This window comes from Leptinotarsa decemlineata, unplaced genomic scaffold (genome assembly GCF_025532065.1).
Source record: "Leptinotarsa decemlineata unplaced genomic scaffold, Ldec_3_MD MMD2_P_RNA_scaffold_5, whole genome shotgun sequence".
Taxonomy (NCBI): Eukaryota; Metazoa; Arthropoda; class Insecta; order Coleoptera; family Chrysomelidae; genus Leptinotarsa; species Leptinotarsa decemlineata.
Window position 1 is genome coordinate 1,478,308 of NW_027412532.1, and position 144,179 is coordinate 1,622,486.

The 144,179-nt window shown below is 36.1% G+C and overlaps 5 protein-coding genes, 1 long non-coding RNA gene and 8 other non-coding genes across 17 annotated transcripts in view; 7 read left to right on the plus strand and 7 right to left on the minus strand.

Moving 5' to 3' along the window:
• Nucleotides 1–2,120, minus strand: part of LOC111502967 (DALR anticodon-binding domain-containing protein 3) — a 3,342-nt gene extending 1,222 nt beyond the window's left edge. Inside the window, exons 1-2 of the mRNA XM_023157165.2 lie at nt 1,371–2,120; nt 708–892 (exon numbers count right to left, since the gene is read on the minus strand). Of these exons, the coding sequence (XP_023012933.2) occupies nt 708–892; nt 1,371–2,032 (847 nt within the window). The 5' untranslated portion in view covers nt 2,033–2,120. The remainder of the gene's footprint in view (nt 1–707; nt 893–1,370) is intronic.
• A 465-nt stretch (nt 2,121–2,585) lies between these two features.
• On the plus strand, nt 2,586–5,308 carry LOC111502968 (dnaJ homolog subfamily C member 25 homolog). Its single transcript, XM_023157166.2, has one exon. The coding sequence runs from the start codon at nt 2,695–2,697 to the stop codon at nt 3,700–3,702; it is 1,008 nt and encodes a 335-aa protein (XP_023012934.1). The 5' UTR covers nt 2,586–2,694; the 3' UTR covers nt 3,703–5,308.
• Nucleotides 5,309–5,427: 119 nt separating this feature from the next.
• On the minus strand, nt 5,428–5,899 carry LOC141479915 (uncharacterized). Of its 2 annotated transcripts, none has more exons than XR_012464060.1 (2): nt 5,783–5,899; nt 5,428–5,720 (listed from the first exon to the last, which is right to left on the minus strand). It is a non-coding gene; the product is annotated as an uncharacterized lncRNA (long non-coding RNA). The 2 variants fall into 2 exon arrangements; XR_012464061.1 differs by having other exon boundaries at nt 5,428–5,738.
• A 1,121-nt stretch (nt 5,900–7,020) lies between these two features.
• On the plus strand, nt 7,021–9,338 carry Nse4 (SMC5-SMC6 complex kleisin component Non-SMC element 1). Of its 2 annotated transcripts, none has more exons than XM_074169198.1 (5): nt 7,021–7,196; nt 7,256–7,485; nt 7,715–8,132; nt 8,603–8,733; nt 9,061–9,338. In XM_074169198.1, the coding sequence occupies exons 1-5, from the start codon at nt 7,082–7,084 to the stop codon at nt 9,115–9,117; spliced, it is 951 nt and encodes a 316-aa protein (XP_074025299.1). In that variant the 5' UTR covers nt 7,021–7,081; the 3' UTR covers nt 9,118–9,338. The 2 variants fall into 2 exon arrangements, with proteins under 2 accessions (XP_074025299.1, XP_074025300.1); XM_074169199.1 differs by having other exon boundaries at nt 8,618–8,733.
• A 2,081-nt stretch (nt 9,339–11,419) lies between these two features.
• LOC141479914 (uncharacterized) lies at nt 11,420–17,609 on the minus strand. Its single transcript, XM_074169202.1, has one exon. The coding sequence runs from the start codon at nt 17,607–17,609 to the stop codon at nt 17,205–17,207; it is 405 nt and encodes a 134-aa protein (XP_074025303.1). The 3' UTR covers nt 11,420–17,204.
• Nucleotides 17,610–19,160: 1,551 nt separating this feature from the next.
• LOC111502964 (FERM and PDZ domain-containing protein 2) lies at nt 19,161–110,046 on the minus strand. 2 transcript variants are annotated; one of them, XM_074169194.1, is made up of 12 exons: nt 109,732–110,046; nt 105,976–106,130; nt 75,565–75,752; nt 68,495–68,647; nt 48,203–48,360; nt 37,457–37,823; nt 30,121–30,408; nt 22,689–23,018; nt 22,266–22,475; nt 21,925–22,160; nt 20,164–20,783; nt 19,161–20,074 (listed from the first exon to the last, which is right to left on the minus strand). In XM_074169194.1, the coding sequence occupies exons 2-12, from the start codon at nt 106,127–106,129 to the stop codon at nt 19,161–19,163; spliced, it is 3,618 nt and encodes a 1,205-aa protein (XP_074025295.1). In that variant the 5' UTR covers nt 106,130; nt 109,732–110,046. The 2 variants fall into 2 exon arrangements, with proteins under 2 accessions (XP_074025295.1, XP_074025296.1); XM_074169195.1 differs by lacking the exons at nt 48,203–48,360; nt 68,495–68,647; nt 75,565–75,752; nt 105,976–106,130; nt 109,732–110,046 and adding an exon at nt 42,504–42,521.
• On the plus strand, nt 48,697–48,769 carry TRNAV-AAC (transfer RNA valine (anticodon AAC)). The gene has a single exon. It is a non-coding gene; the product is annotated as a tRNA-Val (tRNA).
• TRNAQ-UUG (transfer RNA glutamine (anticodon UUG)) lies at nt 73,821–73,892 on the plus strand. Its single transcript has one exon. It is a non-coding gene; the product is annotated as a tRNA-Gln (tRNA).
• On the minus strand, nt 76,371–76,442 carry TRNAQ-CUG (transfer RNA glutamine (anticodon CUG)). Its single transcript has one exon. It is a non-coding gene; the product is annotated as a tRNA-Gln (tRNA).
• On the plus strand, nt 78,144–78,215 carry TRNAQ-CUG (transfer RNA glutamine (anticodon CUG)). Its single transcript has one exon. It is a non-coding gene; the product is annotated as a tRNA-Gln (tRNA).
• Nucleotides 79,418–79,489, plus strand: TRNAQ-UUG (transfer RNA glutamine (anticodon UUG)). Its single transcript has one exon. It is a non-coding gene; the product is annotated as a tRNA-Gln (tRNA).
• Nucleotides 80,981–81,052, plus strand: TRNAQ-UUG (transfer RNA glutamine (anticodon UUG)). Its single transcript has one exon. It is a non-coding gene; the product is annotated as a tRNA-Gln (tRNA).
• Nucleotides 81,652–81,733, minus strand: TRNAL-AAG (transfer RNA leucine (anticodon AAG)). Its single transcript has one exon. It is a non-coding gene; the product is annotated as a tRNA-Leu (tRNA).
• Nucleotides 82,587–82,659, minus strand: TRNAV-AAC (transfer RNA valine (anticodon AAC)). The gene has a single exon. It is a non-coding gene; the product is annotated as a tRNA-Val (tRNA).
• Nucleotides 110,047–144,179: the final 34,133 nt, after the last annotated feature.

A 144,179-nucleotide genomic window follows, 5' to 3' on the forward strand; every position in this document is an offset into this window, starting at 1 on the left:
CACTCTACTCAACTCCAAAGGTTTCATAAGGCTGTCAATACATTCAACATGCAGAGACATCTTCCATTACAAAGACGTCACCTCTGGGATCGACAGAAAACTCAAACCTTGCTTATATCGACATCCAAACGGGAAATCGTTTTCTGCCTTCCTCTGCAGCTCTAACTGAGGACCCACTAGATGAAACCTGAGCCCAGAAAAGAATAAAGAAGTTGTTGTAGTAGCTCCATTAGTGCCATACAACTTTAAAACTCTCATTGTTGACTATTATTACTGGAGTTACAGAAAACTTGGCTAAACATTGACATTGAAGGCTTGATTTGTGAACAGTTTGGTGAAAAACAGCTGCCTAAAAATATTACATTTATTACCATTCCAATTGCAAAACCTGTAATTTATATTCAACTGCAAGGTCACATTAATTGAAAAATAAGTTATTAAAACATCTATTGTTCCACTAGTAACCAAGTTAGCGTCATAATAAGTTGACTAAGACTAATTTCAGCTGAGTTCTAGTCATCTCCTGATGATCCAACAAAAATTAGTTTCAGCAACATCCCGATGAGGCTAACTTGGTTAGGGAAACACATGTCCAGAGACATTATTTTTGTTGCGGTGTTAGAAAAGTATCTTCAATGAATTAATTCACCTAGAAGTAAATTGTACTCATCAAGTTTGAAACAAATTACATTTCAACTTATTCATACCTTTGTGTGCAGTCTGTAAATCATTCTGAGTTACTTTGATTGCTTTTTGAGGTTTGTTAGACATCATCTCAATCGTAACGCAACCCTTCCCCAGATTTGCAAAGTACGTCTCCCAAGTTGAAGATGGTGTGATTTGGACACCATACTTATGCTGAGCCATCATCCTCATATCAGATGCCCTTTTCCTACAGAAAAAATCAGATGTTACGCATGCAAGAGAAGGTAAATATTCGTTTTTCCGGCTCATGCAAATTTTTCTCTACTCGTCTTATGCCTGCTCATCATGAAACTGAAGTCCACTCAGCAGTTCAGTTTACTCTCAGGCATAGGACCACTCAAATATAAGAAATTGACTATTTCAGGAACTTTGTCGGTAGTAAAAACTTGTTAAGAAACACATTCTAGTGCTATGAACATTTATTCACGTGCCACTTCCATTTCTTCCAATACAAAACGTTCAATTTTCTCAGAATTGTAATGAAACTGAATGTCACTTTTACTTTAAAAATTTGGCAACATAATTATCATTCCTTGCATATGTTTTGAACATGATGAAAGTAGACCTCGGCTTCAAGTTTCAACTCCAGCGAACAAAAATGAGTCCAATAGAATAGTCATTCCCAACCGTCAAAATGAATATTTACCAACACTTTTTCATCTTACTCGTAAAGCTGCTGCACTGTCGTTGAGTTTCTATTTCCATTTTCAGTAAGTACTGGTCCACATATAACATTCTTAGATCTATCATCCACCGGTTGAAGTGACAAGGTTATTCGAGATTCTCTGTCAGTTTCACTGCATGTAGAAGCTTTCAATAAATTCGCTGTTATCTCCTTCAGCAAGTGTAATCTCAAGCAAGTTAGACTCGATTCAGAATTCAAATCGTTATTTGGAAACAAGTCCAAATGGACTTTGTTCCGTATAAAGTCACTTGAACCATAGGTTTTTTCCGCTTCTATTACTTCTTTCAAAACGGATTTGAATAGTTTGGATGTTCTAGATAGGAAAATATTCAAATGAGTTTGTTTGTTGTTCATGAGTATTTTATCAATTTGAATTGTCCACTTAAGGCTCTCCATCCTAAGCTGTTCGATTTGGTTGCCCAAATCCTTCTTTGAACCTTTATAGTCAAGAATACTTATGCAGTCTCCAGTACATTGTCCTCCGTTCAACAAATGGCTCCAGTTTCTAATGCTCAATGGAAAACTAACATCTCCTACTTTTGCTGGTTTTTCTAGACGCAACTCTATCATACCGTGGTCTATTTCCCTTGTACCTATTAGATAATTCTGCAAATCTAATACAAAAGACTCTAAAAGGGACATTGCGAGCTATTTGTTATCAAAATTGACTTGCTAGCATATAACTACAGTAAACAATAACAAGGGATCATAACCTCATTTATTCTTTAAAATGTGTCAAACAGGTTTGTTAGTTGAGTATTCGAGTGGACCACCAGGATGCATAGAAACGCTAGTAATTTTACCGATATGCTTTTTGCTTCGAAAAACCTGAACAAAACCTTCTGGGTTCACTAATCATTTTAAAAGAGCTGACTTCTACATTTCTATAATGGAATATGATTGATAGATGTGATAATGAAGAGTGGCTGCTGTCAGCAGTTGTTTCCTGGAAATATTTGACATGTTCCTAGAGTTTCAAGTTCCAATTATCAAAACTAGATGTCTCCGTGGGTCTTCGATTATTGACATTTTATAGGTATAATTTGAACCTTTAGCCTTTGGCTCTAATGAATACTAAAAAAATATTGAATTGAAGTTAATATTTGATCAACCCTTCAATCACAGAATAACTTCTTTTGTAGTAGTACCACAGTCTAAGAGTAGTACCGTTTTATCATTTCACGTTGGCAATACCGCAATTCCACCACCACTCACATTAGAAAATGTCATGACAGGTGGATATGATTTGAACGTGGCTACCGAAAATCTAAATCATATGGTATTTACCGTTCAGACGGTTCACAATGTTGAAACAAAGTGTAGTTTTGTTTGGCTTCTTACTTATTCTATCAACGTCTTCCTACGGACAACTCTTGGAAGGGTTATATTGCGGAAAAGAAAACTGTTATGATGTCTTGGAGGTTACAAGAGAAGCCACTAAAAGTGAGATATCCAAGAACTACAGAAGACTTGCTAAGCAACACCACCCCGATAGACACAGGACGATCGAGGCCAAAGAATCAGCAGAGGTTCAATTCAAAAGAATAGCCAACGCTTATGAAATCCTGAAAGATGAGGAGTCTCGAACAGATTACGATTATATGTTGGACAATCCAGACGAGTACTACGCTCACTACTACAGGTACTACAGAAGAAGAGTTGCGCCAAAGGTAGATGTCAGAATAGTAATAATAGTAACGATATCTATTATATCTGTAATTCAGTACTATAGTGGTTGGCAGAGATACGACACTGCTATCAAGTACTTTGCGACTGTGCCAAAGTACAGAAATCGTGCTTTAGATATCGCTAAACAAGACGGGCTTCTGTCTGAAAGTGGCAGAAAGTCCAAAGGCAAAGGCAAGATATCCAAAGAGGAAACCGAAGCTATCATAAGGAAAGTCATCGAAGACAAAATGGACATCAAAGGGGCTTACGCCAAGCCTAGTTACCTGGATGTGCTGTGGATTCAGCTGATTATTTTCCCATACACTCTAGTCAGATACATTTATTGGTACGCATCTTGGATCGTGAGGCACACCCTTCTGAAGAAACCTTTCAGCGAGGAGGAGAAGCTGTACATCATTAGAAAATTCATGAAAATGAGTCAGCACCAGTTCGACAGCCAAGAGGATGATAAGAAACAAGAGTTTCTTGATAGGGAGCTCTGGTTGCGGGAAAACTTCGACGAGTGGTTCAAAGAAGAGGAGGAAAATTCCAAGAAGCAGTTGGCGGAGAGTAATAAATATAAACAATATAGGCGGTACATGAAGAACCATGGTGTAGGGAGAATGACTTTCGATGACTCGTGAGAAGAGTCAGCTGTGAGAAACTCGAAAAAAGTTATTTATTTTGTGTCTATTTTGTTATGGAAAATGATGGAAAAATGAATCGGGTATTTTCCTATGAAGTGGAATGGAAGGTTGGTAAATATTAGTTTCTATAGCTTGTGCTGGTTTTTGAAAAAAATCATCATACTTGTATATTTTTCACTCTCCAAGCCCAAAAAATTACCTGAAAACCTGTGCAAGCTGTTGAAATAAATATTTACAGTTGAATAGTCTAGTGATCCACTTACTCATTTCTAAAAATGTTTGTTGGATAACAGGATCAATGTATTTCAGAAAAACAATTGTTTTTTGGCAACGTTTCGAATTAAATTAAAATCTTCTTCAGGTCTCTAACATTGAATTTTATAAATTATACCTGCCAGAAATGTCATAACTGTTGCAGTTTTTAATGTTGTAAGAACTAATAATAAAATTATTCACCAAAAAGGAGTTTTTCCCTGTTGAATTCAATAAAATTTAAAATCATTAGAAGTGATAGATTCATCCAAAATATAAAAAACACTAGCAGACAAAATATTCCAGGCCAACCCAACACAATGATATAAAATAGACGAATAGCTTTATTTATAATTTTTATACGGTAGAACCCATTTTTATTGATAAGCGAAAGACTTAGAATAGAAAATGAAGTATTACAGTAATTTACTGGTTGAGTTGAGGCCATCGACATTCCTTCTAGTCTTTGGACTATCATGTTTGAGGATATGAATCATGTCGCTCAAAAGTTTTTCCGATAAATATGGTTGGACATCTAGAATTGTCGGATGTTCAAAATGAAAAATATGTCCATGCTCTCTTTCATGATCAACAAGGACAGTGGGGCTCTTGATATTGAGCTTTTCAAAATCTCTTGTGTGTTCTAAAACTCTTGTTTCAAGATACCGACCGGTTTGGCCAACGAATCATTTGTGACAGTTTTCACGGTTCAATCTGTAACCGTTTCTAAGTCTCAGATAATTGGACCATGTTGCCCAACAAACCTTTTGAGAAATGAATGTTCATTCTTAAAAATAGCGATGTTATTGTAAGAATTTTTGTGACTATAATGAAGAAGAAACTGAAAAGTTGGCCCTAAAAATTTTACTGAGTCATATATGAACGTTTTTGTGTAGCAAAAGTTAAACTACCCAATTATGGTATTATAATGTTTCACTATCAAATTTCAGAACCCGGGAGTATGACAGTAACTTTTTTGGGTTCCCATTTTGTATGGTTCGCCAAATTTTTAAATGTAGAAGGTTCATGTTCTGACATTTTTTTCAGGAAAAGTAACAGTCATGAAAATTCTTCATGAAGCCTGCTGTTTTTCAAAAATATGGTGAACCTAGAATAAAATTTCTGAAATTACACTCAATGTTAGTGAACATGACATATATTTTTAAAAGTCTGGTTGTGCATCATTGGAAAGGTAGTTTTGGTTGTTAGTTTGGACATTTGTATAAAGAAGGGTTGTTTTATTTTCTGATTATTTCTGATACCAGTATTTTTTTAATTTATATTAATTAAAAAACTGCCACTAGTTATTTCCAACATTTTTGAGCATGAAGACAATAAAAGATTGCACATTTTTCTTGTAAGAATTTCTTTTGAATACAAATCTAGACAATATTGATGTTGCATATAGTAAATAACTTTTATTGGTATCCTTTTTTTATATGCTCTTATTTATTTCCATTGTTGAATTATTAAGAAATGTGACTAGCTATCATGCTGATGATGAATAAAATAATATAAGTTATACAAAGTTTGTTGAAAAAATAAGATGAATTTAAATTTTTCTCAAAAAAATATTTATATATTTATTAATTTTCATTTTGTCTCCTTTAAAGTAGCCACTTGAGCCAGCGAACACGTTCCACAATTAATTCTAACTCTACTTGATATATCTTTCAGCCGTCTTTCCTTCTTGTAAATACTGCTAAACTCATTGATTGAGAAAAAAGGATGTTTCTATTTCGATTCGTCTCAGTTTGGAAATTCTGCAAATAAATTGAAATCTACTAATTTTTTCTAAACTCTTATGTAAATGTTTTTATAGTACTTATTTGTTTGTGAAAGTAAACCACAAATCCGTTTGTATAAATCGCTTTCCCTTTTTCTGCCATGCTTCATTGCACGAGATTCCCATGAAATTTTACATCTCAAATACTCAAATAATGATGACAGTTGCATAATAATAAACTAGTTTTTATTGATTTCTCATCAACAAGCCAGGAGTATAATGAAAAGTTTGAAAAGTAAAGTTTTTTTTGAAATTAATCATGACTGTTTCGAAGTACAAATGAACTAAACTATAAATTCATTTTTTTTAAGGTTTGAAAAATTGAAACCTCAAATTGGCAAATTGAAACGAGGCTCTCATCTTCTAACTCTGTCTAGTTTTGTGTTAAGAATGCAACATTCTTGAGCTTCATGGTACCATTTAATCTTTTATTTGTAGTTGATTGTTGTTTGATACCCAGGGTTGACCTGCTTGCACTGCCGTTGAGTGAAGGTGAGACACAACTTCTGACGTTAAACATATAGCATATTTAAAACTATCTTTTTGTCAATCTATGCAGATATTGAAAGAAAGAACATGAAATTATATTTATATAAATCGTTTCTATATTGAACCAGACCAAGAGTTTTGTGAGAAAACATTTTCAACTTTGCAGAATTGAGAATGCAAATTTCTTTCAATTTATAACAGTAAACTTCCTGAAATGTTTATTTTTAGAGATACTTGTCCATGTAATACAGAGTTCGATGCGCGAAATGAGACATATACCTGTTTATTGTTTGTTCAATAAGTTTCAATTTTTTTAACACATCTCATAGGTGGTCCTATACTGATTTTCGTATTCTAAATTGTTATTTTCAATTGATACTGTTCTAAGATTAATAATTTGAGCTCTATCTCGTCAGTTCAATAGTTTTATAGATTCCTACCTAATCAGTTTCAAATGGTGTCTACATTCAATTATCACCTCCTGAAAAGAATTCAGTTTTGCATTTCTGGGTTGACTTTGAGCAAACTAGGTTTCAATAAACGATCTAGTAAAAACTAGTATCATTCTATATTCAATCAACAAAACATATTAGTCCAACTGAGAAGTTCAAGTGTTTATAATTGTTCTGTTGTCACTAGACTAGCGTTTTTTAGCGTCACCACATCAGATACCAACCTAACCACATCTCTGGGTTTCGGAACACATTCTGAATTTGACATCTCCGAGGAAGAAGAAGAGTTTGACACGACTTAACCACAGCTTACTTACTATATAGTAAGTGAGCTGTGACTTAACCTTCAGACAACTACTAAAATAAGCGGTTATCAACAAATTAGTTAAATAATAGTATGGAGACGTCAGTAGTGAATGGCAACAAAGAAAACAATATTTCAGATATGAGGAGGACTCCCCAGCAACGGAAAATATCCTACAGAAATTTGTTGAATAGAGTAGAAGGATTGCGTGAGTTGAAACATAAACTGAATGTTATTTGTAGTAATTCATGTATCAATGACTTTTAGAGGAAACTGAAGATGTAGGCCTCAACACAGTCAAAGATATCGGGGAGGTTCTACGAGAAGTCAACAATCTTGATAATGAATGGAAAATAGACGAGCGTGTGGAGCATGCAGATGAAACCCTGTTAGACTGTATGGTTCTTTCATCGGCCAGTAACATACTGAAAAAGTGTATAGAAGCCGTTGACGTGTTTACATCAACATACGAACAGAGTGAGTTCTCCAACAAAATAGTAAGTACTGTTTTTGACAATCTTTCCATGACTTTTTTTGAACCTAGCAACTGTTGTGTATATGGGCCAGCGATTATGGTTTCTTGTGTTGTTCTTGTCAAAAAAATTATGCATAAGTAATGACGAGAGAGCAATTCCCATCAACATTTTTTTGTAATTCATAAAGGTCAATAAAAATCTCATCGTATCACTAGAAGAAGGAAATTATACTCTTGCTATTCATTTTTAGATTAATAGCATAAAGGATGATAAGAACGAAGAACTGGAACCCAATGACTTATTAAATCTCCTAGAGGATGCCCGAAGTATAATTCCAGATATACCCAAATATCGCTATGTGTATGGTGCATACGATTTGAATAATCTCCCTCAACCAAAGCCTAAGAAAGAACGTCAGAAAGTCGTGAAGGAAAAGCTACAGAGGAAGGAACCAGAGAAAGTCACCAGTGTTGATAAAGACGAGGAAGGTATCGAAGAGATTGTGAAAGTACTGCACGACGTGTTGAAGGAAAAATATGTCCAAAACAACGAGGAACCAATCAAGTATTATGACTATATTATTGACACTGATGACTTTGCCAGCACTGTGGAGAATATGTTTTATTTTGCGTTTTTGATCAGGGATGGAAGAGCATCTATTGATTTGAGTGAGTATTATTTGTATTTTTTATGTTGAAATTTAGTCAGAAAATATCTAAGCATACATACTTTTACAACTTCTGCTTTTGTAAAAAGGTTTCATTTGACATTTGCCTCGTATTTTTCTGATAGACCTCGTACATATGAATATGACAATAAAACTTGTTCAGAATCTATGATATCAGTCCCCATGTTGATTCAAATACTCTGCTATACTGTAGAAGCAACTATTAATTGAAAACTCTTCAAGTTTGACTTTGATAATATTCTCTATATCTCCACTCATTATCTAAAACCAATCTATCAATCGAAAGAGCAAAACATTCTCAAATAGAGTACAAAACTAAATCACAACTATGGCCTGAAAATAGATGCTAGCTCAACAGGGGTGTATAAGTTTTCTCATCTGCCGAAGAGTCCTCTCTTCAATCCTCTTTGTTCAAATACAGACACAGGGTTAATATTTTAGTATTATTAGGTTTTGGGTTTTCAGATAGCAGAGGAGAACCAATTATCAAACCTGCAAGGAAGAAGGCTTTAAAAGATTTCAGAGACGGAGGAGGAGTGAATGCCCAAATTATAAGCACGATTAGCTATGAACACTGGCAGGTACGAAATTGTTGCTTCTCTAATGTCTTCAATGAATAAAATTGTTTACTGAAAAGTTTTCCTTAACCTCCATCATTTTATTAACAGTTGAAATTTAACTGAGCTAGATTTTCTTGTCAGTCTCTTAATCTTGTGTTTCTGCAATCACAGATTACTATTATCTATTAGTTCCATAAGAATTCAGACTTCTCTATTTCTCCATAATTGGAATTCAGAAAATCAAAGTTGTTCATTTTCATTTGTTGGTTTAAAATGTTTCTCTGTGAATTTTTAACGATATTACTGTATCTCTATCTCACATTAACTCGATTTTGTTTCATATTCTAGAAATTCAAGAAAGCAGGTTATCTGCAGCAGCACAGAAAAGAACAATCGGCCCAGTGACAGAGTAAAGGCGATGTTGACTTGAGAAGATTTCTATTTTTTGTTATGTACAGTTGTCTTTTGTAATGGAGTAACTAAATACTTTAGTATATTATATATTCTTATACTTCATTATGCCTGTATTTTTCCAGTGTTTTTTTGTTACTGTTTTACCTCAAACTATTTTGGAAATTTATTTTTTCATGGTAGATTATTTTTAGTAATATATTTTTTGTATATAACTGTTTTTTATATCCCACGTGAGTGCAAGTACTTCAGTATTTCGCTGGGAGAAATTTTGATGTACTGTTGAATACAGAGAAAAATCTTAAAATCCAACAGATGGCGCCACTACTAGACTGCAGAGGAGATCTTAGCTTGAAACAAATTGTGAAAACGAAAAACTTTTTTAAAGGCCAACAGATGGCGCCACTTGTAGATAGCAGTTTAAAGTTCAGCTTGAAACATTGAATACAGTTTTTATAGATGGGAAAGTCTCTACAAACTGAGTGAATCTATTATTAATTTCTATATTGCAGCTAAGAAAAAAGTTTTTGCAAAAAAGAATGATTACAAAACACATCACCATTAGTTTAACAAAGGGAAATAAAGAAATTCCTTTTCAAGCCAGCAGGTGGCGCCACTTATAGATAGCAGTGAATTACTCAGCTAGAAACAATAAATTGAGGGAGGCTTCAGAAGGGAGGTGGGAGGTGGGAATCATAAGCAGTTATTTCAGAATTGAGAATGGTATATTAAATATTTGATATTTCAGAGTTTTTGTAATTTGATGAAAAAAATTTGCCAGTGAATTCAAAACCTTCGCAATTAGTTTAATGTAGGAAAATCAAAGAACTACTTGCGAAAGCCAACAACAGGTGGCGCCACTTACAGATAGCAATAGATAACTCAGCTTGAAACAATAAATTGAGGTGCTCAACGTCTTGCAGGCGTAAGGGAAGTAATTATTTCAGAGTTGAGATTGGTTAATGAAGGGTTTACAGAGAAAAATAATACTCATGACGATGAGCTATTTGAAAACATAAAAGATATGCACCTATCCGTTGTATCAACATAATAATAGAATTCATTAGTTTTATTTTCATATTTTGAGATTGATTCACTATACACGTTAACTGAGTGAAAAAGCAGTGGACAGAAAGTGACGCTAGTTTTGTGAAATGATTCAATTGTAATCAAAGAACTACCTTTTATACCCAATAGGTAGCGCCACTTATATATAGCAATTATTTACTCGACTTGAAAGAATAAATTAAGAAGCTTTAGATGGGAAGGTGGGAGGGATACTAAGCAACTACCCCTTCCCACCCTCAGAATTGATACTAAGTAACTGAGACAGGTTTCTGTAGTGTTTTATAGACAAAATCAATATTTATGATAATGAGCTATTTGGAAACATCAAAGATATATACCCCCCCCCCCCAATCAATTTAAAAACTAACCGACCAGTATTTTGAGAATTATTTATAAACGGAACCTAAGTAAAAGATAGTGAATCGTAAGTAGCGCCATCTACGGTGAATTTTATTTTTTTTTCAATTGATTGAAAAATCAGTGAACACTAGTGAACAACTGAAAAATAGTCCTTTATGTGTGGGGTGAAAACATTTCGTTTATCAACTATTACCATTCGAGACGAATATACCTATATACGAAGTCGCACTTTCGAAATATTTTTTTTGTGAAGTAAATTCAGAAAATTGATTGGTAATTAACAGTTACAATAAATTATTATGTAGCTCATACAAATGACATCAATAACATTATATTTATTTTCATCTTCAGTAGCGCCATCTATTGGGAAGTAGATGCGTTAATTGTCTTACGATTGACGAAAATGTAAATTACAGTTTTCTGTTTAGCCATTCTCTAAGAATGACTGAAGATTTGAGCCTTCAAAGATAGATGGCACTAGTATGAGGTTGCCATCTACCTTTTGATAGACGAACTTAATATGGTGAGTAGCAATTGTATTTGAAATCTCACAGATGGCGACATCGCTGTTCAAAGATATCGCCTTTATCATTGTTTGAAGCTTTGTATATCGATTTTATACAAAGTTTGAAATTCGTTTCAAATAACACCTTTATATAACCCTTTATTTTTGAGTTCACTTTGCAATTGGAAGTCACTTTTCTGTTGTTTTTTCTCTGAAACGAAAAAGTTACTACCTTTTGTGGATAGATGGCGCTGCTGGCAGAAAAATGAAATACTAATTTTTTTGTATAATCATTTTTATTTGCCCAACATAATTTGAACTGGCAATTGATTGAAAAATCAACGGGTAAATGAAGAATAAATATATCAATCATAGTTTTATTCATGATCTAGACATTAATTTCATACATAATTAAAATAATTTATAGTAATTTAAGTAATATTACAATATTCAGACTGTTGAAAATTTACTTTAGGCACAGTTTTACATTGGCCCTACTATTCCTAGCTGTATAATTCTAAACAATCGAATTCCGTGTATAATAAATATATGTGAGCCTATATGATAATCAACAAATATACTACAGGGGTGAATCACAAACAGATTCGCTGGCACACGCGGAAAAAAATGTTGTTGGTTGTATTCGAAACTGAACAACTATAATACTGCATATATATGTTATATACTCAAGTGGCTCCAATACAACATATATATTTCAGTAAATAGTGTTTTCTGTGAGTAATCTAAATAAATGGTGGGCAAAGGAAACAGGGAGGTTATCAAAATCTGTCAATTTTTGATTGAATTGCCTATTTGCGACTCCACTACTTGCATCTCCAAGCAAGGCTAAGAATCACCCTAAAATAGTTGAATGGTGCACAGTATGACGCATAAAAATTCGTTTGAAGCCCTGGGACAATTCTTTTCAACAGTAACTTGAAAATTCGAAAATGCCATCTGATTCATAAAAATTACACTCCATAACTCACTCGCTCACTTAGTAAATGTCCAAATCAACAATTCTTTGATGTACATCTTCTTAAAGTGCTTATTGTATTCTATAGATTGTGTTTTTGAATCAAGGGTAGCCAAATCTGGTAACTGGGGTGGCCATCCAATGCTGCTTCTTCTATCAATAAAGGGCCGTGAAAAATAGAAACAGTCTGATGGTGATTCGTGTTTCAATATAAAGCCTTGACTATTTGTATTTAGACCAAAATTTTTCATGACAGCAAATAATGTGTGACGGCACTGAATGCTCTCCATCGTTACCTGATTTGTCGCCCCTAGTTTTTTCGTGGGGATTCCTGAGGAGTGAAATACACGGATTCTCTCGAATCATTCTGGAAATTCATATATCTCCCAAACAGATTTCATGAGAAAAACAAGATATGATTTATCAATGAATTCTCTTTGAGCTATCACAGTTGCGTTCATTATAAAGGAGAAACTTACTATGAAAAAAAAATCCGGAAAATATGTTTTACAAAGAGTATTTATACAATCTAGTAACTTGAATTTCAGTTGCGAGATTAACTGTCTCATATACAGCCAGCTATCTCAGCAACCAATATGGAAATTTCTTGTTCAATATGAACAATCTACAAGTGTCACATTCTAAAATCCTTAACTTTCTCAACACAGAATTGTCATATTCAGATTATGACATTTTACCATCTCCCTTCCCCTCGTTTAGAGTTAATTTTCGTTCGTTTTCAATCCGCCAGAAAAAAACTGAGTCTACATCAGCTTGAAGGCAAAAACAATCTTGCTCACTTTCAGTTTTTCTATACAATTTCACATCACCAGTAATAAAGATTAGAAGTAACAATGGCCCTGAATTTGAGCCCTCAGGAACTCCAATGTTATATTCATATTTGCTTGACGAGTTTCCACGGCATTGAAGTTGATAGGAACTATTTTCAAGATATGACATACAATATTTGTGAATTAGTTTATGTGCACCATGTACGTGTAGTTTTTTCAATAATGCATCATGACTAACCTTGTCAAATGTTTTTTGGAAATCGTTGTGAACAACAACCGTCAAAAAGTGTGAACATCATGTGAAAAGACCAATAAGTTTGTAGCCGCAGACTTTCTTTGGAAAAAACTACGGTTCCTCATAAATATTGGTTTTGACAGAATTCTACAGGCTGAAAAACTATCAATAAGGAAATTCTAGAGGCTCCAATATAACACCTTAGTCATCACCCAATGATATTGGATATTTTTGGGTGATTCTTACCTCTTACATAAAAAATCAACGGATCCTCAAGCTCTTGTAAACTGTTGATATGGTTCCTGATAGCAGCCCTATCTCGTTTCAATTTGACCACTCTGTATTGTAAAAATTGCTTTCTATGTTATATTATCAACTAACTGATGAAGAATTTGGGAATTTTTTTCAGGTAGGACTCATTACTTTCTGTCAATTTCCAGAAAAAAAAACCATGGATTCGATGTAATATCTCTCGATTTCATATAGTCATGTTTTGACACGAAAATCTTTTGATAATTTTTGTGTCTCAACTGGCCAAAGCTGAAAACTCCCGAGTTCCACAAATTCCATTTGAAATTAATAATGCATAAAAACAACACTTTCTATGGGGTTACCATTCAGTTTCTGAAATAAATTAATACAGTTGGGATAAAAAATAACATTTCTTATGAAACTAACAAGCTACATTGAATTGCGATATAATTGTTCATACTGATATATGGTGATTATTATCCTGTCACTTCTTTTCGATTCTAACTATTAATTACATAAATATTTCTTAATGACTATTGCTGTACATTTGCCCTCGTTATAGACTGATATCTATTCGACTTTGACGTATCCAAAAAAACACGAAATGGTGCTGGAAGTTCAACCATTATCAATGTTCATGTCATCCCTCTGGAGAAGAGCGAGAAGTTGAAAAACGTTTGCCTTTTTTGTACCATAAAATGAGAAATATTGAAGCTAAGGGTTGAAAAACAATGCTACCGAAACTTTTTGGGGTGTCTCTCCAATAAGGCAATCATAAAATTGAAGCAGGAGCATGCATTATTTGAAAACACTGTACAATCCGTCAAGAAAGTATCGGGAATCGATCATTCGAAAAGCTCTCGTGTAGGGATTGTCGAAATTATTTTCGTTGGCAAACGTGTTTTTCGATTTTTACAAGGAATAAAAATATAGAACGATTAATTCATCTTAAATTTTGCACTGCAAATGAAATTTCGTGTGTCGAAGCAATGAAAATGTTGCTAAAGACTGAAGGCGAATCTACTTCATCAGAAACACATGTGTATAAGTGGTACAGTGTCTTCAAAAGCAGTCGAGATGTGGTAAAAAATTTGCACTGCTCTGGTCGGCAATCAAAATCCTCAACAACGCTAAAGAAAAGTAAAGGAAATGGTGACTGAGAATCGTCAAGACTGAGACATATAGCCGCTGAAATATCTACATCTCACGACTGAGTTCCTACCATTTTAAACGATTTTTCAGTCATGAAATGAGTTGCCGCTGGACTAGAGCCAAACTATCTGAATTTTCCGCAAACACTCATCCAGTAGAGGTCGCTGAATATATGTTAGAACTCAATTTCGACTCCACATTCATAACATGCATTTTACAGCACCAGCAAGCTTCAGAAGCTTTAGAATGACGCCTTGAAAGCGAAAAAACTCGTCAAAGTTGATAAAAAGTGAAGATGACGTAAACCGTTTGAGGGAGCATCTCGCTAAACTGTAATTGTGAACGAATTTCTAGCAAAAAATCTCAACAAATCACATCGAGAAGCCATCGCATTCACCTGATATTGCTCCGGTTGTTTTTTTCTTTTTTAAAACTTAGATTAAAATATGTTTTGATGATTGAGTTGTTCGTTAGCGTAAGAGTATTATTTCAGAAGAGATATATACATATTTTGCGTTTTATTGACCAATTCCCGGTACTTTTTTGATGACTAGCACAGTATACATAATTTAGCAATAATGTGGGTAGATTGAACCAAGCAGCTCCATTTTTCAAACTTCAACATCCACGGAAAAAATTGGAAATCGCTTTCTCTCTTTCTGCAGCTTTCACTGCAAAAACTGAATGAACTCCCTGAACATATAGGTGATGCGAAACGATAATGCAACAATTATGAAAGGAAGAAATGAAACTTTATATAAATATCACCAATAGCAAATTAATTACATTAATCACTAAGAAAACGTAATTAGCCGATGTCCATTCACTTCGTTTCAAGTCGACAAAGAGGGTAACTTTATACCAAAGAACATTTATGTAACGCGACGGCTTATTTGAATTATTTCATTCCTATCTAGGCACTAACATTAATTTTTACACTTATATATTTGGCACTTAACATTGACTATCTAACTACGGAAGCTCTATGAATTTCTTGGTCTTGTTATCAAAAATGTTTCGTGAACCTGCTGTGACTTTATCTCAAATAGACAAAGGAGAGAGTTTAATAATGTTGCTTTCTGGTCAACTGCGCCGAAGGGATGCAAAGACCATAAAAAAAGAGAAGAAGAAGAATGTTGTTGCTTTCATATACTTCTTCTTCTTCTTTAAAAAGTTTTATTTTTCTGTTTACTCTTCCACGTTATTTATTTTCAGCAGGTTTGGTGTGGTCAAATACAAATTATCTAGTTAGAGTATTTGATTATCATATAACTTCGAGAAAGAAATAATGCTTACTTGTATAATTGACTGTGGAAAATAATAGAATATTCGGGGAATATAATTTCCATAATCTGGAGTTTTTGTTGATGAAGAGAGACATTACAAATTGGTTACCATTAGAGTAAAAGGATTTCAGTGTGAAATTTCAGGAAATTTTGTGTGTTCTTATATATTTTGACATGTAGATTACGAATCCGAAAAAAAGAGTCGGTGTTCTCCCTTATTTCCAGAGTTCAGAGTTCCAAAATTACAATTCATCTGCTTGCTTTTTGCACAATACAAACCATGAGTCGGATTTCCACTGAACGGACAAAACGACAACAAAACAGCAGCAGAAACTTGAGTTGTCAAAATAAGAAACATTTTGAAGACTATGTGGCGAGCGACTATTTTTGTCGACAAAGAAATGTCCCATCGGCAGGCGGAAAGATTAAAAGGTTTCAGTGTTTTGTCAGTGTTTTTGTAAATAGAGTTTGCTATGTGAAAACAGTTATCGACAACAACGAGCAACTATTCAGATATAAAGACGGATTTCCACCAAATGGACTTGCCTGCGACTAGTTTTCAGAAACAGAAACAAAAAACTTGTTGTGGAACTGTTTTTCATCGTTCCCACTACAAGAATAGCAAGTAAATCGCTCATGTTCAACAAAGGAAAATCAGATCTCATTATTGCTTGAAATATAACAGCGCAACCAAATCAATATTCAAAATTTATACTCGCCTATAATAGAAATTTTTATCCGCCACAGATTAACACTGTGAATAAAGTAATAATGTTCCACATAGCGAACAGAAACACAGACAAAACACCGAAACTTTTTAATCTTTCCGTCTGCCAATGGGACATTTCATTGTTGACAAAAACAGTCGCCCGCGACACAGAGATTCAAATGTTTCTCATTTTGACAAGTCAAGTTTCTGTTCTGTCGAAATGGACACAGTTGCTGTTCTGTGGTGGTTTTCACCGTTTCGTGAAAATTCGCCAATAGACTCACAAGTATTGATACCTTCACGTCTTATTTCATCTTCTGTGATACTTTTCTTTTCAATAATTGTTTTTTTTTTGTATAAAACACTTGATTTAACGATGTTGAGAGTAATCAGTGATGCCAACTATGATGTTAACCTGAAAAAAGTAAAATGGAGAGATTTATCACTAAAAAGCAGCTCTGTGAATCTACACAGTTTTCTATAGAAAAACTGTTGATTATTAAACTGAAAAGTGGCAAAGAAGGTGAAATGAGATATGAAGGTGATGTACTAAACGAATACTTGACTTTTTGTCCAGTTTATAACAAGAAAATAAATGGGTGAAAAGTTGCAATTTTCTGAACTTCCCGATTCGTAATCTACACGTCAAAATACGTAGGTACTCCCAATTTTTTTTTAATTGTCGTTTGCAGCCGATCCAAAACTTAACACAATGATTTGATTCAGTCAAAAGTCAATCAAAACCTATTAACTTTTATATTTTCCCCTCCACAACGGTATATACTGCAAGACATGTTTCCATTCACATAAATAGACCGTACATAAAGCACCCGCTATCGTGAAGTACATAACACTCGGTATGAACCCTCGCAATATCTTAATCTGCTTCGGCCCGATGCGTTTTATGCTTCTGGGTGTTTCAAAAGCCGAATATATCGCTTCTTTCAAATGCTCTGTGCTGGATTTTTCGAAAACCTCAGACTTTTGGGCTTGTCTCTCGGGGACCTGCTGCGACTTCTTTGCTTCTTGCTCCTTTTTAGCTTCTTGCTCCTTTTTAGCTTCTTGCTCCAAGATATCCTGCTTGGTTTGACAGACGATTTTGGCCCTGGATAGGTGCCCCTCTTTCTTGGAAACAGGACAGTCCTTCACCATTTTTGTGCTGGTGGTGAATGGAAATTTACGCTCATATATCTGAGAGTTTTGAATGACAGATGTCGTAAAAGTTTGGTGTGAGTATCACAAAAACAGTCGAAATATTGCCTTCCCCGACATGCTCAGATAGATAGAATTTCAAATTCGTGTCACGTAGATCTTTGATACTGAATTACTACCATAGTGCAGTCAAATTCATCAAAAAATTATCGGATAGCTTTCAGTTATATGGGAGATAACTCTTAGTGGTTTCAAAACCGCCGGTCTGGCAGGTCTGCCAGCTGTCATTTATTAAGCGAAATGCCATCCACGAATATGAATCTTTTACCTGAAGAACGCGTAAAAATAGTTGAAACTTACTACAAACGTGGCCACTTTTCGGGCATTACGGCGTGATTATGGTCGACATAAACGACCTACTGTGCAAGAGGTTGGCAAGTTAGCAAGATATTAGAAGAGGCTGGAAGCGTTCCAGAAGTGGTCAGGCTTGCGCATCATCGGAATGTGCGCCCTGGCGAAAATATCGCTTCTGTTAGTGACAGTGTGGCTGTGAAGTCAAACTTGTCGATTCCACGGCGAGTTCAGCAACTGGGTTTATCTTTCGGCTCTTCAGGAAGTATTTTGCAATTGGATTTGCACCTCCATCCACGTAAAGTCCAACTCACGCAACAATTGAAGCCGGCCGACAATCCACAACGCTGTAGATATGCTGATGGGGTGCTAGAGCAACAGACTTTCAATGTGATGACGTAACTCACTCGGTGGTTAAGTCAACAAGCAAAATTGTCACACATGGGGCTCGGAGAACCGAAAAGTGATTGTGGAACAGCCGTTGCATCCGGAGAAAGTGACTGTTTGGTGCTTAAATGGTCTGGAGGTGTCATTGGGCCGTATTTTTTCGAACCGCTGGAAGAACCGTTACCATCAATTCAGAGCGCTATGGCCGCATGATAACCACCTTTTTTGGCCTACAATTGAAGATTATGAGCTGGACGACATATGGTTTCAACAAGACGGTGCCACAAGCCACGCAACACGACCAATTTCGGCTTCATCGCTTGAGAAGTTTCCACAGCGTGTCAATTGGCCACTACGATCATGTGACTTGACACCGTTAGACTTTTTTGTGGGGCTACGTCAAAGACCGTGTCTATGCTGATAATCCCCCAACGTTGGATTATTTGAAAACACACATTCGTTATCACTGAGATACCATCCGAAATGTGCAAAAAAATGGTCGACAACTACCTCTAAAGGATCCACTCCCGCGACCATCTAAATGACATTGTATTCCGTACATAATAACAAGGTCCAAGCATTATAATGAAATGGAAGTGACTCACATTATGTATACAATAAATGATATTGTCTCCCTCCCTCTCGCACATTTGGATACCTCTCGAAGAGACGAATCTGTGTACTTCAAATCAACTGTTAGTGAAAGAAAACTTCAACATATCAAAACTATCCATCATTCTTCACTCACACTCTTTCTCCTACTTTTCCACGGTACTATCTCACACCTCAACAATAATATATCACCCGCCTCGGTTATATGAAAACCTGCTCCTCATCCGAGGTCGACACATAATTGACATCGTCCGAATCGGCCGTCTTCTTGACAGGCGTCACGGGATATCTCACCGGCCCCCTCCACTTTCTGCTCAAGCCCAAGCTGCGTGGTACCGCGATGGGTAGGACCGTGTCCAAGGACTCCTTGAAACTTTTCAAGTGTTTCCTGTCAAGCGAGTGCACGTTTGACAGGTCTACGTTCTCCTTCGGGATAAGTTCTACAACTACGGCCTTGTCCCTTTCGTGCGAGTAGAGATGCGAGCAGGACTTCGACACAGCACGCCTGAGAGAGTCTGAGTGCTTGGAATGAGCCGGGGTCAGGGGTTTCTTGAACATAACCTCACTTTCTGGCTCGATTTCGTACCGGATGTGCTTGTGGTAAGGTACTTCGCTGTGGCTATACTTGTGCAAGTTGAAAATGTCGCGGCAGCTCTCCGTCAAGTGTTTCTCAACCGGACTCTCGCGCTCCTTTCGCCTTGAACCCTCCTCTTTGTAGTTACACCCCAAGAAATCCATATCACCACGTTTCGCAACCGTCCTAGCTAGCACGAACTCTACCCTGCTACCTCTACTCTTCAAGAAGTTCAACGCCTGCTTGTACTTCATCCCCAGGAGGGTGGTTCCATCGACGGCTACCACTTGGTCTCCTCGCTGTATGCTGCCCTTGAGATAGGCTTGGCCTCCTGGGATCACCGACTGCACGTACACGTTACCATCTGATCCTTCCGTGATCTGCAGTCCTAGGCTTCCTTGGAGGTCTCTCTCTACGGTGACGGCGGATAGGATTCGCTCCTCAGCGAATGAAAGGCTGTTGAGTTTCTCCAGGAGGGACTCGCTGAGGGTTTCTTGAAAGTCCGGCAGCAGTGGTTGTGATGTCTGTTTGATTGTGGAGTCTGTAACATGATGGGTCACAATTTTATTAGTATCAGGTCGTACTAACTGACAAAACAATCTTTCCAACTCTTCAATACTTTACACGTACCTAAAACATATGCCTCGTTGGGCGTGCACTCCCCCGTCGGCGACCTGGACATCGAAGTGGAGCTGCAATGCAGCGACACCGACTGCAACGACATCTGCTCCAGATACTCGCTACTCGCAGCATACATGGCCTCCATGGACCTCGAAACCCCCGACTTCATATTCACGAACGCCCTCATCCCCATCTTGACCCCCCTCCGCTTCTCCGCCGGCAACCCCGATAAATACTTGCTCTCTAAAACTAGCCCCCTCTTCGGCCTTTGGCTGGGATTCTCGTTCTCCTTGTTCTGGAAGTCTTCATTGATGGTTTCCTCGAGTCCGTTGAAGTCATTGACGCTCTTCGACCTCTTGACGACGTTGTCAGTAGTGGGTTTCGAGCTGAGCCTCGAGGAAGTTCGGAACTCGATTTTGAACTCGGTTTCGGCATTCACGGTGCCGTTGGAGGAGGCGTAGTTGGCGTTGGTTAGCGCTTCGAGTTTATACAGGGAGTTCGTTTCGTTTTTTATGTCCTTCAGGGGGATGCCGAATTGCTGGGAGAGAGTCTGGGGAGAGATGTACTCCGTTCGCAGTCGGAGGAAAAACTGGTGGTGGAGCGACGCTAGTCGAAACGTGAAGTAACTCCTAGAAGCAGAGCAAATAGTCAGTTTGAATTCTCCGTGTTTCCCAAAGGGTACTGATTTCGAATGATAGATGTTTTTTGAGTAGATCACCAAAGCCGATTCTGTAGCCGATAGAGTAACCAACCGAAAAAACTGGTCATGTGACAAATTTCTGCGCTCTCATTGGCTGGTGTAGCAGAATCGGCTTTGGTGATCTTCTTTTTTGGTGAAGCCCATCATTCCGAAGGGTTTGATGAAATAGCAGTGGTGATGTATAACACACACTGAAGAACTTTCAACCTACATTTTCAAAAACTCGGCCAATATTGGAGATTTACGACAACCTGAAAAAATATTTTCCACAGGAAAATCATTATTTCTCTGGTAGATATATACATTCATCAATATCAACAACAAAATGATGTATGACGCTAAGTACACTCAATGCCATTGATGAAACATTCAAGATAATAGACGACTTCTCGTCGTAGAAAGCCTTGACAACAAATACGACCCTGAGCCTACACAGAAGATGGAGGAAGACTAAACAGCCCCAACTGTTCTTCATGTAACATCAGATCAAAGCAAGAGCTTATCAGTTCTCCAATACTCGATCTTGTTAACAAATCTAGGAGACTGGGTGGTGAAGCTAGGAAACAATTTATTGCCTCGTCCAGATTCTGCCTCGCAGCAAATGCAAAATCAGAATTCACTGGAGAAGAGGAAAGAAATTCCCCTCATGATGAGGTTGATCAAGTCATTATTGTAGGAATTTTGCATACCAAATATGTAACACCCTCAATATCGACAAAGGAAGTGAACTCTCTTCAGTATGCCATTATGGCTGCCATACAGGATATTCCAGAAGACGCTTCAGAGTTACCTCTTTCCAGAGCTGCACTTTCAAGCCTGTGTGACTAAAAGTTACCTGAAAGAATCAGGAAAGCGTATCCTGGCTGGTGAGTCAGGAAAAAATATACAATGGTCTGTCAACCTTGGAGAGAATGATTGATTATTTTTCACTGGGAAAAACAGGTCGTGAACGTTGAAGCTCGAAAAATTCAATAATTTTTGGAGACTACATGTATCGAGGTCTTCTATTTCAACTAATATCAAAGAGATCAATCTGGAGTAAATCAAGATGGCGAAGGAGCATAACTTACTTCTTCTGATCCATTTTCAACTTATACTTCTTCAACTTGGCAGAAGAAGGAAAACTGCTATGTGGTAAGATACACAAATACTGTTTGCTGTAGCAGAGAGTTTGGATGTTCCTCCATTCGAAAGATTCGTACATCTCCGGTCCGAAATTGCTGGTTCTCTGTCCTCTTTCATACAAGTTGATGCCCTGAGCGCTGATGTACAACCAGATGTCTTTGTGGTTGTTGTCTTTCAGCATCTAAATAGTAAAATACTAGGTGATGAGGAATATATTAAAAAAAATGGATGAGTTCCACAAAGATCTATTCCAGGGCCTATTTGAATCAGCATCTATTGAACTCACCCAAGTTGCCGTGTAGAAATGACCTCCATAGTGAGGAAGGGTTTGGGCGAAAATAATGAAATCTTGTTCTGCTTTTTCAGGATCTAATCCACTTTTTGCTACGTGTCCTTTGATGAGTTCCTGTCTTAAACGATCCGAGTCTTCGATTATGCAGGACATTGTTTCTGGTACATAATGTTCCAATAGAAAATAGTCTCTCGTTCCGTGTTCCTAAAAAAGGAAAGCTTGAAGGCTAGAATGTTTTTATTGGTGTTAAAAAGACGAAATCGAGAAGGGGTGTCAAATGATAACCTAATCACCCCAAAGTATTAAACACAGGCTTGACTGCCAGGTGTTCAGGCACCCAGTCCCTAATACAATATGTGAGAGTCTTCAAGACCGCATTTGGAGGTCTAGAGACGATAATTCTTGTAAACAACTCACCCTCTGGTTGAAATCTCCAAACTCCGCCTGCAGAGCGAGACCGTTCAGCTCGATGATCTGCCTGAAAGAGCACGGAAGCTGATGTTCCAAAATGGACCTCCGTAGTTGCAGGTAAAGGAGGTGCCTCGCTTGACTGCCCCGAATGCCTCTCAAACTGGATAGGAAGAACCTCACCCTCATGAACAGCGTCAGAGATGTTCCATTGTTGTTGTCGGGGTGGAACACTTTGCAGATCCTAGTGTCCGATGGGAGAAAAACAAAATCCCCTGCGATTAGAGCCGAAAGGCCTAGCATGAAGTTTTCTTCGATGTGTTCCTTCTGGATTATCAACTGAAAAGAAATGACAAATATGTTGCTGTTCTTCTTATCATCCATTCGTGTTATTCAGACTACCTAATTAAAGCATTATCAGATTGGATCGAATCGAAAAGTCACCCCTTTTCCAGCAAACATTAAAAGTATCTTAAGTATGCCTGATTCAATCAGGTATGCTATACAGGCATGATTGTTTCAAAAATTGAATGTTTTGCGTCTCTTCAGCTTATTACTATATGATGTCGTTGCAATTTTTGCAATTGCAATTTTCGGTCAATTTTCCTCTACAAATTCAAATTGAACCAAAACGATGCTGAAACATCCTGGAACATCAACCTGACATTTGGCAATGATACTGTTCAAAGCACTGTTCAACGTTGGTTTTAGTCTAATCAACAAGTTCAAAAACATGAAAAATAGAGATAAATGTCCTAAAAATTTGAGCGATAGCTCATTCGATTCGGAATCACCTCTAGAAAAACGTTTTTGAAGGATTTTGGTGCAGGTAGAAAATTGCAATTGTTATTAACAAAATGAGATTTGAAAAAATGGTATTTAGTTTTTTGTTAATAACTCAAAAAATAAATTTAAAAAAAAGCTCGTTAAAGAGGAGGAAGTTTCCAATAAAAAAGTCCTGACTCCCGAAACTTTGTCTCCTTTATTTATAATTTTAATTTGATGTTGAAAATAGGGTTGAATGAATCGAGTCCCGTTGAAAAAAAAGTTTTATCACCATTTTTCAAAAAGTTATTCAATTGTTAACTAACCAATTTTTTCCCAATCTACGTTGGCACAAATAATGGGATGAAAGGTATAAATAATTGGCATATGAATTTTAAACTTCGTGGAGCCCTTTTGATATATATACTTCATACGATCCTGCGATAAAAGTTCATAAAAATTTATTAATTTATTAATTATGATTTTTTATAACCATTGCAAAATGAAATATCTAAAAATTGTTGATAATTTTTTTTCAATTGATATTTAGCTATGTCTGTTTTCATATTTGACAATGGCGGTTATTAAAATAGGATATGAATTTTTTACGTAATTTGTTTATTAAATTGTTTTAAACAAATAGAGCAATTCAATATTTTTGAAAATTTTTTTTTCTGCTATTTTTTTGTCTAGAGATAATTACGATAGAAAAAACATTTTTTTCTTAATTTTAATTTTTGAATGTTCAAAATTGATTCTTCTATATTTCGATTGTGGAAATAATTAGTTGAGAAATAATTTTGCTTTTTAAAACCATGATTTACACTTTTGAATAGTTTGTAAATTTTTTTTTATCATCATTCAATTGTTTATTAGTTTAACAATTTGTTATAAACAAATATTAACCAACGTTATTTTTTTCTAAAGCAGAAAAAAATTATAAAAACAGCTATATATGAAAAAGTGACATAAAACAATTTTTTTTATTTATCATAATACTTTATAATATCATACGATACGGTAATTTTTATGGGTATTTTTATAATTTTTTTCTGCTTTAGAAAAAAAAAATAAGGTTGGGCAATATTTGTTTATATGTAACAAATTGTTAAACTAATAAACAATTAAATAATGATAAAAAAATTTTTTTTGACAAACTATTTAAAAGTGTAAATTATGATTTTTAAAAGCAAAATTATTTCTTAACTAATTATTCAAATATTCGAAATATAAAAAAATCGATTTTAAACAATTAAAAATTAAAATTCAATTTTTTTTTAATCATAGTTATCTCTAGACAACAAAATGGCAAAAAAAATTTTTTTCAAAAATATTGAATTTATCTATTTGTTTAAAACAATTTAATAAACAAATTATGTAAAAAATTCATATCTCATGTTAATAACTGCCATTGTTCAATGTGAAAACTGACATAGCTAAATATCAATTGAAAAAAAATTATCAACAATTTTTAGATATTCCATTTTGCAATAGTTATAAAAAATCATAATCAACAAATTAATAAATGAATAATAAATGAAGTATATATATATCAAAAGGTCTCCACGAAGTTTAAAATTTATAGGCCAATTATTTATACCTTTTATCCCATTATTCATGCCAACGGAGATTGGGAAAAATTTGTTAGTTAACAATTGAATAACTTTTTGAAAAATGGTGGTAAAACTTTTTTTTCTACGGGACTCGATTCATTCAAGTGTTAAGAAGATACTAGAATTTTTTCAAATTTTTAAAATGTCATTTTATGTTATTTTGTTAATAACAGTTGCAATTTTTTACCTGTACCAAAATCCTTCAAAACATTTTTCTAGAGGTGATTTCGAATCGAATGAACCAAACCTCAACCATGAACTACAGGGTTACCAACTTGGATATATCTGTTTTTTGATTAACCAGCTGTCCCTCCTACGCACGGCAACCCTCAGACGTCTAAACTCGTGCGAGCCGAGGATTAACGAGGTCCTACCTTTTAACGTTTGAATCCTAGCATATATTTATATATTTCTAGGTTAACAACAGCAAAACATTTCTACAATTCATGCCGGAATTAGAGAGCTCGCAAATGAACATACCAATCGTAATATTGATGCCCGAACAAGGTCCGTATCGAATAACTAAATCAAACCACCCGGAACATAACCAGTGTATTGTGTGTCACGTTTCTATAGACGTGACATCAACATTGTTCGTACCGGCAATTTTATCATTGACACGCATACAATGAGGGATGAATATTATAATGGCCTCATTATGACAAAAGTTAGTTTTATCCAGACAAAGGAGGGCCCTCTCAGTGATTCTCTTTTTACCTGGTGGGCGTGCTTCCATTATCTCTCCAAGGAATGGAATGGAGGGTTTCGAACGTTCCGGCGAGATAATTTATAAGAGACGAGTGCGAGAGAGTCGCATTCGGAGGTGTCGAATTCAAGCAATTGCTAGAAGAATTTCGAATTGAATCGAAAGGCAGAGAATTTGACGTAGGCTATAGAACAACTAATACGTTGAGTAAATTCATTGAAAACAATAACGATATAACTTTAGTGTTAGATAGAACCGGAGTAAACAAGTTGACTTGTAGTTCTTGTCCAAAATTTTATATTGGACAAACCGGAAAAACGTTTTCCAAAAGAATAAGAGACCATCGAAGTAGTGTTTTGAATGGGAAGGCCAAATCAACATTTGCGAAACATCTTGTGACAAAATTATGACGTATTGCGTTTGGAAGAGAAATATTAAAAACTCAACCTGTTGAAATGTTTAGAAATCAATAGATGGAAAAATAGGATTGTTGCCCAATGGTCAAACAGATTTGAATTGTTCCCGTTTATTAGATTCAGTTTGCAAGGAGGAAATTGGACAGATCTTAAAAGTAGGTAAAATGATTGCTAGACATAAACTCCCACTTCACAAATATTATTTATCATGCAAAATCTGATCATCATGAAACATTCATTGAAAGATATACTCAGACCTTTAATGGACCTACTTTGAATTTTCGCAGAGTGACACTACTCCAGACTCAACAATACATCAGTGGTATGAAACGTAACGGTGCTGGATTTGACAGCATTTCTCTCATTATGTTGAAGTATATTTAAAATCATCTCATCAACCTCATAACACACACATTCAATTCCTCTATATAAACAAATCATTCTCCTTCTGCATGGAAACATGCAATTGTACTCCTTTTGCCAAAATGTGAAAATCCAACTGAATAACCTCATTTGAGGCCAATTAGCAAACTGCCTATCCTATCTAAGGTGTTCGAGCAGATTGTGAAAGATCAAAATGGTTCTTTTGTATACAATAATAATTTAATAACAGATGTTTAATCTGGATTTCGTACATTCTTTAGCACCACCACCGCTCTTGTCAACATCACCCGAGAACAAATGATAATAATGAAGTAACTGCCATGGTACTCTTGGACTACAGTAAAGTATTCGATACATTAGACCACAATATTCTGTGTAGGAAAATGTCATTTCTCGGATTTAGTGAAGGGACTGTAGATCTATTGAAAAGTTACCTCAGAAATCGGACTCAGTCATTATGTCTGGATGGAAAGTGTTCTAATGCTTTACCTATTGACTATGAAGTACCTCAGGGTTCTATTTTTGGCCCCATTCTGTTCTCTCTATATATATATCTGACTTCCATAAAATAATTGATCTTTGCACAGTTTATCATTATGCAGATGACACTCAGTTATATTATCGATTTCCTCCGAGTAACTGGCACGTGGCAATGAAAAAAATTAACAGCGATCTAAAAAAGTTACTGAATCCATCTATAGCCCATAACCTGGAATTGAATTCTAAAAAATCTCAGCTGATACTTTTTGAAACACAAAAGGTGGGAAATTGAAGTAAGAATTGAAATCAAACTTGGACAAGACTTACTACAAATAATTACAGGAAGGAAGAACTTGGGTTTGTGGCTAGATGCTGATCTGAGATTTCACAAACATATAAATTCACTTTGACGTAGCTCGTACAGTATCTTACGTCAACTCTATCAAAGTAGAGATATTATGACTTCCAAATTGGAGTTGAAACTTTGCGAAACCCTCATATCTAGTCTAGAGTGGCATATTGCGATATAATCTAGGGGCCTGCTTTGATACAAAGTGATCGCTTACAAAAAATACAAAGCAAATGGATTTGTCTTTCTCATGGTGTGAGAAAATTCGACCATATATCCCCCAAATTCGAGGAGTCAGGTTGGTTACCGATTGCAAAAACCTAATCAGTTCCACCTACTCGTCAATATACGGAAGCGCAGAAGGGCCACATATTTTTATTATTTGTTTCTTGGAAATTACGACTTTCAATCTCGAAATTTTGTCTTTTATCTCGAAATTTCGACTTTAATCTCGAAATTTCGACTTTAATCTCGAAATTTCGACTTTAAACTCGAAATTTCGACTTTAATCTCGAAATTTCGATTTTAATCTCGAAATTTCGACTTTAATCTCGAAATTTCGACTTTAAACTCGTAATTCCGAAATTACGACTTCAAACTCGAAATGTCGACTTTTTTTTCTGTATTGCGATGGTGAACCACCCAATAAATTTCACTAGTTCGGACTTCCATTGTCTACTATATAAAATGATTTGAAATCCCTGAAACAAGTAAAAAAGAATAATTAAAAAAGAATAGTTGAAAATAACAATTATATTAAGCAACAATAAACCTGAAATGAAATGATAGTGAAATAACCTACAAGTAAAAATATAATAATTGAATAAATAAAAATTAAAGGAATGAAAAAAGGAAATAATAAAAAATAAAAATTGTAGAGATTCCAAGTCACGTTAGTTCACGACGTTTCGATTGTTGGTATCTACAATCGTCTTCGGGTGATGACTGGACTGATTCCTCCGAGAGATGACCATTTTATAGGTCGTTGAAATGACCAACTCCCGCCAAAACGGTCATCTCTCACGGAATCAGTGAAGCGGAAAATGGAAAGTAGAGAAAGTGAAAGTATTTCAACGACCTATAAAATAGTCATCTCTCGGAGGAATCAGTCCAGTCATCACCCAAAGACGATTGTAGATACCAACAATCGAAACGTCGTGAACTAACGTGACTTGGAATCTCTACACTTTTTTATTTTTTATTATTTCCTTTTTTCATTCCTTTAATTTTTATTTATTCAATTATTATATTTTCACTTGTAGGTTATTTCACTATCATTTCATTTCAGGTTTATTGTTGCTTAATATAATTGTTATTTTCAACTATTCTTTTTTAATTATTCTTTTTTACTTGTTTCAGGGATTTCAAATCATTTTATATAGTAGACAATGGAAGTCCGAACTAGTGAAATTTATTGGGTGGTTCACCATCGCAATACAGAAAAAAAAGTCGACATTTCGAGTTTGAAGTCGTAATTTCGGAATTACGAGTTTAAAGTCGAAATTTCGAGATTAAAGTCGAAATTTCGAGATTAAAGTCGAAATTTCGAGTTTAAAGTCGAAATTTCGAGATTAAAGTCGAAATTTCGAGTTTAAAGTCGAAATTTCGAGATTAAAGTCGAAATTTCGAGTTTAAAGTCGAAATTTCGAGATAAAAGTCGAAATTTCGAGATTGAAAGTCGTAATTTCCAAGAAACAAATAATAAAAATATGTGGCCCTTCTGCGCTTCCGTATCAATACACATAAATTCCTCTTTTACAAAAAGCCTAATAATATTTATGAGGGATATAAAACTTTCGATTCTCAGAATAATTCGAAGACACGAAACCGTCACACTTTTTTACCGGTCGCGAAAGAATAGCACCTAAAGGCTGACTTTCGACCAAAAGAAGTCAGATGTCGAACTTGCTGAAGTGCCCATCAGTAAGTTGAGGACCGCTCGGAGAGCGTGGGTGGAAGGAGTGGGGTAGTAGGTTCTCCTCGCTAACAAATGGGGGGGGGGAAGCTCCTACTTCAGGGCACTCAACCTGGAAGGGGGCATGGGGGGGCGTCACACTTTTATTATTCCAAAACACTCGACAGCCTTGCTTTTCTCGTAGTTTTATTTACAACTCTATCAAACAATATAACGCTCTGCCCAGTGAATTTAGACACGACTCCATATACAATATCGGAAGTCTTCTGGATAGATAATATATTCATGTTATGCCTTGCTCATATGGTTTTCCCTTTGTCTAACTCTTGTGTATGTTTTGCTATATAGTTTACCTCATTTAAGCTAAATAGATATTTAATATTTACTTTGGGATTTATAACCTTTGTTTTTTTTCTTAGTTTCACAAAGATTCTTGAGCTACCCATTTACCAATGTATACTAGGTAATTATTTTTATATTTCTATCTTTGTATCTAAGTACTTGTTCTATATACACAACGTATATCAATGAATAAAGCTCATTTATTATTATTATAAAAATTGATAAACAAATGAATATTTTTTGAGGAAAATTAAAATTCACCTCGTTTCTTCAACAGACTTCGTATACCAATTTGAAATGAGGTTAGAAGCTATCTCAGATTCTTGATTGGTTTTCTGTTTGCTCCGCGTTTACTGTTTTCAGCAACGGAACAACTCATGGAATATCACAGAAAATCGTCTCAAATTCAGTATAAAAATAAAATATATACTGGCTTGTGTCTTCATGAAACCTTCAAAGACAGTAACTTACCTCAAACAGCTGCCCCGCTGTCGTAGAATTCGGATTGCATAATACGTCCAGCTTCTGCCCGTTCAGCAGGAGCACAGTCACCGTTTTCCTGCTGCTACCCTTCTGGTCGGTCATTATCAGCTGTTTGTTCGGCAGGGAAGCCCTGACCACGAACTCCGGCCCGATAACCTCTCTAGTGGTTTGCGTTCGGTTAGACCTACCCGGCGGGAGTTCGCTGCCTACTCTGTACAGACGCGAAGCAGCTCTCTGCACGGGGTTCTTTCGAACGCGCAGTCTGCGGTTGTTGACCTGGAAGGAAAGAAAGCGGCATGGCGTAAGAATTGGGAGCATCCAGGGATTTTTGGGCGACCGAGCAAAAATATGAAATAGAAAGGTTCAAAATCCTTGTTCCAAGCATCTGTTCTCCGTTTCAATATTCTTCTCTACTCTGCTTTCTCCTTCTTAGTATCATTGCTAACTTCACTATCTTTGTCAATTTTATTTTATCAGCTGGAGAGAAATTCCTTTCTATTCAGCATATCGATAGATATTTGAAGGTGATTGTTGTTTTGTTCTTTATTTTGTGAACGACTTTGTCAATGAGAATTATCTTCTTCAGACAATAAAGTATATTTTGATTTGATTTGATATTAGAGTAAGAAAATAAAAATCTAAAAGTATAGGAGCCATCAGCCAGAGAAGTGAGAGGAAATGAAGGGGATTGACCACAAAAAATGATAAGTCAGTTGAAACAGAATTTCCAAGCTGAATTTGATCGATGACATAGGTTTTGTTGGCTTAGGTCGCCACTGTGATTTGTGGCTCATTCACATACACCTGCGACTCGAGAAAACCCCACAAGAAAAAGTCTAACGGTGTCAAATCGTACGATTTCGATGGTCAGTTCACAACACCTTCACGTGGGATGACTCTGCCCTCAAATCACTCCTGCAGAATATCTACTTGATATGGGATGGGCTGTGCGGCCCATCGTGTCGTTAGTGTCCAAATGATCCAATTCAGGCCCAAAGAAGTTTGTATTCATCGACGTATAGTGCTTGCCGTCGACAGTGATGGCCTGGCTAACATCTGGCCAGTAGTGAGACTGCTATAGTGTTCCCAGATCTGAAGCAGGTTCTGATGTTATACTTGCACCCAATCCTTCTTATCCCTTTCGATGATCCTCTGATGTAGGAAAGTACAAGTATTGGTTGTGGCGGCTTCTCTTCCTTGTGGAGCTCTTGCTGTCTTCTAGCTAAAGCCTATTCTACCATCTCTCTGGAGTAACCATTCCGTTGAAGGTCATTTTTGATGATGCCTATTTCTTTTTCGAGACCTTCCTTTGTATTACAGAGCTCGAAAGCACGGTCTAGTAGAGCCTTGATTAATTCCTCTCGTAGTCGATTGATGGTGGTCGATATACAGATGTTTCCCATTTAGTGTCGGTCCTCTTCACCAATACGTCTAAGAAAGGCAATTCGTTGTGGACTTCCTTCTTCATTGTGATGGAAGGACTTACGTTGTTGATGTGCTTCAGGAAAGTGTCTAGTTCCGCATTCCCATGGTTCCATAGTAAGAACGTATCTCAACCAGACTCGGGGTTTCTTGTGGGCTTATTTGATGGCCAGAGTTTCAAACCACTCCATATATATAGGCTATAACCGGTGAAAGTGGCGATCCCATTGGCAGGTCCTCATCTTTGGATAACTTCTTCTGTGTGATTTGAAGTGCTTTTTCGACAGGAACGTTGGTGTAGAGGCTTTCCACGTCGAAACTGATCAGTTGATCTTGCTCTCTGACTTCGATTTCCCCTAGTAGTTCAAGAAAATGCCTTGAATTTTTCACAAAAGATGATGTTTTCCCTTGCAGTGGTTTAATTATTGGTAGTAAAAATCTGGACAAGTTCTGAGTGGCTGAATCTCTGGAGCTAATGATCGATCTAAGCGGAACATCCTTCTTGTGGATACAAGTAAGTGTGGTGCGGTGTTAGCGATGATCTCTCGTTTTCCGAAAAATAGACTTGGTGTTTTTTCAAAGTCTGGTACAAACTTTCTTTCAATTGATGTAGAAGGGGGCCTCTCACGATCTTCCTGTATTTTCCTTTCTAAAGCACCTCTTCGATCTTCTGTTCGTAGAGATCAGTATCCCTTACAACAGTAGCGTTTCCCTTATCTGCAGGTAAGATCTTGATGGTGTTGTTTACTTTCTAATACCGTGATCATTTTCAAACAACTACCGCCATATCTAAGTAAGGCAGGGTAATTCTGGGACCACCCTCATACATATTACTTTTTGAACAGCCCTCATACAGTGTGTAACAACGAAAACTCAACAGAGCCGTTTTTGAATATAAAAAGTGAGATTTTTAAAAAAAGCTCGGACACGTCGATTTCTAATTGAAGGGGGACACCTTTCAGACTAATCAGATTTTTTGTAGTACGCACCCCTCGGAGGGGTGCGTCCGACGACCCTTATTTAGATAGGGAAAGTAGGTCGAGTGGCACCTTGTTTTAAAGGTCTTTCGAATACCTCTACAACTCTCTTAAAAGAACATTTTTGTAACGAATAGTTTTCGAGATAATTTGAAGTTAAAATTGCCATGTTAATAATACATTAGACAGACCACTCAGTAACTTGTATGCCTAAATAAAAAAAAATCGAGCAATTCTTCTTATCAGTTTTTTGTTAAATAAAATACCTTTTTTAAAATCAATACCCACCCCTCTTCTTCCAGTTTTCATTAGTACATCGTTCGATTGTTTTGTTTAAACGGGTTGTGTCAAAAAATCTGATTAGTCTGAAAGGTGTCCCCCTTTAATTAGAAATCGACGTGTCCGATCTTTTTTTGAAAATCGTACTTTTTATATTCAAAAACGGCTCTGTTAAGTTTTCGTTGTTACACACTGTATATTTTGATAACAATCTCAATAAATCAACTGCTCTACGGAAACCTGCCAGAAACATTCCTGTTTTGTTTACAACATAATAACACGAGATTCCAAATCCAGAACAAAAACATCCTCAGTACTCTGCAGGAGTAGAGATGATTCTTGAAGCAAGTTGCAACTTTATTTGCGGAATACTCGAGTTTAATATCGACTACGTTGGTTTTCTTGCCGCAAGCGATTCGAGAAAATATTGACAATGCCGCTGTATTCAGAGCAGAATAAGAAGAGAAGCCTCGATGAAAATATTTCTAACGTTTGCAATTGAAGAGTGGGATGTTTTATGTTGACATAAGCAGGTTCGGATATTATTACTGTTGGAGATGGAGGAGATGGAAGCTTAATTTTTTTTAAGATCAACGAAAGCATCGTACATGAAGCCTTTAAATTATTTGTGAGATGAGATATTTCAAATTTTGTAATGCAAAAATAGAAAGAAAGAAGAGTTTTACAATAAACTGACAGTGGGAGACGGAAAACACTGAAAAAAGAAGAACAAAAACACAGATACTTCGGCTAGTTACTTGTGAACTAGGTGTTTGACAAAATTCAGCTAGAATGTGCGACGCATTATTGAACCCATGAACTAATTCATACAAAAATGTGATGCTTTGATCAATTCCTCTCACAGAATGACCATCAACCTTGAAATACAGAAAAATTTCAAATAAATTCGCTGGGCATTTTCCAGAGGACTGATGTGCACATTATACAGTGCATTTCTTTAATGCCCCACCTTTATTTTTTAACGGATCTACTCAATAAACTGAAATTTGGGATAATGAAATCATTGCATGAATACTTTATTTTGAAGTCAAACTGACGGTTTCATCTGTCAATTTCACTTCAAAATAAAGTATCCATGCTTTAATTTCATTATCCCAAATTTCACTTTTTTGAGTTAACCGGTTCAAAAAATTAAAGGGGGTGGGACATTAAAGAAATGCAATTTATGCTTGACAATTGTCAGCTTATTGTTGAATCACGACTGGATGTACATACTTTGCAGTTTGATATATTTATGTGAAATTTATTATTCGATCACGAAGTTTCAACAATGTTCACTTGAGATTAGAGCAGTGGTCGCCAACCTCTTCAATGTGTTGAGCTACTTTGTTAATTTTGGAATAAACAGCGAGCTACCTACACGGAAGCCAAGTAACGCAACGTAAATGAAATAATCCACAGTTAATTTATCATTATATGTATTTATTTTACTATTTAACTGGTAATACATAATACATAGGTACTAATAATAAACTATTAACAAAATAACTAATATTACAAGTACGTACTTGTTCATAGCTACATTCCTACCTATCAAACGAAGGTGTTTGAAAAATAAACACAAACTTTTATCCAGCCACAACGGCATGTCACGTATGATTTAAAAATAGTTAATAATAACAACAAAAAAGTAACGCACTATCATGAACATAAACATTGGAAAATAAAAAAGCACGTTCAATGAGAAGGCTGACACTCAGACTCATCGATAATTTTTTTAATATTTGTAGTATAATTTGATGCAGCCATTCGAATACAATTATCCTAATGTTCATCTGTAAGTCGATTGCGATATTTGTTCTCAATAAACTTCATGTTGGAAAAAGAAGATTCACACAAATAGGTTGAACTGAATAATGCTTTCATTTTCAAGGCAACACGGCATAGAACTGAATATTTGTCTTTACTTACAATAGGCCAGATACATTCAGTACTTGAGACTAACGATTTTAAGGCTAAATCATTTTGAAACTCAATAACTTCCATTTCTGTTGCAGCGATGTCTTCGCCAAAGTTCTGCATAACACAAGTTGCAAACTGTTGGATATCAATTTCCATAAAGGGTGAAACAACAAACTGCGCTACTAAAGCCTATTCATTAAAATCCTTAAAACGATTTCTGAAGTTATTCTTCAGGGTAGAAAGTATCTCTACATGATATTTGTTGTCATAGGGTTCTAATGGATTTTGAGATATTTTTTCTGAAAGAATAGGAAAATACTTGGCATCGCTGTTAATTAGGTTTTGTTCCCAAAACTCCAGCTTTTTGATAAATGCTTTTATATCAGAAATCATTTCCGTTAGTTCTTTGTTTGAAAAATTGAACTATGCCAGATAGGACAGCATTAAAACGTTTCAGCACCCGTCCTCTACTTAACCATCGTACTTCAGAGTGAAGGAGTAGGTCCCCGTATTGACAGTCAACTTCATCGGCCAAGGTTCTGAATAATCTTCTTTGTAACGCTTGAGCTCTAATCTTGTTCACAATTTTTACCACCAGTTTCATAACGTTGTTTAGTTTCAGGAAATTTCCACATAATGCTTGCTGATGGATAATGCAGTGGTAACAGAGAAATTGCGGAAAAGTTTCATCTTTATGACATAACGCCACCAGACCCTTATCACAACCCAACATAGCTGGAGCGCCATCGGTTGTCAAGCTTACCATTTTCGATATTGGAATTTTCTCGAAAGAAATAATATTTTTTAAATGAGAAAACAACTCATGTCCAGTAGTGTGTCCTTTCAGTGGAATGAACTTCAAAAGACCTTCTTTAATCGTAAAATCACTAAAAACCATCCTGACGAACACGGCCATCTGGGCAGTGTCAACGACATCTGTTGATTCATCCAGTTGAAGTGAAAAATAAACACAGTTATCTAAGTCAGTTCTTAACTGTAAAAAAATATCATTGCTCATTACTTCTACACGTCTCATCACTGTATTTGCAGAAAGTTGCATAGATTTTATAGCTGAAACTATCTCGTCTTTATTTCTAAAGTTGGCATATAACGAATCAGCAGCTTCTAAAAACGCCTGTTTTATCATTTCCCCGTCTTCATAAGGTTCCTTTTTTTGTGCAATTATCTGGGACACACGGTACGATGCTTCAGTTGCAGCCTTATTTTTGTCGACTGTTCTTAAAAATATTGATTGTTGTCCAATTAACTGTTTTTTTAACTGTTTCAGTTTCTCCTTTCTGGCGGCAGAATGTAGCGGAAATGATTTTTCAAAATTAGAATGTACAGTTTTATGATGTCTCTCAATATTTCCTTTTTTAGCAACGGAGACCGATGTATTACATAACAAACACACATTTTTATCTTTAACTTCTGTAAAAAAGTATTGTTCTTCCCATTCCGAATGAAATTGGTATGTCTTTACCTTCTTACAACTGCTTGCCATAATATTATTTTTGTTGTTCTCTACTAACCCAACTGCTGGACGTTGGTTACGCGTTCAGTTTTAAACTAAGCGCAATGTCGCCGCGCCGTGCGTATTTATCCCGTTCAAAGCAATCCAGATCGTTCTCGAACACTAACGCGCTGGTCCGGTTGGTCGGTTCTAGCCGATTCTAGCTTGATGGCGTCAGCGGCAGATCGCTCACCGCAAGGTTGCCGCTGTTTATGTTTAATATTATGACAATTAGATTTTTTGTGGAAGCTTCTCTGATTTTTGCAGTTTGTATTTTTTAAATTGAAATCGTTGTGAGAGCTACCAGAATTGCCTCCGCGAGCTACCGGTAGCTCGCGATCGACAGGTTGGCGACCACTGGATTAGAGAAACTGCCAATCTTGTAGTATTGTGACAGATACATAAAGTTCCAGGTCGTCTGCAAATAGTAACATTCCAAGCTATTCTTCAAGTCATCAATGAATACTGTGAATAGCACAGGTCCAAGATTCGAACCCTGCGGTCCTACAGATGACAAAAAATAATAAGTAGAGAAGAAAAAAACTGTTATAAAAACATAATTGACCCTGCGTGGAAGGTATGAAGAACATGTTGGCGTATAATGAATCTATTGGGGGACAGTTTCCCATCACCAGAACACCAGCGTTTCGCCTACAAAGTTAGCATCTTCGGGAGACGATTAAAACCACATTATATCGTGATGGTTCTGTCTTGGTCTTAGTTTAAACTACTTTATGGGTCAACCTTCAATCAAAAAAGAAACAATTCATTCATCTACACTGTAGGTTAATGGACTGACACCTATCAGAAAACAACTACTCCCTTGGCTAATACAACGAATTTCATTGTGTTGCTTCCGACAGGTGTCAGAGCAGGATTCTTCACAGAAGAAATTCCCGAATTTGCTGTTGGCTATTCTACTATCGGAATAGACTCTCAATTATTGGAATGAGCACACTTGCAAACCGGTTTCAGGCTATTTGGTCTCACGTCAGTGCAAGGTAGTGGCTATCATCGACTTAAAGTTGATAATATTCCACAATTGAAAATCTAATTCGATTCAGAGTATCATTCCTCGAACAAGGCTGCTGCGAACGACCAACAACATATTTGTCATCGCTCCATTAGCCCGTAAACGAGGTACTAACCAACGGCATATCCGAATCGCACACATAGTAAGGGGACATACTTCAAGAACTAAGATACTCACTAAATCATTACTGGTCCCGTTCCTCTCTCCTCTACAACCCACACCATTCTCCCTGGCCCCGCACGAATTCTTTTTCGAAAATTCATCGTCACTATCACAGTTCAAACCTATCTCACTATAAATCCTGTCTCCGGCACACAAACCGTTCGCCTCCTCGAAATACCGCCCCCCTTCTGGCACGCACATGGATTTCGGCCTGACAACGTTACCGGGGGCGCGTGATAAGTTCGCGCGAGAACTCAAGTCCTCCATGCTGGTACTGGCCTCCTTAGTGAGCCTCGGAGGGAAGCCGGAGTCGTGGTTGTTTCGGGTCATACCGAGCCATCTTCGGGGTATCGTCCCGTAGCCGTCCGCGGTGGATTCCGATCTGAAAGAAAAATAGAGCGATGACTGCAAGATTACGTTTCCAGGAAAACTGTATTGCTTCAAAGTAAGTATCTTTACGGTGCATTTCTTTAATGCCCCCCCCTTTGATTTTTTGAACTGGTCAACTCAGAAAATTGAAATTGGGGATGATGAAATTAATGCATGAATACTTTATTGTATGTTTATAAAATGTATGTTTATGAAATGATGAGAAATGAAAATGACATTGATTGAAGGAGATTACTTCCTAGATCTCATACACATTCTATTAATGTAAGGGACAAGGGCTTACTCACGATGCCACATCATTCGACAGCTACTTTCCAGAGGAGCTTTACCTATACATCTATTAAACATTTCAATTCTATCCCTATTCAGTACAGGGACTCAAATTTGAGAGCATTTAAAAAGTTTATAAAAGAATCTTTACTATCTGCACAGAGAATAATGTAGGTGAATGTTGGTCGAACAAACTTAGTAATGTCTGATTTTTTAGTTAGTATATTTTTAATTTTGTAATTTATAGGGCCATATGGTATTATCAACTCTAGAGGATCATCAGGGGGTTAGATGTAAGAGTAGCCGAAGGCTAAATCTCGCCTCGTGATGTTCAAGCAAGAAAGAGATTTTCCTGTATTATTTCTTCGAAATATGTAGTAATTTGTAATCTCTACATAATAAAGACGATCTTATTATTATTATTATTTATATTGAAGTGTGAAACACGTGTCGAGGTGTTAAAAATAACGGTTTGGTGACTTAGCTCTGTCTTTTCTTCAAGTTGTGGAAGGCTGATTACCCAAAAAACAGAAAGAAATGTTGGTATGTTGTTGATGTGCCAGGAACATTTTCTAAAATGTAAAGTAATATTTAGGTTTTGAACAATACTGAAACGATAAAATACCGTATCTATTAATAATATTACATCAGATTTCAAACTAGTAAAACATGGTGTACCTCAAGGGTCCGTATTGGGCCCACTTTTGTTTATCATTTACGTGAATGACATTTCATCTTTCATGAACCCCTTCAAAACTGTTACCTTTGCAGATGATACAACCTTCATCTGTTCACATAGAGAGTCATCAGAACTCTCTAAAGTATCTGAACAGGTAGGAGATAAAGCCACAACTTGGTTCTCAGTTAACCGTTTCAAGTTAAGCTCAGAAAAAACTCAAAAATTATGTTTTTCTACTAGTGATACTTCATCAGGTATAAATACAGTCAAATTATTGGGCATTACCTTAGATACTACTTTCACCTGGTCTCACCATATCGACCAACTAAAAAGTAAACTATGTAGAACTCTTTTTCTTTTACGACAACTTGAAGAAATTACCAGTTATGATATCCTTAAAATGACATATTCTTCACTTTTTCACTCGCATAGTACCTATGGTGGGGTAATACTATACTTTGGAGTAACTCCACTAATGCCTTGCAAATCTTTAAACTTCAGAAAAAAGCTATCAGAATTTTAAGTAATGCCGGTTACAGAGATCATTCTCAACCTCTTTTCTTAAAACTGAAAATAATGCCGCTACCAACTTTATTTTAGTACAGTGTCTTGGTAGAAATACATAAAAACATGGACTCTTTGACAAAACAATCAGATTTACATGATTATAACACCAGAAATGGAAACAGAATTCGTACCAATCGGTACCGTTTCAGTAAGAGCCAGAAAAATACCTTAGATTATAGTCTTTACAATTACTTACCAGAATATTTGAAGAACCTCAGTATAACCAAATTTAAAAGAACATTAAAGGGTTATTTTTTGAGATTTTGCTTTTATTCTGTCAGTGAATATGTCACCCATTTTCGAAATCTGTGATATATGTATGTTATAAACAATCATTAATTTTTAGTAATCTTTTAAAAAAAGTTATCAATATATTGATGTATCTTGAACGACTTGCTACAAACATTTATACTAATGTAAAGTAGTTAATAAACTTTACTTTACTTTGCTTTTGTCCTCAAGACGACAATTTTTTATTAAATCGAATGACACAAAAATTGTAAACGGTCAGATAATAAGTTGAATATGCAGGGTGTTTGGTAGCTGGGTGCAAACCTTTAAGGGGGTGATACACTAGCCCATGTAGAACATATTCATACAAACATTTTTATTTTCTAGCACGTTTTTTATTTTTAAGGGAACTTTTACGATTTTCAGTACAAAAACCCAAAATTGGTCAATTAAATGCTAATAACTTCGAATCTTAACAGAAATATCCGGTTTTTTTAATTTATTTTAGTAGTCTTATGTGTCCCCAATCGTACTAAAGTAGTTTGAAGCACCATTGTGTCCAAAAAAGTTATGTACAGAGCATTTAAACTTTACAAAAAAAGAAAGAAAATAAAAAATCTGAACTTTGATGCCAATTAAAAAAATAAATAAAATACATACAGGTGTTTGTTTGAGGTATCATTTACCTAGCTAAGTCTTAAACTTTTTTAATTAGGGTACCTGAACCAGTTAAAAGTCGTAAATATGGATATTTGAAAAATTAAAAAAAAGTAATTTGAATGAAATTCAGCTCAAAAACCTTTGAACGAAAATCTTAAAGCAATATGCGATATTATTTTTAGACTTACATGGAATAATAAGAAACTTAGCCCAACTTGAAAGAAGAGAAAACTGAACAAAGGCCGGTGCCGGTGGCATTTTACAACAAAGAATTTGACCTAAAGCTAGTCATTAATTGGAATGCATTCTGTTGTTATGATTTAGACCTTATGCTAGGGCCATAAACTTGCTTTTGAGTTTATCAATTTTTAGGTACCTGAGTTGAGTAATCATCTTGGACCCCTCGCCGGGTCGGTTTGGTTGGCCAAACAAGTTCTCTAGTCACTGCTTTGCCCTTTCGAGTTGCGAGTAGACGTTGGTTTTGTGTTCCCTATTTTTGTAATTCACCGTGTTCAGTTGTAGCCTTTCGCTCCTGCAGGTGTTGTTTATTTTGGACTATCGAACTTTTTGTTGTGTGTGCTGCCATGGTTGAGTTTTCGAGTCATGAACAAGCCGATATCATTTTTATGTATGGCAGAGCTGATGGTAACGCATCTCTGGCACGACGTTTGTACCAAGAACGTTACCCGAACCGCAGGTAAATTAATTTCTAATTGTAGCAATATGTAAAGTGTGGAGTACGATGCACAACGAAAAGAAATATCCGTTTCACGGCACGGGTATGCAAGGCTTGGAGGAAACGGATCCGGCGAGACGGATACGGTTCTGCCGTTTTTTGCTAAACGCAGATATTGACGACGCGTGGTTCTTAAAGTCCATCCTCTGGACTGACGAATCGAAGTTCTCCAGGGAAGGAATTACTAATTTCCACAACCTTCATGAATGGGCTGATAAGGACAGCAATCCAAATTGGAAAAAACAGGTAAATAAATGATTTTTATTATTATTATTTCATTACCCATGTTCAACACGTGTTTAATTACTTAAATTAACTAATTTTATTGCATTTTTGTTTCAGATTTCTTTCCAAAGACAATTTTCAATAAATGTGTGGGCTGGGGTCATCGGACGCACATTGGTTGGCCCACACATTTTGCCTGACAATTTGAATGGACAAAATTACCTCGAATTCATGATAAACGGCTTGCCAATGTTACTCTATGATGCCGAAGTGCCAATATTGGACACGGACAGGCCGATCACATTTCAGCAAGATGGATGCCCAGCACATTGGGCTGTAAGCGTCCGCGAACACCTGAACCGCTGTTTTCCTGGCAACTGGATCGGGAGAGACGGACCCATCCCCTGGCCTGTCAGATCGCCCGACCTGACTCCGTTGGATTTTTTTGTGTGGGGTCGGGTGAAAGAACTCGTATACACAACAGAAATCACCACGAGAGAAGAATTACTTCAGCGAATAGAGGCAGCGTTTGAAATTATGAAACAGGAAATGCAAATGAAAGTAACCACAACTGAAGTTCGAAATCGTTGTAGAAAGTGTATACGCAATGGTGGACATTTTGAACACCAACAATAAATTTTTACAGTACAAAACATTTTTTTCTTTAATTCCATAAAAATCCATATTTACGACCTTTAACTGGTTCAGGTACCCTAATTGAAAAAGTTTAAGACTTAGCTAGGTAAATGATACCTCAAACGAAAGAGCAATAACTAAGCATGTTTTTAAAGGTGTCTTAACACCTGTATGTATTTTATTTATTTTTCTAATTGGCATCAAAGTTCAGATTTTTTATTTTCTTTCTTTTTTTGTAAAGTTTAAATGCTCTGTACATAACTTTTTTGGATACAATGGTGCTTCAAACTACTTTAGTACGATTGGGGACACATAAGACTACAAAAATAAATTTAAAAAACCGGACATTTCTGTTAAGATTCGAAGTTATTAGCATTTAATTGACCAATTTTGGGTTTATGTACTAAAAATCGTAAAAGTTCCCTTAAAAATAAAAAACGCGCTAGAAAATAAAAATGTTTGTATGAATACGTTCTACATGGGCTAGTGTATCACCCCCTTAAAGGTTTGCACCCAGCTACCAAACACCCTGGAAACGTTTAGAGACTATTCTGACAACTGCAAGGGTTGATCATCTACCTAAAATATATAGAAAAATTGTTGATGCACGAACCTGATGAACCATCACACTGAAACAGCTTTGACGTAAATAAAGCGTAGGTACTTACAGAATGAAAACAATGCTATGACGACTTAATTCGAATTAAATATACACTGTATGATCACTGATGCCCACCCAAAGACTGTCACGCAAATCTTCATCTGAGCAGCCCATTCAGATAAATACCCGCAATTATTTTGAACAACAAATTACGTAATCCGATGAATCTAATCATTGGCTATTCATTCGAGTATGGAAGTGCGTTTTTGCGGATGAACACAATGAAAACTTGAATAAAGAAATCAGGATTTATCGGATGAAAAACGATTTGACTGACTAGGTGTTCCCAGTTCCCAGAAATGACCATAAAACAATATTGTCAAAAATATGGATTTACAGAATATTGAAGATAGTTTCGGAAAATTGCACAAATACTTTTTTCGAAGATACTGGAGATAATATAGTAGATATAGGAGATATAGTATAATATAGTATAGGATATACTATATAGGAGGATATAGATAATATAGTAGATATAGGAGATAATATAGTAGATAATATAAGAAAAAATAAGAAGATCGAGTCTAATCACTCGATCTGATATAACATTTATATTAAAAAAGAATATTAATGATTTTAACAGGTTGATTCATGTTTATTGATTGTTTCTCTTTGTTTTTTACTCTTATCCAAGCATATTTTGGGTAGTTTCTTGTTTCGTCAATTCGTGTTTCGTCACCTATAGTCCGTTCATAATTTGTTGATAGCTCACTGCAAGTTTGACCCTCATTAGAGAACTGAAATACAGAGAGGACAGCTAATATGATATAATAACAAAAACCAAACTAAAACTGGCAGTTTAAGATGTTTTCGACTAACCCACCTTGTATATGAAGAAATACAATACAGCTATAAAACTTTTAATCCGATTATGTAGGTATTTTGAGTGGAAATGAGTGACCAGTGTCGTAGAGTATATGATTAAAACATTAGTTACTTTAAATAAATAAATATATTAATATTCTTAAACTGTAGGTACTGTAAACTGTATTTTTATTTTAAAAAAATTTCTTTATTTTATTCAAAAATAGTAAGTTACTTGCAATTTGTAAAAAATACATTTATTTAATTAATACCTATTTTTAAATGATATAAACTACGATTACTTACAAAACTATTCAAATTCAAAATAAACAGGATCATCTTCGGAATCCGAGTCGTCTTGCAGGTTAATAATTAGCGGTTGTGTCTCTACAGTCGCATCAATTATATTGTCAAGATCCCACATTTTTTGTTCTTCTTCTATTGCATGTCTTACTGCATCTCGCCAATTTTGTTCTGTAATATGTTGTAAAGACTCATATAACAATTCACGTACAGCTTGTATTTTATATGACGTATTTTTTCTAGCCACATAGCTTTTCATTTGTGCCCAAATGAGTTCAATTGGATTTAATTCGCAGTGGTAGGGTGGAAGTCTAAGGACTGTGATGTTTCGTCATTCCGCCATTTTGTCAACTACGTATTTCTTGAACTTAGATTTGTGTTGCCGGGCAATTTTCAAAAGTTCTGCTTTAACCATTCCATCTTCGTAAGGCAGGGACTTATTCCGCAGCCAGTCAATGATATCCTGTTTTTTCCAGGCAGTCGTTGGAAGTCTTTCAACTAGTCGTGAATGATAAGGTGCATTATCTAATATTATAATTGAGTTTGGTGGTATATGTTCAATCATCTGCTCAAAATACTCTTCGAAAACATCAGCTGTCATCTCCTCGTGATAGTCTTTTGTGCTTTTGGATTCAAATTCCAACAAACCATGCTTAGCAAATCCTTTTTCACTGCCAATGTGAGAAACTATTAATCTACTGCCTTTACCAGAGGGTAGGGAAATACCAGTAGACCAACCTTCCATAAAGGCTTGCCTGGAGCTTGATATATTTTTATCTGTCCAAATTTTTGTGAGACTATGACCTGCGTTTACCCACGTTTCGTCCTGATAGTAAATTGGCCTTCCTTCAGCCCGAAATTTTCGTATAGATCTTAGATACTTTCTTCTCCAACATATTATCTCTTCCCGGTCAATCAAAAGTGATTTTCGGTCTGATTTCTCCCACCGGAAATTTAATTCTTTTAAAACTTGCCACAATTTGGTTCGTCCGACATGAGGCAAATCCGGGTCGTCTCTAACTTCTTGTAAAATTTTGTTTAAGTTGGGTATTTCTTTTTTGTAAAAAAATTCGTGAATTTTCCTTCGAATACCATTTTTGGCAAATTCATCAATTTCAATAGGTTTTCTCCCCCTCTTTAAGTATTCGTTTGTATTTGGGTTAGCTATAACTTTTTTTTTCTTTCTGATAGGAACCTATATATTGTTGACTCCCCCACGCCCGTCATGTTGGCACAACTCTTGATTATGTTCTGAACAGTGTTTGTGGGATTCTGAGAAACCAGAGCATCGTGAACGTTCAAAACAATAGTCTTCTCTCTTGGTGAATAGACTGTACGCAACAGTACCGTTGTAAAACTTGATGATGTTGATGATGATGACGAAGCCATCGCAAGCAATCAAACAAAACAAGCAGGAACGAAAGGTACGTATATGTTTGTAGGAATATGAAAAAAAGTTACTCACGCACTGCACAAAATTCGCAAAATAAATATTAGAGACGTTAATTACTGCCGTAGACGCCGAAACACCAACGAGCCGTAAATTAAATGCGATTAAAAAATGTACTAAACCAAAAATTATTTTCGTTCGTAACAACTTCACCCTTTCAAGACAAGTTTCGAATATAAACTGAAGCTTTATATTTAATGAATAAACACCTCAGGAACCTCCGCCTATGATTTTACGAGTTTTACGACCGTTTTATGACTTGGGCCCTCATTTTGTGCTATCGACAAATTATGAACGGACTATAGGTTCAAGCAGCCTGGTTACCTCTCAATTTTCACTTAAGCTGTCATTTTGCATTATTTTGTGTTTTAAATTCAAGTATATCTCGATAATTGTTTGCCAAACTCTTATTTGAAGGTATTTCTATTAAGGATAGTGACTCGCCTTTTTAGGGTAATCTTTGATATGAATCCCAATATGCGTGATATAATCATGCATTTCTACATCCGAAATTCATTGTGAAGTAGACATATTTCGAGAAAATATCATCATGAGCATATTCATCTGGTCAACTGTAAAATTGAAGGAATCGGATTTAAATCTAAAACTAACTTCAGCCACATGATGATATACTAGTTTTGAAAAGAAAAAATAAGAAGGAAGTCAGAGTCTAATCACTCGATCTGATATAACATTTATATTAAAAAAGAATATTAATGATTTCAAGAGGTTGATTCATATTTGTTAATTGTTTCCCTTTGTTGTTCACTCTTATCCAAGCACATTTTGGCGAAACAAGAACAAATCCACATTTTGATACCCATTGCAACAGCGGCTATTTTGTTTCTACATAGTCCAGCCCTGTTCATAAAAACAATTAACTATAATATGTGCTATTTGATATGATTATACACCGTTTCCTGAGACATAATTATTAACAAACCGCCGAATTTACTTTGAAACGATGAATACATTGCTACACAAACTATTTATTATATCTTAATAAATTTTTCCTGTCCTTCACGTGAAGTTATTATATAGTAAAGTCTTTCATGAGACCGAAATAAATGGTTTTCAAATCTGTTTAATAATAATAATGTTTATTTCCAAAGAAAAAAGGTACAATTATATCAATAACAAGTTACTAAAGTAGATTTACATACAGTGCATTTCTTTAACGTCCCCCCTTTTATTTTTTGAACGGGTCAACTTAAAAAATTGAAATTTGGGATAATGAAATTGATGCTTGAATACTTTATTTTGAAGTGAAATTGACAGATGAAACATTCAAGATGGCGACTGGATACCATCTGGAAAAAAATTTGAATGGAAATACTTCACAACCCTAGAATATGAAGGATTAAGAGCCTAGAAGGGGAGTGTTGCTACTATGGTGATCGGTGCTCTCACTCACGCCGCCAACTACGCGCAACCTATCTCTTTCTATATGAAATAAAATTTATTTTCATGTTTGCCGGGAATTAAACCCCAACAAAACTGTCTGGCTTTTTGTAATTAACTTTCTGAATATTTGATTGAGTAGCTGTTAAAATTTCATAATGAATGAAACATTTCATTTTGTTAAAAAAATAACTTTGAGGGAAATCAATTATACGTGAACCCTCTCCAAAGTGTCTGCCATCTTGAATTATAACTAAAAATTAACTAATCTTTCCATTAAAGTTTGTTGGCCTGTGAATCAAACACTTATTTTGACCTATATTTTTATACACCTTTCTATTATGGGCAGTACCTGGTGTCCCGGGCAGTGTCAGGCAAACACAGGTATTCGTACTTCTTATTCCATAGATACTAGCCTTACAAAATTTCAGAGTGCATCAAACACTTCATGAAACATGCGTCACTGGCTCTTGGACTATAAGTTTTGTTAAGTTATCTTTTGTTTATAAAAACATCAAAAAATGTCAGTACGACAATGAACATCATGTTTTCCGAGAAACACATACCCAATATCCAGTAAAAATTGAACTGGAATATTGGGAAACCATATTGTTGGACCTCTATTCATCGATTAAAATTCAACAGGGGAACTGTATTTGAATATTCTGGAAACTACTGTTGACCGTCTCATCACTGAAATCGACGAAGCGAATCCTAATGAATTCGATATGAATATTGTATCCCAACAAGATGGAGCACCACCATATTACTCCAGACAAGTAAGAAAGTATTTGGAAACTACTTTTTCCGGTCGTTGGATTGGCTGTCGAGGTCCTACAGAATGGCCAGCCCGCTCGCCAGATTTGACACCTCTGGACTTTCTTTAAGGGGCTATTTGAAGCAAAATGTGTACGAAACTGAACTTTCTTCAATATTGGATATACGGTAGAGAATAATAAATATTTGTAGAGATATTCATGTTACTGTATTCGAAAATGTTCGGCGTGAAATATCGGAGAGGCTGTTCATAAGTCAAGAAAACCATTTCGAGCATCTTCTGAACTGACCTCAAGCTTATTATGTAGTTGAATGTCAATGTCAGGCAATTATTAAAAGTTCCGCCATTTTGTAGTAGTTGAAGATATTGACATTAAATTCTAGGATTGAGAAACATCTGTCAGGAGCTTCAAAAAGATATATCACAAGACCCCCTTTTCATTTAATTTTTTTCCCAGATGGCACCAAATCGCCATCTTGGAAGTTTCAACTGTCAATTTCACTTCAAAATAAAGTATTCATTCTTAATTTCATTATCTCAAATGTCAGTAAAAGGGGGGGACATTAAAGAAATGCACTGCATTTTGAAATAAACAAATGAACCTGGCTAAGAAGCCAGGCTGTGGTTATGGTCCGTTTTACTTTTTAACATAATTTAGTGTAACTTGATACCAAGGCTTAAATTGTAACACATCAAGATGACCAGTACCTTACACAAAAACAGTGTAGGTATGCAGGTATGCATGACGAGTGATGAGAGACAGACGGTTATAACATTTGAAACTTTGACAAAATTCGATAATTCTCTTTTGATTCCACTAGTCTGAATTTTAACAAAATCACAACCAAAACTGGACTTTTTCCAATGATCAGAAATGCAATATGCAAGATGAAGTTTACATGTTTAGATCCTGTAGAATTGAAAAAATTTCTTCGAGATACCTACTGATGAGGAAACTACGATTCCTTACCTATTTTTTGTTCTCGGTCTAAGTTCCGGCATGGCGGGAGGTCCCCAAGGTGTGTCCATGGCAATTTCCAAGGCGGCCATAGCCTCTCTGTGGAGATCCATGACAATATGGGAAAATGGTCTATTTTGCTGCCTCTTTGTAACATATCCAGATATAACCTAGAACAATATAGATATAGACACATCGATCTCGAAGTGAAGAAAGGATATACTCAGTAATTTCACTCAAGTTGCCTTCAATATTTTTTTTGTGTCCGGTACCCACGGTTTGCCTTTGGGAAAGTAGCATTTTCCGGCATAGTCCGGGAAGTCTGAGGTGTTTTTGCACAAACCCGTTACCAATATTACAATTGCAACATGTGAATTTGAGTACAGGGCACAAACAGACATCAATAAAAAATTTAACTTGATTTTTCTACAATCAGCACTCGCTTTTAAGGATGAAAGGGCTCCATATGATACTGTCTGTCGAGGAATTTACGCAACAACTCACAAGTTTCCGTGGTGTAGTGGTTATCACATCCGCCTAACACGCGGAAGGTCCCCGGTTCGATCCCGGGCGGAAACATTTTTTTTTTTTTTGAAGAATTTTATTCATTAAAACTATAGAACCTGAATATGAAATGAGATTTATTCACTAAAACTTTGGAACCTGAATATAAAATGAGATCGCATATAGACCAATATTTTTATCACTCGCCACTTATTAAAGAGATTACAAAAGGGAGGGCTAACTTATAAAAACAGTATTGTGAGCCTGTGAGTCATAAAATCAATTATCTATCGAAAGTGGGCCCTCAAAAATGTGCCGCAAGGTTGAAGTAACAAGAAGGAACTTTTCGTAAAATTCCAAAATGAGGTCAAGTCAGTGAGAGGAATAAGTTTTGTCCTAAAAACCATGGAAAACGTTCGACCGCTCAATTTTTTTGAATGGAAATTTGGGTCGATGAAAATGGGTTGCAATTTATGAATCGTTGACGTTTCGTTTTTGAAAATCGGCCCGAAAACGTAATATCAAATTGCAAAGAACACGTTTTTGAAATTTGCATTGGTCGAATCAATTTTATATAACAAATTGAAAGTAACAAACATTTTCTAAAACAAGTTTTCATCAACATGCTTCAGAAAGAATAAATATAGTTTAAAAAACTAAAAAACACGCTTTGAAAAAAGTTAAGAATATTTTTTATTAAACAAAATATTTTCAACTGTCCAGTTCGATCTTCTTTGAAAGCGTGTTTTTTAGTTTTTTTAAACTATAATTATTTTTCATTAATTTTTTCGTATGCTATGAAAGCGTTTCTTTTAGTCTTTTTATCTGAACTTTGGGATCAATCAGCCTTATATTGTTTAAAAAAATGACCATTGATATTTTTCGATTCTGGAACAGGGTGTGGCAAAATACATCATTTAAGAAAAACCATGACAATTCAACGGGGCTCTGAAGTTTAAACATGCGACTCCTCAGTGTGTACAGGGTGCCTCAAGATATATATGGATCTTTCAAATTGTGGGGCATCCACTTTTCGAGATTTTTAAACAACTTGATGAATTAATTCATTTAATACTTTACACAATCTATATGATGTGGAAGCTGCCTATTTTATCAAAAATCAACGCCGTATTCAGTGTTGCCAGACCATTATTTTTGCAGTAGATTGCCTGTTTCGACTTTCGATCTATAGATGACGCAGTAAAACTTATTAAATGACTACCATCGATGTAGTAATATTTTATCCTGTTTTTTCTGTGTCTACTGGTGACCATGGAACTAATTCCGCAACCCTGGCCACGTTATTACGGCTCGATTTCGTTCTTCACAACACATAATATAAAAAAATCTATATAACTCGACATTTATCAATTCAAAGATCATTTTTGATGAACATTCTTGGTTATTTTTTCATTATCAAATCCTTCGCGATGATAATTAGTTCCGGGGATTTCATAAATCGTTACAAACTACCCTTATAACTTCGACGAAGTTTCTGTTTGGGAACGGAGTTCGTTATTAAATTTATAGCCTTTCATAGCGTCACGGAATCTCGGCGATTTTATAAGTGATAACGATATTTTGCGTCAAATAGCGACAAAATTCAATTTTCGCTGGAGCCAAGTACCACATTCGCGAGTCGGGTGGCTTTCCGGACTTTTTTACTCTTTATCTGTAGATTCCGACTTTTAATTCACTTACCGGCTTCCGAAATAGCTAATTAGGTCTTTCGAGAAATTGCCTTCGATGTAGCATTTAAAAATTTAAAATGCGCGGAATTTGAGACTGAATCGCAGATTTTCGGTCTGTCGAGAATTAGTTTCATTCCATTGAATTACAGATTTTCGGTCTCCTGGGAGGTAGTTTCAGATTACGGGACATTTTCAATGTTGCTTATTTTTTAATGATCTCCTTCTATGAAAAGTAAAATAACTTTTCTGCCCTACATAAGCGGTGACCCAATATCGCTAGCTACATGGATTAATTTGCTAGATGTCAAATTAGATACCAAAATATTTTTAAAGTCAATGCTGCTCGGAAGAAGTAAAACGCCTTCCGATTGGAGACCAAAACACCACAAGCCACGTTGAGATTGAGTCAAAAACAGCGAAGACTTATTTCAAACTAGAAACTTGTACAGCAATTCAGCAACTTTTTATGCTCCATGAAGCTGGAAATGGATCTTTTCTTGGAAAATTGTTCACAAACATACCCTGGGGATTCTGTCCAATAAAGAGCCATCTGATTGGAGACCAAAACACACAAGCAACATTGAGATTGAGTCGGAAACAGCAAAGACTTATTTCTAACTAGAAACTTGTACATCAACTTAGCAACTTTTTCTGCTCCATAAAGCTGGAATTAGGACTGTTTTCTGAAAACTGCTTACAAACATACCCTGGGAATTCTGCCCAGTAAAGAGCCATCCGATTGGAGACCAAAACACCACAAGCAACATTGAGATTGAGTCGGAAACAGCAAAGACTTATTTCTAACTAGAAACTTGTACAGCAACTTAGCAAGTTTTTATGCTCCATAAAGCTGGAATTAGACCTGTTTTCTGAAAATTGCTACAAACATACCCTGTGGATTCTGCCCAGTAAAGAGCCATCCGATCTGAGACCAAAACACCACAAGCAACATTGAGATTGAGTCGGAAACAGCGAAGACTTATTTCTAACTAGAAACTTGTACAGCAACTTAGCAACTTCTTATGCTCCATAAACCTGGAATTAGACCTGTTTTCTGAAAATTGCTTACAAACATACCCTGGCAATTCTGCCCAGTAAAGAGCCATCCGATTGGAGACCAAAACACCACAACCAACGTAGATATTGAGTCGGAAACAGCGAAGACTTTTTTCTAACTAGAAACTTGTACAGCAACTTAGCAACTTCTTATGCTCCATAAACCTGGAATTAGACCTGTTTTCTGAAAATTGCTTACAAACATACCCTGGGAATTCTGCCCAGTAAAGAGCCATCCGATTGGAGACCAAAACACCACAAGCAACATTGAGATTGAGTCGAAAACAGCGAAGACTTATTTCTAACTAGAAACTTGTACAGCAACTTAGCAACTTCTTATGCTCCATAAACCTGGAATTAGACCTGTTTTCTGAAAATTGCTTACAAACATACCCTGGCAATTCTGCCCAGTAAAGAGCCATCCGATTGGAGACCAAAACACCACAACCAACGTAGATATTGAGTCGGAAACAGCGAAGACTTTTTTCTAACTAGAAACTTGTACAGCAACTTAGCAACTTCTTATGCTCCATAAACCTGGAATTAGACCTGTTTTCTGAAAATTGCTTACAAACATACCCTGGGAATTCTGCCCAGTAAAGAGCCATCCGATTGGAGACCAAAACACCACAAGCAACATTGAGATTGAGTCGAAAACAGCGAAGACTTATTTCTAACTAGAAACTTGTACAGCAACTTAGCAACTTCTTATGCTCCATAAACCTGGAATTAGACCTGTTTTCTGAAAATTGCTTACAAACATACCCTGGGAATTCTGCCCAGTAAAGAGCCATCCGATTGGAGACCAAAACACCACAAGCAACATTGAGATTGAGTCGGAAACAACGAAGACTTATTTCTAACTAGAAACTTGTACAGCAACTTAGCAACTTCTTATGCTCCATAAACCTGGAATTAGACCTGTTTTCTGAAAATTGCTTACAAACATACCCTGGCAATTCTGCCCAGTAAAGAGCCATCCGATTGGAGACCAAAACACCACAACCAACGTAGATATTGAGTCGGAAACAGCGAAGACTTTTTTCTAACTAGAAACTTGTACAGCAACTTAGCAACTTCTTATGCTCCATAAACCTGGAATTAGACCTGTTTTCTGAAAATTGCTTACAAACATACCCTGGGAATTCTGCCCAGTAAAGAGCCATCCGATTGGAGACCAAAACACCACAAGCAACATTGAGATTGAGTCGGAAACAACGAAGACTTATTTCTAACTAGAAACTTGTACAGCAACTTAGCAACTTCTTATGCTCCATAAACCTGGAATTAGACCTGTTTTCTGAAAATTGCTTACAAACATACCCTGGCAATTCTGCCCAGTAAAGAGCCATCCGATTGGAGACCAAAACACCACAAGCAACATTGAGATTGAGTCGAAAACAGCGAAGACTTATTTCTAACTAGAAACTTGTACAGCAACTTAGCAACTTCTTATGCTCCATAAACCTGGAATTAGACCTGTTTTCTGAAAATTGCTTACAAACATACCCTGGGAATTCTGCCCAGTAAAGAGCCATCCGATTGGAGACCAAAACACCACAAGCAACATTGAGATTGAGTCGGAAACAACGAAGACTTATTTCTAACTAGAAACTTGTACAGCAACTTAGCAACTTCTTATGCTCCATAAACCTGGAATTAGACCTGTTTTCTGAAAATTGCTTACAAACATACCCTGGGAATTCTGCCCAGTAAAGAGCCATCCGATTGGAGACCAAAACACCACAAGCAACATTGAGATTGAGTCGGAAACAGCAAAGACTTATTTCTAACTAGAAACTTGTACAGCAACTTAGCAAGTTTTTATGCTCCATAAAGCTGGAATTAGACCTGTTTTCTGAAAATTGCTACAAACATACCCTGTGGATTCTGCCCAGTAAAGAGCCATCCGATCTGAGACCAAAACACCACAAGCAACATTGAGATTGAGTCGGAAACAGCGAAGACTTATTTCTAACTAGAAACTTGTACAGCAACTTAGCAACTTCTTATGCTCCATAAACCTGGAATTAGACCTGTTTTCTGAAAATTGCTTACAAACATACCCTGGCAATTCTGCCCAGTAAAGAGCCATCCGATTGGAGACCAAAACACCACAACCAACGTAGATATTGAGTCGGAAACAGCGAAGACTTTTTTCTAACTAGAAACTTGTACAGCAACTTAGCAACTTCTTATGCTCCATAAACCTGGAATTAGACCTGTTTTCTGAAAATTGCTTACAAACATACCCTGGGAATTCTGCCCAGTAAAGAGCCATCCGATTGGAGACCAAAACACCACAAGCAACATTGAGATTGAGTCGAAAACAGCGAAGACTTATTTCTAACTAGAAACTTGTACAGCAACTTAGCAACTTCTTATGCTCCATAAACCTGGAATTAGACCTGTTTTCTGAAAATTGCTTACAAACATACCCTGGGAATTCTGCCCAGTAAAGAGCCATCCGATTGGAGACCAAAACACCACAAGCAACATTGAGATTGAGTCGGAAACAACGAAGACTTATTTCTAACTAGAAACTTGTACAGCAACTTAGCAACTTCTTATGCTCCATAAACCTGGAATTAGACCTGTTTTCTGAAAATTGCTTACAAACATACCCTGGCAATTCTGCCCAGTAAAGAGCCATCCGATTGGAGACCAAAACACCACAACCAACGTAGATATTGAGTCGGAAACAGCGAAGACTTTTTTCTAACTAGAAACTTGTACAGCAACTTAGCAACTTCTTATGCTCCATAAACCTGGAATTAGACCTGTTTTCTGAAAATTGCTTACAAACATACCCTGGGAATTCTGCCCAGTAAAGAGCCATCCGATTGGAGACCAAAACACCACAAGCAACATTGAGATTGAGTCGGAAACAGCGAAGACTTATTTCTAACTAGAAACTTGTACAGCAACTTAGCAACTTCTTATGCTCCATAAACCTGGAATTAGACCTGTTTTCTGGAAATTGCTTACAAACATACCCTGGCAATTCTGCCCAGTAAAGAGCCATCCGATTGGAGACCAAAACACCACAACCAACGTAGATATTGAGTCGGAAACAGCGAAGATTTTTTTCTAACTAGAAACTTGTACAGCAACTTAGCAACTTCTTATGCTCCATAAACCTGGAATTAGACCTGTTTTCTGAAAATTGCTTACAAACATACCCTGGGAATTCTGCCCAGTAAAGAGCCATCCGATTGGAGACCAAAACACCACAAGCAACATTGAGATTGAGTCGAAAACAGCGAAGACTTATTTCTAACTAGAAACTTGTACAGCAATTCAGCAACTTTTTACGCTCCATGAAGCTGGAAATGGATCTTTTCTTGGAAAATTGCTCACAAACATACCCTGGGGATTCTGCCCAATAAAGAGCCATCCGATTGGAGACCAAAACATCACAAGCAACATTGAGATTGAGTCGGAAACAGCGAAGACTTATCTCTAACTAGAAACTTGTACAGCAACTCAGCAACTTTTTATGCTCCATAAAGCTGGAATTAGACCTGTTTTCTGAAAATTGCTTACAAACATATCCTGGGGATTCTGCCCAGTAAAGAGCCATCTGATTGGAGACCAAAACACCATAAGCAACATTGAGATTGAGTCGGAAACAGCAAAGACTTATTTCTAACTAGAAACTTGTACAGCAACTTAGCAAGTTTTTATGCTCCATAAAGCTGGAATTAGACCTGTTTTCTGAAAATTGCTTACAAACATACCCCGGGGATTCTGCCCAGTAAAGAGCCATCCTATTGGAGACCAAAACACCACAAGCAACATTGAGATTGAGTCGGAAACAGCAAAGACTTATTTCTAACTAGAAACTTGTACAGCAACTTAGCAAGTTTTTATGCTCCATAAAGCTGGAATTAGACCTGTTTTCTGAAAATTGCTTACAAATATACCCCGGGGATTCTGCCCAGTAAAGAGCCATCCTATTGGAGACCAAAACACCACAAGCAACATTGAGATTGAGTCGGAAACAGCAAAGACTTATTTCTAACAAGAAACTTGTACAGCAGCTTAGCAACTTTTTATGCTCCATAAAGCTGGAATTAGACCTGTTTTCTGAAAATTGCTTACAAACATACCCCGGGGATTCTGCCCAGTAAAGAGCCATCCTATTGGAGACCAAAACACCACAAGCAACATTGAGATTGAGTCGGAAACAGCAAAGACTTATTTCTAACTAGAAACTTGTACAGCAACTTAGCAAGTTTTTATGCTCCATAAAGCTGGAATTAGACCTGTTTTCTGAAAATTGCTACAAACATACCCTGTGGATTCTGCCCAATAAAGAGCCATCCGATCGGAGACCAAAACACCACAAGCAACATTGAGATTGAGTCGGAAACAGCGAAGACTTATTTCTAACAAGAAACTTGTACAGCAGCTTAGCAAGTTTTTATGCTCCATAAAGCTGGAATTAGACCTGTTTTCTGAAAATTGCTACAAACATACCCTGGGGATTCTGCCCAATAAAGAGCCATCTGATTGGAGACCAAAACACCACAAGCAACATTAATATTGAGTCGGAAACAGCGAAGACTTATTTCTAACTAGAAACTTGTACAGCAATTCAGCAACTTTTTATGCCCCATGAAGCTGGAAATGGATCTTTTCTTGGAAAATTGCTCACAAACATACTCTGGGGATTCTGCCCAGTAAAGAGCCATCCGATTGGAGACCAAAACACCACGAGCAACATTGAGATTGAGTCGGAAACAGCAAAGACTTATTTCTAACTAAAAACTTGTACAGCAACTTAGCAACTTTTTATGCTCCATAAAGCTGGAATTAGACCTGTTTTCTGAAAATTGCTTACAAACATACCCTGGGGATTCTGCCCAATAAAGAGCCATCCGATTGGAGACCAAAACACCACAAGCAACATTGAGATTGAGTCAGAAACAGCGAAGACTTATTTCTAACTAGAAACTTGTACAACAACTCATCAACTTCATCATATGTTTGGTAAATGTTTCTGGAATACTAATAGCGAGAAAAAGAAATGCTGTTAGTGACTCCCTTATCGATGTTGATGGGATAGCAAGTTTTCTCGGCATGTCTGCTTACAAGTGCTTCCAACTCTGAAAAATACTCAGTTTCATTGATTTTTTTTTCAGTAAACTACCCAAAGCACAGTAAAAAGCACCCCTTTCATTCACAGAGTACCTATAAATATCCGTCTGGCGATATATTTTCCAAAGAGGTCCTCTCACGTTAATGCAATGGAGTTTCGCGGAGCGTGTTTGCTTGGGAGATTCAATTTCTCGAAAAAGCTCTCTCCCACATCTCCTACAAGAAAATCCTCTCAATTCGATACATGCATATTCTTCGCGTTGACAAAAAGTTAACTTCATTTGCAACTCCACTCCGTGTTGTTGTCGATTTATTTCACTCGAGGACGGGGAGTTTACTACGCTTCCTTGATTCTGATAGCACTTTGCTAAAGCACTTTCATTATACAAGGGTTAGGATTTATATATCCAGAAGATTATATGGAGTTAAATCACAGATGAATGAAAGGATCACAAATGAGGGCACTTTTCTGGCATCTCAGACTTTATATTCGTTAAAAACGTTGACTTCATCAGATGGAAAGTCAAAAAATTTGATTTGATTGATTTTTTTTTCCTTCGTAAGTTTTCTACACCTCTTTTTGTATAAAGAAGAATAAGTAGAACCCCTCTCAATTCTTACAATACTCAGTTCCATAAAACTCGCTTTCAGTTCCATAAACCTCGCTTTCTCAGTTTTTGTGATATCTGATCAAATTCCCCGCAAATGATGTCCTATAAATATCACACCTTTTTGCCTGCCCCAATTCTCGCCTAACATAAACTCATTATTATCCCCGTATCGGAGTTGCAGAAAGTTCGATCATTTAGACTTGCCAACCTGCTCACTTTCTGCGGATTGTGGATTTATAGCCTGCCGCGGATTAATCCGAATAATACCCCGCAACATCATCCCTCGCTAGCCCACAGCAGTAGATCGGAAAGGGAAGTGACGTGCGTTAATTCCTTATATTGGATTTTCCGCAGATTGCGAACCAGAATCAACACACAATCAGACTAAACTGTTGATTTTCTGTCGGCAATTTGCCTGTTCGGACATTTGTGGACGAGGGCCTACTCTTCGATGATTGGTTTAGATGATGAAGTCGAATCTAGGGGCAAACAAAAGAAAATCAACAATATGTCAGTGTCGATCACTTCTTGATATGAAGTGGGACGATTTTTGACATTGGTTCAAATAAAACGACTACACCTTGTCAAAACTAGAGAGCCATGAGAATTAGGTGTACCGCAGGGATCGGTTTTGGGCCGCTTTTGTTCCTTATTAACATCAATGATTTTCACAACTATATGAAGCCATGTCACAGTGTACTATTTGCTGACGATACATCATTGATATACTCTTCTATGAATCATTCAGCTCTTGTTGATAAGTCTATGGAAATACAAGAAAAAGCAGAGCACTGGTTCAGTGCCATAGCCATAGAAACATGATGGTTTCTATGGCTATGCCATTACCTGAATATATCGATGTATACTCATGTGAATGATATCTGATTTTTATTCCACAACGAATGTTTGAAATACAAACTGAGTAGAGAAAAGTATCTTCTATATGATTCAGTGTTCATATAGAAGTATTTGTTCCGAAAGAATTTTTTTCTTTCGTGTAATTCAATGTTTATATGAAAGTAGCTGTTTCAGGAGATCTTTCTTTCAGTTTATGCCTGAAAGTTACTTCTTTGCATGATCTACACATCCCTGTAAAGAGTTACTTATTTTCAAATTGATTACTTTCTTCCTTTCTTTGGAACATTCCCTCATTCTTTTTTTGTATCAAGATGGAGTATTAGAAAGTCAAAAACTTTCTTTCCCAAATATATCTATATCTAGTCTACGGCAGTCTACGACAGCTCCTGGCGAAAAGAATATCGTCCGAAAATAGGTGGAAAAAAGGAAAAAATATTGGAATTTCTTCTTCGAACTCCGCAGACTCTGTTCAGACCACAGTCACAGTTTCTTGAATCTCAAAATCATGCCAGTCTGCCGCTCTGAGGCAGAAATATTAGCCGAAGGCTGTCATTCTTGACTCATTCCACTCAGTGCACATGATTCTTGGACGCAAAGATCATATACCCCATAACATAATAATGACGTCATCGCCTTTTCCGGTGGAAATTGGAAATATTTCGGGTATATACCTTATTCAGCCAGGTAGGCTGTGCAAATATATTGAAAACTACTTTTTATGGAAAGTATAATAGAAATTCGAATGTAAAAACAATTTTGAGTGTTTGAACAACATCAACCATCAACCATCAATTATAAACGGAGTGCTTTTTTGTTAATAATCTCACACATACAATTATAAAAATTCTTTTGAGATTTGTTATACTGTACTTTTTGTTGAACTAAAACCCACAACACTTCACATTGTAGAAATAAAAATATAAATCATGTTCAAGTACAGGAAATTGAACATGTCCAGTTAAATGAAATTGATGAAGATTTTGATATTGACAAGGAATATGCTGTGTAGGGGGAAAAATTTCTCCACTTGGACAAATTGAAATAGAAGTCCAATACAATTCTAAAATGAAAATGTTGAAGTTTTGTGTTATAAAAGATAGCACAGTATCGTTATTAGGTCGCGATTTCATTTCTGCTTTTGATATGGGGTTTCCGGAAGTGATTATAACAGGAATGATTATAACACTTTTATTAACGAACTGAAGTTAAAATTTCCGGGAGTATTTTCCGATGACATTTGATGTTTCAATGAATGTAAACTGAAATTATTTCTCAAAGAAAATGTCGTACCAAAATTTTGTAAGCCAAGGCCACTACCATATGCTTTGAAATAAATAGTTGAAAAAGTGGTTGATAGATCAATTGCAATAAATATATTAACTCCCATAGAATATAGTCCATGAGAAACTCCTATCGTACCCGTACTTAAAGAATGTGGTACAGTGCGTATTTGTGGGGATTACAAAATAACACACAATCCATTTTTGATTGAAGATAAATATCCAATTCCTAGAATTGACGACTTATATGCAAAAATGAATGGGGGACAACAGTTCTCAAAAATTGATTTGAGCTCTGCTTATTAACAGATAGAACTTGAAAATGATTCGGCCAAATTAACTACAATATCTACTCATAAAGGAGTATTTTTTTATAACAGATTGCCTTACGGTATTAGTTGTGCTCCAGGGCAATTTCAGAGAATAATGGATCAACTATTCAGTAATGTGAAAGACGTTTGCGTTTTTCTTGCTGATATCCTCATTACCGGAAAAGATTTTCATTCACATGTCAAAAATTTAGAGTATGTTCTAAGTGTTTTACAGGATTGTGCTTTGACAATCAAAATTGAAAAGTGTACGTTTTTTGCAGATTCCGTTTTTTATTTAGGCTTTGATATCAGTAAAAACGGTTTACATAAATCTACAAAAAGATTAGAAGCGATTAAAATATACCTGTGCCTCAAAATGTATCACAAATTCGTTCATTTATTGGAGCAATACACTATTATAATCGTTTCATCCCTAATATACCCACAATTTTACACTTGCTTTATAATTTAATTAGAAAAAATACTGAATGGCGTTGGACAGAAGAATGTCAAAATTCATTTGAGAAAGTTAAACATATATTAAAATCCAATAATTTTCTAGTCCATTTTAATCCCGAACTTCGTATAAATTTGACGGTGGACGCTTCAGAATATGGAGTTGGGGCCGTTCTTTCACATATTTTTGAAAATGGAGTTGAGAGACCTATTTGTTTCGCGTCTAAAACTCTTAATGACCAACAAAAGCGATGGAGTCAAATAGACAAAGAAACATATAGCATAATTTTTGGAGTAAAACAATATTATCAATTTTTGTATGGACACAAATTCATTTTAGTAACAGATAAGGCTTTAATACCAATATTTGGCCCGAAAAAAGGAATTCCTTTTATGACTGCAAATAAATTACAAAGATATGCTTGTTTTTTGAGTGGTTTCAATTTCGAAATAAAATATGTTCAATCTATCCAGACTATTGCCGATTTTTTGTCTGGGTATATATCTAAAGTATATACATTTACAATGTCCGGATGGCCTAAAGAAATAAATGATGTCAATTCAAAACCATATTTCAGAAGACAACAGGAATTATCAGTTGTAAACAATGTATTGATGTGGAGACATCGAGTCATTGTTCCAGAAAATTTACAGAAAACAATTTTAGGTATGTTGCATAATAGTCATATGGGTATTGTGAAAATGAAGTCACTATCGAGGTCATATGTTTGGTGGCTTAGTCTTAACAAAGATATTGAAAACATCTGTAAGTCCTGTACAATTTGTCAGTCAGTTCAAAGAAATCCTAATAAAGGAATGTTACAACCTTGGCCAATACCTAAAGAGGTATGGGAGATGATTCATATCGATTTTTTAGGTTCTTTGATGGGTAAATACTGTCTTATTGTATTGGACGCCTTTTCAAAGTGGTTAGAAGTTTTTGTCATGTCCAGTATTACCACAAAACAAACTGTCGATAAGTTGAGAGAAATTTTTGCTCGTTTTGGCATACCAAAAATACTTGTGTCGGACAACGGTCGTCAATTTGAATTTTTTTTTTCAAAATGGTATCAAACATGTGACATCACCTGCATACCATGCAGCATCAAATGGCGCTGCAGAAAACAGTGTTAAAACCATACCAATGGTTTCATCCACAAGTCGATTCAAAAGTGGTGTCAGGTGTGGGGTTCAGAACCCTCTTTAGCAAATCAGATTACTTCATTGAGCAATCAAAAAAATAACTTTGTTCACATAGTTTGTTCTTAATTAATGACTCGTATATCCCCAAGAAAAAATGCTACACTTTCAGCTATCATTAACGTATCACGTTTGCTGCAACTACCAACATAAAGAGTTGCCTTCAGGCACTGCGTTCACTCCAAAAGGGCCAATTACGTAAAAACACTCCTCACTCCGTGAAAACAGTGCTTGCTCCACCTCATCACGAACAAAGGAAGCGATTCAATAAATAAAGCAGGATCGACGATTTATCTGGTCTACATGAATTTTATTTAAACTTTACTGCATGGCGTAGATAATTCGAGCGGCAATTGAAATGCGAGCTTTCCCGTTCATAAACTGATTATAATGTTTGTGACGTCGAAAGTTTGCGAAATTGGGAATTAATCGGATTTCCGTGACCCGATTCAGCGATGACAAAAATGACCGGAGGGCTGATTTCGGAATATTCCCGTGAAGTTATAGGAATTAGAAGAAGAATTACATGTGATAGAAAATATTTTATTCAACGTCTTTATACAGGGTGTGAATGAGCTCCAGGAATTCAGAATTGAAGGTATCCCACACCAGTGGCTGTGTAGTTTCCTCAATTCAAGAGACCAAGACGTTGCTCTAGATGACATTACTTCCTTGGTACAGAAGGTCGCCATTGGAGTTCCCCCCGGGTCAGTTTTAGGACCGATTCTGTTCATTTTATGAATGAATGATTAGGACAAATTATAAGTTCAGTCCTGTTCTACTATGTACGCTGATGACAAGTGATCTACTGCCATTTCAAATGTCAGTTACTGGTTCAGAGCAAATCTCCTGAATTATAACTTCGAGAAAATGTTAGAAACACTGTGAAAACATAATCATTTTGATCAATTCAATAAAAATATCAATACTGTCTCTCAAGTCAAGTTCTTAGGTCTTCACGTGGATAAGGGTCTTACATGGAGTACAGTCCAAACTGAATAGCTACTCGTATCAATTCCGAAATTATTATTATTATCATTATTATTGTTTTCACTTTAAATTCTTTTCTAACAAATTAATAATTTTGGACATGCTTTATTTCACTTAGAACGCCCGATCTGTCTATTAGCATTCATTCATTGCTTCGACACTCATCTTATCCATTTTCCGTAAATTTTCCCTCATACACTTACTGAAATTTCCCGAGTTTTCACCGTTCCGAACCCACGCGATATCATTTCCTTTCCATTTTCAACTCGTTCACCCTTCCATTGTGAATATGTCGGAAATGGAAAAATGAATTTTTCGTAGAAGCATTAGGGATATTGTTCGTAAGTACTGGACGTTTTCACGAACTGTACGTTTTTTCCGGAAATGAAAGGTGATGAAAACTATAGACACATTCACTCGCAATTTCAAATGGAAATGACCACCCCGTAATTTTTTTTCTGTATATGTTAAAGAGACGTCTGATTTTCGTTTCGAAAATGATGGGCAGCATTATAACGACGTCTCCATTTTTCATGGAGATAAACCCCCAAATGTCTGCATTTGATAGGCAAGCGACTTTGTTTTATATTTTGTAGGGATTTCTCCATCCTTCTGAAAAATCAGAAGACATTAAGGCTATTACTCGACATTTTGTCTAAATTAACAATCCATCAAAACCCATAAAACCCCATAATGAAGGAATGCTTCCTCTTTATACGGTGAAGTGGGTCGCAAAGTTTTTTTTTGTTCTGGTAATGTCTTTTTTTTAAGCTACAGAAGAATCCCGAATTACCACCCTCATCTAATAAAACTCCCGGGAAATTAATGGGATGGTTTATATTCTTCCTGCTGACGAATATTGCGTTTTTCTTCTATTTCCTGCATTTCCATGGTTCAGTGCGAATAATAATCTGATAACCTATCTCCTGATCCTCTGCAGGACCTTTAATTTCTCTTTTTCATTTCTGCATTGTTAATTCGTCGCTGTTGATGTACCTATGTTTCTTGCATGTTGTTTTCATTGAAATGTATACAGGGTGTAACATAAGTACATTAAAATATTCAAGTGACGTATTCCTGAGACAATTTAAAAAAAAAGTCTATATGAACTTGTGTCCGAAAATGCTCCGTGTCGGAGATACGGGGTGTTAAAATTTAATTTTTTTTGTTCGCTTTTTGAAAATAACTCTTGCAAAAAATAAGTTATTTGCACGAAATTCGGTACCCGGCGTTTTTTTGACGTGGGAAATCAAAATTACGTATACATTTTCATGTATACATGTACATTTAGAGGGCGCTGCGTACGCTGTCATTATTTATTTCAAATTGCCCCCTAATATGTTTTACCGTAAAAATAGGGTGTTCCATCGCGAGTGACGGACAGTGTATATCACTTTGGCCGCCAACCAAATTCAAGTGGTAGGTGCATTTTGAGCATTTCCATCAGTCCTGAGAGTTTCATCGTTCTACCTCGAATATTACGGAAGATACGGGGGTGTTTCCATGAGAAGTGAGACACACTGTATATTAGGATGTATCCTATTTGAATTGAAAAAATTTAATAAAAAGCAAATGTTTTAGAAAACGATGACAATTTAGTAGAAAGTGGAGTGGCCAGCTAGATCATCTGATCTCACACCGATGGATTTCTTCCTATGGGAAACCTGAAGTCGAAATTGTACTCTATTGAGCCTACAAATCTAGAAGACCTTCAACAGAGAATTGTTCGGGGATGCTGATTTCTGACTCCGGAGATCTTGAATAATGTACGAAACGCTTTCGAAAGTGGACTGTATTATTGTATGGAACTAGATGGATGTCATTTTGAACAAATTATCCGTTGATTTTCTTTCCACTGTTATTATTTGTTGTTGATTCGCTCATTAAAATAAGCGACAGCAAATTTTATGTTTTTTGTTGAATAAAACGTTCAACATTCAATTTCTCAATGAAGAATGAACCAATTTAATAGAGGGATGAAAGACCTCCCATGCCATTGAAAAAAATTGGGGGGTAATTGCTGACCACAGGGGGGTGAAGTTTCGGGTATGATTTCCATATCGAATCAGTCCCCCTAGAAATAAAAATTGACGTGTTCTTTGAAATGTTCGATTACATGTCCGTTTCTGACTTACAGAGGGGGGGTCAAGTTTTTGTTGCAACGTCCTGTATATATCGAAGAGCATTCGAAAGCATTCATCTGAAAATGAGTTCAGTGGGGCCTCAAAGCGGATTTCGGATTAAATTTACGTACACAAAAGTCGATACAATAGACAATGGCCGTTAGAGGTGCTTAGCCCGAACGCTGCAAAGGTTATTTATTATTTATTATTCATTTTACATGCAAATTTTAGGGATCGCGCGAGGGATGTTGAAAATTCGATTGGAAAACCGTGTTTCTCTTTATGAATTTATTATTAGATTCAGGGTGGAACATTTTTTTTTGTCGAATTCGATATTTTGTTAAAGTGTTCACGTAGATATATCGAGCTGACAATTTAAGCATTAATGATACAACTACAGGAAATGAAACAATTTCTGTTAGACATTGAACGAAAGCCGTTTTTGTGGAGAAAACGATAATAAAAATAATAATGATAAAAATAATAAAACTACTTTTATTGGCTAAAACTGTTTTTCCGTCATGGTAAGTCCAAGGAAGAACATTTGGTATACAGGGTGGGTCATCGAAAACTTGACCTGGAGGTTTTGGGTACTAATCTTGCAACTCCTAAAGAAACGCTCAGACAGGTCGATTTTTATTGGGAGGGAAATAGTTTTTTCCCCTATTTACAGCATCGTCACTTCAACCCCGAAGCAAAGGGGTGAACAACCCTTTGAATTTTAATAGGGAACTGGGAGCGAGTTGCACATCGTTTGAAAGATATTGGAATTCTCTAAACAACGGTGTATAGTTTTTTAATTTGGACGAACCCTATTATACAGGGTGTACCTGAATAAGTGTAAAACATTCAAGGAGGTGATTCCTCGTAGAAAAAAAGATAGGATCTATCTATTATAAGGATAATAAGACAAAAAGTTACATTGGAAATAAATTTTAGCAGAAGAAGATTTATTTGAAAAAGTAAAACTTGGATGTATATTATAAAACAAATAATTATTTGATGAAATTCACTAAAAAAACCTCTGTGTTGTATAGGTCAGTATTATATAGTTGATTTGTTCTTCTTGTCTCAATTTGTATATAGGTCAAACGCAAACAACTTTCTCCAAAAGAATAAACGATCACTGCTGTAGTTTTTTGATGGTAACAACAACGTTATGTAAGTACGAAATCATATCCAAAATATAAATTGAAAAAATATAATGCAACTCTTTCGCTGTTTGGAAAAAATGTGATGTTTTCTAAATAAAAAGAAAATTCATGAATTAAATTGAATACTCTCAGAAAAACATAGGTATTGCACTTTAGAAAGTAACATTTACACATGATTCTGAGCATTCTTGAGCATGTATTTTCCAAACCTTGACAATAATATTTCTATAGCTTCGAAATCGAATTAAACAAATCCAAAAAGTCCACTCGACGGTATTTCATCTGTAACCATAGATACCAATAACTGATTTGAGCATTTATGGAATTATTAACCATCGATTGGACTGAACATCAAACAATTTATTTTCCTGAAGGCAATAAATTGTGAATATATAATTGCTATTGTACCCAAGCGCGGTTATAATTGAAAACTACGCTCAGCAGGCGATACAGATGAACAAGGTAATTGTTTCAAAAATAGTTCCATTATTTTGCAACTTTTTCATATTAAAAGGCAAACAAGGGAAATACAAATACATCTGAAAGACTGAAGTTATGGACTACAGAGGAGAGGATGATTACTATTCAACTACCTCTGACTTCAGCCTGTAACAGAGTTGTTCAGATAACACCTACTAGTTAAAAAGTCATATACGAATATCTTCCTTAAGCGGGTTTCACACCATGTATGCAGAATACTCGGTTTTCTGCATTGGGAATAACTGGAGCAATACAGAAAACTCGAGCAATACAGAAAATTGTGTTCTCAGCGTTGGAAACAACTTGAGCAGAGCAGAAAAGTCAGTTATCTGCGTTGGCAACAACTCGAACAATACAGAAAACTGAGTTTTCCGCGTTGGGAACATCTTGAGCAAAGCAGAAAACTCAGTTATAACTCGAGCAATACAGAAAATGGAGTTTCCTTCGTTGGGAACAACTTGAGCAAAGTAGAAAAGTCAGTTTCTCCGGTGCGAACAACTTGAGCAATACAGAAAACTGAGTTTTCTAAATTAGGAACAACTTGAGCGAAGTAGAAAACTCAGCTATCCAACAACGCAAAAAAGTCAGGTTTCTCTATTGGGAACAACTCGAACAATGCAGAAAACTCAGTTTTCTACGTTTGGACAACTAGAACAACGCAGAAATCTCAGTTATCTGCGTTGGGAACAACTCGAATAACGCAAAAAAACTGGAAATAACTCGAGCAATGCAGAAAAATCACTTTTTCCGTTGGTAACTCGAGCAATGCAGAAAATCCTGTTCAGTGCATTGGGAACAACTCGAAAAATACAGAAAACTGAGTTTTCTGCATTGGGAACAACTTGAGCAAAGCAGAAAACTCAGTTATCCAACAACGCAGAAAACTCAGTTTTCTTCGTTGGTAACAACTCGAGCAATACAGAAATCTGAGTTTTCTGCGCTGGGAACAACTTGAGCAAAGCAGAAAACTCAGTTTCTCCGTTGCGAACAACTCGAGCAATACAGAAAACTGAATTTTCTGAATTAGGAACAACTTGAGCGAAGCAGAAAACTCAGCTATCCAACAACGTAGAAAAGTCAGTTTTCTCTATTGGGAACAACTAGAATAATGCAGAAAACTCAGTTGTCTACGTTTGGACAACTAAAACAATGTAGAAATCTCAGTTATCTGCGTTGGGAACAACTCGAATAACGCAGAAAACTGGAAATAACTCGAGCAACGCAGAAAAATCAGTTTTTCCGTTGGTAACTCGAGCAATGCAGTATATCCAGTTCAGTGCGTTGGGAACAACTCGAACAATACAGAAAACTGAGTTTTCTGCATTGGAAACAACTTGAGCAAAGCAGAAAACTCAGTTATCCAACAACGCAGAAAACTCAGTTTTCTTCGTTGGTAACAACTCGAGCAATACAGAAAACTGAGTTTTCTGCGTTGGGAACAACTTGAGCAAAGCAAAAAACTCAGTTTCTCCGTTGCGAACAACTCGAGCAATACAGAAAACTGAATTTTCTGAATTAGGAACAACTTGAGAGAAGCAGAAAACTCAGGTATCCAACAACGCAGAAAAGTCAGTTTTCTCTATTGGGAACAACTAGAATAATGCAGAAAACTTAGTTGTCTACGTTTGGACAACTAAAACAATGTAGAAATCTCAGTTATCTGCGTTGGGAACAACTCGAATAACGCAGAAAACTGGAAATAACACGAGCAATGCAGAAAAGTCATTTAAATGCGTTGGGAACAACTCGAACAACGCAGAAAATTCAGGTTTCTGTATTGAGAACAACTCGATGACTTCAAACGTTACGTTCCCGACTTTGATATAGTCTACCACAGTAGTGGACGAAACTTCAGGCAAAAAAACCAGCAGACCTTGACAAGAAAACCGAAACATCGCTTAGACATATTGAATCTATCGGCAGAAAAGTTGATGAAGGAGCGATTATGACGGGATTTCTGTCGAATTTAGATTTATCGATTGCGACTCAAAAATAACATTTCTGGTACACAACGACTATTTTAACTGGAACTGATTTCATATTATTCCGAACAATATCATAACCTGGCGTCCACTGATTCATCCTCGATTTTACATGAAACTTAAAAAAAGGAAACAGGTCAACGATCCACTGCAAGATTTCAACTCTAACAGTCAAGTCGGGAAAATCTGGATACAAACGGATTCCAAGAAGCTAGCCATCGAAATTGCCAATATAGATTCGAGCAATTTCCTTTAGCAAAACACGCAAACATACCAATATCACTCGAAACAAAATCCCTAAAATCCTACCCACCTATACGTCTATCGACCAAGAAGACATCCACTCCGGAATCGGATCCGATGGCCAACGACACCGCATAATCTCTTATAGAACCGAGAAATAAAAACCGCCCACTCGAAGGAGATTTCTCTACAGCGAGTGTTCCCATTACAATCCCAACACCTTAATCCTAGTGCTTTTATCCCTCGTCTCGAGTATACTCACGTCTAGCAGATGCATCAGGGAGGCTCTAGAGGGCGCCTGAAGACGCGTCATATCCGTCAGTACTTGACACAAATCGGCACTCAAACGGGAAGTGGCAAAGTGGCTGGTCAGGGCGACCCTCTTCACGGTCTCGCCCAGGGCAAAGATCCACATCTGGAAGGCGAAAGCAAATGAAAATCAAATTTATACTGTCTTCAACTATAAGGTTGGGTCGAAGGTATTTTTGTAGCTCCATATCTCAACTGACATCTACTTTCTCGTGGTAGTTACTAATCGATAAAGAATTTTGTACTTCATAACGGGTGATTTTTTTAAGAGGTAGGTATGGGATTTGATTTTCAAAACAACACAAAAAATTTGAAAAAATTGATGAAATCTTTGTTGGAATCGATAGAACGATCAATATAATTTAATATTTGAAGATGATTTCATGCAAATGTTGTCCGCGGCTCCGCTTTAGATGGTCCATGTGCAAGGTCCAATTTTGGCACACTCTCTCTCAACATATCGACCGGTATTTCACGTGTAAATGCTTCAATATTGGCTTCCAGAGCGTCAGTCGTTGCTGGTTTATCCCTGTAGACATGAGCCTTAACATGAACCTACAAGAAATAATCCAAAGGTGTTAAATCACACGATCTAGGCGGCCAATTGACGGGCCCCAAACGTAAGATGAACTGTTCACCGAAGGCGGCACTTAATTGGGCTATTGTTTCGCGTGCCGTGTGGCATGTGGTACCGTCTTCTGTAACTGCATTTTTAATGAATCGAGGATTTATATTTGCCCAGCACTCGCGAATGGTATTTTCCAGATGTTTTATGCCAGTAAATGGTCTACTTCGGTACACTTTTTGTTTCAGGTAACCCCACAAAAAAAGTCTAAAGGCGTCAAGTCGGGTGATCTAGGTGGCCAATAATGTTCGTTATTGGAAAACATTGTTACAAAGACTCATCCTGAAAATACACCCAGATTGAGGCTCGGGATGAAAAAAACTATGGCCTATAATGGAAAAGGTATTCGATTCTATTAACAAACTTGTGGAATTTCAAACGTGGAAGTCTTAGGAAATAGCAAGTGAATGAAATTGGCATTCGAAAATGTTATTATTTTCTATGGTATAATATGAATGGACACAACCGCACTTAGTTTTTCCTTATTTTGATTAAAAACCAGAACTTTGTAAGGCTCTTAACATTATATTGATAGAATGAAAAACATAAGAGCCTCCAATAAGCATTTGAAATTACCTCATAGATCAATAAGTAATTTTTTGTACTCATTTGTATTTTCTATAATATTATTGTTGTTTAGAATTTATAATAATAATAATAGTTCTATCGAAATTATTTGCATTTTTTTAGTTGCCTCTCCTTTTTCGAATTCAAAGGTTTGTTTGAGAAAAAAGCCAAAAGATTGAAACTTTGCATCAGTCATGTTAAAATTTTTATAGCACATTTTTAATTTCTCTCTAAAAATGTTCGTATGAGTAAAAATTTATCAGGAAAGTTAAACTCCATGATGAGTTTGTTATATATACATGAATTGATGACAATTAACCGAACTTGTTTTTTAAAATAAAGGGGATATCTGTCAAAAATAAGCAAAACGTTAACTTTATCCTAGTTGCATAAAATTTGGCATATGGATATAAAATTGCCGTAGACACAACTTTTTCAAGTAACTTTTTGTTAAATTCGATCTAGAAATGCATTTTTTCAATAAAAAAAAAGTTGAATTTGACAAACACTGAACGTCAGTGGGTCGCAGTTGGCCGCATAATTTTGAGTTAAATTTAAAGCACAAACAAGTGCTGAAGTTAAACTCCATTGAAACTTTTCGAAAAAAAAGTTTCCTATATAGTGCGCACTTTAATGGTGACACTGTAGATAAACCTCGTCTGTAGTTGAATCGATAGGCTACAATAAATAATCTATAAGCAAAGTCGGGAAGCAACTCCATTACAATTATTTTTATTGAAAAAAAATTGTTATTTTTATAACAAGTGCTTAAAGTGAGTGTTTTTTTAATGGCACCTAAAGGTGTTGATTTTTGACCATTGAAGGTGCTGGATCTACATTGATACCGCAAGTATAGAACACTACGGCCACCTCATACAAAAAAAAACAGATTATTTTTGAAATATTCAAGAGCTGTGGTCCTGAGAGATTATTTCGACATATTCTGATTCAAATTGCATTCCCAATATCCCCAGTGGATCGAATTATTCCTGTTCTCTGAAAACCTTCCCGTCTAATTTCGAACAAATCCCTCTGCAATCGATATCGGCCAAAGTTTTCGATTGAAGGGCTCCGAAGTCCGAGAGCTCGTTTAATATTTGCTATCTAAAATCTCGGACGAACGTCACTACGGGGAAGATTTAGAGAATCCGCTTCCGATGCTGAAGCAATCGAATGATTAGTTGCCTTCTGTCGATTCGGATGCTGCCCCAATAAATATGTCGGACAGTTTTCAAAACTGCATTTCGACAATGAAAAATGGAAAGAGGAACGGTCCGAGCAGAATGTAAATATTTCGATGGAATAATGAAAGGTGTGGTACATGCATTGTTCGACATACGATATCTGACAGGAGGATGAATGAAAAATATCTTTTGGCAAAGATATTTCGGCATTTGAATGGAATCATGTATTGGGGTGTCGGGTACATTAATGATCGAAATGTCAATTTTCCTGTCAGTAAGGCCCTGCACTCACGAGACGAGAAAGTTTCGTAGCGAGAGAGACTCAAGTCCAAGCGAGATGAGTATTTTGACCCACCACTCACGTGGCGAGAGGATTTGGTAGCGAAAGAGACTCGAACTCCAAGCGAGATGAGCGTTTTAGAACCTCTGCTCACGGGACGAGAAGATTTCCTATCAAGAGAAACTCAAACTCCAAGCGTGGTAAGCATTTCAGGCCCATTACTCAAGAGGCGAGAGATTTCGTAGCCAGAGACTCGAAGTCCAAGCGAGATGAGTATTTTGACCCAGCACTCACATGGCGAGAGAATTTGGTAGCGAGAGAGACTCAAACTCCAAGCGAGATGAGTGTTTTCGACCCTCCGCTCACAGGGCGAGAGGATTTCCTAGCCAGAGATTTGAACTCCAAGCGAGATAAGTGTTTTGAGCCAACTGCTCACAGCGCGAGAAGATTTTGTAGCGAGAGAAATTTAAACTCCCAGCGAGATGAGTGTTTCGAGCCGTCGACTACTTACGGGCGAGATATCGTAACCAGAGACTCGAACTCCAAGCGAGATGAGCGTTTTGAGTCAACTACTCACAGCGCGAGAAGATTTTGTAGCGAGAGAAACTCAAACTCCAAGCGAGATGAGCGTTTTGAGCAGACAACTTACGGGCGATATGTTATAGCCAGAGACTCGAACTCCAAGCGAGATAAGTGTTTTGAGCCAACTACTCACAGCGCGAGAAGATTTTGTAGCGAGAGAAACTCAAACTCCAAGCGAGATATGAGTTTTGAGCCGATTACTTACGGGCGATATGTCGTAGCCAGAGACTCGAACTCCAAGCGAGATGATCGTTTTAGGCCCACAACTCACGATGCTAGGAGATTTCGTAGCGAGAGAAATTCGAACTCCAAGCAGGATGATCCTTTTGAGCCCACTACTCACGGGGCGAGATTTCGTAGCCAGAGACTCGAACTCCTAGCGAGATGAGCGTTTTGAGTCAACTACTCACAGCGCGAGTAGATTTTATAGCGAGAGAAACTCAAACTCCAAGCGAGATGAGCGTTTTGAGCCCAATTCAAAACGTTAATTTCATACAGGCACTGTTTCTAGAGCGCTTCTATGATTTCTCGTAAGCCTTGTGTCTATTTAATGAAATATAACTCCTTTAATGAACCTTCAAACTTGCAATTACCTACATGCCCCCGTGATTTAGTTGCATTTGAGTTTGATAAACGCTAATAAAGAACCCAAGTTTCCTTCAATGGACACGTTAGTTAGTTCGCCTTAATCGAATTTTCCGGCGATTAAGTTATATTTCCTCGAACAAATCGAAGTTGTGTGAGAAAACTACGACACCAAGTTGCAATTTACAAAGTGGTTTTCTCGAGGATACGGGACCAAAAGTTCACCCTCCAATAAAATACAATATGTCGATGGCTTAGCGGTGCAATAATCTGGATTTATTTTATTTGCCAGAGTCGATACTTTTCTTCTTTTTTCGATGTTTATGAGAAATGTCTGGTTCTTTATGAAGTTACTACATTCTTCCAATAGAGTGGAAAATGTGGCGGTGGATTTCTTTCTTGGAACGTTGTTGGGGATAAATTGCTTCCGAATGAGGGTTATTCCCTCGTCTGTTGAAATTTCGTCGAAATAAAATAAGTATAGAAATAAATCAGGGAAAACTTTCAGGAGTTCTAAGATGTTTTGAGTTTATCGAAGAGACAGATTTCTCATATACTGATTATAGACAGGAGGAAAGGAGTTTTCTTCAGGGGGAAGGTTTATCTTCAGTGATATAGAACCTTGTAATATACGAGTTTCTACGTCTCCTTGATGTGGCAACAATGTACACGCCGCTCCTCTCGTGTGATTTCTTCTTCAGTTGCAGTGGATTGATTCGCAATATTCCGCAGTCTATATTGCTCACTTTGATTCTATTACGAGACAACTATTATTCATGCTTGCACTTTCACAAATGGCATAACCTTAATTATTATTTTTTGGGAAAGAAAGTTTTTGGCTTTCTACTACTTCATCTGATACAAAAAAAAGGGATGAGAGAATCTTCCATTATATAATTATTATATTTGCCAGCACCATGACATATGCCATAATTTAACAAACCGACGGTCATAAATGTACTGACCCGTAACTTGATGGAAATTTGGGAATGTATACTTTGTTTTTTATATTAGGGGAAAAGCAGAAAACAGAAAAAGAAATACATAAGTTATGATTATTAGGCAATAAAAGAATTTGAAAAGTAAAAAACGAGATGCACAGAAAAAACTGGAAAAAGAAATCTCAGTAGTACGGGAAAGTTTCTTGAAAATATGTATTGAATGGTAATTCATTGACATGGGAAATGATTATAATACCTACTGAAATAAAAAAAATATTATTACCAAACTATTATTAGACTATTATGAAAATCTATAAATACCTACCTACTTAATATAGTCGATGTAAACGGCTGTTAATGTCCAGTACATCTGTATGTTTCAAAATTAATTGTTTCATTAATATTTTTTTGAATATCCATTCTGTGTTTCTGCCCCAATTAAAATAAATATTTGTTAGCAACTAAGAACTTATTTTAGAAGTCCTACACTGTAAAGTCGATCTTTTTTATTAACCGGTTCCATGGTGTAATGGTTAGCACTCTGGACTTTGAATCCAGCGATCCGAGTTCAAATCTCGGTGGAACCTACTTTTTTTTATTTCTCCTAATCTGATTCAAACTTTAATCAACAAAATCAACTGATATCATATAATATTTCGAGTGGAAAAAACCACGTGTACTGTTGGAATCGTTTATTATATTATTTTAATGTTGATATTTTCTCTGCCTATACGTTTTGTTTTGTATCTATTGTATCCAGTTGAGTTCAGTTGTTAATATAATATTAATAAAAAGTCATTACGAGAAAAGTCAAAACCTATTTTTAAAACGATAAAATAATAAGAATCCATCCCATTTACAACATTTGGCGACCGTGACAGGACATAAAAGATGGATAGTTTGAAGAAAAATAGGCAGCAGTTGAGGAGACTTTTCAAAATATCAGTCGAAGCGCTAGATGGAGCTTTGAAGCTGAAAGATTCAACTGAAGAGGATTACCCATTTCTACTGAGACAATTGGAGGATAAGAGTAACGGATTATTCGAGGCAGATGAAGGAATTAAAGAAAAATTGTTATTAGAAGCCAGCGGTGATATTGAATTAGACGAGGAGGTAGAATATTACAGAGACGAGCTGATAAAATATGTATCCAAATCCAAATAATCCAGTCATTTTAGGTTTTTTAAACCTCAATCCGCGGAAAAATTCCTACTGAGCTGAATTTTGGTATAGACCTTCATTATGGCGTTTTAATGAAGATGTGTAAAATCGACATCGATATCGTGCCGGCTGAAACAGTTATAAGGGTCCAAAGGTCACGAAAATCAGTTTTTCGCGAATATCTCGCGATCTATGGCTCGGAGGTCAATTATAAAAATTATTCCTCATACGATTATCTACAAAAAGTGTTTTCTGCATGTTTCTGTAAAGTCAACCGTTTGTTTTCGGACTAGAGCGCTGAGAAACCGAGTAGAATGCACTCTTTTATCAATGTAACTTCTAACTTCTACTCGGGCATTTTGTGACAAATATACTTATATTATAGAGGTTTTGGAACTTAGTAAAATCTACCATATATAATACAAATGACCTCCATATTAGGAAATATATTGATTATTTACCAAACAATTTTGGTCATAATACTGTTGTCATTTTTGCTGGTTACTCCGATACCAGTGAAAATATCAAAGCGATGGAACAACTAAGACGAAACGCAGCCGTTTCCGTGAGGTGCACTTCAATGAATCGATGGAAGTTTCTATAAATCAGAATGTGGATGTAAAAAAGTTGGATTTAGATGTTCTAAAGCTGGTGGACATTGTCGTGGTCAGTCATGCTTATACGCAGAGTCCACTAGTGAAGAAAATGATGAAGATGTTGATTTAAATACAGGCATAAGTCCACTCGATGCTTTGGCAGCAACTTTTGATGAAGTTGAAATTGAGGATATCGACGACGAATGAATATACAAGAAAATTATATACAAACATATTTTCCCCTATTTTTCAATGTACAAATAAAAAATTATTGAGCATAAAATAAAAATAGCCTTTTATTACAGTTCATGGATTATGCCTACGGGGTAAACCATGTAAAAAAAGGCTTCTTGCATTCTACTTCAAAGGACTTTATAGAAAAATGCAAGATACATATTTTGTAGATAATCGTATGGGGAATCATTTTTATAATGACCTTCATTGACCTCCGAACAATTGAATACTGTAACTAAATAATGATGTCTATGGAAATGTCTCCTACCTTCTCCATTTCGTTGTCAGTGAATTTTCTGTTGGATCTATACTCTGGCGCTATATAACCAGCCAGATGTCGGGGGGCTCCCCCACCTTTCACGCTATGATTGATGCACAACTTGACTCTCCCCCTAGAAGACAAAAGCAGTGTTGAGGGGGTCACGAGAGGAATGCACGAGGCGTTAGCAGTGCCATCTGTAAAAAAAATATTGAATCAATATTTCTGTCAATTGCATGGGCATCCTGCTGTCCATGACTGACATCAAAAAATGAACCTTGGAATTTGTCAATAACGCCATGTGTTGAAGTTTCTTTCGCGCATAGATTCAATCATTTTCATTATGAATTATGTATTGGAAGATATGGTGCAAATGGTCTATGCTTTAGGGTTTAAAAAAACAGCATTTGAAAACTGTAATTTTCTCTTTATCGAATACTCATATTGAATTAATCAAAAATATTTTTCTTGATAGCGGTTGAATCAACATTCGAAAACGAATGAGTCTTGATTTTTTCAAATTAGACACTCTTTATTTTATTTTACATCGTAACCTTCCCTTGAAGAATTTCCCTTTTATTTTAAGGTGAATCCAATCGACCATTGCCAACTCGTAATTTCATTTGAAAATATTAATATACTACTTGATATTAACCTATAGTTTTTAAGCATTTCCACGGTTCATTTAATTTTTGCTCAGTTTACCCAAAAATTCGAGGTAATTTATGATTATAAAAATTGAGGTATTCATTTTTCATACTTAATATATATAAATCAAACATATAGTTAAGAAAATAAATTAAAAAAAAAAAGTCAGGTTCCACCGAGATTTGAACTCGGATCGCTGGATTCAGAGTCCAGAGTGCTAACCATTACACCATGGAACCTGTACTAGAAAATATTCGAAAAGTATTTATAAGGAATCTACTTTTGGATGTGTAAATTGTGTATTTTTTTTAATCAGCACTCAAATAAATTCAATGATCTGTGATGTTCAAAACAGGACTGATCTGGAAATTAGCGGAATATTTTATACAGAATCGACAATGTTTGGAAATTTGAAAATTATTGGGCGAAATTAGGTAATGTTCTTTCATTTGAGTTCTGGAATGTAAATTAAAGTAAAAAAGTTAAAGGTTGGTTGACTTGTGTAACTTGTTATTTGATACCTAATTCTTAATTTTTCTGCATGAACATGTGTCTATTGGAAAATGTGGCGTTGAACTTAAAATTGATAATTTTCACTTCTTAATTGTTAAGATGGATGAGGTACTTGAAAACATAAATGACACTTCTGACCTGCCAAGTTCCTTACGCACTACATTATTAGCTTCATTAAAAACATTGAATCTTAAAATACCAAAAACGAGAAAGAAATGGCTTGCTTTTAGACAGGGATGGAATACTGCTACGGCGAAGAGGGTATTTAAAAAAAATTATTATTCATTTGCAACCAATGTTTCAGTATGTTAAGAGAATCCGATATGTTGTTATTTATATCATTTCCAGTTATGTCGCTGTGAATAATTAAGAATTGTCGTCCGCAAATTGCAATATTTTGTCCTCAATACGGCCCTGCTGAAAAATTACATTCGGATTGGAATATAGTTTAGTTTCGAATACTACCTTCCTTCCCCAGAGCAAAACCTTACGTTTATGTCACGTATACTTGCACTTCAAACACTTGCCCTTGCAATTCCCTTTTCGTTCCTCGTTTCTAGGGATTATCCCCTCGTTCCCTTTGATACAAATCCCCGGAGCGATCTTGGATGACGGCATTGGCATCGTTAGTCATAGTCAGAGATTCGAGAGAGATATTCAACAGGGCAATCTGTCGGTTATACCGGCACTGGTTCATATTTCGTCGATTTCGTAAGTTGCCGCGTTAGAGACAGGATAATGAGAGGATTTTGAGGTTATACCCTCGATTCGGCACACGGAGGTCGAATTTTCAAGTAGCCGCGACAAAGAGACGGTGAAAAAGCATATCACTTCTTTTCTATTAAAAAGTTTCACTGGATTTGCAATGTTTATATGTACAGTTGGAACGATAAAAGCATGCACATGCGACTTTATGGGGACTATTTGATGGTTTGATAGAAAAATCTTACGATAAGAAAACCATGGAAACACATTCATTTCAAAATGTTGAAACGGTTCATGAAATATTGGAAAAAATTTTATTTTCATTTTGTACTTCCCAAGGGCTGTAATTTTTTTGTGTGCACATTTGCATTAAGGTGAGTTATAATAAAGTTATTTTTCACCCCAGAATGTTTCAATTTATGACTTACCTTTTTATTACACCCTTTATAATAATCTTCCAACACGAATACCCAGATTAGCCGGATATAACAATTGTTTTCATTTTACTTTGTGCTATTATTACGTAGGTAGGTATAGAAAAAATAATTATTCAAATCAATGCAGGGCTCAATAGATTATTTGATTTTTTATCTACATTGAAACTTTGTTGAAAAATAAAGAAACACGAGAACTAGCCACTCAGAGATAAAGACGATGAAATGTTCAACCCTGGGGTAGCTACCCTATACGCCCTCTTAGGCCATTTCATCAATAGTTTTCAAGGTTCCATGGTGTAATGGTTAGCACTCTGGACTCTGAATCCAGCGATCCGAGTTCAAATCTCGGTGGGACCTGCCTTTTTTTTTACATTGAAATCTCCAAAAGAAATATACATATGATGTCTAGAGACATGAGGATATGAAACTTTTTTAGCTGATCGCTTTGTTACTTGAATAATTTGATTGCAGATGTTTCACATAAATTGCAATTGCGCTTATGCATTATATACAGGGTGACCTTCAATTGGGTCCGAACGTGATTTTTTCAGTTATGATTTAATGAAAAAATATATACTCACTCACAAATAACCAAAAAAATATATTAATCATTTTGAATTTTGTCTATTTAGACAGGCTGATCCAGAATATAACATGAATTAATTTTCAAAAAGTAGACTATATTTCAAAACTAATTCTGCCGTTCTATTTGAACTGATGTAATAAATATAGTTTAAAAAACTAAAAAACACGCTTTTAAAGAACATCAAACTGAAAAGTTAAAAATATTTTTTTTCAAATAAGCATAAAACAATAACGAACGAAAAATACTAATATTCTTGTGAACAAGCGCTTGCTTGATATACAAAAAATATGGCACAAAGCGCCTACGCTTTTTTCACAATAATACTATTATTTTTGGTTCGTTATTGTTTCAAGCTTATTTAAAAAAGTATTTTTAACTTTTTAGTTCGATGTTCTTCAAAAGCGTGTTTTTTAGTTTTTTAAACTATATTTATCTTTCATTTTTTAGTTTCGTATGCTATAAAAGCGTGTTTTTTAGTATTTTTAAACTATATTAATTTTATCTAAACTTTGGGATCAATCAGCCGTATATTGTTTAGAAAAATGATGATTGATATTTTCGTACAGCGCCATCTGCCCGCGAATAGATCAAGCAATAATGTCGGCAAGACCCTAAACAGAAGAATTTTATGTATTCGTGGATTCATGATAAGCCACTCCCGATAAAAAATATTTTCATCTTGTATTATTTCTACAGGGTGACTCAGAAAATGGGCTTCCATATCCCATTTTGTGAATCTTGCAAAGTCAAACTAGAATTTTTGATACCATCGATATAAGATAGGTAGTTGATTTTCTGAATGTCATCGTTATCGCTGAGGACTAGGACTATGCATGCAAGTCTTAAAAATTCAGAAAACATCTGCAGTTGCGATATAAATATCACGATACGGAAATGATGAGATGAACAGGTGAAAGTAAGCTTGCTCGAAATGATGTGTAGCTTTTTGTTGTGAGGCTATTTTTATTTTCGAGGTTCCATGGTGTAATGGTTAGCACTCTGGACTTTGAATCCAGCGATCCGAGTTCAAATCTCGGTGGAACCTAATTTTTTGGCATTCCACTGAGCTGTATAGAAAAATTCAATTCTGAGGATAGTAAATTTTTTAGGAGTTCACATCGACCACTCATTGAACTGGCAATTTCATGTCGACAACGTGAGTAAAAGACTTAATAGCAGTTTCTATGCTTTAATGCAGCTTAAAAAAATACTGAGTGAAGAACAACTGCTAGATGTTTACTATGCTCTTGTGAATTCTGTTCTATCTTATAAGAGAGACGCAACAAATATTAACAGGCTCTTTGTTGCTCAGAAACGAATAATTCGTATGCTTCACAATCTACGTCATCCTGATTCATATAGACCTGTTTTCAAGCAAAGGAGGATATTAACAGTACCTTCTCTCTATATTTCTAACTGTCTGCTCTTTGTGAAAAAGCGCGAACTATTCAACAATTAATATCATGTCCAGCATTACTTATTTCAACTATGTACATGTATAAACACTTTTGCTTGTTTATTTTAAACACGCACTCTCATGCGTTAAATTTATGCATTTTTTAATACTGTTGCACTAATGTTTATATACATTTCATGTTTTTTACCATTAACGACTCCTATATCATTGTGAAGTGTTAATTTTAAGTATATTAAAGATATTGTATTGTATACGTATTTTTTCCGTTAATCACAAATCTGAAGTGAAACTCATGGCTCCGGTCTACTTTGAGAGAATCTGCTACTCAAAGAAATCAACTACAACGGAAATGTACTTATGGTAATGAAAATCCATGAAACGACATATTATTTTCACAACAGCAAGCAGCGGACATACGATAACAATTTTCTATAACTACCATTCCGGACTTAATATTTTCTCATTATTTTTCATGGATTATCATTACAGCAGCATTTATCTTGTTACTAAAAATATATATGAAATCAATTCTCGACACCCACCAATCACGAAAAGTTTCTCATTTTTCCAAGAACGTAACAATCGATTCTTCAGTATTAATAATAATCAAAACATTCGTGAAAATAAGGGCCTGTGTATTCCCCATTGTTTTAAAAACATAGCTCGGTTTAATAATTTCCTAACTGCATAATTAGGTCTTAGAAAAGAGTACCTGGTTACTCACATCATTAAAAAAATAATATAGGAGGTACTGTGTAGAGAAAAGAAATAGAAATAATGAAATAAAAAAAATATTCATGAACCTCAAAAACCGGATAGAAAATTCTTACAGAAAAAAATTACTTGAGAATCTGAACGGTACCACTTGAAATTGATCCTGAAAATTGCAATGACTGTAGTAGATTTTCAGTTCTTTATTTCTTCTCCGAAATAAAATTAAGCACTGCGTTCCGCATAATCAGGAGATGATTTTTATGTATTGAGGAAAATAGTTATTGAAAATCCACTCAATGTACTTTATGTGGAGAACAAATACTAAAATGAATACGTCGAAATATAAAAGCTTAAAAATTCAAATTTTTCTACGTAATAAAGAGTTTTTGAATCTTCCTCTGTATCGGTTCCATGGTGTAATGGTTAGCACTCTGGACTTTGAATCCAGCGATCCGAGTTCAAATCTCGGTGGAACCTATTTTTTTTTAATAGTATATTTTCAAATTTAGGTGTATAAACCTGATTTTTGTAAGACTTTAGTAAGACGTTTTTCTGTAGGAGTAACTGTTTTTTACTGTTTTTCTGGGTTTTCAACCTTCCAAAATATGTACACTAAACAAAGCTATATCAATATTATGGATTGAAAATCAAGAAACATTCTTAATTCTTGAAAATTCTGCCACAATGAAAATTCAATAATGGTAAATTGTAAGTAATGGTAAAATATAAGTAACAATTTGTTCAATTGATATAAAAATAACCCAAATATTTAGGATTTCATGTACACTTTATTGTGAAAACTTTACTTGAGAGTTTAGAAAGCCACAACATGTGTTTCACTATACAATAGCATCATCAGGCGTGTTCAATAAATACTTGTTTTCGGAATTCAGCGTAAATATCACAATAAACTGTTCAAAAAAAGAGTTTAATGGATTTTCATCAAATACCAAATGTTCATTGATATAAGAAATAAACATTTTAAATGTTAGAATATTTCTGCTCGACTCCATGTGGTGAAGGAAAATAGGTGAACGTAGTTTTTAATATTTGCTGATTTTCCAAAAAAAAAAAGCTGGCAGCGGTGGGATTCGAACCCACGCCTCCGAAGAGACTGGTGCCTTAAACCAGCGCCTTAGACCGCTCGGCCACGCTACCTTGTATTAGAATTTCCTAAGATGTTCATCAGCAATGAAAAACGGTTTGAAATATAATAATATATTAGCACTTTGTGTATTCCTAGATCTTGCAAAGGCCTTCGATACTGTTAGTCACAAACAATTGTTGGATGAACTAGAAGACATAGGAATACGTGGCAAGACCTTAATTTTATTTCGAAGTTATCTTCAAGGTAGAACGCACGTTACTAATGTGAATGGGGTAATAAGTAATCAAGCATATGTTAATTATGGGGTTCCACAAGGCACTATATTAGGCCCTATATTGTTTTCAGTGTATATAAATGACATACTGAATATTCAATGTGAAGGAAAATTTTTCAGTTATGCTGATGATATTGTCATACTGTATAACGCGCATAATCGGACTGACCTCAATAGTACAACCGAAATCGAACTTAGGAAAATATTCAATATAATGTGTCACAAATTGCTTATAATTAATTTCGATAAAACTGTCTTCATACCCTTTTGTTGTTACAAAAATAATTTTCCATGTTATGATGAAATCGAAGTTCGAATAAGCGAAAGTGAAATAAAAGTAATAAAAAAAACTAACCATATCAAATATCTTGGTGTCATCATAGATTCACACTTAAAATGGAATTACCATGCCAACGCCCTGACAAACGTACTTAAATACTTGAAAACTATTCAATGTATATCCCATCTGAAATTAGTTTATTACGGTGTGGTACAATCGCGCCTACAATATGCAATTCTAGGATGGGGTGGTATTGCTTTTTGTCATTTAAACAAAGTTGAAGTACTTCAAAAAAAAATAAGCTTTTCAAGCAATATTATTAAAAATATTGAAAGCAATAAAAAGAAATTGTTTCCGCCCGGGATCGAACCGGGGACCTTCCGCGTGTTAGGCGGATGTGATAACCACTACACCACGGAAACTTGAGGACCAACACAAACAAGTTTCAACCTACGCTATCTCTATTATCGAGGGGCTCAAAAGGCGAAACATATTGGCAAGTCACACAACCATTGGACTAGGGAAAGGTTTCGATGTCAAATAATTGTCCGTAAAATACTTTCGAATTTATGGATCATCGAATAACTTCTTTGGAAAACTTGTAGCAAGAGTTGAAACGGAAAACAGGTTACAAAAACTACAAAACCTGTCGATGCGTATCATTTTGTCATGTAGGAGACGCACTCCCTTAAAACTATTGTTGGACCCTTTAGGATGGTGAGCAATTAAAGATTATCTGTTATACCAGACACTTATTTTCATTTTTAAAATCAAAACAGGACGGGCACCTAAATACTTAATTGATAAAATACGTTACAATTTTGAACTGCACCAATACCCAAACAGATCAAGAAATTGCTTTCACTTACCTCTAGTAAGGACAAAGACTTTCAAAATGTTGTCTTTGTTTGTAAAAGGACTCAAAGCTTTCAATGATTTAATCCCAGAATCAAAAGATATAGGTAGATTCTATTGACCTTGTTAAAAAGTTATTAAAAAAATATATGATGGAAAAACGTAATGAGACTCGACGTTTTCTTTTATAAACACACAGTAACTTCTAGTTTAGAAACTTTTTATATATATTTTACTTTTTCTATATGACGACATTAATTTTATTTTTTATATTTTTCATGTATTCGCAATATTTTATGCTAATATATTTGAGACGAGATGTAAATTAGTAATTAAAAATTTTGTATGTATGTGTGTATATGTATGTATATATATTTTATTGTTTTATGACAATCTACAAGTGACAACAAATCAATTTTATTTTTAGATTTTATAAGTCTGTCATATTCTTTTGGACCTAGTTTAATTTGTCCAGGAACTGTTTGCCTTCCGTCACAGCCAACTATTCTCCCGAGTTATGCTGGGATGATTGGCAACACCGCACAGTCATCATTATATACATATTAAACTAGGGCTGATGAAACAATTTGTAAAGGCCCTAGACAAAAATCGTCCTTGTTTTGAATACTTGTCCAGCAAATTCCCTTCACTTAGTAAAGAAAAATTGAAAGCCGGAATATTTGATGGGATTTAGTGGAAGAAATGCTCAACAATTTTAACAAACACGGTTGTCATATGAGTATTAAAATTCATTACCTCAACAACCACTTAGACCGTTTCCTAGAAAATCTTGGTGACCTTAGTTGTCGTATTGTCTGAAAACGATATGATGGAGCAAATCTGGTGGCATTTTTGGATTCAGCAGACCCAAATTACCTAGAAACAGTAAAAAAAATTCCGGCAGTAAAGTGTGTGTTTACCAGTGTAATCATTTCTTTCACATGAAAAGCACTAGGATCCCGAATTTGCTCTCTATTACATTGTTTTATACGAATATCCCTTCTCTAATGAAAATAGTGCATATGAATAAAGGTAACACTTGATATGAAATCATTTTAGCCATAGACGTTTACAGACTATCTGAGATAAAAGATATCTTCAACAGTTATTACCCCTAAAATAAGTTCACCACCGAAGTCGAAAATGAGGAATATTGAGCTCCCTTTCATTATACCAAGTTCATCGGAACTCCTCTTGATTTTCTACATATGCGAAACTTTCAGTTCTGGCAGATTTTCTGATTATAGTCGAACCACAAACAGTTAATGATAATTAATTAGGTCTAACAGATGAAGACACGAGTTGTCAATATTTACAGTTCCTCTTTTCATAAATATAATCTCAATATTTTATTTCAGTTGTTTATTAATAATTCCTACCCGGAACCTCTACTTAAAAATATATTATAATTCATGTTACTTACTCATTTGATAGACAAAAAAACGCATTTTCTTTCTACAATTTTTTGTCTACAATTTCAATCTATCGACATTATTTTATTTTCTTTGACATACACTGTTTGCTTCCTAACATTCTGTATAGGGCCAACCTCGGTAACAATAAAAAAAACCTTCAAATGTCATAATATGCACATCCAAATAACGTCATAGTTTTGTTCATAACAAGAAAAATACGTTCCTCTTCAGTTAACAAATATGACTAATTTTAAGTTTTTTTATAATTGATGCGTGTCCTATGTAGATCGATTTTCCCTGTCTTATATCTACCCCCGACCCCGACCCCGACCTCCTTTCAATTATCACCCTAAACACTCGGGTTCTCCTCATCAATCACCTTCAGATGATATTGAACAATTTGCTTTCATTCGCACAGGCCGCCTACTTGATGCGGGTTGGTTGGTTTTCAGGTTATAATTGAAAGATGTTAGAGGGATTCGGTCTTCAATTGAAACAAAAACCGTCTCACGGGGTTTCGCCATTCCCCGAGTAGTTTTGGTCGACCACCTTTACGAGAAGATAATTTGGACGAGTTGGAAATTCATTTGATTTCCGTGGAAATCGAGGGAAGTAGCCTATAGTATAACAATTTTCAATTGAAGGTAACTCACATACAATTCAACTGAGAGCTAACGGCAACAGTGTTAAATTTTAGAACTGAATTCTTTCTATTGTAAATAATTGAAAAGTAAGATGATTCCATAAAATTTGACCCCCGTAACAAGATAGCTTCTGCATATCGATAGAATGTACGAGCGAATATGTGAACCAGTTCGTTAAATACTTTAAAATATCGGTAAACTGATCAACACTTCGTAGGTCTATTTTATCTGCGTCCTTAAAATGCCATAACTAGTCATTCGATTTCTTCATTATCAAGCGTCCTTATCTGCATAGGCGTAGTGTGTTCTGTTTTTTGTGAAGGTGACTTGATTTTGTATTCATTAAATATATTTTATTAAATTTATTGAATAGACTGTTATATTTATTAACTTTAAAATATAAGATAGAGTTGGCCGATACTTGTTTTTCAAAATGCATTATTATAGATTTTTATCACATTCACACTTCATTGTGAGACAATTAGTTGACCTAGTCATTAAACTCTGGTATAAATGTTCGTTAAACTCGGGTATAACTGTCATTAATTAGTTCCTAGAATATTATTAGTTTCTATTATTGCTCACCAAAATAAACCACCAGCGAACGAACAACAAGTATGCACTGGTCCCATTTCTGGTGAGAAGAATGTTTTGATCAAAATATTGAAGGGTTGATTGCAGTTGATTGAAGCGCGCGTCAATCGGTCGACTCAATCGTTTGATCAAGCAGATTGATCGTTTAGGGCCACCTTTAGGATGACACTTGAAAAACATAGGACTGTACAACGGAAACCTCAACTGTAGGCAATGGTATGGTCTCACTGTTGATAAAAATATGTTTTACCAATCAAAGTTCGTTTCTTTTCAGTTAGTTATGTTACTGGCAAGTATTAACTCGTCTCGAGTGTTTTCTATGAAATAACTCATGATAAATTCCAGTCACTGATTGACTCGCTTCTTTTCTTTGTAGCAGAATGGGAGCCAAACGAATAGGGTCGATTTTATAACCTTGAATAATACGTATATTATGGAAAATTGTCAAATGATTTCTAAGGCGACGGCTGCGAGGAAATCAACGGAGGCAGGGTATTGTTTGAAGTAACGAATAGCGACCATTGAAAACAATTACTTACCGCCCCACGGAGTCTTGAATCAGAGGCGTAGATAAAATATCACTTGGGGGGCTTCATAAAATAAATGTAACAGTGTTATGAACGACACTGTTGCTGCCAAACTTTTTATAAAAAGTCAAATTGAATTTTGCGAAGAATGATACTGAAGATCAGAAACGGTAATGCCCACTTTGCTTTGAGGTCTCAAAGAAATAAGCTGATCAATATTTTCACAGGCAGCTAAGCTGCAATTGGGGCACTGACGAATCAAAAAGTGGCATCGAAAAACCGAGTAGTCGTGGATAGCTGCTTCAATCACTTCATTATGCCTACTGTGGGAAGACGAGTAAATTTTTAGTAGCTGTATGTCATGACAAAAAACGAACAGATCAGTTTTTCAACGATATAAATAGAGCGGTTTTTGTGATATCGTCTGTTCTCACACAATTGTGTTTTGTACGTACAATTGGCATTTGATCACTGTACCAGACGTTGTGAAGAGCTGCTTTAATGCCTAGAGAGGATAGATGAGAAAATTTTCAATAGCTCAGCAAATTTCATGGGGGCGAATAGAGGTGGTTTGTTGTCTGGCATGGAATCAAGATGGCCATACTACAGATACAGGACATGTCAGAAATACGACCCCACACCAAGATCATCAAGATCATGCGAACATTCTATCGCCGGAACTTGGTGATGGAAGAGATACTATATTTTCTATGGAAATGCATTGCACCACTCTATCAGAATTATGGTATGTGGGAGGGGGGTTACTTTGGGGTTCATCAGATCACCGTGTGGTCAAACTACGAGTTCTGACATATCCACCCCACTTTTCCAACAAGATAATGTGCCATCTCAATAGGCCAGAATTACGTTGGCTCATTTTGAAGACAATCAATTCGATTTGTTTCCCATCCAAATATCCTAATTCAAAAGTAAAACTTATAATTTTATTTTGTATCACAAGAACTTCAATACTTTGTAGCCCTGCTTCAACAGAAACTATTTTGTGATATGTGGGAGTAGGCTAAGACATAACATATGGTGCGTTAGTCATTTAGTGTCGTAATTGTTTTCAATACGTTGCAAAGGTGGACAACAAAGATGACAGATTTTTCTAGCACCTCCACATGTTATTTTTTGATATCTTAACTGTAAGAAAATGATATAACCCGCCACTGCTCATTCAATTTCCATTCATATTTAAAGCTTCAGCTACATTCTGCATTTTTATCACGTTCATCCTCATTTCAACTGACCTACAAAAGTTTAAACGGAAACTACACAATCCCTATTCGTGTTACTGTCTTACTAATTTGATAGACAAGATTAAGCGAGAGAATTAATTACTTCCATTGCCCCCTTAAGAAACGCCCGTGCTCCGAACCGATAATTCTCAAGTTAATTTATTTTGAAAACAAACAATGGCGGAGCAATACAGAATTTAATTAATTTTGCTGTCGATAGTTCTTTCATTAAACGATTTTATTTTCCGAAGTAACTCGGAGCCATCGAAAGAAATAAATTAATTTTTAATTTAATTAGCGATGAATCTTAAGCATCGATTAAATTTTACGAAAGAAAATATGATTCATTTGATAGTATAAAAACTGGAAAAAACTTTTGTTCACCGACGGGTTGTGTGCTATAAGCAAAGTGACCGTTAGATCCACATTTTTTTACTACAGATACAGGTGTAGGATTTGATTTTCAAAACTACACAAAAAATTTAAAAAAATGATAAAAATCTTTATTGGAATCTATAGAACGATCAATATTTTTTAATGTGTGAAGATGTTTTCGAAGTCCAATTTTGGCACACTCTCTGTAATATATCGACCGGTATTTCACGTATAAATGCTTCAATATTGACTTTCAAAGCGTAGTCGTTGCTGGTTCATCCTTGTAGTCATGAGCCTCAACATGACTCCACATAAAATAATCCAAAGGCGTTAAATCACACGATCTAGGCGGCCAATTGACAGGCCCCAAACGTGAAAGGCGGCTCTTAATTGGGCCATTGTTTCGCATGTCGTGTGGCATGTGACACCGTTTTGTTGAAACCACATGTCAGGCATGTCCAATTCTTCCATTTTGGGCAACAAAAAGACGTCAATCATCACACGGTAACGCTCTCCATTAATAGTAACGTTCCGGCCATTGTCGTCTTTGAAGAAGTACGGCTCGATGATGCCACCGACCCATATAATCTACACCAAACAGTGACTTTTTCGGAATGCATCGACTAGCCACAAGCATTGCAGCAATGCTGCACTCCAGATGCGGCAATTTTGCTTGTTAACGTATCCCCATTCAACCAGAAATGAGCCTTGTAGCTGAACACAATTTTTCGATAAAAATGTGGATCTTCCTCCGACTTTGCCAACGCCCACCAAATGTTAGACATTGTGGTAGGACGTGTGGCTTCAAATCTTGCACCAGCTGTACCTTATAAGGTTTTTGCACCCAAATCCTTTCGCAAAATTTTCCACGTAGTGGAGTAACAGAGGCCCAATTGCTGCGAACAGCGACGAATCGACATTTCTCAGTCATGACGAACACTGGCGATTACAGCCGCAATATTTTCTTCGGTCCTCAGTCTACGAATGCGTGTTGGTGATTTAATGTCCAATAATGTAAATTGGGTTCGAAATTCAGTCACAAGTTTTTGAATTGCTCCCTCAGTAGGCCGATGAAACTGTCCATAAATTGGAAGAAGTGCACGATCCACTTTCTTCACCGAGCATGAATTTTAATAATGAAATTCAATGATTTGCAAGCGTTGTTTATTCGTAAGTCGATTCATGGTTAAATGACCAAAATGAACAAGTTTGACAATGACACAAGACACGATTCACGCGTGATCTGTCAAAAACATTGTTGCCAAAAAGATATCAGTAAAAAAAATTACTCATTGTATTGGTAAATATTCACAAACATATTTAATTTGTTGAAATATAATTTTCACCTGGTAATGAAATTGGTGAAGGTCGATCTCAGTAGGAAACCCCTACTAATTCGTTAATTCACACAGAGTAATTTACGATTTGGGCAAGTTGTGTTAACAAACAGTTCAAAAATTAAAAACAATATAGTTGAACAAAAAAAGTTGTAATTTTTTTGCAAATATCTTAAGGGCTATTGCAGATATTCGAAATGTGAAAAATTGACGGTGAAAATACGTTAAAAAATATTAATATAAATAATATCAATTAGATAGTTGGTGGATAGTTGAATAAACAATAATGACCCGGCAATTTTTCTTACATAGCTGAATTTGTTTTTACAGTAGCTCCAAAAATCGATAAAAAAACTACATGAATTATTTCTAGGGAATTTCTGGGGCAGCAAATAAGAACTAACTCATTGTAAGTATGTGTCAGAACACTAACGCTAACAATAATACAACTAATAATGTTCCCTTATCCCGTTAGTCCATGTATAACTATCACAAACAAACTGGATGATTTGCCCATTGGAGTGCATGTCACATATAACAGTTCGTGTTTTCTCTAAATTTTTTAATGACTAATCGCGTGCTGTTGCACGGCCGTGGTGGATTCAAATTACGGAGCGATCCAACCTTCAGTTGTAAATGATTACATATAAAATTTCATAAATGTCAGTTGAGTCGTTTCTGAGGAGTATGGCAACTAACTCTGTGACACGAGTAATTTTCAAAATGTTTCCATTGCAATCTGGGTTTCGCAAAAAACACGGAACACAGACTGCCCTGTTGAAAGTAATCGACGATCTTGCGAGATTCAGAGATCAATCAAAAGTCACCATTTTAGCATTGCTTGATCAAAGTAAAGCTTTCGAGTTAGGTAATTTCGATTTACTTATCAGCAAGCTCAAATTCATTAGGATTCGATGCCATTTCTCTTACATGGATGACCAGCTATCTCACAGGCCGATCACAGAGGATCAAACTGGATGATTACTCATGGACATCCCGAAAAGAAACAACTTCAGGTGTACCCCAGGAAAGTATTTTAGGACCCTTGATGTTTTCAGTGTCAAGTACATCTATACGCAGATGATATACAGTCATATTTGTCTTCTCATAACACCGATACAGAAAGTTGCGTGGCCAATATAAACACAGATTTGCACAAAACATTCCTGTACTCGGAGAATCATGGACTGAAAATCAATCCAAATAAAACTTTGGCCTTATGCATAGGGTCTCAAAGACAAATTGTAGAAACTCAGTGTAACTTTAGGCTCACTCTCGATAACGCAGACATTGACTGGGTAGACAGCGCTAAAAATCTTGTAGTAACCATAGATAGCTCTTTGTCTGTCCATGAACATGTGACAAACATTTTCAAAGTATCATTCCTCAAACTCAAATCGCTATATAAATTCAAGTATCAGTTATCATTAGAAATGAAACAACGATCTTCACTTGCTACCGTCCAACCCGTGTTAGGAATCACACGTTAAAAGGTAAGACCTCGTTAATCCTTAGCTCGCACAAGTTTCGACTTCTGAGGGTTGTCGTTCGTAAAGGTGCGACAGCTGGTTAACGGAAAAACAGATTTTTTTTTAAACAGAAATCATAATATTCATCAATTTAAGAAAGAAATAAAATCACAGATGTTTGCTGCTCAGTGCTAATTTAGAAATTTAAAATTCAATGTATGATAGTGCAATGACATTATTAAATTGACCAAAATAATGTTGAGAATATTAAGATTCATTAGCAACTATATGATCTATTATTTTTTTTCGCTTCTCTGTCGTTGTTATGATAGAAAATAAATATTTTATAATCATTTTCTTACACTCACTGTATAATTTTTGGAGGGGGTGGAAGATAGCCTTTGGCTAACCCTTTTCCTTTTATGTATAATAGTATATTATGCAACGATCATGTAATGATGGTTATTAAGACACGAAACGAGCCGAAGGCGAGTTTTGTATGGTATATGCGAGTGTATTAATAACCATTACATGAGAGTTGCATACGCTATTTTTTCTAAACCCGATAAATAATGAAAAACTATAAATATTATATTCGTATTGAACACATTTACAGTAATTAACTCATATTTTTTTAAAAAAACACAAACTTAATGGTATTATCATGGATATATAAAAACTATGAAGATTCTCATTATATTTATATTGAATATAACAACTGTAATTAATCTGATCTTTTAAAAATATTGGAGTCGATGGTATTCCTTCTATATCGCTGTTTTCAGAAATTTTGATAATATAGGTAGGTAATATGAAAGCTGATTTTGACAAATAAAGCAATTAGTTACTTAGGTTAGAATCTAGGACAAACAAAGAAACAGGATTCTTGATTGAAAAATTATGGGTTTCTATTGGTTGATAATCTGTATATGAAAAATCTGTATCATAATGGATATCATTATGAAACGGATTATGGTCATATAAGTGTATTGTTAGAGTACGGGTGTAGAAAATTGTATTTTTATACATAATAAACGATATTATTATTATTATTATAATCTTTCGAATTCAAAAATTTGTATATGCAATTTATTCTTCCACTATATCCCAGCAAAAAGGCATTTGTAAGGTGGATCCCGTAAATACCACATCACTCAAACTGTCAAAGATATATGTTCGGGAAATAGGGAAAGACACGGAAGCAAAACGGAGGAATTCATCAGAAGAGTTTCCACATTATTTACAGGAATACATACAGTTTACATCGCGCTTAGAATTCCCACCGATTTATTCGTGTTCGGTATGTTGAAAATGGATGCCGCCGATTTTGAGATAAATTTAGCGAATTACAAGGGTTTATTCAAAGACGTCAGACGGAACCTCGTTAATAGTTTGTTGGTACGGTGTATTTGCTCCCGCGTCTCATTTGGTTGGCTTTAAACGCATGAAATATGGACTACTATTTTACAGCTACTTGGAACTTCCAGATACGAACACACATTATAGAACGAATTTGTTCAGATGGGACGGTGAATTAAAGGCATTGGAAATTCATAAAAGAAAGCACCTACATTGTGGAAAAACCTAAGAAGATTGCAGTGAGTTAAAATAGGTCACAAAAGCGTGCATAGGGAAGATGAAATAAAATATGAACTATACAGTGTGTAACAACGAAAACTTAACAGAGCCGTTTTTGAATATAAAAAGTAAGATTTTTAAAAAAAGCTCGGACACGTCGATTTCTAATTGAAGGGGGTCACCTTTCAGACTAATCAGATTTTTTGTAGTACGCACCCCCTCGGAGGGGTGCGTCCGACGACCCTTATTTAGATAGGGAAAGTAGGTCGAGTGGCACCTTGTTTTAAAGGTCTTTCGAATACCTTTACATCTCTGTTAAAATGAGATTTTTGTAACGATTACTTTTCGAGATAATTTGAAGATTTAAAGGTATTTTTATCGAGTTCAACTGTTTTTAAAATAAATCAAATTGTTTTTAAGGTACAATTTACGTTCAGAACTTTAATAAAAAAATTAATTTTTGCTTTTTATGACAACCTGCTGATACTTGTCCATTTGATTTCGTGAAAAAGTAAGAATTATTTGTTTATTACGAGGAGATTTTTTCGGGGGATGAGGTTGGTTATCACCCTTAAATTTTAAGTAAATTGAGTGTCACCTCCTTATGAAGATTGCCATTTGACGTGGATATTTTATGCTTCTGATAAAAAAGTGAATCATACTAAAAACTTACCTACACAACGAATACAACCTTTTGATTTCCTTGAATGCTGATGACACAGAAAAGTTTAAAAAACTGTTTTAAGGTCAATAAATCCCAATAATTGTTTTTAAAGCACACACAATAAAAGTAACACCTAATAAGGGTAACTCACATAGGAAATTTAGAGTAAATGTTCAAAATGTGCGCCATTTTGCTCCATGCAACAATAAAGATTTTGTTCGAATTTTGTTCTTACATTATTCAACATCTCAGGAGTTATAGCTCGGCATTCATCAATAATTCTACGACGTAATTCATCCAAATTGGCTGGCTGTGTAATATAAACTTGAGACTTTAAATATCACCACAAAAAGTAGTCCAGTGGTGTTAAATCTGGTGATCGTGCTGGCCATTCAATTGGACCTCTTCTGCCAATCCATTGTCCTTAAAAATGATTATTCAAAAATTTTCGAACCTGCTGGGCATAATGGGGTGGTGCAACGCCTTGTTGAAAATGGATAAATTCATCTTGACATCTTGGATCCTGTTCAATTATTTCAACTATACGAGGTTGTATTGCCTCTTCAATAAGTTGTAAATAAGAATCACCGGTTAAATTTCCATCAATGAAAAATGGATCTATAATATGATTGCCTAATATTCCGGCCCAGACATTCAACTTTTGGGAATGTTTGGTATGTATTTCTGCGTATTGTCTTGGGTTTTCATAGACCAATAATGGCAATTGTGACGGTTCACACAACTATTTAAATAAAATGAGCAGATGTTATAGAACAGCTCGGGATTTTGCATTAATCTCTCACTCATGTCCTCACAAAACCCCTGTCTTCGGTCAAAATCATCCTCATTGAGTTCATGAACAAGTTTAATTTTGTAAGGATGGAATTTGTGGTTTTTGAGGATTCTCCATGCGCTCATATGGCTTATTTCGGCCATTGCTGATAAACCTCTGGTACTTAACCTGGGATTGGCGATGACTTGACCAATCACTCCAATCGCATTATCGTCATTCACTACCCTTCTCTGAACATTTCTTTTCTTATTTAAAACCGAACCTGTCTCCCTGAATTTTGTGACCAAATCCAGAACGTGATTTCTGCTTAGGTGTTTACCAGGGTTTTGCTCGTTAAATAAAATTGATGTTCTATAAGCATTTTAGTCGTTGCCAAAAAATAAACAATAACTGAAACCCTTTCAGCAGTAGTGTGAGGCATTTTTAAACGAATAACAATACACGACCCGTTTAAACAAAAGAATCGAACAATGTACTAATGAAAACTGGAAGAAGAGGAGTGGGTATTAATTCAAAAAAGGGGTATTATTCAACAAAAAACTGATGAGAAGAACTGCTCGAAAATATTTTTATATAGGCATACAAGTTACCGAGTGGTCTGTCTAATGTATTATTAACATGGCAATTTTAACTTCAAATTATCTCGAAAACTAATCGTTACAAAAATTTTCTTTTAACAGAGTTATAAAGGTATTCGAAAGACCTTTAAAACAAGGTGCCACTCGACCCACTTTCCCTATCTAAATAAGGGTCGTCGGACGCACCCCTCCGAGGGGGGTGCGGACTGTCGGAAGACAGTGTGTGTCGCCTTTGTCTGGAAATACGGATAGGCTTGAAACAATGAAAATGAATGGACAACCGCCCACTAACACCGCCAAGAGCGTTTGTCGCCGGAAAGGATTCTAGCTTCTCCGATCCTGATCGGCAAATAACGGAACGTGCTGCGACGGGCTGGCCAAGTGAGCGTATCGCGGGCCAGCGTTTGCCAGCATCAACTTCAAGTATCCAAACGTGCCGGGGGAAGTTACATCTCTCTGTTTTGCTATTCCATCAGTTTACAGCACAGTGTCAGTTGGTACCTATGGACGAGGAAAATAGAGTTGCTTGTTAGTGCAGGCTCTAGAATATCCAGAAGTTCTGAAAATTTGCCTCGGGTCATTCGGAAATATTGAAAAAATTTCTACCCCTCTTCTTCCAGATAGTTGAAAAGATGACGAAACTCTCCTAGATCTGCCCTCTTTTGATTAATGGGATGGACCCACAACATTCTTTTTTGGGACTATTTTCTTTTACATTCAATAATGCGGCCACTATAATGGCGACTTCTTCGTCAGAACTGCTAGTGATAGACCTGTTTCTGTCACCGCTCGATGTTAACTGGAATTCCCTTGAAATCAAACTAACAGCACCTTCAGTACTAATTCATGTGAATTTTCTTTCGTGAAAAATCTTATAGTTCAGAAGTCACACGGATTTTCTGGAAAAGGATCGATTGATACAAATTTTCCCACTGTTAGTTATGAAGTTATGGGTCTTAGTTGGATTGTGTGTACATTGCTTTCGCCAGAGCAATCATAAAGTCAGCCATTATATATTACTAGCAAAGCTGAAGATTTATTGCCAAAAGGAATCTGGTATACCACAAGGAAAAAACTAAAGACCACTCCTTCATATTCATTAATTATTGATATTTCTCGTATTGTTGAAGCCAACTGTCATTCATACGCTGCTGATTTCAAAATTTTCTCCAGAGTTAGAAATTTTAGTGATTATTCAGCGCTGTAGATTGCTGTTATATATTTCATCCCCGTTTTATTGCATTATTTCATGCTATTACTTCTATATTTGGATCTGTTCGACCTCCTCTCATCACCTTCTCCACGAGTCTCTCTCACATTTCCTCAGAGCTTCGTTGTCTTCTGTTAGAGATTTTTCCAATATCCCTTTTTTGCTCTTCTAAAAGCTATCCAAGTTTGTTGTTTCGTTCATGCTAGATCTTCTTTCCATCAGGAAACATTCCTGTTTATTCCCTATCTCACTATGGGACAATACTCTTTGACATGTATTGACGATTATTCCCAGTTTGTTTTCAGGGAGTTTTGATAAGACAACTTTTCTCATCAAACACATTGCATTTCTGTACATAGTTAGACTAACCCCTAATTGCTTCCTTGAGTTTCGTATTCATAAAGGTGAATTTATTGCCTGCGTTCTGATGTCTGAATTGCTTATAATTGCTCACCTCTATCATTGCCCCTCTAGGTCTAACATCACAGCCAATTATAAGCTGGGATCTGTCTATTCAGCAGGCTTCCACTAGCTCTTCCACTACTTGGTTGGTAGCAATTCCGGACTAATGCAACGAAGGTAGGATGGCTCTCTGTAGACCTGGAGCTCTCGGATGAAGGCATTTCCCATAACCTTCGTGATGACCACCGGAGCTATCTTCCTATGTTGGAGGTTGGTTTTCACTACTCTAATTGTGATCAGAGAAAATACTATGTAATTCCGTCTGCTGCTGTCTACATCCATCTGGCAAGGCTGATTATGCTGAGACAATATGGAAGTGGACAAAATCCAGACCCATTCAAGAATAAACTAAACTTAAACTACTGGTAAACATTAAGTAAATGAATTCCTTCGAAATGAGAGACCCTGCAGAGTGTTCCTAACCGACATCAACGTGGTTGGAAAACACTTCATCGATTTGATTCGCCAGCTTTTTTTGGTTTCACTTTGATATCGTTTTGGTTCTCTAATCACACCGCTATACGATATGAAAAATTTCCACCCCATTTATTATTCTTTCGATATTTGGATACTCGACGAAAATATATGAGGCTTTTTTCGCAGGGAACTTTGACAGAAGTACAGATAAAAACCATCTAGTGGTGATTTATTCGTTTCATTAGGTAGGGAACATCGACTCTTGGAATATTCGAGAAATATAGGGTGCAACGTGAACTTATTTGGGGTATAAGTTCTCCCTCAACGACCAAAGGAAGCAGGAAATGAACCCTATGGACCCTAAATTACTAGAATTTTCAATACTATCCGAAGAAACTGTGAAAAAAATGGTAAGTAGAGGCGAATTCGATGAACGTGGAAATGGACAATTTTCTTTCAATTGAAACATTTGATTGCAATTAGAAGAGAAAATTCTTGAGATATTCATATGCTTGAAGATTATTTATAAGTTAGTTGGGAGCATTTTTCTTTTCCTTAGTGCTATGCTACGATTCAGTACATCCTAACCCATTTCTCATATGTTGTAGATCTGTACACCAACCTGGGTGAATATCAGCAGTTCCTTCAAAAATCTTTTAGAACTAGTGTCGCACCCTGCAGCACCAACTCACTTGATGTTGGTGGATCAGAAAATACCCCATAATTTCTCAATTGCTATGTTTTCCCCTCGATGAGGGATCTTCTTGTAGGTAGGTTTGAAATGAGTAGCCAAGTGGGTCAAATTTCTCAATGAAGCTGATGAACTTAATAGGTGGGAACCATCCCATGAACGACACCCAAAGAAAGAGGAGGCCTGTGAGTAGGTCTGTTAAACAACGTTGGTCATTCCTGCTGTAATCTAAAAATTGTTCCAATGGAATGGGCAAATTTTGACAGACTTTGGCTGAAGGTTAAAACTCTCCTTGAAGCCCAGGTATTCCAGTGATTATTTGGCAAAGCTTGCATCCATGCCAAAGAAAGGCAACAACCATCAACGCTGGTGTTCTCCAGGGATCCATATTGTCTCCAACCCTCTTTTTATTGTATATCAACGACTTATTGAATGCACATCTACGGATGCACATCTTCACCCACATCATGAGGTTGCATATCTTAATGAGGATCTAGAGATGATCTCGAATTGGAGTGAAAATAGCCAGGTTAAATTCAACGCCACAAAACCCCAGGCATTGGTGTTCTCCAAGAAGATGAATAATAACTCCGAACAGGATATAACAATATCAGGTCAGACAATTCTGCTTTCTGCTTCAATCATCTCCAGCTCGTTATTGAAAGTCCTTTCGTTTTGCAGAGACTAAATGCATATTGTAATGTAATAGTGTTCATCAGTGTCTATATAAGATTATCTCCGTCCTTAGCTGGTAAACATACCAGACTGATAGTTCGAAAATTGGCCACTGATGGGGCTCGTATCGCGTCCTTAATATAACTTCACTGATATATTCAACATTCCAGCTTGAGCAGAGATCAGATACTACTCGACAGTGTGTCTCAAGTGTGCTGAGGGAGGTCAGTGGTCACCTGTTACCGAGTGCAGGATACTTCAAGGTCTTTACGTGTGGTAGAGTTATTTTCATGCGGCCTTCTTCAGCGAGCTCACCTCGATAAAAAGTTCTATCACTGAGTGGTCACTGGCAAGGACGACGAGCCTCCGTGTTGGTGATTGCTGCTGTTTGTAGGAGCCTTTGGAGTGAGGTGAGCTGATAACCCGCACTTGTCTATTCTTTTCATCATAAATAATTCATTGTAGGCCCGTGGGTTGGGCTACCTATCAGGCGCGACCCCAGGTGGTGGATAGGGGAACGGCCAGGGGTTTGGAGGCCCTGTACGGGAAGACAATGTGGCCTTACGGACGACACGCGACGGACTCCTGGTCAGCAGGGTTAGGGGAACTAAAACTTCTCAAAAGCCTTTGCAAAATATGCCACCGTGGACCCTCCTACCCAAGCTAAGGTGTAAGGAATCGTGCCGACAGCTACATGGCCGCAGGGTGGTATGAGGTCATGAACGATCCTCTTGGGGAACAGGGCGAAACCTCATTGTAATCAGCCTTCCTTTGCTAATGCGGGGCTCTACCAGAGGTGACCAACTCTTCCCTTGCTACTCGTGGGAACACACATATATGAAGCAAACCCAAAAGCAGACATAACAAACAGCAATCCCGAGGCTGGACAGAAGTGCTCACTCAATCTACCGCTCGGAATGAGGCTGGACATAGCCTCACAAAGGCGGCGCATTTGCGGGGAACCCCAGGAAGGCTAAAGAAGCTGGGCAACGACAGTAATGTCGCTGCACCTTCAAAAACCTTCGTGGAGGCTGCCGTGAGACACCTCAACGTTGCCAAAGAGAGTGTGTGTTCGACGAGTATTGGCCTACACCTGCCGATATAAAGGAGATGTTTCTTAGTGACCTGTCCACCTTCTTGGAAAGGACAGGATGGACGATGACCTAGGACAACTCCTAGGGACTATGTACAACGGGTCACATGTGGCCTGAGTGCAGTGGGCCTACATTCACCCTCCCTACTATACATATACAGGGGTGCGCAAAAGTCCGAAATAAAATTAATATCTTTATAACCAGTATTTTAGGAAAAAACGCTGAAACACGTCAGTTGATTTCACGTTGTACGCATTTTTTGGCAATAAAATGAAATGTATTTTTTCAACCCCTCAGCTGCAACCCTAACCAACTTTTTTTTAAAATGCAAACCTATGTCGTGTATGGGCTCATTGAAAAGCTCGTAAAAAATGGATTCTGACCATACCCTTTATTTTTTTTACACATGCGGTTACCACGAAATGAAAAAAACTCTTTGAAAACCAGAAAAGTTAGAAATACCTACTTAGTGCTATCTACGGGTGAATTTACGGTGCAAAAAACAAATAAGTGCAATTTCTCAACAATTGCTAAGGATCACCAGTACCTACTTTCTGAAAGTTTACAAATTTTAAGAACAGACCTACCGGGCCAGGCACCACAACAAATTTTATTGATTTATGTGTAAAACTGATAACGTAATGTAGCATCAACTTTCTGTGGTTTTAATTTTTTCACCAAAAACTTACACATAAAATTAGTTCCATCCCAAGCAATTGTTGACCAGTGTATCTCAAAAAGAGACAAAGGTTGTTGCATTTTTTGTACCAAAATGAATGCCCTGATAAGAAGTTTTAAAATTGTGGCATTCCTGGGTGAAATTGAAATCGTATGTATGTTTAGTTTATTAATTGGGTACCTTCAAAGTGTTCTATTTTAATCTGCTAAACAAAAATGATATTGTCAGAGAGGCAGCGTATCGAAGTCCTTATATTGTTGGGATGTGGGCATGGAATGCGGAGTCAAAGTGAGGTCTGTACTTTATTTAATGCAAAATATCCGGAAAATCACATTTCACAGGCTACTGTGAGTAAGATCTTACACAAATTTGAAGAACATAGTACAGTGAAGGACTTGCCCAGAAGTGGCCGGCCACACGTTTTAGACGAAGATCGAAAATTGGACATTGCTCTATCTCTGCAGGAAGATCCACATTTGTCAACGGTTTCATTAGCCCAAAACAATCCTGCGTCTAGACGTTTTTGAAAACAGAAAAATACCACCCATATAAAGTATGTCTTGTCCAAGAGCTCGTGGAAGATGACTATGACAGGCGTTTGCGATTTTGTGAGGGAATAATGAGGCGATGTGACGAGAATAATGGGTTTCCACTCAATATACTCTTTTTGGACGAAGCAACTTTTTATTTACATGGAGTAGTTAACAGGCACAACTATCGATTCTGGAGTCAGAAAAACCCACACTGGATATGCGAAGCTCGTAAGCAGCGTCCTCAGAAAGTAAATGTATGGGCAGGCATCATCAACAACAGAATATTAGGGTCATACTGTTTTGAGGGAAACCTTTTAGCTGCACGCTACTTAGACTTTTAACGCTTTGAATTAGTCCCTGCTTTAGCTGTTATGTTTCCCAATGAAGCAGATCCAGATATCCTGAAACACTTTGGTTCCAACAGGACGGTGCTCTCCCACATTCTGGTATCAATGTCAATGACATATTTGCAGGACGCTGGATTGGACGACGTGGTACAATTGAATGGCCGCTACGATCCCCAGACTTAACGCCATTAGATTATTTTTATTGGGGATGTATGAAAGACAAGGTTTATCAAAATAGGCCAGCTAATATTAAAGATCTAAAAAGCAGAATTAGAGTGGAATCACATAACATATCGGCTGAGGCCATTCGGAATTCCGTAGACGGGTTTTACCATCGCCTAGGAGCCTGCCAAGTAGAGGGTGGAGGCCAATTTCAGCATCTGTTACGTTAATTCACCCGCAGATAGCACTGAGTTAGGTATTTGTAACTTTTCAAAGGAGTTTTTTCTCATTTCGTTGTAACCACAAAAAAAAATAAAAGGGTATGGTCAGAATCCATTTTTACGAGCTTTTCAATGAGCCTACACACGACATAGGTTTGCATTTGAAAAAAAAAGTTGGTTACGGTTGCAGCTAAGAGGTTGAAAAAAATATTTCATTTTATTGCCAAAAACGCGTACAACGTGAAATCAACTGACGTGTTTCAGCGTTTCTTTCCTTAAATACTGGTTAAAAAGATATTAATTTTATTCCGGACTTTTGCGCACCCCTGTATAATTCATTGTAGGGTCTCTTTTCCACTTCATGTAGGTGTCGTCACAGTTGATGAAAAACACTGCGGAGTACTTTACTACAGATGTTTCATCCTCTGCTTGCTGACATACTATTCCATCTTCCTGCACCGCAAAGAGAGAACTTCATCAAATATTTTGCAGATTCCACATCCGTTATGCAACGCCAAACAAACTTCAGGGGCATTAATCTCCTAGAAGTTCGTCTCTTCAACTCTCTCGTCGCCGCAAACTACTGAATGGATGTTCGAACTACTCCTCGAACTTTTCGGGAATGATTTGAAGCTGTTAAATATTGCATGAAAATATCTCACTTAATATACTACAAACAACATAAACTTTCATAAACACGGAAACGTATTTTGGTTTCCCAGCTTTCATTCTAGGTGCTCTTACGAGAAAACAGCTTTTCGAACTTTTGGGCCGCCAGGCGGCATATTTCAGATTTTTCGTTATAATTTTAGGGGTGGTGTCGACGAAGGATCACTTTGAATTTCAAATTCAATCAAAGGACCATCGCTCAGATTCTCTATCAAGTTTAGAACGAAAGAGAAAAGTTTTGTTTGTGGAAAATGTTCGATTCGCAACTTACAGTTTTTCCATAGCGTCTACGTCTGGTTCAATGAAAAACATCAAAAGATAATTTTCGAATTATTATTACACCAAAGTTTCATTACCTCTAATTCATGTTGTACACGTTGGTAGTCAGTAATGTCGTCGATTTTATAATATGGTTTCAGGTCGTCTGCGAATAGTAGGCTAGGAATATTCAAAAAGGTTGCCAAGTCATTAATAAAAATAAATAATAAAAGAGGTCCAAGATTAGAACCTTGTGGTACCCCAGATGTAACTACGTACTGGGCCGATTTGGAAGATTCATATTTGACGAATTGTTTTCTGTTCACTAGATATGATTCAATTAGAGTAGGTAGTTTGTTAGAGAGACCCAATTTTGTCAATTTGCTGAGAAGAACGTAATGATCTATCTATTGGATCGAAGGCTTTTTGAAAGTAGACTTGTTTTTGCTTGTCCAGGTACGTACAGAGATATTGATTTAAACATGCAAGATTTGTCATACATGATCTTTGTTGTACGAAACCATGCTGAGTAGGAGAAATAACTTTTTGAATATGGGAGTTCATAACATTTTGCACACATATCTCGAAGAGTTAAGAATGCACTCTTTGGAATCTTTGATGTAGTGATGAATATTACTGGAGTTTTTTCCCAACACCAAACCGTTATTTTAACAACTCGACACTTGTTTCGATAACCAAGTGATCATCTTCAAGAGGAAGATCAAACTGTTTGATCTTCCATAAATTACCATAAATAACGGTTAAAAAAGATTTCATTCTTGAATGTCATGAAACATCGAGTCAAAAATCGCGAATTTGAATCGGGTATTTCAGGGATGCGTACTTCACCGCCTGTGAAAAATCACAAGACCATCACACAAAGATAAAGCAATATATGAAGACGCATGAGAAGGTCAGAACTGGAAGTCATTGACCACAAAAATAGATCCCTGCTTTCGGAAACTATACTGGCAATCCATCAAGATTTTGAATATTTGAAATGAAAATTTTCAAAAATATGTTCCCTATGATTCCTACATCACTAATGAAGGATTGATCTATAATTACTTCAGAGGTCTTTCTTTCTTTTCAAGGGTGTAGGTTGATCTCGAACAACAAGAAGAAAAACCTCTAACAGAGTAATTGACTTATCCCTCAGCCTACTATGAATGCAATGGATTTTTGATAGTAGGGCAACTTGAACGGTGAAAATCGTCAATTGTCAACTTGGTGGTGTTTGAAATACAAGAACAAACATCCCATATTCCAGATTGTTTTCCCAATCTTTGTTTGTTTCTGTCCTTTTTGATACCTAATCTATTTTTCCTGGATAAAAAAAATAAAAGTGACTTTGTTTAAAATATCTCGCTACAAACTTTCACCAGTAGTTTGCGAAGTTGTTGTTTCAAATTACAATCACAACCGTTATAGAATGCATTAAAGGGCAAATGATTCTCTAAAAACCGTTATACGAATCGGAATTGCGATTGTTAATTTGTAGTCAGTGTTGCTTTGCGAGTGACAAGAAACAAGTCTGGAAATTGTATGCTCTTTTCTTCAGCACGTCTCAAAGCTGAAATTGGCAACGAGTACAAACCATTATTTTCAGCTCTGCTAACGGGATAGCTATTCTATTTCTGTTCATAACGTTTCTCATTTCCCATTGAATTACCATGTTTCTTGAAGCGTGTACATTCGATATATTTTATGCCAATTAGGAGACGTTCTGACTTATTCGAGTCTGCGACTTTGCTATAAACAAATTATGCGAAAATACCAAATGAGCGTATCTGTATTTTATCAGAAATTGCTGAAAAAAATCCAAGAGACGTTGAGACCTTGTTTCTGAAACATTCTCAACACCGAAACAAAACATAGAGATATATAGGGTCTTCCACTAAGCGTTTCCTATCTTAGAATGGGAAATGTTCCTCAATTTGGGTTATTACAGCAAATGCAAATTTGAACAAAATAAAATTGGGTTTAATTCATGAGTTTTTCAAATTCACTTCGACAAGTATTCAAATTGATATTTCAAATGTTGGGTTTTAATTTTTAAAGGGATTTTGTTTCTAATTCACATGGCAACAGCGCCTATATCGAGTTAAAATAATTTATACGTACCTAGATATTCTACTTTGAAAAAGGAAAATTATTAAGGCAGAATATAAATTATAGTTCAATACCACCTCCACAAGCCACATAAACAACAGTTGCTTTGTTATTTATTCATATAAAGGAAGATGGGTTAGGTGCACAAAATGTCATATGTCACAGAATGTCTCGGAACTTGGAACACAACAGCACGCCTCTGAAATATGTCATCTTTGTTTGTCTCGTACAGGTAACAGATTTATTGTCCTTTATTAGCTATAACCGATGTTGCCAAATGGTGAAATAGAAACGAATCCCTTTAAATGTTGCATGCATTATTTCATTCCTCTTTTTCAGGTATTTCTCCTCATTTCTCTTTTTTAGGTATTCTGCACACTCTCACAGGCAGCGACGATGTTTTCGTCAGATATTACGTTTCGTTGACGAACGGGTATTTTTTGATCGTTTACTGAACCAGTCGACTTAAATTTATCCACCGCCACCTCATATTTATCCTCTTGGTAGCACGATTATAGCGACCGCAAAATAGTCGAAGCGCGCGGTACGTTGCCCGATCAGCACACCCATTTAAGTAACAATGTCATTATTTGCACGTGCTGTTCAATGATATATCCGTCCATGGTGTTTTGGCGAAACATACTGAAAGAATGACAACTGATTTGATAGATGTAACTCGAACAAGTTGGAATTTCGGAATTCGTTGTTTGAAGACCCCATATAAGTGAAAAAACAGAGTTTGTTCATCTCAAACTTACACAATTTATGTGTTTGTTCAGACAAAAGTGGACAATAGAAATTTGCAATTCCCTATGACTAAAGGGTTAAACGACAAAAAGTAACGATAATGTAAAACTCTTTGAAAAATAATAATATACTTATGTGCAAATCGACACAAATGAATTTTTTTGGCCTTTTCAAACTTTGATAAAATTTGCACGTCACTGTCAAAAATAATTGTTCTATGTTGGTTGAAAATGCAAAGAACTAGCAAATCATGATAAAGCACCCCCGATATCTAAGGAATAATCGATCAAGTTCATACCTTCCGAACTGTCAGAAAAAGCATTCCCCAGTTTTCATTTCAAGTGTATTTTGTTTCATACGGAAGTAATGAGCGATTTTTTTGCTGTTATCTTTTTGGCAACACCGTTTTTGACAGATCACGCGTGAATCATGTCTTGTGTCATTATCAAACTTGTTCAGTTTGGTCTATAATTCAACCATGAATCGACTTACGAAATGAACGACGCTTGCAAATCATTGAATTTTAATATCAAAATTCATGCTCGGTGAAAAAAGTGCATCGTGCACTCCTTCCAATTTATGGGCAGTTTCGTCGGCCTACTGAGGGAGCTATTCTGAAGCTTGTGACTAAATTTCGAACCCAATTTACATTATTGAACAATAAACCACCAACACGCATACGTAGAGTGAGGACCGAAGAAAATATTGCGGCTGTATCCGCCAGTGTTCGTGATAACCGTGAAATGTCGATTCGCCGCCGTTCGCAGCAACTGGGCCTCTGTTACTCCACTACGTGGAGAATTTTACGGAAGGATTTGGGTGTAAAACCTTATGAGATACAGCTGGTGCCAGAATTGAAGCCACACGACCTACCATCAGGCACCTGTGTAACTTCTTCCCTCTGGAAGATTCGTCGCAAGTTATTTCCTGAACAACAAAAGCTGAAAGTGATTTTATTCGGTCAGGTTGACCACCGACAGACCGGTTTCGGAGTGATAGCCCCTCATCACTGCCGGGTGGACCATTTCTAAATATCCCGAACAAACAAAACAAATTCCAAGTAGTCATAAGCTCTGCCTGTAGTTGAATTGGTAAGATGTACAACTGCGCCACCAATAGACACAATGCAGAAGCAACTCTACAAACACATACTCCGAAGAGGGAATCTGTCTCAAATGTGAGGCAAGGTTTCGGTATTTTTACCAGAAATTGGGCATATCGATGCACTTCTCCGGAACATTTTTATTCATTATTCTGACTCCCACCCCGTCAGACATTACACAAAGTTCGTTATACTGCAAGCGGGACAAATCAGCTGGAAAGTGTTCCAATATTCCCCGGCATATTTAGTGCTGACACCGCCAAATTCGAACCTCCAATAGAGTACTTACCGGCCAAGAATAGATCCTGGAGTGCCTGAACGGCCTGACAAAGAATCGCCCACGCTTCGGGCTCTACGAGGCCCGAGGGACGCGCCGTCAGGAGATCCGCCAGAGAAGGCCCTCCAAAAGGGCCGCCGTCGTCGACATTCCCCGACCGTGACATGCTGAAAATAAGAAGAAGATTCAGTAAAGACGATGAGGGGCGCTCGATTGAATGTAGTGACCGAGGTTAGGTTGAGTGGTGTCGGTATGTTGGATAAAGGGAGAGTTTTATTGATGTGTTAGGGCGGATTTACACCAAACAGAGTCGCTCGCGACCAGTTTTGAAAAACAGAAAGCTTGTTTTAGTTTCAAACAACTCGATTTCCACAAAGCTGACAAAAACTAGTCTTGAGTCGTGTGGTTTGTTGTGAAATGTTTTCTATCCTTTCCACTGCACCAGGGGTCGGCAACTGGCGATCTTTAGATATGAAGCTGCGGCTCGAGAAATTCAAAGTGTTGGAGTTAGCAGATCTGTCTAAATTGATCAACGGAGTGGAAATGAAATACAGGAGTGAAATACTTGATTGCAAACTTATTAAAAAAACGTTTGGTGTTATAGGACATGCATTGTTGCATTTTATAAATACATTTTTGAGCATTGGCAGATTCCCGAAGGAGCTCAAGACCAGGGTCCTTATGCAAATTCAGAAAGTCCCTAACACAAATAAAACCTTGGGAATTTAGCCCAATCAATACTTTGCCTTGTATTGAAAAAATATTAGAACTCGCAGTTTAAAATCAAATCATTGAGTATCTAGAAAATAATGATATTTAACTAAAATATCAGTCAGGTTTCAGAAAACACCATTCATGTGAGTCTGCATTACAAGTCACAATATCAAAAAGGAAAGAATCAATAGATAAGGGACATTATATCATAGTTGTATTTTTAAATCTTAAAAGAGCTTTTGAGACAATTGATTGCCACATATTACTAAATAAACTGCAAAATATTGGTATCAAGGAAACTGTTTTGTTATGGCTGACTGATTATTCATCAGTGTCATCATCTCGCGATGTCATTTCGGGGTACCTCAGGGAAGTGTTTTGGGACCTATATTATTTTTAATCTACCTGAATGATAGATACCATCCATGGTTGGGATTTCATGAACCTTTTTGCAGACGACACTTTGTTATCAATTTCAGGAGATAATATAGAAACAGTAGCTGATCAAATGAATAATGAACTAAGAAGTGTTTTCAAGGACATGAATAGCAATAAATTGAAAGTCAACACATCCAAAACAAAATATATGATCCTTATCAACTGGTTATCAACAATCTCAACATAAGGTTACAAATTGCAGGTGATGTAATAGAGTTCGTAAGTGAATTCAAATACTTAGGTTTCATGGTGGATAATCGTTTATTTCTTCATGCTCATTTTGTTTATATATATATATATATATATATATATATATATATATATATATATATATATATATATATATATATATATATATAGAAAAATTATTAAAAAAATATATTTTTTCCCAAGAATTTCATCTCAGCTTTCGATGTACTCAAAAATTACATTATATAATTGTATAATCCAACCCCATTTTGATTATTGTGTTAGTTTGTTATACTCATTTGACCAAAATAAGGTATCCGCTTTACAAAAGTTACAGAATCGAGGAATGGCAAGAAAACAGTTTTCACTATATCGATCTACCTAAGATTCTATAACACATGTGTAATTTTCATGAACGCACATCTTCTGGTTCCAATTCTACAAGGAAACTCAAAAAATGAGTCTGATTGTTGCAACAATTTTTCTCTCGAAATCTGTATGGGTGACAAGAAAACGGTTTTCACTATATCAATCTACCCAAAATTCTATAACAGTTGTGTAATTTTCATGAACGCACATCTTCTGGTTCCAATTCTACAAGGAAACTCAAAAAATGAGTCTGATTGTTGCAACAATTTTTTTATTGAAATCTGTGTGGGTGACAAGAAAACGGTTTCCACTATATCGATCTACCCAAGATTCTATGGAAGTTGTGTGATTTTCATGAACGCACATCATATGGTTCCAATTCTACAAGGTGTTTTAAAAAGTGAGTCTGTATGGGTGACAAGAAAACGGTTTTCACTATATCGATCTACCTAAGATTCTATAACAGATGTGTAATTTTCATGAAAGAACATCTTCTGGTTCCAATTCTACAAGGAAACTCAAAAAATGAGTCTGATTGTTGCAACAATTTTTCTCTCGAAATCTGTATGGGTGACAAGAAAACGGTTTTCACTATATCGATCTACCCAAAATTCTATAATAGTTGTGTGATTTTCATGAATACAAGGAATCTCAAAAAATGAGTCTGATTGTTTCAACAATTTCTGTTTCGAAATCTGTTTAGATGACAAGAAAACTGTCATCACCAAGTTAATCTACTCAAGAAACTATGGAAGTTGTGTGATTTTGATGAACGCACATCATCGGATATCATTTCTATATGGGGTATTGGAAAGTAAGTCTAATATTTCAAATTTTATTTTTCCCTAAATTTGTATTGTTGATAAGAAAACGATTATCAACGCGTCAATCTACTCAAGATTCTATAAAAAAGTTAAACACCAAATAGTCTCAATAATTCCACGTTCAACCTATAGAGAATAGGTATTTCCAGCCACAGATATTAGTACGGGTGCTAATAATTTCGTATCCCAACCACAGATTTTTATTTTCCTCTACGTCAGCATGTGTGGCCAGAAATCTGTGGATAACTTCACGCCAATTTCCAAAGGTAAGGTGTTGAAAAGTGTTGCTTTGTGCTTGAATGAAATGAATACATTCATCAATGAAAAAGGCAATAATCACTCTGAATTAGTGAACGGCAAATGGTTGTAAAAAGGATACTTTTATGGTCGAGATCACAGCGGAATTAAAAGAGCTGCAAGAAAAAGGAAACCCAGCCAATATTTTGGTAGAAGAATGCCTATGGTTTGGTAAAAGAATTGGTTTGTTTCAAAGAAAATTCAGAAGATATTCATTGCGGTGAATTACTTCATTTTCAATTTCTGAAGCAATGTCGCGCAACTTTTGACACGAATTACTACTTTAAAAAAATCAAGATGAACTTGCTGACAAATTTCAGCAATTGAAAAATAACAAAACTACTCTAGCATTCATAGTAAATCCTCTCAACAACAAATGGTAACGAAATCCACATTGAGCCATTTAGGGTTAATACTGAATCTCTAGAAATGCAATTGATCGATTCAAAAGTAAAGCTTTGTGGAGTGAAAACTTTGTTGGAGGTCCAGAAATGTATGGAAGTAACACATCTTCACCTACAAACATTTTAAACATTTAATCAAAACAAATACCTATTAAATAAGAACTCCCAGTTCAAAATGGTATACTATAAAATTATCGTCACTTATCTTAAATGCGTGTTGGAATATTTTTTTACTCACTGGATATAAAACAACCACAACAATTGTAATATAGACGTCAGACATGAGCATTCAAAAATACTTTGTAGTTCTTCACACATTGTTAAATGTCTTTTTGTAAATTAGCTTTGCCGTAGAATAAATAAATAAATTGATATTCCTAAATTCCCTAGTCTGAAACCCGAGGCCCTCCCTACTTCTACGTCCCACAAGATGAGACCGACATGCGCCTTGAGATTCTTCAGGTGATTCCGATCATTCAGATGAAAATATTAACTAGATTCTTTGAAGTAACGATAACAGTAACATTACTTGCCTTTATATATCACATATCAGTTCTTTTTCACCAACAAGCCGTCCTAGCATTGCACACACGACCGAAATTCAAACGAAAACAAACAAAACACCGGAAAGTGAGGTTACGTCGAACAAAAACGGAATTTAAACTGTCTAAACACTCAGCAATGATGGGCATCGTCCGTTATACTGCTTTTGTACATGAACTCACAACTACCTAATTAAACTTTAGATTAAAACTCTGGGGTATTAGATTTGTTTCGGTAGTCAACAACTTCGCCTGCAAAACGTAAATAAAATACACAACACAACCGATAGCGAACAGAACAATAACAGTCGAACTTTGCAAATTCCATGAAGGTATTCTTTTGTCGCTGGGAAGATACTTCAATGAAATTACTCTGGGCAGTGGCGTGGAGTTCTAGGTTAAACTGGAGGGACTGTAGGAAACAATCTTTAGGACTTTTCATCGAATGCGAGGCGATAGAGAATAATAGTGTGCGGGGTGTTACTTTGTTGAACTCTGTTTCAAAATGCCCCGTTTGAGTGATCATAGTATCAACCTCACATTCAAAAACGTTTTGTTTTAATCAAAAATTATTGTTATTGTGGCAATTGTGTTTTTTTCAAAGGCCCTTTATGCTTCAGATATTCATATTCGATGGTAGCTCTTTGTTTAGTTTATAGAAAATTTTAAAGAAGGTACCTACAACAGTGTATTCGTCCATTAAGATTATAATTTTCACTTACTGCATATGACTAGAAAAAAATGTTTAACAGACAGCGGATTATGGAGAATGATGAAATTTGTAATGAACTGGACAATTTCAAATGTTTTATGAATACATATGAATGGAAGGTTCGGAAAGTAGGTATATTTTTTTCCAGTTTCAATTATGATAATAATAAATCATCGGGAGGTTTACAATTGAAATAAAGTAAAAAAGAATTAACGTATCTTTCAACCATCTTGGATATTCTCTAAGTGTAACATGTGAAAAAAGTTTTTTATTGACCAGGGCATCTCTAAAGAGCTACTACGGATCTGCGCATATGCAAAAACATAGGTAATCGTACAAAACAAGGAAACTATTCACTGAATTTCCACAAATTTTAAGCTATCGTTTTCAATAATTCTGTTTTTTGTCCCCGGGTAGATTTTTATAGGCCGAAAATTTCCTAGACCGGAAAAATGTTGAGGTAGCCAGATTCTGATGAATTTAGATCAAGCCTATAGAGTATTTCGGGGTGCTCGATACGGGGGACCATTATAATCTAACCAGACGTTAACTGATGAATCTCCAAAGTCCGCTTCTCCATTAATCTTAATCCTCTTCTCCGTCCCACTTTTTCTCCATCAAGTCCAAACGTGTTGCCACATGAGTCCAATTACGCTATTGAAATAGAACTCTCTCATTCCTATTAAAAACCAGTCGATTTTCGTGCATCCTTCCATAAAATCCCGTCTAGATGAAATCGAAAAATGGAACCTTGTTAACGAAAGAAATGCTCCAATTGGGTGAAGAGGTTATTTTCTAAAAATGATACAGCGTTAGCAAAAGATGAACAGGTGGAACAAATGAAATAACTCCAGACTGATGTTAGTGATGTTGAAGTGTAGATGAATTGTATTCTAAATGAGATATCGAAGGTACTTCATTGTGGGCATCACTTGTAAAGGACCGACAGAGGCGTGGCGGTATTTTAATATTGCAGGATAGTTTGTTCAATATTTGTATTCTTAAGTGAACTTTGGGGAACTGGTAGCTTTGACTGTATACTGATATCAACAGTCAGTTTCTACAAAAAGTTACAGTTACTTTTCCATGTATATGGAACGCCGTTTTACTTTTTATCGTCACAAATATTTATTCCTCAATTTATTCAAGTAACAATTAATTTGTTTGAATTTAATTGATTCATGCATTTGTTCGACACATTAAAAAAGATTGTTCGCAAAATTTGTTCTATTTTAAATGACACATGATTTAAAATGTTACATGAATTAATTTGTTTGATGAAAAGTTGCGAACAGTTATAATATAGATTAATTGTTTGAAATTTTTGGAAGTAAATGTTTGTCCTATATACTTTTTTTGTAACTATCGAATAATTTACTACAATTTCTGTGAAACATGAATGAAATGAATGAAATTGTTGATAATTATAGTTACATGAATTAAAACGATTGTTGATAATTTTAAATCGGCGCTAGTGTCGAGCGGATTTTTGCAGAAGCTGAATTTTTAAATCTGGTGATAGTAACACAATATTCCGTTGATAATTTTTATTCGGCGCCACGGTTGAACGGTGTTTTGTCGTACTATAAATGAACTAGCATGTTGCCATATGTAACACTTGAAGTTCTTGATAAATCCACTCGATACCAGCGCCGAATTAAAATTATCAACAATCGTTTTAAATGTATCTTTCAAATACAACAAACTTTTAAAATCATCAAAAAATTCAATTCTTTGTCAGAAATTAGCTTTTTAAAAAGTTTGATGAAATAAAATGATACTTGCTTGAGAATGTTTCGCACAAAAGTTGTAACCAAATTTTAAATTGAATGCATTAAAGTGAATGTTGGAAATATTCAACACTTTCAATAAAATTGAAATATAACAATCTTTATTATTCATAAAAAATATTTAATATGTAAAGTTAATTTGCTATATTTTCAGACAAACGAAAGTCTATTTTTATTACCAACAATGTTTCATAGGAAAACGTTGACAGTCATTCAAATATATTCATTGAAATTTTATTCTCAAACTTACTTTTAGAAAGTGATTTTCCATTGTCTGTTGAATAAAAATGTTTGTTCATTGATAAGTTGAACTATATGTATTATAGATTATTTTTCAGCATAATATATAGTAAATTGGCGTTCCATTTTCCAATACTCTGAAACAATATTTTTCTTCGGAATCAATAAAAGTTATTTCTTTAGTATTTTTTATTCAAATAACAATTTTATTCCTGTAACATTTTGAATCAAGTATTATTTAAAATAGAACAAATTTTGCGAACAATCGTTTTTAATGTGTCCAACAAATTCATGAATCAATTGAATTCAAACAAATAATTTGTTAGGTGAATAAATTGAGGAATGAATAGTTGTGACAATAAAAAGAAAAACGGCGTTCCATACATGTATATAATTTTTCCTAACTCTCATTTTAATTTACGTTTTGTAAACGTGGTTGAATATTCTCTTCATATACCCATCTATTCAAAAACCGGCTCGGTCATGTCGTATTCATTTGTATGATTTGGTGCATTCATCCATTGGATATTACTCTGTATGCCTAGCTTTTTCATTCTAGAGCAGCAAAACATTTTTCGATTGAGGCTACAACAACAGGCTGTTGTTTTTCGTTCACAATTTCATCAGGGCAAATATCAAAGTTGTAAATCATGCTGGCATTGAAAAATCCTTACGCTTTGATTCTAAAAAACAATTGCTTTGTATCTAGGACAATAAAATTCATGTCGATGAAACCGGGATGAAGCGGCCTGGAAATAGTTTCATGCTGGAGTAGCTGGAGTTGAAGGGAATCAAAGCAAGTACCGATGACATTGTTGAGGTCGTAAAAAACTACGTTCGAAGTGCACGGCTGAAATTTTAATGATCGTTTCAGTTGTTCATTACTTTGCTATCTGCACACTTTTCATAGAAATTTATAGCATTGTACCATTATTTATACAAACGATGATTTCTGATGGTTATTTTATGGGACTGAAATTTTCTCGTATGTAACTTCTAACGATTTTTTTAATTATCACCAGAAGTGAAACCGTCAGTCATACAAAACCATGAATATGCGGGAAAGCTTACGACATTTTTGAAAGCTATTTATGTGACCGAGAACAGAGAGTATCGATGGAATTATGAGTTATCCGAAAACTGTGTTCCGCAAGGAACGGTTCTAGGAGCAATTCTGTTCAAAATATATCTAAATGAGCTGCTACAGATACCAACAAAAGGTAAAATTTTGAGCTTTGCTGACGATACGACTGAAGGCGAGTCGATAAAATATCTAGGTATCTATATAGATAGGCGTTTTCGATGGCACCTACAGATGAAAGAAATAATCAGAAAGATGAGAGGTACACTTTAAAAGTTCAATCACCTAAAAAACTTTCTTGACATTTAGCATTTGAAAACATTGTACTTTGCACTGGTACAATCACAACTATCCTATGGTATAATAGATTGGGGAGGAATGAATGATTTTCTGGTATAGGATGATTCCAAAACAACACTTTTCCCAAACACCAGAACTGCAATAATTTTCCTGACACGCGTTTCACCAACTAATCCTTCAGGAGATGAAGAAGATTATTAAAATTGGCTTCTGTTCATATCTAGCAGGGTAACCCGTGGGTTTCAGCTGTCACTGATTTTTCTCCCATTATCGTATTATTCTTCATTCAACGTAACGAGAACAAGAAAGTTTAGACCTGCCATTTTGTGTAAAAGTACTAAGACATCCAATAATGGTAGCTCATTTCATATGAAAACTTAACTTAATTAGAGAATCTGTTGTTGAGAGTTGAAACAAAGTCCTCTACCTAAGATTTATTTGTTTCAAAAATCGCATATTCATCATTTACATATCGGAGCCAAATCTATGGAAAGTAATGTAACTCCTCTTTTGCTCCCAATTCAAATTTGCTCGTGAACAGATAAGCAATGAAGGGACACAGTGTGTTGCCCATTCATGTGTCTTCGTGCTATCCGTAGAAACAGTTGTTGAACTGGAATCAACACTGTTCCATTCAGATTTTTGTTAATGGTGAGTAGGCTTCTATTTCTTCGGCATTGAGACCATTGAACCTCAATAGATCCCTTAAATAGTTTTTGGTACAGGGACACAGTTTCTCGTACTGATACAGATATGAGGATGATATCTTTTTCTGCATTACTGGTACAGCTAGAGCAATCAGGGAGGTCAATAAAAGGGAGGTGAATAATTCAATAAATTATCTTGACTTGACTATTACAAAAATTAATACTGAACATGATTACGCAATTTCCCACAAACCTTCTTATACCGACATTGTCATACATAATTCCTCCACATACCTCTACCAGTATAAAATAGCTGAATTCGATAGTATGCTTCACAGACTATATCGAATATTCCACTTTCGGAAAGTGATTTTCCAAAAGAACTAAGTTGCATCAAACAAATCACTGTCAACAACGGTAACAAGGTAGATATTATCGACTCCATTCTTTCCAAAGAACTATAAAAACAAGTCATGGACTGGGTCTAATCAACTTCAAGACACGACAGCACGAAAGCTTGGACGTGGCTTACAGAACAAATAATAATTCAAGCAAATTTATTGAAAACAATCAAGGCAATACTTCAGTTTTGGATAGATCAGGAATATATGAGTTGGTTTGTGGCTCTTGCCCAAATCCTCATATTGGCCAAACGGAGAGATCTTTTTCCCTAAGAATTAAAGAGGATAGAAGTAGTTTCTTTGATGGAAAAACCAATTTCATATTTGCAAATCATCTTTCAGCAAGATATGAGTTCAATCATGACTAGAACGTGTTACATTGAGACCTAAAGTTGATTGTGAAACTGGGACAGTTTCAAACTGTATGATAACCATATAGCAATTTCATAAGCAGGAAAACTTGTGACGAAAACAATTGGCCGTACCGACTTACCAGGCTTGTGAATTTTTGGTAGATAGTATATTTTAGGAACAGTGTGAGGATGATCATTGGTTAAATACACTGGCTCTCTCTCGCTGTATGAATCAGAGCTTCAGGTACATGATCAGATCAACAACCTCTATCAAGTTACAAAAAATAATCGAATAATATAGTTGCTGATGAGTATAGTGTTCCTCAATCCACCCTGATGAAGAATCAACACTGTTTCGTGTGATATTATGCTATTGAGTGAGGTTCAAGTCTCCTCTCCACCAAGAAATACTCCACGAACTTTTGTAAAAAAAATGGAGTTTTTGAGCAGTCGTAATGAATGATCCATAAATCAATTCTCCAACTTGCAACACTCCCTATCAATTTTTTCATGACGGCTAACTTTCCCCAAGACTTCCTTTTCTCTTGAAGAATTCCATCTGAGACAATGAAAAAACTTCCAACAATAACCACTACACGCAGCGAAACCCTTTCTGAAAGAAATATCCAGAGCGTCACCGTACAATGAACGTTTTTTCTAGAGCAGGCAGTCCATTGAAAGCGTGCTCTATAACCGCAGAAGGGTGCTGACAGGCGGACGTTAAAAATAAACGGGCCAAAACTGTTGACGTATATTTTCAGTAACTCTATATCCCTCTTTGATTACATTCTTGGAGATTCGGCGTTCCCTTTTGTTTTAGTGAACGGCACTTAAGCGGATTCCAGTTCCTGGAAGCTGGAAGGGCGTATCGATGAGGTTGATTGGGGATGAATTGCAGTTTCTGAATGGGTTGTGTTGTATGGAGTTTTAGAAAAGATATTGGTGATGCTTCTGGTGAATTTTCGACGTTCAGACCTGTTCTGGAATATTAGATCCAAGGAAACAAGGCTGAAGGAGCCTGAAAGAAACTGCAGGTGACCAAAGGGACACGTCGGCTGTGGCGAAACTTGCACTCAGTGAAGAAAACCACAGAATTCTGTTTAAAAACACGAAACTTCACTTTTACTTTTTATACACAAATGTCTAGACACTTTAGCAATCCTATTACGAAACATCTTCAATCAAATTTTTTCTCTAGGCACCTTTCCAGATTATTGGAAACATAGCTTCCTGAAACCAATACATAAACTAGGAGATAAGAAAAATATTAGGAATTATAGAGCAGTTTGCAATCAGTCAGAGATGGCTAAGATGTTTATTTCTATGCTTACAAAAATCTTTCCTGGGCTCTTAAAAGAGAAACATTTATTCGCGATCTGGGAGTTAAATTTGATAGCGAAATTAATTTCAATCTTCAAGTATCAGAAATTGTGGCAAAAAGTCTCAAAATGCTGGGTTTTGTGTTGAGAATATCTTCTGATTTTTCAATTGAAACAAAAAAGATTTTATATTGTGCTTTCGTAAGATCCATTCTTGAATATTGTTCGGTTATATGGGACCCATCTTTAATGTAAATATCGATTCGATTGAGAATGTTCGAAAGAAATTCTCAAGGAATTGTGCTTCTACTTTGGTATTTAACGAAATGAATATGACTACAGTCAACTCGTAACCAAGTTGAATGTATAATCATTGGATCAAATTAATAAATAGTGAGATAAACTGCCCAGAACTACTTCAACTAATAATTTTTCATATCAAACAAAAACATAAGTGGAATCCAGAAAGTTTTCATATGAATTTTTTCCATACCAATTATGCTTTGAATAGTCCGATGCCTTGTATTTTGAAGCTGGGGAATCAATATCATGATAACTTAGATCTGTTCTGGGCTATCCAGACGACTCAGTCATTCCAGTTCAGGGCATACAATAAGCCCTCGATATTATAAATAGTTGGACTGATGAACTCGACCATAGTAGTATATAATAGCATATTTTTACACCTGAAACTCCGAGGTGGGGTGATACATTTGTCGGGGGAGGTCAACTATCTAGATTCCTGCTTGACCTAGAACCAACATCTAGAAATAATAGAGGGAAATACGGAGGTAGCCCTGATGATGGCGAGACTCACCTACGGAAAGACAAGGGGACCTAAGCCAGATATGATGTATTGGCTCCACTTTGGAGCCATGATGACCTATGCATGTATGATCTGGTGGCCAAAGATGAAGCAAACGACCGATATTAACAAACTGAGCAGGGTGGAAACACTTGCATGTTTTGGAACAACGGGAGTAATGGAAACCACTCTTACAGCCGCATAGGAGACATTGTTGAATCTTCCAGTCACATGTAGTAATAACAAGGGAAGCGAGAGTGGTCCAATTCAAAGCATCCAATGATCTGATCATAATGTTTTCGATAATGTTTTCACTTGCATCTGGTGAGAAGTTTGTTAGTTCTACAAATGCAAAACCGGTTCCAACAAAGCAAAAACAATTTTTTCGGCTGGGAAAGTAATGACGTTTGTTTGAACCGTTTTATCAGCCACCTTACTCACCAAATCTATGGAGATTGAGAAACATTGTCAATGAAACTAACTAAGAAAGAAAAACAATCATAAAAAACAAAAATAGATGCGTGATATATGTCATGCCAACTCCGAACAAATCGTTTCAACATACTGGAGAAGCCCCAAAAGTTCAAAGGTATTAACTTCTCGACAAACTCTCCCGATCGAAGTCCATAAAAAGATTTTAATTAGGTCAGATAAGGCCATCGATTTCTAGGCCCACGTCGAAACCTACAAAGTTCGTTTGACTGCGAAAGAGTTTTGAATATCGTCGGTGTCAAAGAAAACTCATTTCAATGATAAGACGAATTGAAAAGCAGATCAACAAGGAAATCATTTCGAAGACAAATGAACTTTAAGGAAGACGAGCATCTGCTGTAGACGGTTTGAAGGGTTGAGGATTTTTTATGAAGGGAATTCGATGTCGTCAGGATTGTTCTGAAAATAACTGTCATATCAATTACCGCACGTCCTGATGATGTTGAAGGAAGGAAGTAGAAACCCAACATGGATTTAAAAAATAAATCCCTTCTGAAAGTATTCATTTTGCTATACAAGGATCTTCAGTTCACTAACTTTAGGAACATGTTATTAGTCAATAATCACGTCAAATGATCTTCTTATGCTGCGATTCCTTGATCGTGAATGTTCTACATGATTTTTTTGAAAAGACTTCTCAATTGGACAAATTACATCATACACCTAGTTCATGGAGCATTTATATCTTTCTACTTACATCATACGTCACACGATGTGTCTTGAATGGGGTAATTGTCATGCATTTGATGTGTGAGAGGCAATCTAATTTATGAGACAATTTTTATCATCCGTGCCTTTGTTCCCGTCATTCTTCGCAGGAGTTCAATCCCCTCACATGCTTTGAGACGAAACAACAATGGGGTGAAGTCTCCAAACAAAAAACTGTTAATCCCTCAAGTGTCAGACAAATAGAAGGTTCACTGAGAGCAGAGAGTTGTTCTAAAGATAGATTGACTTCCTTAGAATCCATACACTTTGTCTTTCAGGGGCGTAGGTACATTTTCAGGGCAGTCATTTGAGGTTGAAAACTCAAATGATAAAATCCACAAGAACTCGTTTTTTACGTGGCACAATTTTTTTCCTGGACCATTATTTCAATGATTTTTTCCCAACAGAACGTCTGTCGCATTTGCGAAACCAAATCGATCCTTTTTTAGATCGAATCGTTACTTGTGATGAAAAGTGGATCCTCTACAACATCAGAAGACGTTCAGGACAAAGGTTGGATACTGACGAACCACCCACGTACTTCCAGGTACGTGGGTGGTTCGTCAGTATCCAACTGACAGGTTCAGTGCTGAGTCACTGAACCTGTCAGTGGTGAGTCAACCAGTCAGTCGGTTAGTCGGTCAGTGAGTCAGTCAGTTAGCCTGCCCATCTAAGTCGGTGAGGCAGTCAATTGGTGAGCCAGTCAATCAGTTGGTGTGTCAGTCAGTCGGTTAGCAGTGAGTCGGTCGGTTAGTCAGTCAGTCAGTCGGTGAGTCAGTCAGTCTGTCGGTGTATCAGTCAGTCAGTCTGTCGGTAAGTGGGCCGTTGAGTCAATCAGTGAGTCAATCAGTCGATCAGATAGTCGGTTAGTCAGTCAGTCAGTCAGTCAGTGGGTTTGTTGGTCAGTGAGTCAGTCAGTCGGTGAGACGGCCAGTCAGTTGGTGAGTCAGTCAGTGAGTTAGCCAGACAGTCGGTGGGTCAGCCAATCAGTTAGTGAGTAAGCTAGTGAGTCAGTCAGTGGGTCAGTCAGTCAATCAGTGTGTCAGTCAGCGAGCCAGCCCGTCTCAATTGTTGAGTCAGTGGGTCAGTCAGTAGTGAGCAGTGAATCAGTTAGTCGGTGAGTCGGAATGTTTATTAAATGAACAATCATCATTTTCTGAAAAAAATTTGTAATAATTAATTTTTAGATCACGCCATTTTATTCTCTGTCGTTCTGTTCTGTTATTTCATGCATATTGTACAAAATAATTTCGATGTTTCACATCTGCCTGGCGTCCCTTGACGGCACACAATTTTATCTAGGATGGAACTCACAAGGTTTTTGAATGTTTTTTCAAAACAAATGGCATTGTGGCTCTTCTGAGTGAATGATCTACCATCAGTTATCCAAAAAAGTGTTGATGAGGAGTTGGTGTCCACTTGGAGATGGAAATGGAGAAGTTTTTCGTAAGAGTAAGTTGAAATTTCCATCAATACTTTTTCACATATTATGTTGTTGTATATGATATCTCTCTCAGTTCAATTTCGAATGTATAGAGTTCATCACTGAATGAGACAAAGTTTCTTGTAATTTGATGTTCATATTCGAAAGTAGTTGTTTTGGTTGAATTCTTTTTTCATTTCCTGTGAAAATTCATGTATATTATCTACAAATATTTCTAGTGAGTTACTTTTTATCGATGCATTAAGTTTTTCTTTCTTCTTATGCAAATTCGTTTTCATTTTGTTCAAATTCCCTTGCTGTAACTTCGTCTTCTTTATTTTTCTCCAATAAACTTGCAATATATTCTATGTTGTTCAATTGCAATCGATATGAAATAGACGTGAAATTTGGTCAAGGAATAAAGGCACCTGAGCACGCCTTTCAGATTCCTAATGAGTCACAAGCCGAATATCATTTCTGTCAACAATATTCTCCATTGTTTTCCCAAAGATTGCATTGTTGTGTGATTTTCATAAGAATATTCAAGTCTACATATTTTTTCGACCACAGTGACCGATTGGATGAGAGAACTCTGTAAGTTTCCTATCAATCAGTTCATTAATTGCAAAATTTACTGGGTTTCTCATGCCAGATATCCAGGAAGAAAATTGGCTATTGAAAAATGTGATCCACTTTGAGATTTTTCTTTCCTTTCCCAAACTGGCTCGTGATTCGTTCTTTCTCTGAAATGTCGTGCTTGATCATTAAGTTAACACATCTTACAACGTCCAACATAAGTAAAACCAATAGAGATCATCGTAGTGTTTTATGTTACTTTTATGGTGTATTTACGACTGAGGGGATATGAAGAAAGTCGTAAAAAGAGATTATCGCCAGTCCTGAGGCGAGTGAAACGTCAATTGTGTCGACTGAACTAAAGGATGATGGAGTTGCAATCCAATGGATTTGTCGATATCAGAATTTCTTTCTTGGTCAGTTTATTGACGAAAAGTAATTCCATTCAGGAAAGATGGGTAACAAGAAAAATGATGACTAGTGAACGTTATGATAGCAGATATTGGCAGTTCAAATGTCAGTGATTAGGGAAAGTGATTTACTCATTTTACAAGTACTACTTTGAATGAATAAATCAAGTAATATTCTGTAAATTCACGTACATTTGTGTTACATTGTATGGTCAATCTTTTTCATACAAATTATTGATGAAACAGTGAAACACTATAGGGTATTATTAATCTGAAATGACATCATATTACACATATTCTTTGATGAATTTCTACAAATATTTTTCCTTGAATATCATGCACATATATTTCGAAGGTTAATGGCCCTAGGTTTGAACCTTGAGTCATTCAAGAAAGCCTTTTTGATAATCAAAAGCAAGCACTTTGGTTATATAACCTGATACTACTCACCGGTCATGGTTCAGACATGGTCAACTGGCGTCCCTTGCAGTTCGGCAGACGTGACAGTGACGTAGCATTGCAAGGGGCGGTCGTCGCTGTCTACCCGCCTCCCCGGCAGATAATACACCAAGCAAGTGACGCCTATCAGGAACAGGAAGAAGACGAACACGATGTCGAACATAATGAGAGAGTTCCACGTCAGCAGGCGCATCACAAGTGTCCGGTCTTATCACACACATCAACGTACACCATTATCTAACGCGCCGATAGGTCTTTGTTTCAAATTTTGTAGAAAGTTTTATCACTGGAGGTTATTTCAGTGGCGTTCATGTTCTTTAGAATACGGTCAGATGGTTTTTGGGAGTAGATTGGCAAATCAGGCAGTTCTTCACAAGTGGGATTTCAAGAACACACTTATATGACAGAAGTGCAGATTATTGGAACCTTTGAAAAAGCAGAGTTCATTTCTTAATCATTGATCTATGTAAATTATTGAATGCAACAATTGTTCTATACTGTTAGGAAATGATATTTCGAGATGACTTAAAGATATACGACCGATAAGGATTTGGAAAACACGTGTTTCTACTTCGAATTTATATTTCTCCCAAAAATTAATTCGAATTCTCCTGATACGTGTACATAACCTCTCATTTGCTAAAAACTGACATGATTTTTTTTCCTATTGACAGAAGCGTTAAGAGTAATTCCCTTGACATCTGGCGTTTTCAGAAAATTGAAAATTATTTATTTGATGAATTTTGTGCAGAACCTCATCATAACCCCGTATATCAATGGCGTTGCAGAATTTTTTTTACCATCTAAAATGTAGATGCGATAGCTATTACTATGTGAATGAGAATATACGAAATGACAATACTCTTTCCGCATTCGCAATACTCCATTTAATTTGCATAATGGACTGTCGGGTCTACGTTCACTGAAATAATGGGAGAAATAATACATCAAAAAATTATTTGTCCTCCAAGACAAACAAAGAGCAGAGTGACGTCTCATTGTTTCTGGTGTGTACCTAATTTAAAAAGGGATTTAAATTCTGACACTGCCTACTGTTCTTCATCTGCGAGCTAAGATACGTCACATTTTCTATTATGCAAAGACATACACTGTTATTTTTATGTTCGTTTTCGATTTCATGTCCCAAAATTGCTTTCATCATAGAGTCATTTACATAACATTTTGCCAACGGCAAAATGTTATGTAAATGAAAAAAAAAGAATAAATTTCATGCAATTAACACTTCATTGTGATATGTTCATAGAACAATTTACGATATCACGACACGTGTTTCATCATACAATAGTTTCCTAAGAAGTGTACAGTATAAACCACAATGCGTGTTTCATTATACAATATATAGCTTCCAGAGGCGTGTTCGAACAGTATGAACCACAACACGTGTTTTATTATATGATAGCTTTCTTAGGCATGTTCATATAGTATGAATCATAACACGTATTTCATTATCCAATAGCTTCCTTAGGCGTGTTCATAGAGTATGAACCACAACATGAGTTTCATTATACAAAAGCTTATCGAGACGTGTACAGTATGAACCACAATACTTGTCTGAGCATACGATAGCTTCCTCAGGCTTATTCATACAGTGTGAACCACAACACGTGTTTCATTATACAATAGCTTCCTCAGCTGTATCCATACAGTATGTATTCTCGAGCTTATATAGTATGAACTACAAAGTGTGTTTCATTATACAACATCTTCCTTAGGCGTGATCATACAGTGTGAACCACAACACGTGTTTCAGTATGAATCCTATGGCGTATAGAATATGAACCACAACGCGTGTTTCATTATACGACATCTTCCTCAGGCGTGTTCATACAGTATGAAAAACACCACGTGTTTCATTTTTGCTCATAAGCTTCCTCAGGCGTGTTCATACAGTATGTAACAAAACACGTATTCCATCATACAGCAGCTTCCTGAGGCGTGTACAGTGTGAACCACAATATGTGTTTCATTAAACAACAGCTACTTCAGGCGTTTTCAATACGCTCTTCATTATATAATTGTAGAAAATAATGCAGGTGTGCGTCTAACATCGGAAACTGTTCTGGCTGAACAGTTTCCGATGATAGATTATGTTGAAGCCATGATAGATAGTAGAGTGCTTAGCAAAACAGAACATGAATAAATGTATACTACATACATGGTGATTTCCATCATTTTCATCAATTAATACAAAAAGTAAACAGATTCTTCAGTAGCTTGATTGTCAAACCAGAAGACTTGGCAATACTGAATTCGGCACTTCTCTCGGGCGATTTTTTCTTCATCTATAAATGGTGTAACTAGTACGCTTTTGCAGCATTTCAGATTCGTGATTCATGACATGATTAGTAATTGAAAAGATATTTACAACATCTCAGTAATGAACAAAAAATGCAACACGTTGAAAATTATAATTTTACCATTATGACAGAGAAACGAATAATTTGACCGAATTTGTTGAAACAGCTGACAAGTTTTGAAGTAACCCAATTACATTAGTATTAGCAATTCATTTTTCAGCTGAACAGACACTTAATATTTACGTCCACTAGTTGAAATTAACCCTAATGCGTTACAGAATTGTTTCAAAGTTGCCTCCGACTAAGCAGCCGTTGTTGAATCAACCTTGCATTGTTTCGGGATGAATTAATATTGTTTCAGCTCCAAATTTCTGGACCAACCATCAGTTTCTGATATGAACCGAATTCCCGGTTGAGGAACAAATGAGGATTGTTCTGTTTAGAGTGCAGATTGCTAGGAATTCTAATCTGTAATTTGACTACGAGAGTTACAGGAATTCGAGTCAGGAGTTGGGTTGGATGTAAACAACCCGATAACTTTGATATTTCCCTAAAAACTTATAGGAAATCGTTGAAATTTGACGTGAAAAGACGTGAAAGGGGGTACATTGCAAAATCTCTCTTTCTTATAAAGTTATCACTTTTTGGTTGTCCTCTTATAAATAAATTGCATTTTTCTTGGGTAAAATGGTTATTTTTTATCATAACAGAAAGCAGAATACTGTGTTTTGGGAACTTTTATGAAGTTTACAAAAACCACTCAGTGTTCCGCTTTTTAGAATTCCTCCAACACTGCCCAGGCTATTTTCAATTACATTCGTGTAAATTAATAATTAATTATTGCGTTTTCCCTCGTTTTGACCTCAAAGGGAGATTAACAAACCCTTCGTGGCTTGAAATACCACCGCCTTTTGTTCGTCAGAGCATGATCATTTTAATCTACATTCTTGTTCCTGAATTCTTGCACTATTCTAATGCCTTTTGTCATCCTGAGCGTACTAAAGTCAGACAGGATAACGATATACTCCTGAAAAATGTGTATATGTATTTAGTTGCAAAACTACCAACAACCCGAATATTATCGAACAAATTGTTACTGTCATTGTTGATCGATTATGTATGGCTGTCTAGTCATAAAGATATATTAGACTTCTGTTTGTTTTGATAGGTAATAGCGATATAGCTGAATGGTTTGGGGTACCGCAAGGGACCATATTGGGGCTCATACTGTTTACTCATATTTAAATGAAACTGGGTGCATCTCTGCGAAATCAATGTTGATTCATGCCGACGAAACTTCATTTTCAATATCTGAAGAATGAGACGATGCTCTTGAATCGAAATGTAATAGTATATCGAATGATGCTAGCAGATGGTTCAATGAAAACTTATTAGTGAATAAGATGAGATAGTTGAATTTCTAGAAATTGATTTTGATGAAAACCTAAGTTTCAGACAACACTGCGTATATGTTTCTAACTAATTGAATACACTGGTGTACATAATTAGGGATCTGAGTACTGTCCTGGATGAGTATTACCATATTACTATTTATTTATTCATTTATTTATAGGCAATTCACGGCAATGCCTATTTTTTACAAAATAATTAAGAAGTTCACACATATGTATTTAACAGTAATCTAAGCTAGGTTTAGGAAAAAAATATATAAGAATTAAAAAATTCTAAATCTACATTGTATGTATTTGCAAGTCTCAAAATTCTACCTACAGATTCATGCCGGCCATAATTGGTGCGACAAAAGGGTACTTTGAAGTGTTCCCAATTTCTTGTTCTCCTTGAATTCACATTTAAACGTATAAGTTCCACAAGTTTTGGGGAATTGATGCTACCATTGATTATTTTATGAATTAGTGTAAGATCTGTTTCTAATGACAAAATGGTTTAAACTTTCACGGCTGAGGTTTTCAGTGTCATTGCTTTTCGAGTTTCGCGAAGTTACCGCCTCGTGCGGTTCGAAACGAGGAAATTATCGCTGGTACAGAAGCGGCAATCAGTAATCTACCGGATGAAGAAGCGGAAGAAATCAGGATTGTGACAGCAAACATCCTGAGCAAGGCACGACCTCCTAAATGCAACATCCCTAAAAGAGAGATTGCAGCCTCAAAGAGCTTGACCTCTGATGAGAGCATCACGATTATTCCAGCAGATAAAGGAACTGCCACGGTGATTCTAAAAACGGAAGAATTTAACAACAACATTGAAGAACTACTAGACCCGGCAAGCTATCGCAAACTTCAACGGGACCCAACGCAATCTAAGTTAAGGAACGTGAACAAAATCATAGGATCTTCCTCACTGTCGGAAACCACACAGAAAGCCATTCTTAGAACTGAAGCTGTTCCACCTAGGCTCTACGGGCTTCCGAAAATACACAAAGCCAACATGCCACTGAGACCGATAGTCAGTATCCCGTGCTCTCCGACCTACCACTTGGCGAGACATCTGGCCTCGGTCCTACAACCCCATGTGGGAAAGTCCAACTCCTACGTCAAGGACTCGACAGACTCGTTGGTAAAATTAGGGGCTTAACGCTGGAGCTGACGGATATTCTGGTTAGCTTCGATGTGGTGTCTTTGTTTACCAATGTCCCACTGGAAGACTCTCTGAGGGGGTTAGCCCATGTGTTCCCGAATGACATCGTCGAACTCTAAAGCATGTCTCACAGGAACCACCATCCTAGCCAAAAGAGAGGAGTTATCTCCACTCTAACGGAACGGGCTCGGAGAATATGTGAACCAGAACATCTGGAGAGGGAACTGAAATACCTTGAAGTGACCTCGAGATCGAATGGATACAGTGCCTCCGAGACCAGAAGAGCCATGAGACCGAAGGGCAGCACGGTTCAGAAAGCTAAAAAGGATCAGATGGTTGCACGCGCATATCTACCGTTTGCCCCTAGGGTCACGGATAGAATTGGAAAACTATTGGACAAACACGACATCGAAACAGTCTCCAAACCCACGAGGAAGATACAACAAAGCCTCAGGTCGGCTAAAGACAAAAGAGACCCATTATCAGCAGCAGGGGTCTATCGCATTTCGTGCACTTGTGGAAAGGTATATATCGGAACCACCAAACGATTCATGGGAACAAGTCTAAAAGAGCATGAAAGGAACTGCAGACTAGGCCAAACAGACAAGTCAGCTGTGGCAGAACACGCACTGAATGAAGGAGACCACAGAATTTTGTTTGAAAACACAGAACTGATTGCCCCAACCAGGGATACCATAGACGACTGGTATGGGAGGCAATAGAGATCCACAAATACACGGATAATTTTAACAGAAAAGAATAAGCGGTGAACCTCAATCAAATATGGAACCCCGTTTTAAGGAATTCGAGAATAACGAACAGGACAACAGGCCGCAAGATTGTTGATGTTCCAGGTTCAAGTGCAGGTACGACTACAGGTACAAATGCAGGTACAAATACAGTTACCAATAAAACTGATTACCTGTCAAGGCATAAATACGCTTTCCGAAGCCTAAAAGGTAGTTATCGGACAGCAAGCCATGACGGGTAAACGTCTGAAGAAGGTAGCCACTCGCGCCAGCGAAACGTCAGGAAGAAATTCCCAAAATCCACGGCTTTCAAACTCGAAAAGCAATGACACTGATCTGCTTCTAATCTTCTATGAGCCAGAGTATTCAAGTTAAGAATGTCCAATATAATATTATAGTCATATTCATCAATATGATATACCAGTTTATAAGCAGAGTGCCTTAAAAACTTATTGTAAACACTTTCAAGCATATCAAAATCCACGTGATATGAAGGGCACCAAATTGTGGAATTGTATGTATGATTTTTATTGAAGTGAGAGATAATTCATTTGCAGATCTAAGAATGAAACATTTTTAGCGCAATATTTGCAATATGGGGTTTAAATGACATTTTTGGGTCGAGAGTGATTCCTAAATCTCTGATTGTGTTTTTTGTTTTCAGTTCTGATTGATTGATTTTGTATGGCCAGTTTATGGGATTTTTGTTTCGGAAAAAAGTAAATTTTTGACAAATTGATGGATGTAGCCGTTACTACGTCGTAGGAGATCATAATGAAAAGTGAAATGAAAGTTCTATGTTTTTTACCACTTAAAAGTGGTAAAAATAGTATATTATGCAATGATCATGTAATGATGGTTATTAAGACACGAGCATTAACCGGGATACGAAACGAGCCGAAGGCGAGTTTTGTATGGTATATGCGAGTGTATTAATAACCATTACATGAGAGTTGCATACGCAATTTTTTCTAAACCCGATAAATAATGAAAAACTATAAATATTATATTTGTAATGAACACATTTACAGTAATTAACTCATATTTTTTTTTAAAAACACAAACTTAATGGTATTATCGTGGATATATGAAAACTATAAAGATTCCAATTATATTTATATTGAATATAACAACTGTAATTAATCTGATCTTTTAAAAATATTGGAGTCGATGGTATTCCTTCTATATCGCTGTTTTCAGACATTTTGATGATATAGGTAGGTAATATGAAAACTGATTTTGACAAATAAAGCAATTGGTTAGTTAGGTTAGAATCTAGCACAAACAAAGGAACAGGATTCTTGATTGAAAAATTATGGGTTTCTATTGGTTGATAATCTGTATCGTTATGAAAAATCTGTATCATAATGGATATCATTATGAAACGGATTATGGTCATATAAGTGTATTGTTAGAGTACGGGTTTAAAAAAACATAAAAATTTTCATTTCTCTTTTCATTAAATTTTTGACATTTGTTTATATTTAATTGTAGTAGATTTATATCACACCAGCAAACAGAGTTAGATAAGTAATAATTCTGTATCATTTGAGTCGTGAATAACTTTAAACATCTTCAGGTCATCAGCAAACAAAATAAATTCACTAAAAAGAATAACATTTTTTAAGTCATTTACAAATAGGTTGAAAAGCAACTGTCCTAAATGGGAACCCTGAAACTATGATTGAGGAAGATACTGAGTTACCATATTTTACAAATCATACTCTGCAGGCTAGATAATTTCCAATCCATTTTAGAATGTTTTCCAAAGCGTTAAGTTTATGCAACAACAAATTGCGATTTACTCGGTCAAATGCCTTTGAATAATCTGTGTAAATAGAATCCACCTGGTGTCTATTTTCGAAGGCATTTATTATACAGTGAGCAGATTTGTGCTGGTAGATCTACCACTACTTAATCCATGTTGTTGATTAATGATTATATGTCTACAATCCCATGTTAGCTTTTTAGTAATTCGGCTGTATAAAAATTCGGGTAACTCTGATTGATTACAGACTGCTCGATAATTTTTTATATCAGTATGTGATTCACTTTTATAAATAGGTTTCAAAAAACTGTTTCCCAATAATCTTCCAATAACTATGCACAAATAGAGACAAGCCTTAGATATGAAAATATTTTCTGGGGCTGGTCTATCTTTGCTCATGAAGTCTTTTTACCACAAAAAAGAATCACGGAAACAATTGTAACGAATAGTCAACGAAATAGTAATCCCAAAATAGCGAAACCATAACCTTTCCAGATACCTGGCTCCATTTTCTCCCACAGCCAGGTGGCAATTAAGGCACTCAGCTGCTGCTCAGGAGCTGGTACCCAAAAAAAGGCCACTCTAGCTTGTGTTCTGTCGAGAAGAGGAAGAAGGCAAGCTCCTCGACAATCTAATCTAATTTATCCATGAAATTTCAATAGATTTCTGTTGGAGGTTAGTACTAGCTGAAAAAGCAGTGAATGAAATAAGACTAGAGCCATCTTTGTGTTAGGCCCGGGACTTTCCAGCTCATGTAGTAGAAGAAACCTGTACAAACTGAGCTATAGTTTTTTCCGGAGACCTGGAAGATAGTTTCCTAGTTATTTTATAGTTAGTTTATTTTAAATTCTCAAACTTCTCAAGCCTATTGATCGAATTTCAGGATTGTATCGGGAAACTTCGCTGTGTCTGTCTATAAATTACGACCAACGGGATCGGCACGGAAATTTGGACGACATTAAAATATCCGAAACACAAGAGTAATCATTCGCACAGGAAATTTAGTGGAAGTAATTCCCGCCGACTGGAGGTGGGAAGGTGTTGAAAAGGGGCTGGGGGGTGGAATGGGGTGAACGTAATTAGACTCTCATATAATCGTGGGATGATTTATGGCAATGGAAAAGTTCTCGCTTCGAAATATTTGCCTTCACCCGCGTAGATTTTGCGGTTTACTGAAAAATGTCGGAAGGGACGTCAGCGCACTTGGTTATATATCTAAGAGATATGTGATTTCATGAAATGATCAATAGATAACCAAGAGATCATATTATGACTAGTCAAACAAGTGTCCTGTTTCAAAACTAGCAATTCTGGACTACCCAAACGATATTGTCGCAATTCAGTACTCGCTTTGCTCATTACGAGAGGAATTATCGATGTTTCACCCAACCCTCATCCATCCAAATACTTGAAAAACTCATTTGAAAAGTAATAAAATATTTATTATGAAAAAAAACGAGAAAAATACGCTCAGGAATGAACTAACATTGAATAGTTAAAAAAATGTATTTGAAATAATCACCAAAAACTCGAATTTTTCTGCTACCCAACAGGATCGAAGAAAAAGAGATGTGTTACATTCTACAAATGATCTAAGACCTTTTTAATATACTATACGCAATACTCCCTCTTTTCTTTTATTATTATTTATTATTATTATATATACTTTATTGTCCATAGAAAAAATCTTGTTGACGTAGTTAGTGAATGAATATAAAAGAATACATAAATGTCTCATGAATATAAAGATTTAGATGGAATATAATGTAAACTAAAGTATAAAAACACTGAATAAAAACCACAAACAATGGTTGAAACATACATACACATAAAACATGTAGGTTAAAAATGTAACTCGGCAAATGGTTATACATATTCACACCATTGTGGAATAATGAGTCCTTGACCAGAGAGTTGCAAAGGATAGGTAATTTTAAATTTTTTGCATGCTCTGACGAGCTCTATAGTGATGGGTGGTAATCTCAAGTTTCACAAGATGTTTCTCAATTGAACACACTATCTCCAGGATAAAAAAAGCTACAACCGTGAATTTTTTTTATCTGTAAACAGTTGCCTGCATGAGTCACGAGTTTTAGCTTTGCACAAGTATCGTATAGCTCTCTTCTGTGATACAAATACAGACTACAGCAAATTAAGGCTACATACACCTAAAAAAAGTATACCGTACCTTAAGTGAAATTCTACCAAAGCGTGATATGCTGTTTTCGCAGTATAAACTCCCAGTTCTCTAGCAATAACTTTCTCTGTATAACTGCATAACAGCCGGTGGAAATTTCATTTTTCTGATGTGAGCATCAAATTTCAGTCCACCGTCTATATACAGTCCAAAAATTTAGTACCGCTCGCTACAGATAAATTCTGAAGTGAACATTTGAAAGTCACAATATTTGTTTTAGAAATATTAAGGGAGAGTACATTGGAATCAGACCAAGACTTGATTGTTTGTATATCATGAGCTATTGTCTCATTGAGTATATCTATACCTTTACTATGCCACAATATAGTGGTGTCGTCAGCGAAAAGAGTGAATATTCCAAATATACTTATGTTCATAAAATCGTTGATATACAACCGGAACAAAATGGGACCGAGTACCGATCGCTGTGGTACATCAGTATTTATTTCAATACTGTTTTAACATCTTATCGTTTTCACAATCTGACTGTGACCATTGAGATACGACTCAAACCACCGTAGTGTTATCCCTCTACATCCATAGATATTCAACCTTCGTGGCAGTATTTTATGATCAACGCAGTCAAACGCTTTCGTAAGGTCACAAAACACAGCTGCAGCAGCATCTCCATCATTAATTTTGGAATACACCTCAAACAGGAAAGAGAATATTGCATCATGTGTGCTCTTGTTGCTCTGGAATCCAAATTGATTTTTCCTTATAATGTTATGGCGAAGAATAAATTCATTGAGTCTTTTCTTAACCAATTTTTCAATTATTTTTGCAATAGTAGGAGTGAGAGACATTGGTCGATAATTTGAAGGATCATCTACCTTTATATAAAGGAATCACTATCAACAATTTTAGAAAGGATGGAAACCTGCCATTTCTGAATGGAATATTGATTAGTGATACAAGAGTTCTGAGTGCTTTCATTGAAAGCTTTTCAATAATTTTGATTGAAATTTCTTCATAACCAGATGTTGATTTATTCCTTATATCACCAAAAACTTCAAACAGTTCATCAATATTCGTATCATCCAATTGAAGAGATTCATTGATTGTAACATTTTCTGAATTAATCCGTGGGTCATATGGTACCACAATGGTGATCTTGACCTTTTTCAATATTTAAAAAGATTCATATGCTAAGGTAGAATGCTCAATACGCATCCGTGCAACGTTGCTTATCTGAAAATTGTTTTATATTTCTATATCCTGTAATCGAGTCAATTTTGATGTCTATGAGTATTTAAAGATGGAATTGTGAATACCGAGTGTTTTTGTTTTAGAATATTGAGCTTGAGATTGAAACATCTTTCAATTCATGTATTTGCTTGAATGAATTTGAATTATTTCGTGACTTTTTTCCATATTTGACGATATTTACTCACTTCATCCTGATGGCCGAGGATCTTCCTCACCGACCAGTTCGAATGACCTTGAAAGGTCTGAAATTTGCAAAATGAACCTTCATAAGAAATAGCATGGAATTTTGTCCTAGAATCGGTTTAGTGCACTTACTCATAAAGACATCGATTTGCCTTGCAGCGGAGCTTTGTTCATTCTTGATATTCGGGAGTTGAATTTTCTGTCGATCCCACCCAAATATGGTGCTTTATAGGGGAAACTTCTGCTCAAAAAGTTATCTTTGTAGTAAGTAAATCATAAATAAAATGAATGGAAAGAACTATACAATTATGTGTATTTAACAATGTGGTGTTGTTCATGAACAAGTGACGTAATGACTGGTAATCGTTGTAACATGAGTAGAAAGTGATATCATTGAGATATCATGGAATCATCCCAATCACTGCCCTCATTTATCAATATTGATATTGAAACCACGCTGGAGATTAGCTGTGAGATAGTCACGTTCATAGGAATTTATTCATGACCCGAGTTTTATGTTTTTTTTTCGGGTTCAAAGAATGTAAGCCTCTTTGTGAGGAATGATGCATATAAGCGAATTCCTCAGTTTTATTCCTGTCACTGTCGCGGTTGGAATTTATTGAATAGAGCAGGTGACGACTTTTATTGATACTGTCTGGAATATCTTTGCCATGTACATTTTCTCATGGCGGAACATCGCATTCACCGTCCAATATGGAGTGTAGCCAAGTTTTTCATTCGCCACAAGAACATAACATAAAAAAAAAATTATTGTAGGAGAAATGTAACGGAATTTCATCCGTGCGTAGCTGTTTCGTAATGGTCTCAACATATAGGGTCATTCATTAAGTGATTCAGTCCACTAAACCTGAGAAAAGCAAAAGTCGGGTACTTTCATAGCCCTACATCTCTCATGTTGTTGAAGAAGACCCCACGCATTAGGTTATCCCCTCGTAGTCTCAGGAGTAGATTGATCTCTGCAGAGTTGATAAAGGTCTTATGCTGAACGGTTCCGACAGAGTTGGACAGAGTTATCTTCGATCAATGTCAAAAACTCAACCAAGTTTATCAGCTGCAGTTACTCTGCGTGATCCTTCTGTCATCTTATTCTGAGGTGGACCATTACACATTTGTCTATCTCGAATTCCATACCAATAGTATACATGTATTCCTCCACCACCCTCAAGAACTGTAAAATCTTTTTTCTGAGTTTGAAGTCATTTCTATAAAACCCCAGTCATAGCAATAGTTGAGATGAGAAAAGGAGGCTGTGGCTGTTGTCGTCACTTCGACAAGTTCATCAGTCACCGGGTTAGTTGCCTTGAGAATAAGTGCTTCAATTACTGCTCCCTCTTGGTTGCGGACCATACAGCAAGGGGGATCCAAATTCCTGATGAATTTACAGGCTCCATCCTGTACAATTCTGTCATGAACACACTTCAAACTTGATAGTTCATGGCTTTCCTATTGTCGGAGAAAGTATAACCGTGAAATGGACAATTCGCGATGCAAACTCCAATGGGGATGTATTGGTATAGTTTCTCTCGAGTCCACTTCACTATATCATGAAAGTGGAGCTAGACCGACGCGCTCCAACATTGTTCTTCCTCAACAATTTCAATGATTATAATTGTTGGGTACTTGCCAAAGAGAGAGATAGTCACGGAGCTTATCTCTTGTGACTTGCATCGTTCAATCACGAAGTAAGTATACAACTGCTAGACCATCCAGATGATTCAGGAAACTGAGCTGTATATACTCTCCTTTCCACTAACCTGGACTGATGTATAACTTCTCCTCCAAAGTTTAAGGTCGTCCCAGCCATGGTGATAGTTGAGACGCAAAAGAGAAGCATGTGGGAATTGACCTGGGATGAACCCTTTCTAAATAACTATGTGTGGATTTTAGCCTGACCAGACGTCATGGTGAAGAGGTTGCTCTTGAGTGGTAATAGTTAGTTAAGGACTGAATATGTTCTCGAGTACAGTACGGCAGTCGAGTAAATACAAGATGAGTGTAGAGTCCTGTCCATGTCATTACTGGATCTCCAAAACGTTCTCTTCCTGAATGATTCAAAGCTTCTCTGATCTGTATTGGGAAATTTGCGTCATGGAGAATTTTGAAACGCCCAGTATCGACAATACTGGGTTCTGAAGGAATTCTCTTCCGGAGCCGAGTTCGTCAGACGAAGCGATACTTGCAACACGAGTCTTGATTAACGTTCGAAAAGTTGAAAGCCCGAGTTAAATTAATTTTATCTGCTCCAAACACGGAGGACAACTACGGTAGAGTTTTCTCTGCAGCGCTCTCCACCCGAAATGGAAGTTTTTCTTGATCGTATCCACATACCGTGCGGACCTTTCCGGTCTGCAGAACTTTGTTACGACAAGGGTGTAGTTGTAGGTGCAAATCGAATAGTGGGATTCCAAATACACAATGTACTTACTTTTTTTTAACTATCGATAACATTGTTGTTTACGAGACACTTTTTGATGAGTATTGTACGATGGTTTGAGGATTTCCACTACGGAAGGTTCACAAAATCGACAAACATGTTATGCTTTACAATAGCTTACTCTGTTCCATTTAATACTAATGATAACTTAAGCATGCGTATCGAGAATTACAAAGACAAGGGTTTGATGTCAGTTGGTTCACATAGTTCAAGTATGAAAAACATTGTGAGCACGCATAAAAGAACATAGAAATGGAAAATAAATTCAACGTAGACTACTCGCTTCTTAACATGGGTTCATAGGTTTGGACATGAATACAGAACTCTTGATTTCCAGGAGGAAGGTTCGGAACTTGACTTACTGGAAAGAATGGAAATCAATAAAAAAAAATAGAGCTGGAAAATCACCACAGCCAATTTGAGGAAGAACACTGTGCCTGTTTATGAAGACTACAGACTTGCAATTGGAAGAAGGTACCAACATTCATTTTAATTCAGGAAAGAAATAGCGATTCCTGACAAAATAATGAGATTTCATCAGTTCGGACTTCTCCTCGCTGTGTGTGTTTCTTGTGCTCAGCAATGCGAACTTTCAATGGCCTCTTTGTTTCACCGATGTATGATTCTCCGCACTCGCAGGGTATCCGGTAAATGCAATTCTTGAAATCGCAGTCCGCGTTTGGTGGCCTGGTTTTGGTGAGGCTGCTACGGATAGTGTTCCCAGATCTGAAGCAGGTCCTGAATTTATACTTGGACCCAATCCTTCTTATCCTTTCCGATAATCCTCTGATGTAGGGGAGTACAAGTACTGGTTGTGGCGGCTTCTCTTCCTTGTGGAGCTCTTGCTGTCTTCTAGCTGAAGCATATTCTACCATCACTCTGGAATAACTATTCCGTTGAAGGTCATTTTTGATGATGCCTGTTTTTTTTGAGACCTTCCTTTGTATTACAGAGCTCGAAAGCACGGTCAAGTAGAGTCTTGATGATTCCTCTCTCAGTCGATTGATGGTGGTTGGATTTCTGGTTCAGATACTGTCCTGTGTGAAATGTATTTTTATATAGCTGAAAATTGTTTTATATAAACATATATTGTAAAATAATAGATGAGGCAGAATTGTAAAATTAATTTAGGTTGGTATACCTGTATGGTTGGTACGCCTGGATGGTTTACTTGTATGGGTTACCTATATAGCATAAATAGGGTTAGCTCGCATTAGTTTCTAGTTTTAATCTTCCTCCTGATCACTTGGTGATCGACACACGTATCGAGGTGTTAAAAATAACGATTTGGTGTTGGGAAAAAACTCCAGTAATATTCATTACTACACCAAAGGTTCCAAACAGTGCATCATAATTATTTCATTTTGATTGAGAAAAAACAGAATGGTAGAACAATAATTTAAATATGGGAGGATTATGGAGTTGTAGATTAATAATTTAGACTACTGGCTCATATATGGGGAACATCTTCCCAAATAGTTGATTTTGTAAGCTATTGTTTTGATACCTTGATCAGCATGTTCCTTGAATTTCAAGTTGCTGTCAATAGTTACACCCAAGTACACGAATTTGTTTACTTTCTCTATTAGTCTCATTCAATCGTATAAGTAGGTTTTCATTATTATGATCTCCATGTTTCCCTAATAACATACATTTTGTTATATTTACATCCAGTTTCAGCAGAGTTGCAGAGCAATATCTATACACCCTTTCAAGACTAGCGTTCATAGTTTCAACAAACTCATGTACAGTAGGATATCGTCGGCAAATAAGTGAATTCTACATTCTTCTGCTATGGTAAGAATGTCATTTGAATATATGAGGAATAACAATGGCCCCAAAAGAGACCCTTGGTGTACACCTATATTATTTTGCATTTTATCCGAATGAACTTCCTCTAGTTTCAACCTTTCCTGTCTATTGCTCAGAAAATTCATGATCCAGTTTAGTGCTATTCCATCAATACCCACGCTTTCAACCTTTCTGATCAGTCTGCGCATCTATCTACAGTTTCAAATGACCTCCAAATTGAAGAAAATTTATTTTACCACAATGAAACATATACAATTTCATTTCAGACTATTTAATCTCAGTTCTTAGAATGCTGATCACAAGAAACTAATGATCGCTGTTAAAAATTTGAACGACAGAATTGTTCATATCAAACTCGCAGCACATCAAACGCAGTATATTAACAACTAGTCACACGACACGATGAAAAACAACATCCTTTATCAGCGTCAGCAATTCGAGTCCAATTTTCCACATATGATGTGGGTCACATATTCCTTCCTCAGTGGGGAGCCGACATCTCAAATCACGGTCAGACCGGCACAATGCCTTTTCCTCCCAGTTTCTGGGAAGAAAAATCTGGACAATTTAACATGAGAGATCTCAAGAAAAGTTGCGGAGAAAAAATAGGAAATGATAAACCTTCTTGTTCGCGTTGGGAATGTAACGTAGATGAGGGTTTTCAGGAAGAATATTTGGAGTTTACAGACGGTGATGTAGAAGAGTTTTTTTTAAGAAATGGAATAGACGCTTTCATTCTGTTATGTTGATTAATAAAGTTGTTTTTCCGTTAAATAGATGTCTTTCTCATACGTCGATAACACTAAAGAGGCGAAACATTTGCGAGTGGGCCATTAACGAGGTCTTATCATTTCGAGTGCAATTTCTAGCATTTTCACAACTTTCAACAACACTATTGTAGTATTTGTTAATATTATTGATTGAGTATTCACCAAAACAATCATAATACAATATAATTACATCAAAAATATTTTTCCAATTTGGATTCTCCTATCAACTATTCCTGTATCTGTTTGTTTTCCTATAATTTTCTGTACAGCAACTATTTTATTATTACTGATTGCCCGTTGCAAATCAGACAGACACTTATAGAATGTTTTTCAAAAAAACCATCTTGCAAGAACTTTCAGTTTCTATCATCACTTGATATCATCACTATTTTCTTGATATTGTCAGAAAAATACACCAGATATTTGAACAGCTCGTTCCATTTATCAATCCATCAAAGTATAGAGTTTCTGTCTAACTCCAAACCGACATTTGTTCGACTTCTCTGCCTCATATTCTTCGACAGTTATTGTAAATGAGGAGAAACTTTGTGTAACAGTGTAATCAACGTCAAAATGAATTGACAGAGGTAATGGATAGGTAAGAGGATTCAGGAACAATGTAATGGATGCGCTATTTGCCAAAGATAATGGTTACCCGAACAAATACAGAAGTCGTTCGTTGCCGGATGTTGCACCCTTTTAGGTGGTCTTATTCAGAGAAGCAGGAAATTGATTGAAAATTCTATACAGGGTGATTCAAAAAAGTACTTTGACAAACTTCAGGAGGTGATTCCTCACAATATTCTAATATGAATTGTCGTTTTTTTCAAATAACTTTTGAAATACTGAACTTAATTAAACGAAACTTGGTAATAGGAGGTTTTTGAGGTGTCGAATTCGAACCTGATGTCCTTATTGCTCTTACTCGTAGGGGGCGCCACCCACACGTCTTTTTCTTCTTTAAAGTTTCATAACTTTTTTGGGCGTACTTCTAGCACATTTTTCAGTAAAAAAATCGATTCCTCTATCATATCTACGTAAATAAGCTACCCTTGTTACAAGTCGCTGTAAGCAACCGTTTTCTAAATATTTGGACTTGAAAACTTCAAGTCAATTATTTGATAATCAATGCATGTTGAAGTTATTACGAATATTTTGCTTTTTTCACAAGAACGCTTTGGAAATGAATTTGACGTTTTACTCGTTTGAAGAGGTCATTACTGTTGGGTACGTTCCTTTATGACATCCTTAAGCGAAATAGTTATTTTTGTATCAAGGGTGCATAATCAGTATTTGTTTTAATAAAATTTACAAGAAATGTCAACATTTTATTTCAGGAAATTTTGAATATGTAGAATAAACTAAAATAAACGAAACTAATTTGTATTCAAATAAATTGTTGGAAATGTCCACCTTCAGCGAAGATACAGGCAGTCAGTCGTCTAGTCATTGAATCTCGTACCCGCTCAAAAATTATTGGTGTGTTTCTTATTGTTTCACAGGCGTCTACTATTCGGTTTCTTAGATCTTCCTGGTTCACTACTAGAGTCTTATAAACTAGTGACTTCAAATGTCCCCAAAACTAAAAATCTATCGGATTTAGATCTGGGGACCTTGGTGTCCACGCCTGGTTAGGTTCTTCTACACCGCTACCGATCCATCGATTTGGATAGACTGTGTTAAGGAATTCCCTGGCTATAACGCTGAAATGGGCCGGAGCCTCATCATGCATAAACCACATGCGGATACGAATTTCTAATGGTACATTCTGAAGTTGTCCCGGCAATTCATTTTCTAAAAAGTGTCTGTAAGTTGCGCCATTTAGTCGGAGTGGAAGAAAGAAAGGACCTATCAAGTAATTATCAATTATTGCCGCCCATACATTTACAGAAAATTGATACTGATAATGTCTTTCACTAACTGCGTGCGGATTTTCGAGAGCCCAAACATGGTGCTTATGAAAGTTTGTGATAGCATTTCGGGAGAAGTTTGCCTCGTCCGTGAAGAGTACATATCTTAAATATTGAGGATTTCCAGCCAATTTTCTCAAAAACCATTGACACATAGTAATGCGTTGGGGAAAGTCTCGTGGCAAAAGAGCTTGTACCCTTTGAATATGGTATGGATAAAACTGTTGATCGTGGATAATTCTCCAAACTGTGGACTGAGTAGAATTGACAGCTTCAGCAATTACTCTTGTGCTTTTTTCTCCTTGAGAGCGTTCAAAACAGCTTCTTCCAATTCTGGGGTTCGGACTGCTCGTGGTCCAAATATTTAGAAAACGGTTGCTTACAGCGACTAGTAACAAGGGTAGCTTATTTACGTAGATATGATAGAGACATCGGCCAAAAAAGTTATGGATCTTTAAAAAAGAAAAAGACGTGTAGGTGGCGCTCCCTACGAGTAAGAGCAATAAGACCATCAGGTTCGAATTCGACACCTCAAAAACCTCCTATTACCAAGTTTCGTTTAATTAAGTTCAGTATTTCAAAAGTTATTTGAAAAAAACGAAAATAAAAATAAAACTTCAACATCCTGTATCTTGGAAACGAAGCGTTTCCGAACATTTATTTATTTGGACAATTCATATTAGAATATTGTGAGGAATCACCTCCTGAAGTTTGTCAAAGTACTTTTGAATCACCCTGTATAACGTTTGCAGAAAAATGTTTTTCAGAAGTTACACCGGTAAAACCATCAATCAGTACATGCTTCAAACCTATATAGGTTCATCAGCAACTAATTATTTAAAAACTCTACAGTAAAAGAAGAACAACATGATAATAGCTAAAACAATGAAGTATAAAATACTTACATGGAGAAGAAAATATTTTATAATGGAGAATAGGAAATTGTCACTTATTACCAATGAGTAAATGGCACGTTAATAGTAATGAAATTTATAACATCTTAAATATAAATGATTAAAGTATGGGTGGCTTATGGTATATTATGCAACGATCATGTAATGATGGTTATTAAGACACGAGCATTAACCGGGATACGAAACGAGCCGAAGGCGAGTTTTGTATGGTATATGCGAGTGTATTATTACCATTACATGAGAGTTGCATACGCTATTTTTTCTAAACCCGATAAATAATGAAAAGCTATAAATATTATATTTGCATTGAACACATTTACAGTAATTAACTCATATTTTTTTAAAAAAACACAAACTTAATGGTATTATCTTGGATATATGAAAACTATAAAGATTCTAATTATATTTATATTGAATATAACAACTGTAATTAATCTGATCTTTAAAAAATATTGGAGTCGATAGTATTCCTTCTATATCGCTGTTTTCAGACATTTTGATAATATAGGTAGGTAATATGAAAACTGATTTTGACAAATAAAGCAATTAGTCACTTAGGTTAGAACCTAGGACAAACAAAGAAACAGGATTCTTGATTGAAAAATTATGGGTTTCTATTGGTTGATAATCTGTATCGTTATGAAAATTCTGTATCATAATGGATATCATTATGAATCGGATTATGGTCATATAAGTGTATTGTTAGAGTACGGGTGTAGAAAAAAGCCTTTATTACCACTAATTAACATCAAAATCAAAAGCGCCACATGAAAACGAATTGTAATGGTAGAGATCAGAACTGAATTGAATGAGAAAGGGAATCAACTGTCAAAAATATAAATCGAAATGACATGGAACAGTGCAAACACAGAACACAACAGAAGAAGAACCACCTCATACATATCAACTCGTGTTCTGAGCAAACATATACCATACCATCTATTACAATTATAATACTTTGTAAAAGTAATCCTATAAGTTGAATTATAAGGCTGAAAGAACAATTGTTCAGATCAGCACCACCATACGAGACATGTATTGCCCATACAAGGAATGAAGAAAAGGTGTCAAAAAACTGGAGCTGACCATCAAACAACTATACAACCATACTAATAAAATGAATGAGGGTTTATGGAAGATCAAGGCACGGAGAATTGAGTTAAAATCAGGTGAATTGAAAAAATTTTGGCAAACTGTACTTGTTTATTAAGAGAGATAAGGTGTTATTAATAGCAGAGGTTATTTCAAAAATTTGAAGCACTTTACTTAAATTTCTATTTCACGTACTATTTGGGAAAAGCAAACATCTCTCCGAATTCATTTATTCATTTTCAAGCGCAACCTCCGGAGTTTTCTTGTAGATTTTTTTGTATACTTATATGAAATCTGCAAGTTCCCTAAATCAGTCATTGAAATATTATAGACTGAATTGATTCTTTACAGAAAATTGTTTTTCAATGAATCGTGTATCTGATTGAGAATTCTTTGAGGTACGACATTGGATCAAAAAGAAACTGAATTTTATCCTCTTCAAATTATTCAGATTTTGAAGACTGCCTTCGAGGTTTCATCAAACTAATTGCCAATCGCAATATTTCTGTTCCTCATTGGGAGTTCGTGCTATTACGGCCATCAGGTGTATTATCAGAACGGGAAGCGGTTGTAACACGAAATTAAACAATTTAATTGGAAAGGGAATTTGGAACAGTTGTACTCAAATTGACTTCTTGAAATTCAGTGAGACTACCAATTCAGTTGTCTCACACTGACTTTTATGATGATAATAAGGACAATAGTGAATTTTATTCAATAGATCAGAAATGCATGTAACAAATATAATAAATACAAAGAAGGAAACATTTTTTAAACATTGCCGAGTACAAGATACACATACAGCAATGAAAAACCAGCCAATCGGGAATAGCAGGGCAGACTATCCACAGGGAGGAACACTGGTGTAAGCGGAAATTCAAAGAAGCGGCATATATGTTGTCGAAAAACGCATTTAGTCAAGGTAACGGAGAAATAGCAACACATGGAAACCCATAATCAAGCGGAAAACGGTCAACTTCCGCCAAACGGTCATCTCCTGCTAAACTGGTAAAGCGGGAGAGGGAATGGAGGATAGAAGAAAGCACTCGAATGACCTATGAATAGTCGTCTCTTGGAGGCTTGCAATCTTCAAGTTTTCATTTTTTAATTGTTCAAATCTCAATATTTCGCTTGTTTTTTATTTTGCTGTGTTTTTTGCTAAATGTAACTGTTATTTTCAGCTATTCTTTTCCATTTTCAATTTCATCATTTTATAGAATCTTGATATCAGTCTCAAAATCCTTTTTGCTGCCTAACGATAAAAATTATTGCAAAAGTTATATTTATATACCACAGAAAAACATAAATTTCGCTGTCTTCAATGGTACATCAGATACTATTGTTGCACTGAATAGATTATTAATTGTTTTACAAATTTGTTACTGCTTCCTGTGCTTCTTCCACATGAGTACCTATTCGTTTTAGATGCTCTATCTAGGCCCTAGGCTATCTAAGTTATCTTATATTTCAATAATTTTGAAACACAATGAATTAAGTTTACCTGTTATTTTTTTTTGCGGCATCAACTGCTAGGTTATTAGCCGCGGACTTGTTGTTTGTTTTTCAAATGTCATCTATTAATTTTGCATCTTTCAAAAATGCCATCATGTTGCTCAACGTTCGTCTATCATCACATAGAATTTCTTTCATTGCCCCAGTTATATTATGTTGTCTCCTGGTTTCTTCATATTTTGCACATTCTACAAGTATATGTTGTATCGTTAGTACTGTTTGGCATGTAGTACATAGAGGTTGTTTTACTTGTTATTAGTTATATGTATGTGAACTAATTGAAAGATGTAACATTGGGAATGAAATTTTAGAAACTCATTAAAATTAAAATGAACATGTAGTAAATGAAAATTACCTGAGTTGATGAGAGAGGGATCGACAATACAAGCTGAAGATGGATAGACTGCATGCTTACGGGAAGATTGGTATACACAAACATTATGGGGGAAACAGTCGTGGCATGGGTAGCAAGGGGCTGTCCTCAGGGGGGTTTTATCCCCTCTGTTATGGAATCTTGCAATGGACGAGCTATTATGTCTCTTGGACCACAATGGGTATAAAGCACTGGGCTATGCAGACGACTTATTCATCTTAGTCCAGGGTAAATACAATAATGTAGTGAAGGGATGCATACAGCAGGCCCTGAATATTATAACAAGATGGACCGAAGAAGAAGGGCTTAATATAAGCCCATCCAAATCGACCATAGTAGCATTCACCAAGAGTAGTCCTTGGAGGGTCTCGTACCTCTAAGACTTCGAGGTGAAGAAATACAAGTGTCGGGGGAGGTTAAATATCTGGGAGTAATTCTAGATTCCAAAGTGACCTGAAACCAACCCTCAGATAGGATAAAAAGGAAAGTGGAGTTAGCACTGATGCTCGCCAGATGCACCTATGGAAAAACATGGGGGCTAAAATGGTTTATTGGTTTCTTGACTATACATGATGGTGGTTAAACCCATGATAACATACGCATCTCTGGTCTGCTGGCCAAAAACAAACTATGCAAGGTGCATTTGAATTCTAATGAACATGTAGTAAATGAAAATTACCTGGGTTTATAAAATATTTAATAACCAATATCCAAAAAAATATTGCAGAAAAAGTATTCTATTCTATTGGTAATTCAGTAAATTTCCATAATTCCCTAATCTACTGATTCCCAAATATTACAAAAGTTTGAGTTTACAAATGTAGAGTTGATATTTCCATTCAAGAAACGACATCTATGCACTTCAATTCTTTGGGAGAAAGTTCTGCCCGTTTGGCCAATATAAA

Bases quoted from the DNA above. Each gene is read 5' to 3' on its own strand.
- LOC111502968 (XM_023157166.2), top strand. From the start codon at position 2,695: ATGTTGAAACAAAGTGTAGTTTTGTTTGGCTTCTTACTTATTCTATCA.
- Nse4 (XM_074169198.1), top strand. From the start codon at position 7,082: ATGGAGACGTCAGTAGTGAATGGCAACAAAGAAAACAATATTTCAGAT. The intron at 7,197-7,255 runs GTGAGTTGAAAC...AATGACTTTTAG, and splicing joins GAATAGAGTAGAAGGATTGC to AGGAAACTGAAGATGTAGGC. The intron at 8,133-8,602 runs GTGAGTATTATT...TAGTATTATTAG, and splicing joins AAGAGCATCTATTGATTTGA to GTTTTGGGTTTTCAGATAGC.
- LOC141479914 (XM_074169202.1), bottom strand. From the start codon at position 17,609: ATGGTGAAGGACTGTCCTGTTTCCAAGAAAGAGGGGCACCTATCCAGG.
- LOC111502964 (XM_074169194.1), bottom strand. From the start codon at position 106,129: ATGTCACGGTCGGGGAATGTCGACGACGGCGGCCCTTTTGGAGGGCCT. The intron at 68,648-75,564 runs GTAGGAGACATT...TTCGCCTTCCAG, and splicing joins CTGACAACGAAATGGAGAAG to ATGTGGATCTTTGCCCTGGG. The intron at 20,784-21,924 runs GTAAGTTATGCT...CTCTGCTTCTAG, and splicing joins TTGAAAATGGATCAGAAGAA to GAGTTACTTCACGTTTCGAC.